This window comes from Oncorhynchus gorbuscha, linkage group LG22, assembly GCF_021184085.1.
Source record: "Oncorhynchus gorbuscha isolate QuinsamMale2020 ecotype Even-year linkage group LG22, OgorEven_v1.0, whole genome shotgun sequence".
Taxonomy (NCBI): Eukaryota; Metazoa; Chordata; class Actinopteri; order Salmoniformes; family Salmonidae; genus Oncorhynchus; species Oncorhynchus gorbuscha.
In genome coordinates this window covers 5,920,255-6,042,150 of record NC_060194.1, presented here as the reverse complement: position 1 = coordinate 6,042,150, position 121,896 = coordinate 5,920,255, and the positions used below count along the sequence as shown (strand labels likewise).

The 121,896-nt window shown below is 44.8% G+C and overlaps 3 protein-coding genes across 25 annotated transcripts; 1 reads left to right on the top strand and 2 right to left on the bottom strand.

Annotated features, from left to right (window-relative positions):
• Positions 1-7,538: 7,538 nt before the first annotated feature.
• On the bottom strand, positions 7,539-70,028 carry kif1ab (kinesin family member 1Ab). Of its 23 annotated transcripts, XM_046321571.1 has the most exons (49): positions 69,686-70,027; positions 61,868-62,056; positions 59,545-59,618; positions 59,226-59,408; positions 51,533-51,601; positions 50,720-50,898; positions 50,442-50,553; positions 49,767-49,844; positions 49,483-49,548; positions 49,352-49,369; positions 49,096-49,174; positions 48,461-48,539; positions 41,170-41,312; positions 41,025-41,063; positions 40,385-40,411; positions 39,779-39,909; positions 39,228-39,307; positions 39,067-39,142; positions 38,811-38,890; positions 38,444-38,550; positions 37,261-37,359; positions 35,890-36,070; positions 35,701-35,773; positions 33,473-33,569; positions 33,178-33,338; positions 32,662-32,840; positions 32,111-32,248; positions 28,623-28,741; positions 28,336-28,421; positions 28,081-28,216; positions 27,667-27,853; positions 24,601-24,691; positions 24,281-24,399; positions 24,131-24,204; positions 21,406-21,514; positions 19,812-19,963; positions 19,548-19,653; positions 19,221-19,244; positions 18,775-18,889; positions 18,547-18,680; positions 18,224-18,285; positions 17,703-17,848; positions 17,246-17,434; positions 17,007-17,078; positions 16,154-16,260; positions 15,831-15,953; positions 13,704-13,896; positions 8,723-8,841; positions 7,539-8,578 (listed from the first exon to the last, which is right to left on the bottom strand). In XM_046321571.1, the coding sequence occupies exons 2-49, from the start codon at positions 61,971-61,973 to the stop codon at positions 8,539-8,541; spliced, it is 5,157 nt and encodes a 1,718-aa protein (XP_046177527.1). In that variant the 5' UTR covers positions 61,974-62,056; positions 69,686-70,027; the 3' UTR covers positions 7,539-8,538. The 23 variants fall into 23 exon arrangements, with proteins under 23 accessions (XP_046177527.1, XP_046177517.1, XP_046177522.1 ...); XM_046321561.1 differs by lacking the exon at positions 40,385-40,411 and having other exon boundaries at positions 33,178-33,326; positions 39,779-39,978; positions 69,686-70,028; XM_046321566.1 differs by lacking the exon at positions 40,385-40,411 and having other exon boundaries at positions 33,178-33,326; positions 37,261-37,344; positions 39,779-39,978; positions 69,686-70,028.
• Positions 70,029-82,941: 12,913 nt separating this feature from the next.
• On the top strand, positions 82,942-94,515 carry agxtb (alanine--glyoxylate and serine--pyruvate aminotransferase b). Its single transcript, XM_046322569.1, has 11 exons — positions 82,942-83,286; positions 83,701-83,893; positions 84,043-84,107; positions 87,484-87,584; positions 87,711-87,781; positions 87,862-87,946; positions 88,072-88,170; positions 88,284-88,353; positions 91,101-91,196; positions 91,452-91,580; positions 94,122-94,515. Exons 1-11 carry the CDS (start codon positions 83,017-83,019, stop codon positions 94,227-94,229), a joined length of 1,287 nt encoding a protein of 428 aa, XP_046178525.1. The 5' UTR covers positions 82,942-83,016; the 3' UTR covers positions 94,230-94,515.
• A 5,470-nt stretch (positions 94,516-99,985) lies between these two features.
• On the bottom strand, positions 99,986-112,137 carry LOC124009921 (bcl-2-related ovarian killer protein homolog A-like). The gene is made up of 5 exons (XM_046322174.1): positions 111,806-112,137; positions 109,734-110,043; positions 108,809-108,937; positions 103,352-103,515; positions 99,986-102,695 (listed from the first exon to the last, which is right to left on the bottom strand). Exons 2-5 carry the CDS (start codon positions 109,939-109,941, stop codon positions 102,570-102,572), a joined length of 627 nt encoding a protein of 208 aa, XP_046178130.1. The 5' UTR covers positions 109,942-110,043; positions 111,806-112,137; the 3' UTR covers positions 99,986-102,569.
• Between the last annotated feature and the right edge of the window lie 9,759 nt (positions 112,138-121,896).

Below are 121,896 nucleotides of genomic sequence, written 5' to 3'. Positions count from 1 at the left end.
GGACAAAAGGAACACCTACGTGAGAATGCTATTCATTGACTACAGCTCAGCGTTCAACTCCATAGTACCCTCAAAGCTCATCACTAAGCTAAGGATCCTGGGACTAAACACCTCCCTCTGCAACTGGATCCTGGACTTCCTGACGGACCACCCCCAGGTGGTGAGGGTAGGTAGCAACACATCTGCCACGCTGATCCTCAACACTGGAGCCCCTCAGGGGTGCGTGCTCCGTCCCCTCCTGTACTCCCTGTTCACCCATGACTGCATGGCCAGGCACGACTCCAACACCATCATTAAGTTTGCAGACGACACAACAGTGGTAGCAGCGGCCTGATCACCGACAACGACGAGACAGCCTATAGGGAGGAGGTCAGAGACCTGGCCGGGTGGTGCCAGAATAACAACCTATCCTTGAACGTAACCAAGACTAGGGAGATGATTGTGGACTACAGGAAAAGGAGGACCAAGCGCGCCCCCATTCTCATCGACAGGGCTGTTGTGGAGCAGGTTGAGAGCTTCAATTTTTTTGGTGTCCACATCACCAACAAACTAGAATGGTCCAAACACATCAAGACAGTCGTGAAGAGGGCACGACAAATCCTATTCCACCTCAGGAAACTAAAAATATTTGGCATGGGTCCTACAGCTGCAACATCGAGAGCATCCTGGGTGATAATGCATATGTTAATCATATGTGCAAAGTCACTTTAATCATATCTACATGCACATATTACCTCAATCAGCCCGACTAACCTGTGTCTATATACATGTAGCCTCGCTGCTGTTATTTTTCACTGTCTTTTTACTGTTGTTTTTATTTCTTTACTTACCTATTGTTCACCCCATAACCTTTTTGAACTGTTGGTTAGAGCCTGTGAGTAAGCATTACACTGTAAGGTCTACACCTGTTGTATTCGGCGCACGTGACAAATACACTTTGATTCGATTTATTCAACGGTGACTGGTTTTCCCAGACTTCAGGGTCGGTCACCTTGCTGCTCTCCATTTCCGCCCGTGAATAGGTTCCTCCTTTTGTCCAGGTAGGTGCAGGATAGTTCAAGGTCAAGTCCAAGGAGTATCTTCAGACCCAGAGCCTCTAATACACTGTTGGTCTCCCACTCCTCTCTTTCTCTCTGGATGGGAACACTCTCTGAAAGACAGGGTCAGAGAGGCAGAACACCACATGACATAGCAGTTGCCATTACTGTCGGATGATAATCAGTAGTGAATTGGGTTAGCCATACTGTTCACATCACATTTCACCTACATTAAGCATTTTAACAACAACAACGATGACGACATCAGCAACTCACAGACCCGAGCTGGCCAAGAGTACCCCACCTAGAGAGAAACGTGACCTCAGAACATGACCCACGAGTCGATAAGAGGCCCCAAACCAATCTTCTAAGAGACCAAGACCCCCAGGAAGGAGGATACATACAGTATGCTAACACCCACACAAGCACACACACACACTACTGTACACAAAGTCCAGAGGTAAAAGCTAGGGGTGAAACGTGAGCCCAGACTGTTGAATGTAGCATACCCCCCCCCATGGGATGTAGGAGACAGACAGTGAGTGTGTAAGAGGTCAGACACCTGATAGTACGGTTCAGGTAACCTTAGTGATTCACAGGATGTTTAAGGACTTAATGCTATTCATTAGCCTAAATGCTACAGGGTCCACTTATGGTAGGCTGTGCCACCCAATAACACTACACTGGTACTTAATCCAAGTGCTGTGGTTCTTTAGCTACAGTGAAACACACTCTAATTAGTCAATATTAAGATATCAAGAGCCTAATTGAAAGAAGGATTCATTGAATGCATGAACACATAAGCAAACGCATTGCTTTCCATATCTAATTTTGAGAAAGCTTGTTTTATAAGCCCCCCCCCCCACACACAATCACAGCAATGATTCCTATTACTGAAAGATAGGGTCAATATGAAACTATATAAATCACTATCTGTTCACAGTAGTAGGAGTTTATCAGTCACCTCACCTGCAGACACACTGAACAACAATGTGAGACAAAAGTAATGGTGTAAGTGTCCCTACTATAGTTATTTCCCCATTTTATAAAATAAAAACATCCTTTGGTTCAAGGAATTCGACAACATGGCTCGGCATCCATTGTTTCAGAAAGTCATTTGTGTTAATACTAAAACTACTGACAATATGTCTAGACACAGATCTGTCTCTGCTGGTGAAACTCTACCCTGCAGTACTCCAATAACTATGGTTCCCACATCATTCTTTGTATTTTTATACTAGAGATTCCTCTAAGCAAAGATGTATACTTACAATAACTGCTGGATTCCCGGCATAGATGAAGTGCTGGTATGTTTGAGAAACGCTCTTCAACTTCTTTGACGCCCTCTTTAGCCCGGGCCAGCCAATGAACAAGGAAGAGTGGCCCATGTTCCAAACCCTCAGACAGGGGCCTTCTTAATGTTAATTATTCAAGGGTGGGATTGGATGTCCTGGGATATTAATAGAGTTAATTGGATTCAAGGGAACCAAAGGCTGGGGGAGGTGAAAGAAATGACATGTGGATGATGTATGGAACCAAAGGTTGGGGGCAGGTGAAAGAAATGACATGTGGATGTATGTATGCGAGGGAACCAAAGGCTGGGGGCAGGTGAAAGAAATGACATGTGGATGTATGTATGGGAGGGAACCAAAGGCTGGGGGCAGGTGAAAGAAATGACATGTGGATGTATGTATGGGAGGGAACCAAAGGCTGGGGGCAGGTGAAAGAAATGACATGTGGATGTATGTATGGGAGGGGACCAAAGGCTGGGGGCAGGTGAAAGAAATGACATGTGGATGTATGTATGGGAGGGAACCAAAGGTTGGGGGCAGGTGAAAGAAATGACATGTGGATGTATGTATGCGAGGGAACCAAAGGCTGGGGGCAGGTGAAAGAAATGACATGTGGATGTATGTATGGGAGGGAACCAAAGGCTGGGGGCAGGTGAAAGAAATGACATGTGGATGTATGTATGGGAGGGAACCAAAGGCTGGGGGCAGGTGAAAGAAATGACATGTGGATGTATGTGGGAGGGGACCAAAGGCTGGGGGCAGGTGAAAGAAATGACATGTGGATGTATGTATGGGAGGGGACCAAAGGCTGAAATGACATGTGGATGTATGATTGACATGTGGATGTATGTATGGGAGGGAACCAAAGGCTGGGGGCAGGTGAAAGAAATGACATGTGGATGTATGTATGGGAGGGAACCAAAGGCTGGGGGCAGGTGAAAGAAATGACATGTGACAAAGGAAGGCGAGCAATGCCTGTCAGTCAGATTGAAGGCAGCGAGGCATTGAATAGCGCTTGGCTGATTGGCTCGCCATTATGTTGTGGTGGCGGAGACACTCATTGGCATCAGACTATTGATTGATAAAGAGATCTGGCTTTGCAGTGATGGGGCCAGAACAACATTATTGAGGCTGTATGGGAGAACTTTTTGGGTACGAAAAGGCAAAGCACCAAAGCTAGAAACGCACACACGCACTGGCGCCACCCCCCCCCCCTCCCAAACACATGCTCGCGCTCACAATTCCACATACACACAACAGGCCATGCTCCCCAATATGTCCCAGATTACAAAGCCCTTTTAATCCCTGAATTGTGAATTGTCCTGTAATCCCTTCTGCACCATCCCCACCATGGCACACTATTGAGCCCCATTGTGTGGAGTAATAAGCAAAACATTTATGTCTCTGTTATTAAGGGATTAGGCTTAATGACCTGTTTGTCTGGCCTGAGAACATCCTGGGTGCATTATCAATTATGGAGGGAGGCCATCACGGGCGTCGAGGACCACACACACACACACACACACACACACACACACACACACACACACACACACACACACACACACACACACACACACACACACACACACACACACACACACACACACACACACACACACACACTGAACAGGTAGGGCCAAACACACACACACACACTGAACAGGTAGGGCCAAACACACACACACACTGAACAGGTAGGGCACACAACACACACACACACACACACACACACACACACACACACACACACACACACACACACACACACACACACACACACACACACACACACACACACACACACACACACACACACAGGTAGGGCCAAACACACACACACACACACACACAGGGCCAAACACACACACACACACACACACACACACACACACACACACACACACACACACACACACACACACACACACACACACACACACACACTGAACACACACACACACACACACACACACACACACACACACACACACACACACACACACACACACACACACACACACACACACACACACACACACACACACACACACACACACACACACACACACACACTGAACAGGTAGGGCCAAACACAGACACACACACACTGAACAGGTAGGGCCAAACGCACACACAAGACACACGGACACACACATTGGCTGTTCATCCCAAAAAATGAATGATCAAGTATTTGATTAATTGAATCCGCTGTGTTAGTGCTGGACCGGAGCAAAAACACGCACACCATGTAGGTTCCCCAGGAAGAGGAATGAATAGCACTGCATTAGAGATGCTCAGAGTTCTCGATGTCCAGTTGAGTTGTCCAGCACATCTATGATCTTCAGCTAATAAATGATGCCAAACAAAATCCAAACAAAGGACACAAGCAAGTGTTGCATAAATGTCACATTTATTTCACTTTATTTCGACAACTGGTTACGTGTCCCACAAACATTAGAAGACACTGGAACTCCAACACTCAAAGATAACGTGAGCACTGAGATGATGTCACAGGCCAGTTATTATGGTATAAAGGAACGGGGGGGGGGGGGGTTACATCTGTGCGATTGGCTGTGGTGGATCCTATCAGGTTAATTATTTACAAGAAAGGTGCCAATCAAATGTCAAGAAGAGTCAATACCCGAGTCGTGGAGGTGGGCGTTTCTCTACAGGGCTGCACTGAGGGGGATAGGACATCAATAGCAAGCAGTAAGGAAAAGAGAGAGAGGCCAGGGTGAGGAAGAGACACATCTACATGCTTGGATCCAGGGAATGTCATGTTAAAAAAGCAGTCAAATCAGTGAAAGAGCCAATCCATATTCGTCTATAGCCAGATCACTGAACTTCAAATGCATTGTTTTAACTTGCAGTGAATTCTTCTTTGAGGACAGGAAGTCAGCAAATCCTAGCATTAACAAGTAGAGTTACGAGTCCCCTTTACAGTAGATGCAGTAAGATGCATTTAAGGTGCTACACGCTAAAGCGACAATAGTACAGTTGAAAAAACAACAACATCTCCTTCTGTTGAAGGATATCCTACCCCCCCAACCAATCTTACTCACACATCATTCATTCAATTATGAGATGTGATAAATACAATAAATTAGACTTGGATGACAATTCAATAGCTCAAACATTCCCCGCTGTCATACTCCACCTCCAAATAGCAACAATAATTCATAAATAGAGCTTTATTTTCTTCCATTGTTCGAGCAGACAAAATAAAGTGGCATACCAGTGTACAACAAAGCTTAAAATGTATACACCAAGATTGACCCCAACCCGACCCACCATATGAATCCCAGATTCCGTAGTTAGTGGTATTTACCTAGCGATAGGTCGTGTTTTTGGTGTCAGCGTTCTAGAATCAGAAAATAGAAAGAACCGCTAGTATATAACAGCAATTATATTCCTTATTGGGAGGATATGTTTATAATTGGAGGCTATAAACGCGTAGTTATGGGACAGCGTGTGAGCATGCCATGTCTTGCACGTTTTACCTTGCCGTGGCTATCTCAGCATGCTCTGTAGGTTGGCTGGCCTAAAGCATGCACGATCTGCTGCACGGGAGAATTGTGTTTGACCCGAACCACGGCCCTCGCAGTAAGAACAAGGAACAACAGTAAGACATGATCCAATTGGCTGTCTGGCCACGGCCCCGGTCTGCTGCGCTAACACGCGACGTTACCGTAAACGCAAGACTAGCACTTGATTTTCAATAAAGCACGGTCACGCAAGAGCATAGCACAGCTAGACTAGGAGACAACCGGCAACTTTAGTTTGAAATTTCCCATCTTTTATGGGCTGCTAGACCAACGTAGCGCTGAAAGAGTCCCTTTGCGTTTACTTCAGTCGGCAGCGCCCCCTTGATTGACTTAGGACTCGTTTTGTTCCAGTGAGCAGTTTGCATGTCATCTGGATGTAGCAGTATGGTCACAGAAACAATAAACGGCTTCCTAAGTCCCTGGATGTGAGACAGGTTCACGCTGTATAGGTTTCGGATTCAAACGCCAGGCTGTAAAACGAGCTATACAAAAGCAGAGCAGAGGATGTTATAAGACGCTACTTTACAACAAGGAGCTGACGTAGGCTATATACTGTATTAGGGCTATTTAATCCAAACGGATAGATCCACATGGACACATAGAGTCGATAGAAGGCTCATAGCATCCCAGTAAATACATGTTTGCTCTGATACATGTAGTACTGAGCGAACGTGGTGGACGTCAACGATGTGAAAGTGTGGGATTGATGAAAAACTGGAAAGAAAGAGAGAAGGGGGGGGGCACTACCTGGTGCATAACGATGTACTTTCGGACTCACAACTAGACTGTCGAAAAAAAAAAGGTCAAAAATATCCCACTAACCCGTCAATACAAGTAGGATCAAATGTGTCCTTACAATTATTCAACATTACCGTAACCATAGAAGGGAATGAACGTCAACTTGAGTTCCCAGCCCAGCTCCTGCTTGCCTCCCTACCACTGAGGAAGTACAGTTCCCGCTCAGCCCAGTCAAAACTGTTTGCTGCTCTGGCCCCCCAATGGTGGAACAAACTCCCTCACGACGCCAGGACAGCGGAGTCAATCACCACCTTCCGGAGACACCTGAAACCCCACCTCTTTAAGGAATACCTAGGATAGGATAAAGTAATCCTTCTCACCCCCTCCCCCCCTTAAAATATTTAGATGCACTATTGTAAAGTGGCTGTTCCACTGGATGTCATAAGGTGAATGCACCAATTTGTAAGTCGCTCTGGATAAGAGCGTCTGCTAAATGACTTAAATGTAAATGTAAACTTGCTCGATTGGAACCATTCTCAGTGTATCCACATGGTGTAATTCACTTATAAACAGACATTCAGGGTCAACATAGAGGAGAGGAATAGTAGGTTTTGATGTTTTGAAGATTACATTAATATCTCTAAAACCTGGGAGCAATTTTGTCAAGTCTACACAACAGAGAATATCTTTACTATTTAAAACTGAGATTGGAATGCTTTGGTTTAAAGCAACTGAGTGAAATAAAGTGTACATAATGCAACAATAAAGTGAGTGAAATAAAGTGTACATAATGCAACAATAAAGTGCGACGTGACAAAACTGGTCAGTGATCCCATACAAATAAAAAAAGAACAAATAACGTACATACACAAATCATATGGAAAAACACACAAGGTGAAAATAAATCAAGGACACAACTACTCTCCACTGTCAGGCAGCCAGCGAAATTACATACTTTATACTCTACTGTAGCAAACGTGTTACTATGAAATGTCAGCACAGCGAACTCACCATTATCCAAACATGGAGGCCAAAGAGTCATCCTATTGTCCTATCATATTCTATCCATCATATTACCCAACTATTACAATTCTATCCCACTGTATTCTGTCCAAAACATTGGCAACAAAACATTGTCCGATTATGTCACTTTTCACCCTACACTGTCCAATGTACCTTCACAGCATCCCATCTATCGCACTGTATATCGTCCAAAACCTTGGATACAAAACAGATGCAATGACAACGAGTTACAGTATGGATCCGCTGTTTTAACATGAGAAAGAGCATTGATAGGTACTGCCATCTTCCCTGCACTAAACACACACACACAGACACAGAGATATCTTATGAGAGGACTAGAAAAGGGAATATACCATTTTCCCATGATTCTTTTTCTTATTAGACTACAGTGTTTATAAGAAATACACGAGAGGTTTGGATATGGGGCATCATATACAAATAGTGGGTGGTAGCAGTAAGTTGCATGATGTTGGAACTGATAACAACTCGGACTAAGACATAAACGTTATATTCTTCCTTTGTTTGGCTAAACCCTATAGGGGTCTGTAAGCCTGGAAGGTAAGGTCTACATACACATGACAATAAGGAGCATCACAGCCAGCGGAGCTAAGCCCCACTACTCAGGGTTGTGTTGTTAGTTAGTCTTACAGTATATGGGTTTTAATGGTCTTTAATGGGTAGTTTATACCATGCATGATCCAGGTAACCAGGAAGAGGCGTCAAATAGGAGATCGGCTGGGATGGTTTTAAGTGCTGTTTGAGGACGTTATCAGCGACAGGATGGAGCACTGTTAGGATGGAGAGCAGCGCAGGAGAGCTGTTTAGATAAGGTATATACAGCAGAGGGTCCGTGGAGATTTCAGATGCCCCCCCCCCCCCGACAGCAGGTGTTCCTGTTTCTCACATCCTCTGGCCTGACTTTCTTCTGGAGAGCTTAGACCTTGAAGAGGTAAGAGAGGGGAGGGTTAATCTGAAATAAGTGTTTACAAGGAGATTGAACTAATCTGGTATCACACTAAAAATCAAGAGTTGAGGAAAGGAACACGTAAGGTAACCAGGTTGAGGCAGTGAGGGGTTCCTATACCTGATGGTTCCGGCGAGCAGGGGGTTAAAAGCATACAGCCAGTCATGCATCTCCTTGTCATTACTGGCCTGGAGGAGTATTCCACGATGTTCGGTGCACACTGCAAATGTGTTTGGAGTCTAAAAACAGAGAGCATATTCTGTGGTTACAAGGAGGATGACACATGGTAAATTAGCTACATTTGGAAAGATCCAGGATAACATTACGTAAGGGTATATGTATTATATATTTACAAATATATTGACAGAACAAATGTATATTCCAGCAAATGTATTTGTAGAATATTGTATTTGTGGTATATTAATAGTATATTCCTGAAAACATGTATGATGTATTTGCAACACATTAATGACATACAGTACCAGTCAAAAGTTTGGACACCTACTCATTCAAGGGGTTCTCTCTATTTGTACTATTTTCTACATTGTAGAATAATAGTGAAGACTTCAAAACTATGACATAACACATATGGCATCATGTAGTAATCAAAAAAGTGTTAGCAAATCAAAATATATTTTATCTTTTGTATTTTTCAAAGTAGCCACCATTTGCCTTGATGACAGCTTTGCACACTCTTGGCACTCTCCATCCTGGTCATATAGCCCTTACACAGCCTGGAGGTGTGATTTGGTCATTGTCCTGTTGAAAAACAAATGATAGTGGGACTAACACACAACCCAACCCGGCTGTGCGCATGGGCCATCTAGCATGCATTAACTTTGTCCCCCCCCACATCAAACGCGATCACGACACGCAGGTTAAAATATCAAATCAAACTCTGAACCGATTACATTAATTTGTGGACAGGTCGAAAAGCATTAAACATTTATGGCAATTTAGCTAGCTGGCTTGCACTTGCTAGCTAAGTTGTCCTATTTAGCTAGCTTGCTGTTGCTAGCTAATTTGTCCTCGATATAAAACATTGAGTTGTTATTTTACCTGCTATTTTACCTAAAATGCTAAAAGGTAATCCACAAATAAAACAGTCAATCGAATCATTTCTAGTCATCTCTCCTCCTTCTAGGATTGTTATTATCTGAACTTTATATTGTGATTGGCAACATTCATAAATAAGGTGCATTACCGCCAACGACCTCGTTCGTCTTTCAGCCCCCCAAGAGGGTATAACCAATGAGGAGATAGTACGTGGGTACCTGCTTCTATAAACCAATGAGGAGATGGGAGAGGCAGGACTTGCTGCGAGATCTGCATCACAAATATAACTTTATTTTAGCGCCTGTCAACGCATACCCTCGTTGGCGTGTGGGTGCAATAATTGAATAATATAGATTTCTAAATGTATTTTGCAACGCTAGCGCACACGACGCTAAATGACCATTGCCCTGTAGCACTCACTTCCGTCAAGAGCTTTGAGAGACTAGTCAAGGACTATATCACCTCCACCCTACCTGACAGCCTAGACCCACTCCAATTTGCTTACCACCCCAATAGGTTCACAGACGACGCAATCGCAATCACACTGCACACTGCCCTAACCCATCTGGACAAGAGGAATACCTATGTAAGAATGCTGTTCATCGACTACAGCTCAGCATTTAACACCATAGTACCCTCCAAACTCGTCATTAAGTTCGAGACCCACCCCGCCCTGTGCAACTGGGTCTGTGACTTCCTGACGGGCCGCACCCAGGTGATGAGTGTAGGTAACAACATCTCCACCCCGCTGATCCTCAACACTGGGGCCCCACAAGGGTACGTTCTCATCCCTCTCCTGTACTCCCTGTTCACCTATGACTGCATGGCCATGCACTCCTCCAACTCAATCATCAAGTTTGCAGACAACACTACAGTCGTAGGCTTGATTACCAACAACGACAAGATGGCCTACAGAGAGGAGGTGAGGGTGTCAGGAAAATAACCTCACACTCAATGTCAACAAAATAAAGGAGATGATCGTGGACTTCAGGAAACACCAGAGGGAGCAGCCCCTTTATCCACATTGTTGGGACAGTAGTGGAGAAGGTGGAAAGTTCCTAGGCGTACACATCACGGACAGACTGAAATGGTCCACCCACACAGACAGCATGGTGAAGAAGGCGCAGCAGCGCCTCTTCAACCTCAGGAGGCTGAAGAAATTTGGCTTGTCACCAAAAACACTCAAACTTTTACAGATGCACAATCGAGAGCATCCTAGTAGTAGTAGTAGTGGTTAGTTTGCAGCAATTCGACCATGAAGGCCTGATTCACTCAGTCTCCTCTAAACAGTTGATGTTGAGATGTGTCTGTTACTTGATTACTTGAACTCGGTGAAGCATTTATTTGGGCTGCAATTTCTGAGGCAGGGAACTCTATTGAACTTATCCTCTGCAGCAGAGGTAACCCTGTGTCTTCATTTCCTGTGGCGGTCCTCACGAGAGCCAGTTTCATCACAGGGCTTGAAGGTTTTTGCGACTGCACTTGAAGAAATTGTCAATGTTTTTGACATTTTCTGGATTGACTGACCATGTCTTAAAGCAGTGATGAACTGTCGTTTCACTTTGCTTATTTGCCATAATATGGACTTGGTCTGTTACCAAATAGGGCTATCTTCTGAATTACCACCCATACCTTGTCTCAACACAAGTGATTGTCTCAAACACATTAAGAAAGGAAAAACATTTCACAAATTAACTTTTAACAAGACACACCTGTTCATTGAAACACATTCCAGGTGACTACCTCATGAAGCTGGTTGAGAGAATGCCAAGAGTGTGCAACGCTGTCATCAAGGCAAAGGGTGGCTACTTTGAAGAATCTCAAATATTGTTTAACACTTTTTTGGGGAGTACTACATGATTCTATTTGTGTTATTTCATAGTTTCGATGTCTTCACAATTAATCTGCAATGTAGAAAATAGTACAAATAAAATAAAACCCTTGACTGGTACTGTACAATACATGACCAAAAGTATGTGGACACCTGCTCATCACATTCCAAAATCATGAGCATTAATACGGATTTGGTCCCCGCTTTACTGCTATTATTCCATACCGATCTCGAACAAACCATTTCTGTCTTAGGCTTGTGTACGGCTACTCGGCCATGGAAACCCATTTCATGAAGCTCCCGATGAACAGTTCTTGTGCTGACGTTGCTTCCAGAGGCAGTTTGGAACTCGGTAGGGAGTGTCGCAAACGAGGACAGACGATGTTTACACGCTTCAGCACTCGACGGCCCCTTTCTGTGAGCTTGTGTGGCCTACCACTTCACAGCTAAGCCGTTGTTGCTCCCAGACGTTTTCACTTCACAATAACAGCACTTACAGTTGACCAGGGAAGCTCGAACAGGGCAGAAATTTGACAAACTGACTTGTTGGAAGGGTGGCATCCTATGACGGTGCCACGTTGAAAGTCACTAAGCTCTTCATTAAGGCTATTTTACTGTCAATGTTTGTCTATGGATATTGCATGGCTGTGGGCTACAATTTTATACCTGTCAGCATTGGGTGTGACTGAAATAGCCAAATCCACTCATTTGGAGGGGTGTCCACATACAAGTGTATGTGTTAAATATTTTTCCATTTGGACAATTGAAAATGAGATGGTGCATCTCAAGTTATTTCATCCTGTAAAATGGCTAATAAATAAACATATTTACAGTGCATTCGGAAAGTATTCAGACCCCTTGACTTTTTCCACATTTTGTTACGTTACAGCCTCATTCTAAAACGGATTAAATAGATTTTTGTTCCTACCCCGTGATGACAAAGTAAAAACAGTTTTCTTTACATAAAATAAAAAACTGAAATATGACATTTACATAAGTATTCAGACCTTTTAATCAGTACTTTGTTGAAGCACCTTTGGCAGCGATTACAGTCTCGAGTCTTCTTGGGTATGAAGCTACAAGCTTGGCACACCTGTGTTTGGGGAGTTTCTCCCATTCTTCTCTGCAGATCCTCTGTTAGGTTGGATGGGAGAGTGTCAGTGCACAACTATTTTCAGGTCTCTCCAGAAATGTTAGAGGTTCAAGTCCGGGCTCTGGCGGGAAGGTGAACCTTCTCCCCGGTCTGAGGTCCTGAGCGCTCTACAGCAGGCTTTCACCGAGGATCTCTGTACTTTGCTCCATTCATCTTTCCCTCGATTCTGACTAGTCTCCCAGTCCCTGCCGATGAAAAACATTCCCACAGCATGATTCTGCCACCACCATGCTTCACCGTAGGGTATTGGCCAGGTGATGAGCAGTGCCTGGCTTCCTCCAGGCGTGACGCTTGGCATTAAGGCCAAAGAGTTCAATCTTGGTTTCATCAGACCAGATAATCTAAATGCCTGATTGCTGCAGAGATGGATGTTCTTCTGTAAGGTTCTCCACAGAGGAACTCTGGAGCGCTGTCAGAGTGACCATCGGGTTCTTGGTCACCTCCCTGACCAAGGCCCTTCTCACACCAATTGCTCAGTTTGGCCGGGTGGCCAGCTCTAGGAAAAGTCTTGGTGGTTCCAAACTTCTTCCATTTATGAATGATGGATGCCACTGTGTTCTTGGGTACCTTCAATGCTGCAGAAAGGTTTTTTTACCCTTCCCCCAGATTTGTGCCTCAACACAATCCTGTTTCGGAGCTCTAGGGACAATTCCTTCGACCTCATGGCTTGGTTTTTGTTCTGACATGCACTGTCAACTGTGGGACCTTATATAGACAGACAGGCGTGTGCCTTTCCAAATCATGTCCAATCAATTGAATTTACCAGAAGTGGACTTCAATCAAGTTGTAGAAATCTCAAGGATGATCAATGGAAACAGGACCCACCTGAGCTCAAGTTCAAGGTACAAGGTACTTCTGTGATTTCTTCTTAATACATTTGCAAAAACGTTTTCAACTTGTCATTATGGGGTATTGTGTGTAGAGTGATGAGGTGGAAAAAAGGCTAGAATCCATTTTAGAATAAGGCTGTGATGTAACAAAATGTGTAAAAAGTTGAGCGGTCTGAATATTTTCCAAATGCGCTGTATGTTATATTTGAAAGTAGTTCTGGTTGGTCGTACCCGGAGCAGAGTCTGCTTGTCCTCGCTGTATTCCACCTGGGCGGAGGAGAGGTTGATGACGGAACGCTCCACGCTGTCCCTCTCGTTGCGGTACAGGTAGACGTAGGGCCGGCGCACCACTACATAGCGCTTCACCCAACCACTGGTGTGGGGCTCCAGGAAGTGTAGGTAGCCTTTCTTAGACACGATGGGGCTGAAATAAACATCATTTCTATTTGATTATTTGTTGTTGATAAAGTTTTAAGAATCAGCAACAAAAAAAACTGCCCATTCAATACATTGATTATTATCCAAATAACTCAGGTGTTGTTTATATATTTTCCAACATTAAAGGGATTCTAAATAATGAATCTAGCATGGATACTGCCCGTCATAATTCACAACAATATCATACTGCATGACTCATCTGGTCTCTATGGAACCCTGTACAGTAGTCCCAGTTTAATCATACTTTTGTTACAGTGGGGCAAAAAAGTATTTAGTCAGCCACCAATTGTGCAAGTTCTCCCACTTAAAAAGATGAGAGAGGCCTGTAATTTTCATCATAGGTACACTTCAACTATGACAGACAAAATGAGAAGGCCTCCAGAAAATCACATTGTAAGATTTTTAATTAATTAATTTGCAAATTATGGTGGAAAATAAGTATTTGGTCAATATATAGCCTTTGTTGGCAATGACAGGGGTCAAACGTTTTCTGTAAGTCTTCACAAGGTTTTCACACACTGTTGCTGGTATTTTGGCCCATGCAGATCTCCTCTAGAGCAGTGATATTTTGGGGCTGTTGCTGGGCAACACGGACTTTCAACTCCCTCCAAAGATTTTCTATGGGGTTGAGATCTGGAGACTGGCTAGGCCACTCCAGGACCTTGAAATGCTTCTTACGAAACCACTCCTTCGTTGCCCGGGCGGTGTGTTTGGGATCATTGTCATGCTGAAAGACCCAGCCACGTTTCATCTTCAATGCTCTTGCTGATGGAAGAAGGTTTTCACTCAAAATCTCACGATACATGGCCCCATTCATTCTTTCCTTTACACGGATCAGTCGCCCTGGTCCCTTTGCAGAAAAACAGCCCCAAAGCATGATGTTTCCACCCCCATGCTTCACAGTAGGTATGGTGTTCTTTGGATGCAACTCAGCATTCTTTGTCCTCCAAACACGGTGAGTTGAGTTTTTACCAAAAAGTTATATTTTGGTTTCATCTGACCATATGACATTCTCCCAATCTTCTTCTGGATCATCCAAATGCTCTCTAGCAAACTTCAGACGGGCCTGGACATGTACTGGCTTAAGCAGGGGGACACGTCTGGCACTGCAGGATTTGAGTCCCTGGCAGCGTAGTGTGTTACTGATGGTAGGCTTTGTAACTTTGGTCCCAGCTCTCTGCAGGTCATTCACTAGGTCCCCCCGTGTGGTTCTGGGATTTTTGCTCACCGTTCTTGTGATCATTTTGACCCCATGGGGTGAGATCTTGCGTGGAGCCCCAGATCGAGGTAGATTATCAGTGGTCTTGTATGTCTTCCATTTCCTAATAATTGCTCCCACAGTTGATTTCTTCAAACCAAGCTGCTTACCTATTGCAGATTCAGTCTTCCCAGCCTGGTGCAGGTCTACAATTTTGTTTCTGGTGTCTGGTGTCCTCTTTGGTCTTGGCCATAGTGGAGTTTGGAGTGTGACTGTTTGAGGTTGTGGACAGGTGTCTTTTATACTGATAACAAGTTCAAACAGGTGCCATTAATACAGGTAACGAGTGGAGGACAGAGGAGCCTCTTAAAGAAGAAGTTACAGGTCTGTGAGAGGCAGACATCTTGCTTGTTTGTAGGTGACCAAATACTTATTTTCCACCATAATTTGCAAATAAATTCATAAAAAATCCTACAATGTGATTTTCTGGATGATTTTTTCTCATTTTGTCTGTCATAGTTGAAGTGTACCTATGATGAAAATTACAGGCCTCTCTCATCTTTTTAAGTGGGAGAACTTGCACAATTGGTGGCTGACTAAAAACTTTTTTGCCCCACTGTATATTCCTTTCCTAATTTCGTCATAAGATGTAAATATTGTGATTTCTCATTCTTCCTGGAGGCTGTTGCCATAGTGATAACCAAAAAATGGTCTGGTCTCACCTGACGCGGATCTCCTGGATGTCAGGGACGAAGGTGCAGCCTCTACCCAGGGTCCTCTTCTTGTCCACAGGACTGAAGGGGTCCAGGTCTGGGCTGGAAGCGCCAGAGATGGGCTCAGTGTGTCTGCAGACCAGGGGGGGAAACTTTCTCAACACTCTCAAAATATTCTCTGTGCTCTCTCAATGTCCTATCAATGCCCTATCAACAAGGTCCTCTCAACAAAGAGAACAAACTCATTTGCATATACTATTTGTCCAGGAGCAAGCCATGGTGGAATAAAATGGGAGTAAGGGGTGACAGTTGAAAGGCGAAAGGTCACATACCTGATGTCATAATGTCCCTCCACCAATGAGGGGCAAGTAGAGGACGGAGTTAGCGTGCTCAGACTAGAAGAGGATGGAGACATCAGCGACGCTGACATCTCAGACAGCTGAAACGCACACACACATACAAGTGCATACAGATAATCACAGACACACACACACACAGAGAGACGTACACGAGAACAAACAAACACACAAAAAAAACACACATACAGTGAGTGACACCATTATGCATAAATCAACAGCTCCCATGTACTGTATTGCACTTTGAAGGGTCTGCAAGGTCTGATACTAATCAGGAAATGCGATGAGGTCACGAGAAGAGATAGGTTTCTGCCCCAGGCCTTTTGGTTAAACATGTGACAGACAACATGCTGTAGTAGGGGGGAGAAAAGAGGGGGCTAGGGGTATGATCGAAAAAGGAGGGTCTGGCTGAAGGATTCCATAGGTCAGAGGTAAATCTACAGAGAATATGGGACCTTGGCTTAGGGGATGGGGTTTATGATTGATGAGGACAAGAGCAAGTACACGTGAATGAATGAAGGAACTGAGTGCGGTGAATCGTTTAGTTACTCTGATTTTAGTTCAAGTACTTTCTTAGAATGCAGTTCCTGGTTAGAATTCAGTCATTTGTCGGAATACTCAATTCTCGGAGAGGCTGAGTGTGTGAACGAGACAGGGGATAAGGAGGGGAAAGTATCTTGGGTGGGATCAGTGACAATGGGCCTGGAGTCCAAGTTCTATGGGATACAAAGGGCTTCGGGCCAGGGTTCTGGCTGTTTAAAAGTAGCCTGCATGGGGTACTGTAAGTGGGTTATAGAGGGGGTTAAAGGGCCTGGGGGCTGGGGCTCACCTTGCTCTCACTGGCACTGCTGCTCACCTGGCTGTACTCCCTGTTGAACGTGTGCATGAGCAGCCGCAGACACTGAGACCCCAGGAGGAAAAGAGGACGAGGAGGAGGAAAAAGAAAGATTATTATTACTCATAACAACTACCAATACAAGTTATAATGCATTTTAATCCAACACAGAGAGATAACCAAGCAAGTGTTATAGGCCTGGTTCCTAACTGAAGCCAGGGACTGGTAGTCACCTTGGCAGCCAGCTCCCTCTGCCTCTGGCTGGGGCTCTCCAGGGCGGGGCTACCCCCGGGGCAGTGGCTGAGGATGGGGCTCTTGGCAAAGTCGCTAAGGTCACCACTCTTGCAGAGAGCGTCCTGCCCCACTGCCAGGGTGGCCTCCAGTTTCTCCCGCAGCAGCAGGTAGTGCCTGGTCTTCTCCACCTGTACAGACACAACCAGAGAAACCATTGACTTTCTTTTGGCACAAAATGGCCGTCATGCATCGTCCAGGTGAGTCACCTTCATTGGTGAGTATTAACTCTATTCAATAAAAGGTACTTTGAAAACAGCTACTGTATATGAATGCCAACCATGATGCATAATGTATTCCTATTTATTGACCAACCAATTCCATCACAAATTGACTCCATTACTCTGTGGAGTCTTCGCCCCCAAACACCCTACAGACCCCACCAATGCCAGGCCTCACCTCCTGCAGAAGGCTGAGTTTCTCCAGCTCCCATTGGTGGTCCAGGATGAGGCTGTCGCTACGGGGCCTCCAGCCAGCCAGGTTCTCTTCCCCACGGACGTATGCCACCGAGGTGTCCAAGACGCGCCTGCGCCGCCGCTGCATGCCTGAGGGTGAACAAGAGGGCAACAGAGTGTTTCATATATGCCTGTCGAATAACAGATACATACTGCCAAGAGATCATTTGGTGATATGCCCAGTGGTTAAATCAAGGTTCTGATGCACACAGGATGACAGACATCCATGCTTGTGACAAATTGTGTAAGGGTGACAACATGGTAGGATAAGTAATCCCTCTCACCCCCCCCCTTTAAGATTTAGATGCACTATTGTAAAGTGACTGTTCCACTCGATGTCATAAGGTGAATGCACCAATTTGTAAGTCGCTCTGGATAAGAGCGTCTGCTAAATGACTTAAATGTAAATGTAATGGTGGAGCGTTCATTTTTCTCAAGCTTCAACTGTGTCATTCTTTAACTTACCGGGACTTCCGGCATCAGCGACATGGCAGAGACTGACTTCATACACTCCAGTGACACGATTACTGGGAGGAGAGAGAGAGAGAGAGAGAGAGAGAGAGAGAGAGAGAGAGAGAGAGAGAGGGGGGGGTGGAGAGAGAGAGAGAGAGGGGGGTGGAGAGAGAGAGAGAGAGAGAGAGAGAGAGAGAGAGGGGGGGTGAGAGAGAGAGAGAGAGAGAGAGAGGGGGGGGGTGGAGAGAGAGAGAGAGGAGATCATGAGTTGTGTCTACTCTACAAACAACATAGAAATAAAGTTCAGATTCAGAGTTCCAGAAAGGAGGTCGAACCTCTCTGAGGGCCTGAGACAGCCGGTGCTGAAGAGGTTCCTGATGGAGCGTGAGGCGGGGAGCTTGGCGTCACGGGAGTAGAACACCATACAGAAGTCTTTGGTGATCACTGTTGGTTGGGTGCAGTTCTCCATCTGAAGGAGGTTGAAACAAAATGTATCCAAGTCAGAACTCACTTAATCCAAGCCGATAGTACTTACGGTTTAGAACGAATGCTGATACGTTTACCTCTAGGTATGCGGAGAGAGTGATGTAGATCTTTTCACCATAGGGAGTGACACGGTTCAGGAGGAGGGAGTTGTGCATGGAGCTATCCCACGCCGCCTCAAATCGGTAAAACGTCCTGTTCAGTCAACAATACAGGCAAACGTTACGGGGGTTTTGTGTGTAGAACTTGTTTTCATTTTGTCAATGGTGAATGAATGGAGACATGTAAATATGATTTTTTCTCCATCAGCATATCAGTGAAAAAAAAAGGATTAAGTTGCACAAGACCCTCTAAAACAACACTCAAAACAAACTATACATACACATGTTTACAAGGACAGAAACAAACACCGCTGAGTTCACCTTTTAGAGTGAAGTCAAACGAAAGCACGAGGCAACAGACAACAACAACAAGAACAGCAAGCTGACTCAGGGAACATACAAGAGAGAAGGGTTGTGTGTTATACCTATGGTCAACTCCCAGGGACATACTGCCATACAGTGAAGCGCGAAGAGAAAAGGGCGAGAAGTTATCAGCAAGCAGCTTGGCTGTGGATTTTACAGTAACAAAGTGGCAAAGAATGAAGAAGACGGTAACACAATAGAATATTGGATACAAATACATGTGGTCTTCAGTGCCAAAATACGGTAAAAGAAAAAGAGAAAAAGAGAACGAGAGAAAACAAATCCTACTCAAAACGTTCCACTATGGAAAAGGCCATTAATACACAACCATGTTATTAGGTGTTACAGTATGCACAGGAACTAGCTGTGACAGAGGAGAGGCGACGTACTTGTCATTATATGAGGGCCAGATGTAGCCCGCAGATAGAATGTTGAGAGACAGGATGTTGGGGTCGATGATGGTCTCATCAGCCTCTGGAGTATTCCGGATCCGCCCTGAGAGGTCAAAGGTCAGTGGTGGATCTTTATGGGCTGAAAATATGAACCTATGCCATCTTTACGCACCGTAAAGACGGATCTATGGGATCTTTATGTGCGGTAAAGATGAATTTACTGTGTACATGTCATTGTCGTCTACTTTCATCCGTACTCACCCACCACCAGCTCCTTGACCTCCTTCCACTCCACGTCATTTCCTGTCTCGTGCGCTATGGTGACCGTGATCCTCCGCTGGATGCCCTGATGAAGCAGGAAGGTTCCGTGGCAGGGCATGCCCCCTCTGTGGTCCACCACTGAAGGGATGTAGCTAAGGACAAACAAATGGCATATTCATCAATGACTCACATTAATGACCCTAAACTGTCAGTAACGCTTAACTTTGCAGTTCTAATTACCACTGGTATTTACCATGAAATTACTTGGTGAGAAAATGCTAATGGTGCAATATGTAGAAATCAATCCATAATGTCCTGGTTGCAAAAACTCTAATAGTTTGCCTAATTTCAGTTTATGTGACAAAACAAGCAGTCATTGTGTAGAGAATCATTGTACCATCTAAACTGCTGTGAAATATATTTTCAATAACCAAAAATATTGTATTTTCAGCTGTTTGAAGCTGGTGTACAAAACCGAAAGTAAAAGACAAAACTTAAGAATGGAAAGCATAGAAATAGTGCATGTATAACAGATCTACCGCTTCTTAGACTTGCTTTCAATGAGAATGACAGATCTATAACTCATATTTCTATGTTATGTTTCTATGTTTCTATGTTTGGTTGGGTTGCCCAAACAGTGACATATTGCCACTTTAATGACCACGAAGGGGAAATAGTTAAATGTTTAAACATGAAACTATTTGTAAAAAGATTCAATGTCATTTTTGCCCCCGAAATAAGAGCATTGTTTCACAGTAAAACGTAGGCCCAGTCAGTGGCCACACCCAAGTGAAGTGATACCTCCTAGACGTTGAGTTATCAGCTGCAGCTGTAAACATACGTGGCCTAGGAAAGGACAGACAGTCTCCTAAGAACAACAGGGTACTTTAACGTATCCGCTCTACAACACTACGACCAGAAAGATTCTTCAAAGGACAAGGCGATTTCTGTCTTCCATCTTCGACCCATCTATCGAAGCGCAGCTCAGCTCAGAGTAAATATATATCTTGCATTTTTCTTTTCCGAATGGGCGGATATTAGAATGCATATGATTCTGTATTTACGGTAGCAAAGCTTCTCAAGGTCCGATAGAGACCCAATCCCTTTGTCCTTCAGTCTTCCTGCTCTTTCATTCAAACCCAACCCCTTTCCTTTGTGTAACCAGCCATCATTTCGGGTTAGCCCACCAGGGACTTTTCATGACATGATTAGTAATCGATGTGTGATCTATCCTGTGTCTATATATATGTAATTCTGTGTGATTATTTGGGTATTTAGTAAATACATAGTTAAGCCAATTTGTGTATTGCTGATTCAACTTGTTAGCTAGGGTTCGTGCAGATAACCAAGTACTTACGACAAACAGATCAAGGTGACGATTAATAATTGACTGCTATTGATATAAAAGATCTTCAGATCTTTAAGAGAGTGGATTCGGGAGATAACCACTCTATATAAATGAATGCTTCCGTGGTGCCCCAGGTTATTAATGGTTTAATTGTTGCATGGTTTAATTCAATCACGTAATCAATTAAACATTAGGTAATAGCATGTCATTTAATTTAATCATAGTCAGAGACAAGACAATACTTACTCTCCATTGGCCTCCAGCTCACAGATCTCGAAGAAGGCCATGAGGTCATATTTGGAGTGGCATGGGCCGGCCGTGGAACGGGTCAGGGTATTCAGCTTGGTGGCTGGTACTGTGAAAGAGAAGGTCAGAAATGTGTCTGAATATTTGTGACACGCAAGCACAATGAGGTGGATGAAGGTAGCGATGTTTAAAAAATATATAAAATCATCAAAAAAAGAATCGCCCCTTTTTTCAGGACCCTGTCTTTCAAAGATAATTTGTGTTCAATGTAAAGGGTTTAAACACTGTTTTCCATGCTTGTTCAATGAACCATAAACAATAAATGAACATGCACCTGTGGAATGGTCATGAAGACATTAACAGATTACAGACGGTAGGCAATTAAGGTCACAGTTATGATAACGTAGGACACTAATGAGGCCTTTCTACTGACTCTGAAAAACACCAAAAGAAAGATGCCCAGGGTCCCTGCTCATCTGCGTGAACGTGCCTTAGGCATGCTGCAAGGAGGACTGCAGATGTGTCCAGGGCAATAAATTGCAATGTCCGTATTGTGAGACGCCTAAGACAGCGTTGCAGGGAGACAGGACGGACAGCTGATTGTCCTCACAGTGGCAGACCACGTGTAACAACACCTGCACAGGATCGGTACATCCAAACATCACACCTGCGGGACAGGTACAGGATGGCAACAACAACTGCCCGAGTAACACCAGGAACGCACAATCTTTCTTAGAAGGAATGAGCATTACACCAAGGCCTGTACTCTGGAGCGAGAATAATTTGGAGGTGGAGGGTCCTTCATGGTCTGGGGTGGTGTGTCACAGCATCATCGGACTGAGCTTGTTGTCATTGCAGGCCATATCAACACTGTGCATTACAGGACATCCTCCTCCCTCATGTGGTATCCTTCCTGCAGGCTCATACTGACATGACCCTCCAGCAATGCCACCAGCCACACTGCTCGTTCTGTGCGTGATTTCCTGCAAGACAGGAATGACAGTGTTCTGTCATGACCAGCGAAGAACCCGGATCTCAATCCCATTGAGCATGTCTGGGACCTGTTGGATCGGAGGGTGAGGGCTAGGGCCATTCCCCCCAGAAATGTACGGGAACTTGCAGGTGCCTTGGTGGAAGAGTGGGGTAACATCTCAGAGCAAGAACTGGCAAATCTGGTGCAGTCCATCAGGAAGAGATGCACTGCAGTACTTAATGCAGCTGGTGGCCACACCAGATACTGACTGTTACTTTTGATTTTGACCCCCCCCCCTTTGTTCAGGGACACACTATTCCACTTCTGTTGGTCACATGTCTGTGGAACTTGTTCAGTTTATCTCTCAGTTGTTGAATCTTGTTATGATCATACAAATATTGACACGGTTGACAGTGAGAGGACGTTTATTGTTTTGCTGAATTTATATATATCTCCTGACCCCTCCTGTCTCAGCCTCCAGTATTTATGCTGCAGTAGTTTATGTGTCGGGGGGCTAGGGTCAGTTTGTTTATCTGGAGTACTTCTCCTGTCCTATTCGGTGTCCTGTGTAAATCTAAGTGTGCGTTCTCTAATTCTCTCCTTCTCTCCTTCTTTCTCTCTCTCGGAGGACCTGAGCCCTAGAACCATGCCCCAGGACTACCTGACATGATGACTCCTTGCTGTCCCCAGTCCACCTGGCCATGCTGCTGCTCCAGTTTCAACTGGCCTGGGCCCTAGGACCATGTCCCAGGACTACCTGACATGAGGACTCCTTGCTGTCCCCAGTCCACCTGGCCATGCTCCTGCTCCAGTTTCAACTGTTCTGCCTTACTATTATTCAACCATGCTGGTCATTTATGAACATTTGAACATCTTGGCCACGTTCTGTTATAATCTCCACCCCGGCACAGCCAGAAGAGGACTGGCCACCCCACATATGCTCTCTCTAATTCTCTCTTTCTTTCTCTCTCTCGGAGGACCTGAGCCCTAGGACCGTGCCCCAGGACTACCTGACATGATGGCTCCTTGCTGTCCCCAGTCCACCTGACTGTGCTGCTGCTCCAGTTTCAACTGTTCTGCCTTATTATTATTTGACCATGCTGGTCATTTATGAACATTTGAACATCTTGGTCATTTTCTGTTATAATCTCTACCCGGCACAGCCAGAAGAGGACTGGCCACCCCACATAGCCCGGTTCCTCTCTAGGTTTCTTCCTAGGTTTTGGCCTTTCTAGGGAGTTTTTCCTAGCCACCGTGCTTTTACACCTGCATTGTTTGCTGTTTGGGGTTTTAGGCTGGGTTTCTGTACAGCACTTTGAGATATCAGCTGATGTACGAAGGGCTATATAAATAAATTTGATTTGATATATAAAACATATATAAATATTTTACTTTTTTTTTCCTCCAGTAATGCCTTCATGAACATGTGAACTTTCATGTGCCTCAATTGCAATCTTGCATGGGATCTGTAAATATTAAATTATGAGTTTAGCCCTGAGCTAAATAGAGAGAAAGACAGGATCCTTTCTGGCTAGCCATGATTGGCTGAGATAATGGAGGGTTTGACCATGCTGATGATTGGCCATAAGCATTTTTCGTCATAAGCCCCATTTGGGCCGTCACATTTGTACAACTAACCAATATCTGGTTAACATTCTCGTACAAAATGGCTGCAGTGCCAACTTGCTCAGCTTGGTGGCTGGCACATTCACAAAGATATAGAAAGAGACACATACCAAATGAACAACTCACCTGGTTTAGACAAGGGCATGACCCTTGGGAACTGCCTCCTAGAAGGTCGAAGGGGACTGAAATAGAAGTGTGAACTTTTAAAATGGTCTACTTTAGCAAGACAGTGAAACGGGATCGTTTGAAGAAGAAGAGGGCAAGTACAGTTCTCACCTGATGAGGTCTTTGCAGAGGGGTGGGAATGGATGTTTCTGGTAGTGGCCAAACACCTCAAAGACGATGGGCTGGGTCTTGATGTACTCCACAAACGACTTGGTAACCTCTACCGTGATCTAATAGACCATTCAAAAAAAAAAAAACGAGGTAGGCTATCACGCCAGTCCCTTAACGAGGCCAGCGACAACAGGACGATTACAAGGCAACACAACACAACAATCGGTAATTCATGATTCATTCATGGCAATATCATAGACATAACGCCTGTAGTAACCTGTGAATAATAATAAGGAATGTTATTTCCGGGCGGCGCTTACATTCTGTACATGGTAGAATCCCAGAGGAGGTCCTCTGCCTGTGTTCTTCAGTGGCTCAGTGGAGAAAGCCTCATCATGTCGGTGGATGAAGCTGGAAAGTAGGGAGACGACATTCAGTCAAAATGCGCACCTTTTCACTACACATATATATTAAAAACGACGACAATGTTGCATTACCACTATGTACTATTGACTCTATTGACATTGACTCTCAATGTGGCGCACTGATTACGATCACATTTGGTGGGACACTTTGTCTCGCACCATCCGACGAGTCTACTTCAGGAATAACACTAACCATGAGAATTTTGTTTGTTTAAACCAAGAGAGGATGGAGTCGTTTCTGGATGAAGAAAAGAGAGAAGTGAAAGGTCTTGAGGCTTTTTGCATTTACATTTGAGTCATTTAGCAGATGCTCTTATTTCAGAGACAATTACAGTAGAAATTACGGGAAGGTGCTTTGCTTATGGGGCTGTAAACCACCAGGCTACCTGCCCCCCTTTTCCATAGCATAGCTTTCAAATAGTTAACGTGTTAAATGTCATCTAAAATGTAGATTCCTGTCTCAATAAAAATCATTGTAAATTGCCGAGGAGACAAAACTCAAGTACATAGTCAAAATATGATGAAAATAGGAAATAAAGTTGAGGAACAGGCCTTGAAATGACTCGTTTTGCTTTCGACACATAACAGTCCAATTATACATGACTAACTATTAGATTTCGACTTCCTTACAACTGTCAAATGGATATGATCATGTTATGTGACAGTACAAAATTGGCACCATTTCATAGATTCTGCCTCCCTGCACCTAAAAAAACCACCCTACCCTGGATTGTGTGCCCCACATCCTCATTACTCTGGCAGTGACATGTGTTACTGTTGCTGTCATGTCTACAAGCGCTATCACCCCTCTTGCTTCGCTAGCCTTTTCGGGTTGGCATTAGCAGTGAGCGAGACTCGCGCTTTTACCGACCTCTTCCGTGGCGGTGTCCGTCTGCGGCTCGCGGTGGCTGCTTGGTCATGTGACTGCCGCAAGGATTTCTGCTCAAACAACTCTACGGATGTAACTGGCACATTCAACACTGGACGAGGCTCTAATCGGGTACTTCTCCATTGGACTGTATCAATTCCAACCGTGTCGCTATAAAGCAACCCCCTTTTCCCCTCTGGCCTCACCCTTATTAAAGGATTGTGCGTCTGGTTTATTCTCAGAGGGGCTCATCACAGAATATGCAATTGATGTTTGACTGAAACCCGGCAACAACCCATATGAACGTTTGGCCTTTTAACCTTGCGACCTCAAACGGGCTGTAACTCGGATACAGACTCGGACCTCATTTGAATGCCTAGCGCTCACCCTGTTTGGCCCAAACCCACTGCTCCTAATTTTGATATTACAGTCCTCCCATCGTCTCCCTTGTCTTCCACTCAAGAGTTGAAGGCACTGACATCTTCCTGCTCCATGTGCTGCTTGGGGACTCAAACGCTCATGTACACTCCAGCATGTGACTTTTACAACCTATGTCAAAGGCTACAACCTGGACCTGGTGTGCTACACTGGCCATAGATCCCTCCGACACGTGTGGCCTGAACCTCACCAATCCTGACTACGTGGCCATCCTATTTCATCTTTCCATCTCCCTCCCCGAGCCCCGTACCAAATGCACCATGACCCTCAGAAATGCAAAAACTGTCAACCCCCCTGATTGAACTGATTCAGTCCCATGAGAACCTTGACGCTAAACTAGACGCAATACATGCACAGCTCCAACAAACGTCCACTGAACCCCCCCACCACCACCACCACCACAGCTCGACTCAGAAGCCCTTCCGTCACTCTCCACCTTCTCCTCTGTTGATGCGGTGTTTATCTCTGGTCTAGACGTCAAAAGCCTCGACCTGCTCACTTGACCCTATGCCCACACTCCCACTCTTTCCCCTCATGGTTGACATTGTCAATGTGTCCCTCTGCTCTGGCTCTGGCTCTGTACCCCCTGAACTCAAACCGGCTGTTACCACTCCTTTTCATCGTCGATTTTGTACCATTCCGGCAAAATCCTCCGTCAACACCGTCTGGAATTCCACTGCTACGCTGATGACACACAAATCTATGTTCACTCCAAACCCGCCTCTGACAGACACCCCCCCCCCCCATCATCAGTTGTCAACTGTCTAAAATACATAAAAACATGGATGAGCTCGACGTCCTGAAGTTCAACGGCCGGCGATAAGACAGAAGCCATGTTGGTGGCACCCAGATCTCTCCCGAAGAAGGTTGACCTTAACGTCGACGGCTGCTCTATCTCAGGTGAATCATCTGGGGGTCATCCACACTCACCTTTGATGCCCACATTAAAACCATCACAAAATCTGCCAACTTCCATCTCAAGAACTTAGGCAGTCTCAGCCCCTCACTTACTGACTCAGTTGCTGAAAACCTAATTCATTGCCTTCATTACCTCACGCCTGGACTATTGCAATGGACTCCCTGCCAGCTCCCTCAACAAACTTCAGTATATCCAGAACTCAGCTAGAAGAATCCTCACCCGCACCAAACCCTGGGAGCACCTCACAACACACACACTTCCCCACCTCCACTGGCTTCCAATCAAACTCCTTACCTACACATCCATGCATGGCTTGGCTCCCTTTCATCTTTCCAACATGCAACACATCTACACCCCCACCCGCAGCCTTCGATCTTCCGATCGTGTAAGGGATGCAGAGGTCGTTGAAGAGGTCAGCTTCTCAATGTGAACGGCCTTGACGACTTTTTTGTCTCTGTTGTTGCTGTTATTATTACTTATTCGTTTTTTTTTCTAAATTCAGGGAGTTTACATTGTTAAAGTACCTTGAACCACTGGCACTTGCAGACGTTCCTAAGGAGAGATTTTTTAGAAACAAATGCCTCTTTATGCATCATCTTGTCATCGTCATCATTCAAAACACTTCCCCCTCACTGAAATCTTGTCAAGTCTCTCCCTAAAAAAAACTCCAAACCGGTCCTGGTCAAAGCTAAAATACCACAAAATGAAAGGGCTTGAATGAGTGGGAGGCACTTACTTGAACTGGCAGAAGATGTCAGCATACTCAGCGGAAATGCTGGAGGCCTGCAGCACTGTGACCCTGAAGGTGAAGGTGGAGCCTATGTGAAGGTGAGACAGGTCCTTCTCCAGACCCAGCTCCAGACCCAGACCACCCTTCAGTGGGCTCCTGGGGACCTCTGGTGTGGCTGTGACGGGGGACAAGTCTGTGGTCATGGTAAGTACACATGATAAAGACAGGAAATGCCTGCAGACCTGCACACGGTATGACGTGGGAGACACAGTGCTTTACTTCTGCACCATGACTTACACAAATTATAAGTTCATGACCTTTTCAGTTAAGTCTTCCCCATACTAAACAAATGTGTGCTGTTCATATCTACCGCCACAATGATGTAATCGAAAAACAACATGATTGGGAGGCTCTCCTTACCTGCACAGGTGTTGTTGTTGACCTCGTCAGGGTCAGCTCCTACATCAGAGTTCTGTCCCTCCCCTTCCACGAAGCGTAGCTCTTCGTGAGAGGTGTTAGAATGGGACATGCCGCCGGAACACGACTCTGTCTGGAACTGACCAGCCAAACACATGGCCTTTTAAATAATGACACAGCATTTTCCCAATCTCGATACTGTATGCAGACAGCGATTTGGTCATTCCAAGTTCATGAATAATTTCTTACGGATTCTACCTTCTCAAACTGTTGGTCCTCAAAGGATATCTTGGCGGTTCCTGACTGCCTAACGCCAGAACCATAGTCAGGGGCTTCTTCATCAGCTGGGGAGAGGCAATAAAAGTGTTGGAACCTCATCCTATTTTGAAGGCCATTTTTATCAAACAGCAATTCACTACTCTCTCACCACCCACGTGGGTGTCCTTCACAAAACACTAAACGTTTGTGTCTAATACTGCATGTTAACACAAAATATGGCACAGTAAAAGGATAGAGACATGACAATATGGCACAGTAGCTGGTACCTGAGATGGCCTGCACTGCCACCCTGAGGAAGCCCTTCACCTCTCCCTTCTCACTGACGATGGCCACGCGGTGCACGAGTGGCACGGGGTATAGCAGGTTACTCAGGTACACAAAAGCCCTGCGGACGGGGGAGGAATAGAAGGGGAGAGAGGGATAGAGAGGGAGAGAGGGGGAGAGAGGGAGAGAGTGGGAGAGAGAGGGAGAGAGGGGGAGAGAGGAATAGAGGGATAGAGAGGGAGAGAGAGGAATAGAGGGATAGAGAGGGAGAGAGAGGAATAGAGGGATAGAGAGGGATAAAGGGGGAGATAGGAAAAGAGGGGGAGAGAGAGGGAGAGAGAGGGAGAGAGGGAGAGAGAGGGAGAGAGAGGAATAGAGGGGGAGAGAGAGAGGGGAGAGAGGAAAAGAGGGGGAGAGAGAGGGAGAGAGGGAGAGAGAGGAAAAGAGGGGGAGAGAGGGAGAGAGAGGGAGAGAGAGATAGAGAGGAAAAGAGGGGGGAGAGAGGGAGAGAGGAATAGAGGGGGAGAGAGGGAGAGAGAGGGAGACATGGATAGAGAGGAAAAGAGGGGGGGAGAGAGGGAGAGAGAGGAATAGAGGGGGAGAGAGGGAGAGAGAGGGAGAGAGGGAGAGAGAGGGAGACAGGGATAGAGAGGAAAAGAGGGGGAGAGAGAGGAATAGAGGGGGAGAGAGGGAGAGAGAGGGAGAGAGAGGAAAAGAGGGGGAGAGAGGGAGAGAGGAAAAGAGGGGGATAGAGGGAGAGAGAGGGAGAGAGGGAGAGAGGAAAAGAGGGGGAGAGAGGGAGAGAGAGGGAGAGAGGGAGAGAGGAAAAGAGGGGGAGAGAGGGAGAGAGAGGGAGAGAGGGAGAGAGGAAAAGAGGGGGAGAGAGGAATAGAGGGATAGAGAGGGAGAGAGAGGAATAGAGGGATAGAGAGGGAGAGAGAGGAATAGAGGGATAGAGAGGGATAAAGGGGGAGAGAGGAAAGAGGGGGAGAGAGAGGGAGAGAGAGGGAGAGAGGGAGAGAGAGGGAGAGAGAGAAATAGAGGGGGAGAGAGAGAGGGAGAGAGGAAAAGAGGGGGAGAGAGAGGGAGAGAGGGAGAGAGAGGAAAAGAGGGGGAGAGAGGGAGAGAGAGGGAGAGAGAGATAGAGAGGAAAAGAGGGGGAGAGAGGGAGAGAGGAATAGAGGGGGAGAGAGGGAGAGAGAGGGAGACATGGATAGAGAGGAAAAGAGGGGGAGAGAGGGAGATAGAGGAATAGAGGGGGAGAGAGGGAGAGAGAGGGAGAGAGGGAGAGAGAGGGAGACAGGGATAGAGAGGAAAAGAGGGGGAGAGAGAGGAATAGAGGGGGAGAGAGGGAGAGAGAGGGAGAGAGAGAAAAGAGGGGGAGAGAGGGAGAGAGGAAAAGAGGGGGATAGAGGGAGAGAGAGGGAGAGAGGGAGAGAGGAAAAGAGGGGGAGAGAGGGAGAGAGAGGGAGAGAGGGAGAGAGAAAAAAGAGGGGGAGAGAGGGAGAGAGGGAGAGAGGGAGAGAGGAAAAGAGGGGGAGAGAGGGAGAGAGAGGTTAGAGAGGGAGAGAGGAAAGAGGGGGAGAGAGGGAGGGAGAGAGAGGGAGAGAGGAAAAGAGGGGGAGAGAGGGAGAGAGGAAAAGAGGGGGATAGAGGGAGAGAGAGGGAGAGAGGAAAGAGGGGGAGAGAGGGAGAGAGAGGGAGAGAGGGAGAGAGGAAAAGAGGGGGAGAGAGGGAGAGAGAGGGAGAGAGGGAGAGAGGAAAAGAGGGGGAGAGAGGGAGAGAGAGGGAGAGAGGAAAAGAGGGGGAGAGAGGGAGAGAGAGGGAGAGAGGGAGAGAGGAAAAGAGGGGAGAGAGAGGGAGAGAGGAAAAGAGGGGGAGAGAGGGAGAGAGAGGGATAGAGAGGAAAAGAGGGGAGAGAGGGATAGAGAGGAAAAGAGGGGGAGAGAGGGAGAGAGAGGGAGACAGGGAGAGAGGAATAGAGGGGGAGAGAGGGGAGAGAGAGGAAAATAGGGGGAGAGAGGGAGAGAGAGGGAGACAGGGATAGAGAGGAAAAGAGGGAGAGAGAGGGAGAGAGAGGAATAGAGGGGGAGAGAGGGAGAGAGAGGGAGACAGGGATAGAGAGGAAAGGAGGGGAGAGAGGGATAGAGGAAAGGAGGGGGAGAGAGGGAGAGAGAGGAGAGAGAGAGGGGAGAGAGGGAAGAGAGGGGAGAGAGGAGAGAGGGGAGAGAGGGAGAGAGAGAGAGAGGGAGACAGGGATAGAGAGGAAAAGAGGGGAGAGAGGGATAGGGAGGAAAGGAGGGGGGGAGAGGAAAAGGGGGAGAGAGGGAGAGAGGAAAAGAGGGGGAGAGAGGAATAGAGGGAGAGAGAGGAAAAGAGGGGGAGAGAGGAATAGAGGGGGAGAGAGGAATAGAGGGTGAGAGAGGGAGAGAGAGGGATAAAGGGGGAGAGAGAGGAATAGAGGGAGAGAGGGAGAGAGAGGAGAGAGGGAGAGAGAGGGAGAGAGGGAGAGAGGAAAAGAGGGGGAGAGAGGGAGAGAGAGGGAGAGAGGAAAAGAGGGGGAGAGAGGGAGAGAGAGGGAGAGATGGAGAGAGGAAAAGAGGGAGAGAGAGGGAGAGAGGGAGAGAGGAATAGAGGGGGAGAGAGGGAGAGAGAGGGAGAGAGGAAAAGAGGGGAGAGAGGGAGAGAGAGGGATAGAGAGGAAAAGAGGGGGAGAGAGGGAGAGAGGGATAGAGAGGAAAAGAGGGGGAGAGAGGGAGAGAGAGGGAGACAGGGAGAGAGGAAAAGAGGGGGAGAGAGGGAGAGAGAGGAAAAGAGGGGGAGAGAGGGAGAGAGAGGGAGACAGGGATAGAGAGGAAAGGAGGGGGAGAGAGGGATAGAGGAAAGGAGGGGGAGAGAGGGAGAGAGAGGGAGAGAGAGGGAGAGAGAGGGAGAGAGAGGAATAGAGGGGGAGAGAGGGAGAGAGGGAGAGAGAGGGAGACAGGGATAGAGAGGAAAAGAGGGGGAGAGAGGGACAGAGAGGGAGACAGGGATAGAGAGGAAAAGAGGGGGAGAGAGGGATAGAGAGGAAAGGAGGGGGAGAGGAAAAGAGGGGGAGAGAGGAAAAGAGGGGGAGAGAGGAATAGAGGGAGAGAGAGGAAAAGAGTGGGAGAGAGGAATAGAGGGGGAGAGAGGGGGAGAGAGGAATAGAGGGTGAGAGAGGGAGAGAGAGGGATAAAGGGGGAGAGAGAGGAATAGAGGGGGGTGTGTATCAGACACAGGGCAATCATTTCAGAGCAGAGGACCGTCGTAGAATGTAAGGTAATCTCTAGTGAGGCAAGTCTACTGGCCCCGTTCAAATATTACCATGTGCATCCTCCTATAAGTGAATTGTATTGTATCTGTTTCCACCCTTTTGCTCCTATTAGGAAACTCCTGGCTACTTAGTGATTACCTCAAGAAAGGAAGGGAATGACATTTGAAAAGACTAGGACCTGGGACGGCGACTGACCTGCCCACCAGACGGAACCATGGGAAGCGGTCATAGAAGGGGTCTCCTCCGGTCAGAGCCTGGTCACAGTCCTCCACAGTGCTGCTAGGCACCTCCGCCGCACGGTCGTACATCTCCCTCATCAGGTCCAGCCTCTGTCTATTGGGGGCAGCAAAGACAAGGCACACGACCAGGACAGAGCACATCAGAGCAACAGACACTGTAAAGTAGACGCAGACCGGGTAAGTAGGCCTACATACCAGGGCCTCGCGTGTACAGAGACACATATCATAATGTAAAGCCGCAGAGAAATAACCGGAACAAATGCTCAGAGACACAAAAACACAGTCACACAGTCTAATGGCAAGGTCCTCACAAGTATAGTGATACTGTACAAACTCACACACACACACACACACACACACACACACACACACACACACACACACACACACACACACACACACACACACACACACACACACACACACACACACACACACACACACACACACACACACACACACACACACACACACACACACACACACAATTCCCCCCCACACACATACCTGAGTTTCTCCAGGGTCCAGTAGTGTGTGGCCCCGTTCTTCTGGTCCTGGACCTCCACAGCTACGATGGTGCTGGGGAAGGGCCGTTTCTCCCGCTCCATGGCCACGCTGGGGGGCAGCAGGTCCGGGGGCAACGGGGAGTACAGTGTGTCTGTCAGCAGCACAAACTGGAACTGGACCTGTAAAGGAGAGGACCAGTTTAGCATTTTAGCATGTCAGCAGGTTAGCGACAAAATCATTGTTGTCAATTGAAATCTCATTTTGCGGACTCATCGAACCGATTCACAATAGAGCCGACCTGATTCAATGACTTTGCAGGGGCACTATTTCGCAATACCAGTCTTTGCCGACTCATCGAATCGATTCATCGTTTTCAAAGAATAGACTCATTCGATGTACACTCATTTGGTAGACTGACTGAACTGATTAATAACGCAGTTTCCTTTGACTGATACCTCACAGTTTCACCACTGAATCATTGTTCTACTTGATATATTGTATATAATGACAGTGTACCTTCTTCTTGAGCTCCACACTGATGGCGTTGGCTTCCTTGAGGAAGATGGCATTGCCCCACAGCAGGTCCCTGAGGGAGGTGAACTGGTAGAAACGCCACTTACGGAACGCCCAGGATGCAAGCTCCATCTCACGCTTTGTCCACGGAACTATGGGAAAGACTTGAAACATTCCATAATTCAGAAAATATTCCATTCTCTGACCTTACCTCAGAAATAGAGATTTTGATTTCAAAATCATTGTAAACATTTGATAAAGGTTGTTCTAGATGGGTAACTGTCAATCAATGTCTCACCTTCCTCCTCAGGCTCCTCTTCTTCGTCTGGGGACTCCAGGTAACGGGAGTTTCTGTCCACCTGTTTCTGCAGGGCTTCCAGTTTACTCTCATAGTCCTGGGAGAGACCCCGGTACAGACACATCAAATCACATGACAGAATAACGGCCATATACACTCGCTGGCCAGTTTAAAAATGGTCAAAGACTCCAGCCACCCTAGTCATAGACTGTTCTCTCTGCTACCACACGGCAAGAGGTACCGGAGCGCCAAACCTAGGTCCAAGAGGCTTCTAAACAACGTCTACCCCCAAGCCATAAGACTGCTGAACATCTCTTCAAATGGCTACCCATATATAGTATAAATGGCTACCCAGACTATTTGCATTGCCCCATGAATCTGTACCGGTAACCCCCTGTATATAGTCTCCACATTGACTCTGTACCAGTACCCCCTGTATATAGTCTCCACATTGACTCTGTTTATAGTCTCGCTATTGTTATTTTACTGCTGCTCTTTACTTGCTTATTACTTTTATTTCTAATTTGTATTTTTTTAAATATATATATATATATTATATGGGGTGGCAGGGTAGCCTAGTGGTTAGAGCGTTGGACTAGTAACCGCAAGGTTGCAAGTTCAAACCCCCGAGCTGACAAGGTACAAATCTGTCGTTCTGCCCCTGAACAGGCGGTTAACCCATTGTTCCCAGGCCGTCATTGAAAATAAGAATTTGTTCTTAACTGATTTGCCTGGTTAAATAAAGGTAAAAAGATATATATTTTTGTACTTATTTTGATTTGATTGTTTTATTTATTGATCTGCATTCTTGGTTAGGGGCTTGTAAGTCAGCATTTCACTGTAAGGTCCTGCTGTATTCGGCGCATGTGACTAATACAATTCGATTTGATTAGGTACACCACCCTGTTCACGGAAAAGGTTCTCTCCCACAGACAGTGAGTCACGTGGCCATTGTTCACTAGATAAAGCAGGCAGACCGGGCATCGAGGTATTCGGTTACTCTTCGAATGAACGTTGGAATGGGCAAAGCTAATGTCCTAAGCGACTTTGAGCGTGGTTTGATCGTCGGCCACCGGGCGCCACCCGGGGCGCCACCCGGCACAGAGACGGCCTCTTGGGCTTCTCACACACGACAGTGTCTAGAGTTTACTGAGAGTGGAGAGACAAAAAAAACACCCTAGCAACAGTGGTGTGCAGAACAGCATCTCGGAACGCACAACTCGTCTCGGTCCTCGTCACGGATGGACTATTGCAGCGACCACACCGGGTTCCACTCCTATCAGCTAAAAACCAGATGAAGCGGCCCCAGTGGGCAACGCCATCGCCAACACTGGACAACTGAGGAGTGGAACAACATCGCCCGGTCCGAGGAATCCCGGTTCCTGTTGCATCATGCTGATGGCAGAGTCAGGATTTGGAGTAAGCAGCATGAGACCATGGTCCCATCCTGCCTGGTGTCAATGGTACGGGCTGGTGGCGGTGGTGTAGGGAACGTTTTCCTGGCACATGTTAGGTCCCTTGATACCAATTGAGCAACGTTTGAACGTTGTATAATCCCTGCCCCCCCCGAAGAATTCAGGATGTTATGGAGGCAAAAGGAGGGGTCCGACCCGGTACTAGATGGGTGTACCTAATAAACTGGCCAACTGAGTGTCTCCATATACAAGTAACTGCCAAAATAAAGGAAACACCCAATAAAGTGTCTTAATAGGGCGCTGGGCCACCAGCGCAGCTAGAACAGCTTCAATGCGCCTTGGGCATAGATTCTACAAGTGTCTGGAACTCTATTGGAGGGATGTGATACCATTCTTCCATCATTTGGTGTTTTGTTGCTGGTGGTGGAAAACTCTGTGTCAGGCGCCAATCCAGAATCTCCCATTAGTGTTCAACTGGGTTGAGATCTGGTGACTGAGACGCAAACACCCTTTAAACCCCCTCCTTATGCTCATTTGAGACCCCTCTTTCAAAGTCACTGAGATGTCTTCTTCTAGCCATGGTAGAGGAGAATAACGGGCAACTGGGCATTTTTATACATGACCCTAAGCATGGGATGATAACTGCTTAATTAACTCTGGATCCACACCTGTGTGGAAGCACTTGCCTTCAATATACAATATACTTTGTGTCCCTCGTTTACTCAAGTGTTTCCTTTATTTACGCAGTTACCTGTATTTATAAAAAACTAAAGATTTGCTTTTTAAGGGGCCTCTCTTAGTGGCCTGTCTTACCAGTCTCTGTTGTTCCAGAAGGTTACTGGCCTCCTCTCGTTCTCGGCGGTATTGATCTTCTAACTCTTGAAGCCTGCAAAACAAAATAATTGCAAATCATTTTCAAGCGAAGGCATACAAAGTCATACAAAAGGATGATGTGTTACTACAGCTGGTGCTTTGCCAAAGGCAGTCCATCTGTTATTGTACCTTGACTCCATCTCCTGCTTCATGTCGATGCCCTGTTTCTCCAGCAGCTCTCTCTGGGCGAAGGCCCAGTCCACGGGCTCCACGGGGGTCTCGGCGCAGGGGGTCCTCTCCCGCTCCTGCCGCGCCTGCTCCGGGTCATTGAAGCGGAACACGTGGCTCTTCCCCATGATAATGCGGTTCCCTGAGGTCAGGAGTCAAAGGTCAGTCGCATCACACCTCAGTCATTTCATCAATGTCATAAACTTATTACAGTTTGTTTTACAATCGTTTACACACTAAAAGTAGTACTCGAGGCACACTGTGAAACGGTTAACTCTAGTACCTAATCTCCAGACCATGTCCGCTTTACACTCAGTTTGCAATTGCAAAACGCACTTTGTGCAAAACACTAAACACAGTTCTCTACATTAGACACAACATTCAAAACCAACAGGTCTCGTGTTTCGTTTGGAAAACACTTCCATTCAAAATGCCACACTCATTTACCGATTGACCTAAACCCAGTGAAAACACTTATAGCTCATTTCTTCACATAGAAATCAGAGCTTGAGCACTGTACATAGGCTTCGTGTTGGCTTTCTTGGTTTGGACAACAAAGGAGGCCAATTTTTGGAGAGAGAGTTAGAGGAAGAGGAGTGGGAGGAAGATGAGGACAAAGAGAAGGAGGATGAATACACAATGTTTTGAGAAAGAAATTCATTAGATTTTTTGTCTTTCCTTGCATTTCTGTTCATAGTGTGAATATATACTGAATATGCATACATACTGTATATATTTGTGCACATACATGTACTTTTGAGTGCTATGACAAACTGCCCTGGACACCACTGAACATGCAAAAGACGCAAGATAGTAGTGTTTTACATTTGTCACATCCGTGTGTAGTTGGCGTGTATAGGAGCTAATCATTTGATGGTTTGTGTGTAGAGTTGTGATGCAAAAACACCACTTTGAGAAGAGTTAAATATCGTTTTGAATAAAGTGTTTGGTTTTGCAAAGAGATCTGTGACGTTTTGCATGTTGTGCGTGTGTGTTTTGGGGTTTTGTGTGTAGAGTCGAGAGACGAGGAGCCATAGTTTCAGAAATCATGTGGAAGCAATTGTCAAAAACTGTAATGATTTTAACCTTGGACTGTTCAAGTTTGAATCACCAGTGTGAATCACCAGTGTGAATCACCAGTGTGAATCACCAGTGTGAATCCCCTATGGTGATTCTTTGTGTATTTATGATGTAGTATATGGAAGCAGATTCATGCCTAGACAAATACAAAATATTTCATTAAAATCAGTGTAGTGTTTTTCAGTATGTTTTGTGTCTGTTGTGTATCTTTTCCTGTACTTAGTGGAAGATGCTGAGGGGTTTAAGCCTTACCTGAACGAAGCAGAGTAGGCGTGGTCACCAGTTTCCCGTTGACGTAGATCTCCGCCCCCTCGCAGGGCTCCAGGATGACGTTCCCTGTGTCATCATCATCAACAGACAAGAACCACCGGGGATGGTGAGCCTTTGGCTATTCTACAATGGCTCCGTTTCTTACTCAATTTCCAGTCCCGGAGGACCAAAACACTTCTAGTTTTCATCCTCTCCTTCTAACCAGGGACTAATTCACACCTGTCACACCAGATGAGTGCAATTAACTACCGCGTAGAAACAAAAAACAGAAGTGTTTTGGCCCTCCGGGACCGGGAATTGGGCAGCCCTGATGTACATGTACTGAATGGATCATTTGTTTTCCCTCAATGAGCTGTGATCTACAAAGCCTGCATAGGTAAAGTCAAGAGGGTAAAAGGCAACTACCGTCTTTTTCTGCCGTGATTACAAAAGGGATAATCAACGAGGGGCTATGCGTTCTTTGGAAAATAACGAACGAGGTGGAAGGTGTGTTCCACGAAGCGCTAGCGGAGTGGAACTGACCTTCCACAGTGTTACACTATTTTCCAGGGAACGCATAGAGGCCCGAGTTGATTATCCCTTTTGTACCGTGGTTATAATTGAACACATTTTCGCTAGAAATGTGTTGATTTGCCGGGAAAGAAACGTGTTCAACATTCACTGAAGTAGCTAGCGAGTTTACAAGATAGCTACAGTAGTTGCTATGCTAACCATTTTACATTGGCATCCAGTTTATAAAAGCAATAAGGCACGAGGGGGTGTGTTATATGGTGTTGGCGTCGTGCCTAAGAACAGCCTTTAGCCGGGGTGTATTGGCCAATATACCACACCCCCCACAGGCCTTATTGCTTTTATAAACTGGTTACCAACGTAATTAGAGCAGTACAAAAATGTTTTTGTCATACCCATGGTATACGGTCTGATAAACCACGGCTGTCAGCCTATTAGCATTCAGGACTCGAACCACCCAGTTTATAATTTACTATAACTATAGCCTCGCTAGTCCAAGTCTCTTTAGTCCATAACCCAGTCTCAATAGTCCCAGCCTCTACAGACCCTATAACCTCTGGTGCACGCAAGCGAAATCTGCTAATGATTCTTCTCGTAGAACTAGAACTAATAGAAACTACCATGGTTCGTCCACAGTCGGTCAGTTCAGTCTCACCTTCTCCGCCGGAGCCTGCGGTGCTACTGAAGGTGCAGTGCTCGTCTTGGATGAAATGGCCACTGAGCACGATGTCCTGGCGACTTCTGGCGTCGTCACGTCCAACCCTGAGCGAAAGATGCATCGGATACGGAATCGATTGATTACTTTCTTGAAAGAGCACTGTTTCACTCTTCAAATCCCGAAGGATACATTGTTGCCCACTTCACAGGGCCATTCTGATCCTTGATATTCCAGGTAGTAAACTTAAAACAGCTGACTCCCTACTCCAAATCCCTCCTGTACTGTACCACAGGACTGGAGGCCACTTCAATACAAAAGAGGTACACTTCACTACATTTCCTGCAGATGAAAGAGTCGTTCTTACTTGGTGGTCCCGTCTTTGATGTAGTAGAGTAAGCACTCAGACATCAGTGGGTCCTCATTCAGGTTCACCAGGTGAGGGGTCTAAAAGCAAGACAAGAACATGGTGACTTTGCTTCCACGTGTTGACATTTTGTGTTGAAATACTGTCGACAGGGGGTTGTTGTAGCATGATGGAAATGGATATCATGCACAGAGGACTGTGGGTAGCGTAGCACATCTCACTACAGTTGCCATAAAGGGTGTACTGGGGTTCTGACCTTCTTGGGGGAGAACACGCCCACGGTGCCTCCATCTTCTCTCATGGCCACACCCATCTCAGCCAGTAGGGCCTCCCTACATATAGCAGAGAACCACAGTTATTTGAGACAGGTGGACTCAGATAAGGATAGAGGTTAAAGGTTAAAGCCGTCTGACACACCTCTGCATCCTGATATCTTCAGTACGGCGCAGCTTCTCCTCCCATGTCTCATTGAGCTCAGCAATGATTTTCTCTGTTTCCTAGAGTGAAAAGAACGACAAATGTCTAAGTTGGCATGGTACATACACGCCATAACATTATGGTTAGCCTCCATGACCCTTACCATCTCTCTCTATCTCTAACCTCCTGGTTCCCCTCCCTGATCTCTTTCTCCATCTGTCCGCAGCTGTCTAACTATCCCTCTATCTCTTCACTGCCCTTCCTCTCCCCCTCTCTTTCTCCTTCCATTTCACTCACCCACCCACTCACTCACTCACTCACTCACTCACTCACTCACTCACTCACTCACTCACTCACTCACTCACCCACCCACCCACTCACTCACTCACTCACTCACTCACTCACTCACTCACTCACTCACTCACTCACCCACCACCCACTCACCCACTCACTCACTCACTCACTCACTCACTCACTCACTCACTCACACACTCACACACTCACCCACTCACCACCTCTAAGTTCACCCTCCCTCCCTTACTCCTCCCTACCTTGAGTCTCTCTATGGCCTCCTCAGAGGCAGGGCTGAAGATGCGGTCATGCAGGTTTGCCACGGAGCCCGCACGGCTGGACAGGGCGGAGAGAGAGGGGGAAGGGCTCATCCCAGTCATGGCATTGGTCACTGTGGATAGATCACCCGTTTGATTGACAGCCTGGCGATTATTGACAAAGTTCTTGTAATCGCACAAGTCTGCCAGAAGAAGAGCGGGAGTGTGTGGGGGAGAGAAGGAAAGAGAGGGGAGCAAACAGCAGGAAGATGAGGAGAAGGAGACATTGGGGGCGGACAGAAAGAAACGCAGAGAAGTGGGTGTACGGAAGAAAGGGAAAACAAGGGAGGAGTAAAAACAGAAGCAGAGAGCTCAACTAAAAAAATGTATTGTAGAAGCAGAGACAGGCGCTCACCAAAGGCATTGCAGAGAGAGCGAGAAAAGAGCAACTTACACTGGTGGATATGCAAAGCATACGAGAAGTTAAGAGAGCAAACGCCTTTCTCTGCCATTCATATGCAAAATACATACAGTAACAAGCTGAAAAACAAGCAATGTCATATGATATATAGGGCAGCCAATCTAGAATACATGTATTTTAGTTCTTACTTGCACCATAATCTCCAGGCTGAAAGGCTGTGAAAGTATTATTCAATTAAAATCAGTGCAATTCCGAAAAACTGAATTTATCCCGCAAGCGACAATTATGCAGGGCAAGCAGTGTGAATTAGAAGTAAGGCAGCAGAGCTCTAGAGCCCTAGCCAGAGAGCCCACATTAAGAACCTGGCATATCAAAGACCCTCTTCAGAAGCAGAGCGTCCAATCAGATAGCTACACACCCAGAGAACCAGAGTGTAACACAGGCTGCATCCCAACAGTCTAAAATGGCTCCCCCCCCCATCTTCATCTGCACTGATCTGAAAGGACTGGAAAGGGGAAAGTCTATTCTCGTAGAGGAGTCCACCATCTTGCTTCCACCTATCCCATGTTTGCAGATCAGTGCAGAGGAAGAAAAAGGAGATGAGGAGAAGATGCCATGTTAAACTTTTGAGACGCATTCCAGTCCCAAAGAGGCGGACAGTAAAAATGTATTTTCTTCAGTGTGTACTGGATTTATGGATTTTAGATGGGTTTTTGGGTTGGAGTCCTTCCATATAGCTCTGAGGTGTTATAGGATTTTAGTATGGTAGAGGTTTAGCTTTATTTTCAGTTAGCTGCAAAGCGGGGGGGGTTGCTAGAATATACACACTTTTCAAACCAGCTATCACAGGATCGGGACATCGATACGCTGAGAGGAAAGAGGAGAGAGAAGAGTGTGTGAGACACTCACACACACATCTGTATGGCTCTCATCCAGTGTGTGTGTGTGTGTGTGTGTGTAGGTAGGTACTCACTGTCTATGATATCTCCCAGGCCCTGGGCGTAGAGGAGGTCCTTGAGCCGGCACACCTCCTCCTTCAGCTCACGCACCAGACGGTTGTTGGGGTCCTCGTTGATGACGGCGTTACAGCGGATCTGTTTGGCGCGGTCAGCATACCTGGGAAGGATCAAAACCATCGTCGATAGGGACAACATAGGTTCAAGGTATCATTATTTGCAGGTCCTGGATCACTTCCTGGTTTAGTCTCTCAATGCTGGTGATGGTTCTATGTGGACACATAATGACTCAAAGAACACTTTGAGCTCTTCAACTGTTGTTTACAGTTCACAAAAGGGTCCTTTGCTCTTTTAGTGATAGTTAAAATGGAGGGGAGGAAGCTCGGCCTGGTTTGCTCACAGCTCTTTTTGTGGAACCATGAGTGAGAGTGTCATTCCAGTTTATCTAATGTGTTGTGTTATGCTATTTTATGTAACTATGGCCAGTGACGGTGTCTTGTGAAAGACTCACATATGCTCTGGTGCCAGCTGGGGGTCCTCAGTGGTATTTGATACACTGCCGATTTTGCAGGTTTTCTTACTTACAAAGCATGTAGAGGTCTGTAATTTTTATCATAGGTACACTTCAACTGTGAGAGGCGGAATCTAAAACAACAATCCAGAAAATCACATTGTATGATTTTTAAGTAATTAATTTGCATTTTATTGCATGACATAAGTATTTGATCACCTACCAACCAGTAAGAATTCCGGCTCTCACAGACCTGTTAGTTTTTTAAGAAGCCCTCCTGTTCTCCACTCATTAACTGTATTAGCTGCACCTGTTTGAACTTGTTACCTGTATAAAAGACACCTGTCCACACACTCAATCAAACAGACTCCAACCTCTCCACAATGGCCAAGACCAGAGAGCTGTGTAAGGACATCAGAGATAAATTGTAGACCTGCACAAGGCTGGGATGGGCTACAGGACAATAGGCAAGCAGCTTGGTGAGAAGGCAACAACTGTTGGCGCAATTATGAGAAAATGGAAGAAGTTCAAGATGACAGTCAATCACCCTCGGTCTGGGGCTCAATGCAAGTTCTAACCTCGTGGGGCATCAATGATCATGAGGAAGGTGAGGGATCAGCCCAGAGCTATATGGCAGGACCTGGTCAATGACCTGAAGAGAGCTGGGACCACAGTCTCAAAGAAAACCATTAGTAACACACTATTCCGTCATGGATTAAAATCCTGCAGCGCACGCAGGGTCCCCCTGCTCAAGCCAGCGCATGTCCAGGCCCGTCTGTCAGTTTGCCAATGACCATCTGGATGATCCAGAGGAGGAATGGGAGAAGGTCATGTGGTCTGATGAGACAAAAATAGAGCTTTTTGGTCTGAACTCCACTCGCCGTGTTTGGAGGAAGACGGATGAGTACAACCCCAAGAACACCATCCCAACCGTGAAGCATGGAGGTGGAAACATCATTCTTTGGGGATGCTTTTCTGCAAAGGGGACAGGACGACTGCACCGTATTGAGGGGAGGATGGATGGGGCCATGTATCGCGAGATCTTGGCCAACAACCTCCTTCCCTCAGTAAGAGCATTGAAGATGGGTCGTGACTGGGTCTTCCAGCATGACAACGACCCGAAACACACAGCCAGGGCAACTAAGGAGTGGCTCTGTAAGAAGCATCTCAAGGTCCTGGAGTGGCCTAGCCAGTCTCCAGACCTGAACCCAATAGAAAATCTTTGGAGGGAGCTGAAAGTCCGTATTGCCCAGCGACAGCCCCAAAACCTGAAGGATCTGGAGAAGGTCTGTATGGAGGAGTGGGCCAAAATCCCTGCTGCAGTGTGTGCAAACCTGGTCAAGAACTACAGGAAACGTATGATCTCTGTAATTGCAAACAAAGGTTTCTGTACCAAATATTAAGTTCTGCTTTTCTGATGTATCAAATACTTATGTCATGCAATAAAATGCAAATGAATTACTTAAAAATCATACATGTGATTTTCTGGATTGTTGTTTTAGATTCCGTCTCTCACAGTTGAAGTGTACCTGTGATAAAAATTACAGACCTCTGAATGTTTTGTAAGTAGGAAAACCTGCAAAATCGGCAGTGTATCAAATGCTTGTTCTCCCCACTGTATAATATGGCTGATCACATTGAGAAAGGTACTTTACAACCATCCTCCATAAAGGTGTCTTCAGAAAGTACAGCATTCATACCCATAGACTTGTTGTTGATCCATCCTCAATTTCTCCTATCACAGCCATTAAACCCTAACTGCTTTAAAGTCATCATTGGCATGGTGAAATCACTGAGCGGTTTCCTTCCTCTCCTGCAACTGAGTTAGGAAGGACACCTGTATCTTTGTAGTGACAGTGTATTGATACACCATCCAAAGAGTAATTAACAACTTCACCATGCTCAAAGGAATATTCAATGTCTACGCTTCTTTGTGAAGCCTTGGAAAACCTCCCTGTTCTTTATGTGTCCTGCTAGACCTTAGTGCTGCTTTTGATACCATTGATCACCACATTCTTTTGGAGAGATTGGAAACCCAAATTGGTCTACATGGACAGGTTCTGGCTTGGTTTAGATCTTATCTGTCAGAAAGATATCAGTTTGTCTCTGTGGATGGTTTGTCCCTGACAAATCAACTGTAAATGTTGGTGTTCCTCAAGGCTCCGTTTTAGGACCACTATTGTTTTCACTATATATTTTACCTCTTGGTGATGTCATTCGGAAACATAATGTTAACTTTCACTTTATGCAGATGACACACATCTGTACATTTCAATGAAAATTGTCTTGCCTGGAAGCCTGTGTTTCTGACATAAGGAAGTGGATGGCTGAAAATGTTCTACTTTTAAACTCGGACAAAACAGAGATGCTTGTTCTAGGTCCCAAGAAATAAAGAGATCTTCTGTTGAATCTGACAATTAATCTAGATGGTTGTCCAGTCGTCTCAAATAATACTGTGAAGGACCTCGGCGTTACTCTGGACCCTGATCTCTCTTTGGACGAACAAATCAAGACTGTTTCAAGGACAGCTTTTTTCCATCTACATAACATTGCAAAAAAATCAGAAACTTTCTGTCCAAAAAATGATGCAGAAGACTGTATCCATGCTTTTGTCACTCCTAGGTTAGACTACTGCAATGCTCTCCTTTCCGGCAACCTGGATAAAGCACTAAATAAACTTCAGGTAGTGCTAAACACGGCTGCTAGAATCTTGACTAGAACCAAAAATATTGATCATATTACTCCAGTGCTAGCCTCTCTACACTAGCTCCCTGTTAAGACAAGGGCTGATTTCAAAGTTTTACTGCTAACCTACAAAGCATTACATGGGCTTGCTCCTACCTATCTTTCCGATTTGGTCCTGCTGTACATACCTACACGTACACTACTTTCACAAGACCCAGGACTCCTTATTGTCCCTACAATTTCTAAGCAAACAGCTGGAGGCAGAGCTTTCTCCTATAGACCTCAATTTTATGGAATTGTCTGCCTATCCATGTGAGAGACGCAGACTCGGTCTCAACTTTTAAGTCTTTATTGAAAACTCATCTCTTCAGTAGGTCCTATGATTGAGTGTAGTCTGGCCCAGAAGAGTGAAGGTGAACGGAAAGGCACTGGAGCAACGAACCGCCCTTGCTGTCTCTGCCTGGCCGGTTCCCCTCTCTCCACTGGGATTCTCTGCCTCTAACCCTATTACAGGGGCTGAGTCACTGGTTTACTGGTGCTCTTCCCTGCCGTCCCTAGGAGGGGTGCGTCACTTAAGTGGGTTGAGTCCCTGACGTGATATTCCTGTCCGGGTTGGCGCCCCACCCCTTTGGGTTGTGCCGTGGCGGAGATCTTTGTGGGCTATACTTGGCCTTGTCTCAGGATGGTAAGTTGGTGGTTGAAGATATCCTAGTGGTCTGGGGGCTGTGCTTTGGCAAAGTGGGTGGGGTTATATCCTGCCTGTTTGGCCCTGTCCGGGGGTATCGTCGGACGGGGCCACAGTGTCTCCCAACCCCTCCTGTCTCAGCCTCCAGTATTATACTGCAGTAGTTTATGTGTCGGGGGGCTAGGGTCAGTCTGTTATAGCTGGAGTATTTCTCCTGTTTTAAAGTAAGTATGCTCTCACTCTTTCTCTCTTTTTCTCTCTTTCATTCTCTCTCTTTCTCGCTCTCTTTCTCTCTCTCTCTCTTTCTTTCTTTCTTTCTTTCTTTCTTTCTTTCTTTCTTTCTTTCTTTCTTTCTTTCTTTCTTTCTTTCTTTCTCTCTCTTGGAGAACCTGAGCCCTAGGACCATGCCTCAGGACTACCTGGCCTGATGACTCCTTGCTGTCCCCAGTCCACCTGGCCGTGCTGCTGCTCCAGTTTCAACTGTTCTGCCTGTGGCTATGGAACCCTGACCTGTTCACCGGACGTGCTACCTGTCCCAGACCTGCTGTTTTCAACTCTCTAGAGACAGCAGGAGCGGTAGAGATACTCTCAATGATCGGCTATGAAAAACCAACTGACATTTATTCCTGAGTTGCTGACCCGTTGCAATCTCGACAACCACTGTGATTATTATTATTTGACCCTGCTGGTCATCTATGAACATTTGAACATCTTTGCCATGTTCTGTTATAATCTCCACCCGACTGGTTTCTTCCTAGGCTCTGGCCTTTCTAGGGAGTTTTTCCTAGCCACCGTGCTTCTACACCTGCATTGCTTGCTGTCTGGGGTTTAAGGCTGGGTTTCTGTACAGCACTTTGTGACATCAGCTGATGTAAGAAGGGCTTTATAAATACATTTGATTGATTTATGGTTGAATCTGTGTTTGAAATTCACTGCTCGACTGAGGGAACTTAGAGATAATTGTATGTGTGGGGTACAGAGATGAGGTAGTCATTCAAAAATCATGTTAAACACTATAATTGCACACAGAGTGAGTCCATCGAAATGATTATGTGACTTGTTAAGCCTGGATTTATTTAGGCTTTCCATAACAAAGGGGTTGAATACTTACTGATTCAATACATTTCAGCTTTTCATTTTTAATTTTAAAAATAATAATAAATGGTGGTATATAGAACCATTGTTAACCCTTTAACTGGCACACCAAGAAAAACATATATATATTTTTCTGTAAAAGATGTGTATTAGCCTCAGTATAGGCCATAATTGAAGGATTTTTCTCTGCATGACTTAAACTTTGATAGATAATGCATTGCAAACATCTCAACCAGCCGGTTGAGTTGCCCATTTAGAGTAAACTAGTTTTATATCTGAATTTGCGTAGACTTTTTAATGTGTTTACAGTTTATATGCTTAGAATACCAGTAAAATGACATGTATTGAATGATATGCTCTTAAACGCGAGTAAAACCAAATGCATGCTTTTCAACCGATCGCTGCCTGCACCCGCATGCCCGACTAGCATCACCACCCTGGATGGTTCCGACCTTGAATATGTGGACATTTATAAGTACCTAGGTGTCTGGCTAGACTGCAAACTCTCCTTCCTGACCCACATCAAACATCTCCAATCGAAAATCAAATCAAGAGTCGGCTTTCTATTCCGCAACAAAGCCTCCTTCACTCACGCTGCCAAGCTTACCCTAGTAAAACTGACTATCCTACCGATCCTCGACTTCGGCGATGTCATCTACAAAATGGCTTCCAACACTCTACTCAGCAAACTGGATGCAGTCTATCACAGTGCCATCCGTTTTGTCACTAAAGCACCTTATACCACCCACCACTGCGACTTGTATGCTCTAGTCGGCTGGCCCTCACTACATATTCGTCGCCAGACCCACTGGCTCCAGGTCATCTACAAGTCCATGCTAGGTAAAGCTCCGCCTTATCTCAGTTCACTGGTCACGATGGCAACACCCATCCGTAGCACGTGCTCCAGCAGGTGTATCTCACTGATCATCCCTAAAGCCAACACATCATTTGGCCGCCTTTCGTTCCAGTACTCTGCTGCCTGTGACTGGAACGAATTGCAAAAATCGCTGAAGTTGGAGACTTTTATCTCCCTCACCAACTTCAAACATCAGCTATCTGAGCAGCTAACCGATCGCTGCAGCTGTACATAGTCTATAGGAAAATAGCCCACCCATTTTCACCTACCTCATTCCCATACTGTTTTTTATACTGTTTTTATTTATTCATTTTTCTGCTCTTTTGCACACCAATATCTCTACCTGTACATGACCATCTGATCATTTACCACTCCAGTGTTAATCTGCAAAACTGTATTATTCGCCTACCTCCTCATGCCTTTTGCACACATTGTATATAGACTGCCCATTTTTTTCTACTGTGTTATTGACTTGTTAATTGTTTATTCCATGTGTAACTCTGTGTTGTCTGTTCACACTGCTATGCTTTATCTTGGCCAGGTCGCAGTTGCAAATGAGAACTTGTTCTCAACTAGCCTACCTGGTTAAATAAAGGTGAAATAAAAAAAAAATAAAAAAAATATTGTGAAACATATAGAAGATAATAGGCAGACATTGAATCATGATATGAATTTCAAAGGATTTTTGTATTTGCACAGACAAAGAAAGTCCCATAACAATATTTCTCCATTATCACTAGCTTTGACTTAATAGCATTCCTTTAATGGGCAACTCAACCGCCTGGTAGAGCATAGATTTCAAGAGTTCCCAAATTAGTAACAACAACACATTTGTAATTGAATCATTCTTAAATTATGTTTTAGAGGTCAACAACATTTTGCAATGTTGTATATGTCCATTTTATACCCAATGAGTTAATCATTAATAATAATAATTGGTAAATGACGTTCACTTGCTGGTTTTCAACCATTTTTGAATGCATGTTTTAAAAAATATGGGAGTCCAATAACAATGACCGCATGATCAATTTACTAAATTACATTGGATGAGATGATAAAATATGCCAAACAAAATACATATGCTTCATGTAATTTAAAATTGGTTGTCAAAATGAGCTCAACTGCCCAGTTGAGCTGCCTGTTAAAGGGTTAATGGTTCTTTATAGAACCTTAGGAAATTGTTATTTTTAGCACCATACAGGTTCCATTTAGAACCCGATGAGCATGGTTCTTTATTGAACCTTCAAACAAGGGTATCTATAAAGCACCAACAATAACCCCTGTCTTGTACTATTTAGAACCCCTTTGTAGTCATTACGCTTGTGTGCATTACTTTATAAGGAGGCAGGTGGCTGGAACTAAAACTGATCCTCACAGAGAATGACAGTGATACTGAAGTACTGTAGGGTTACAGAATAACTATGGATTTGAAGTTTTTTTTAACCTGAGCATTTGACCTTAGAGCTGGTTTGTTACCTGAGGGTGCTCAGGGTCTCGTCATAGTTGATGTCAGCAGGGCTGAGGGCTGCCACCATGGCGGTGCGAGAGTTACCTCCCTAATGGACAGAAAGGGGCAAAGAGGTTCATTTGGGGATGAGGGCAAGAGGAGGAAAGATTATTTAAAGGGCACCTGCAGAGGAATTCAACAAAAGAGTAAACAGTGCTGCATATCACGTAGTCGGCAGGATCTGGGCTAGTAGGTGGAAAGGGGGGCCGCGGCTGGTCAGGTAGGTGAGGGAGGACTAGAAGGTAGGTTGGCAGGTTTTCTGTGCTTTGGATGTTTTATGTTTATTGGTGTTTTGTTTGCTGCAGCCCCCTGCAAAATAATGGGGGGGGGGGGGGGGGGTTGGTTGCCCATCTTTTTCCCTGGAAACTACCAAACAGGTATTTGAAAACCAGTGGGATTGGAGTTGTAAAAGCTGCTTAGATGGATATGGGCATCTAATGTGTTTATAGACGTGTGAATTGTTCACCGTGGAAATGCTGGAAAAGTTGAATAAAAGCTTTGAATCATCATCTGCAGGGGAATTAAACAAAATAGCAAACAGTGCTAAGAATGTTACAATTGGCGTAGTCGGCAGGTTCTGGGCTAGTAAGTGGAAAGTACGTACCCAGGTTCTCTCTAAGAAGCCAGGTCAGCACTGAGTCTCTATAGGGGATGTGGTTCTCCACCTTCTTCTTCTTCTTGTTCTGTTAACAGTTCATTTTAACAATTAGGATAAGGATACTGTCTCAATAAAAGTGCATTTACCTGTTGGGAAATACAAGAAGAAACGCTTGTGAATCATCTACTTCCCAATCTCTTAATACCATTTCCCCAAATATTTTCTGAGAAATAAAATGGAAGAAGTCATTGAAATTGTGTACCTTATTTGGTGCTGAGTCCTAGAAAGAAAAAGAAATTGACCGAAATTAATTTATAATTAATTTTTTGTTTTTCTTACCAAAATTCCTTCAATGACCATACAGACAAAGAGTTGTGTATTGAAAACTCTCACCACTTCAGCTAATGCAGAGATGACTTTCCCCAGTGTGGTCAAAGATTTATTGATATTTGCTCCTTCCTGAAAAGGAACAGATGGGGCACACTTAATCAAACGAAAAGCCTTGCGTGCAACACAAAAAACGACACACTCCACAATATTGAGAAACAGAGCCTAGGCTTTGTACAGTTCATAGACATGTCAACTTGAAATGTTAACTTGAAACGGAGGAATTCATACATTGATATCACTGGGGGGTCGGATTCAGCCCATAAAGTTGACCCAAAATAGCCTCTCACCTTCAGCCTGGTTCCTTTGGCTCCTGTAGAGTCTGCTCTCTCACTCCCAGCCAGATCCACCAGGCTGATCTTGCTCACCTGCAACAAGAAACTCTCTGTTATCATTTGTTTTGGCATGAATCTGCTTTGATACTCTGTATCACAGTGGGAAATGCCCAGATTCCAAATGCACAGTGGTAGCCCCAAGAAACTCTCTTTGAGGACTTATCTGTAATGATTAGTGTTATAATGAACGATAACACAGTGGATAGAATGGCAATATAGACCTCAATCATAGTTATAAACCATGCATAGGTCAAAGTTTTACAAAACCCTGGTGTGAGGCATCATGAAGGATCTTAGTTTGAGACAGTTTGCTACAGCAGGAAAATAATCCCAGCAGCAAGAGGAAATGTGAGTTATTATTTGGATTATAATTAATGGACATTATTTGTCGAGCTTAATACATTATTCTTTATGTCTGATTTCTTTTGTGTGGAAATTACAAACTTTAAAAGCCATTTGAAACCTGGAATGCACTACAAATTTGCATTGCCTGCAATGCAGGAAATTTCACAGCAACAAGAGTGATCAAATTAAGATCCTACATCTGTAGGGGTTTATAACTCTATGGCCTCAACTTATTGCAGTAGCTTGAATATGAGGTTGAACCTGGTTATTAAGTCTGCGCAGTACCTTCTCAGATGTGTTTTCTGAATCCATGTCGTGTTTCTTCTGCGTGAAGATGATGTTGAAGACAGCGTGAGAGCGGCTGCTGGTCTCGTTCATGTTGGTGGCTGCCACCGTCCTGAAGGAAGAGAGAATTGAACCTTATGACATCCATCCATCTCTCATCCATCCATTCATTCATCCATCCACCTATTTATCCATCTATCCAGTCCATCCACCCCCCCCACATCCACCGACCCATCCATCCATCCATCATCCATCCATCCATTCTAAGTCCCATTTACCTGGCCTTGTTGCCAGACTCCATGAGGTCCTGGATGTCATTGTAGGAGGTAACGGCCAGCTTGGACAGGTCCTCCACGTAGGGCCCCATCAAGGGGTGCTCTCTCACACGCAGGTTCCCCTTGTTCTTCGGGTTCAGCAGGTCCCGCACACGCTCACAGTAGATCTCCATGTAGCTCACCTGTGGAGGTTGTCAATACTCTATAGAAGTGCCAATCAAGATAACTAAGTGCCAATCAAATGTCTATTAAGCAACACCACCTTGGGGCAGAGAAGACACTCTTGTCTGAACTCTTATCATATGCACAGCAAAATTAATGGTGTGCATTTAACTCGGAAATGTACACTAAAACGACGTTGGAGGAGGCTTATGGTAGAGAAATTGACATAAAATCATCTGGCAACAGCTCTGTTGGACATTCCTGCAGTCAGCATGTCAATTGAGACATCTGTGGCATTGTGTTGTGTGACAAAACTGCACATTTTAGAGAGTGGCCTTCTATTGTCCCCAGCACAAGGTGTACCTGTGTAATGATCATGCTGTTGAATCAGCTTCTTGATATGCCACACCTGTCAGGTGGATGGATTATCTTGTCAAAGGAGAAATGCTCACTAACAGGGATGTAAACAAATTTGTTCACACAGTACGGGATCTTTTGTGGGATCTTTGATTTGAGCTCATTAAAAATGGGACAAACACTTTAGATTTTTGTTCAGTATGTTTCACCCAGGAGGTAAAAGCTCTACCCCACTGATAAGCAGTAGGCCTGTCCTGTATAGAAGCTCATTCTCAAACCACTAGAGGGAGCACTCACCTCCACGGAGTAGGACAAGCTGTTTTCCTTATTGCTGTCACTTATCTTGGTGAAGAGGTCCTCACACAGCTGGCAGACAGAGAACATGGAGGAGCATTGTTAGACTCGCCTATGAACCAGGGTTGGGGTCAATTCCATTTCAATTCCATCCAATTAAAGAAGTACACTGAAATACAAATTATCTTCAATGCTTTTCAATTAGGAAAATGTGGAATTGTAATTGGTTTTACTTTCTGAATTGACTGGAATTTAAATGGAATTTACCCCAATCCTGATATGAACACAGCATATGTATTATCAATACAAGGCGTTGATGTTTTTGACATAAAACTAAATGGGTTTCCAAATATCCAGTATCTGACATGATGAAGTAACTTTACATTATATGATGTTTAACTACATTTTGTCATTTGTTCATCCATCCATCCACCCATCCATCCATCCATCCACCCTTCCATCCTTCATCCTTCCATCCACCCTTCCAACTATCCATCCATCCACTCTTCCGCCATTAACCCATCCACACTTCCACCCATCACACTTCCACCCACCCACCCATTCATCCATCCATCAACCCACCCACCCATCCATCCTTCCATCCACCCACCCACCCATCCATCCTTCCATCCACCCACCCACCCACCCACCCACCCACCCATCCATCCTTCCAGCCACCCATCCACCCACCCACCCACCCATCCATCCTTCCAGCCACCCATCCATCATTCCATCCACCCACCCATCCACCCACCCACCCATCCATCCTTCCATCCATCCACCCACCCACCCACCCACCCACCCACCCACCCACCCACCCACCCACCCACCCACCCACCCATCCATCCTTCCAGCCACCCATCCATCATTCCATCCACCCACCCACCCACCCATCCATCCTTCCACCCACCCACCCATCCATCCACCCACCCACCCATCCACCCACCCACCCACCCATCCACCCATCCATCCTTCCATCCACCCATCCATCCTTCCATCCACCCATCCATCCTTCCATCCACCCATCCATCCTTCCATCCATCCACCCACCCACCCACCCACCCATCCATCCATCCTTCCAGCCACCCATCCATCATTCCATCCACCCACCCATCCACCCACCCACCCACCCATCCTTCCATCCACCCATCCACCCAGCCATCATTCCATCCACCCACCCACCCACCCACCCATCCATCCTTCCATCCACCCACCCACCCACCCACCCACCCATCCATCCTTCCATCCACCCACCCACCCACCCACCCACCCACCCACCCACCCACCCACCCACCCATCCTTCCAGCCACCCATCCATCATTCCATCCACCCACCCATCCACCCACCCACCCATCCATCCTTCCAGCCACCCATCCATCATTCCATCCACCCACCCATCCACCCACCCACCCATCCATCCATCCACCCACCCACCCACCCATCCATCCACCCACCCACCCACCCACCCACCCACCCACCCATCCACCCTTCCATCCACCCATCCATCCTTCCATCCACCCATCCACCCATCCACCCACCCACCCATCCATCCTTCCAGCCACCCATCCATGATTCCATCCACCCACCCACCCACCCATCCATCCTTCCAGCCACCCATCCATCATTCCATCCACCCACCCATCCACCCACCCACCCACCCATCCATCCTTCCAGCCACCCATCCATCATTCCATCCACCCACCCACCCACCCATCCTTCCATCCACCCACCCATCCACCCACCCACCCACCCATCCATCCACCCACCCACCCACCCACCCACCCACCCACCCATCCACCCACCCATCCATCCTTCCAGCCACCCATCCATGATTCCATCCACCCACCCACCCACCCATCCATCCTTCCAGCCACCCATCCATCATTCCATCCACCCACCCATCCACCCACCCACCCATCCATCCTTCCAGCCACCCATCCATCATTCCATCCACCCACCCACCCACCCATCCATCCTTCCATCCACCCACCCACCCATCCATCCACCCACCCACCCATCCACCCACCCACCCACCCACCCACCCATCCACCCTTCCATCCACCCATCCATCCTTCCATCCACCCATCCACCCATCCACCCATCCACCCACCCACCCATCCATCCTTCCAGCCACCCATCCATGATTCCATCCACCCACCCACCCATCCATCCTTCCAGCCACCCATCCATCATTCCATCCACCCACCCATCCACCCACCCACCCACCCATCCATCCTTCCAGCCACCCATCCATCCATCATTCCATCCACCCACCCACCCACCCATCCATCCTTCCATCCACCCACCAACCCACCCATCCACCCACCCACCCACCCATCCACCCACCCACCCACCCACCCACCCACCCACCCACCCACCCATCCACCCTTCCATCCACCCATCCATCCTTCCATCCACCCTTCCATCCACCCATCCACCCATCCATCCTTCCATCCATCCACCCACCCACCCACCCACCCACCCACCCATCCATCCTTCCAGCCACCCATCCATCATTCCATCCACCCACCCACCCATCCACCCACCCACCCATCCATCCTTCCATCCACCCACCCACCCACCCACCCACCCACCCACCCCACCCACCCACCCATCCATCCATCCTTCCAGCCACCCATCCATCATTCCATCCACCCACCCACCCACCCATCCATCCTTCCATCCACCCACCCACCCATCCATCCTTCCATCCACCCACCCACCCACCCACCCACCCACCCACCCATCCATCCTTCCAGCCACCCATCCATCATTCCATCCACCCACCCACCCACCCATCGATCCTTCCATCCACCCACCCACCCACCCACCCACCCACCCACCCACCCATCCACCCACCCACCCACCCACCCACCCATCCATCCACCCACCCATCCACCCTTCCATCCACCCATCCATCCTTCCATCCACCCATCCACCCATCCACCCATCCACCCACCCACCCATCCATCCTTCCAGCCACCCATCCATGATTCCATCCACCCACCCACCCATCCATCCTTCCAGCCACCCATCCATCATTCCATCCACCCACCCATCCACCCACCCACCCACCCATCCATCCTTCCAGCCACCCATCCATCCATCATTCCATCCACCCACCCACCCACCCATCCATCCTTCCATCCACCCACCAACCCACCCATCCACCCACCCACCCACCCACCCACCCATCCACCCACCCACCCACCCACCCACCCACCCACCCACCCACCCACCCACCCATCCACCCTTCCATCCACCCATCCATCCTTCCATCCACCCTTCCATCCACCCATCCACCCATCCATCCTTCCATCCACCCACCCACCCACCCACCCATCCATCCTTCCAGCCACCCATCCATCATTCCATCCACCCACCCACCCATCCACCCACCCACCCATCCATCCTTCCATCCACCCACCCACCCACCCACCCACCCCCACCCACCCACCCACCCACCCACCCATCCATCCATCCTTCCAGCCACCCATCCATCATTCCATCCACCCACCCACCCACCCATCCATCCTTCCATCCACCCACCCACCCATCCATCCATCCTTCCATCCACCCACCCACCCACCCACCCACCCACCCACCCACCCACCCACCCATCCATCCTTCCAGCCACCCATCCATCATTCCATCCACCCACCCACCCACCCATCGATCCTTCCATCCACCCACCCACCCACCCACCCACCCACCCATCCACCCACCCACCCACCCACCCATCCATCCACCCACCCACCCACCCACCCACCCACCCACCCACCCATCCACCCATCCATCCTTCCATCCACCCATCCATCCTTCCATCCACCCATCCATCCTTCCATCCACCCATCCATCCTTCCACCCACCCACCCACCCACCCACCCACCCACCCACCCACCCACCCATCCATCCATCCTTCCACCCATCCATCCATCCATCCTTCCATCCACCCACCCATCCACCCATCCATCCATCCACCCACCCACCCATCCACCCATCCATCCACCCATCCATCCATCCACCCATCCATCCACCCATCCATCCTTCCATCCACCCACCCACCCATCCACCCATCCATCCACCCACCCACCCACCACCCACCCACCCATCCATCCACCCATTCCTTCCATCCACCCATCCATCCACCCATCCATCATTCCATCCACCCATCCATCCATCCACCCATCCATCCACCCATCCATCATTCCATCCATCCACCCATCCACCCACCCATCCATCCACCCACCCACCCACCCACCCACCCACCCACCCATCCATCATTCCTTCCATCCACCCATCCATCCACCCATCCACCCATCCATCCATCCACCCATCCATCCCACCCATCCATCACCCATCCATCATTCCATCCATCCACCCATCCACCCATCCATACTTCCATCCACCCACCCATCCACCCACCCATCCACCCACCCATCCACCCAGCCATCCACCCATCCTTCCACCCATCCATCCACCCACCCACCCACCCACCCACCCACCCACCCACCCACCCACCCATCCATCATTCCTTCCATCCACCCATCCATCCACCCATCCACCCATCCATCATTGCATCCACCCATCCATCCATCCATCCACCCAGCCATCCACCCATCCTTCCACCCATCCATCCACCCACCCACCCACCCATCCATCATTCCTTCCATCCACCCATCCATCCATCCACCCATCCATCATTCCATCCACCCATCCATCCATCCATCCACCCATCCATCCACCCATCCATCATTCCATCCATCCACCCATCCACCCACCCATCCATCCTTCCATCCACCCACCCACCCACCCACCCACCCACCCACCCATCATTCCTTCCATCCACCCATCCATCCACCCATCCACCCATCCATCATTCCATCCACCCATCCACCCATCCATCATTCCATCCATCCACCCATCCACCCACCCATCCATCCATCCTTCCATCCACCCACCCACCCACCCACCCATCCACCCATCCACCCACCCACCCATCCATCCTTCCATCCACCCACCCATCCACCCACCCACCCACCCACCCACCCACCCATCCATCATTCCTTCCATCCACCCATCCATCCACCCATCCACCCATCCATCATTCCATCCACCCATCCATCCATCCACCCATCCATCCACCCATCCATCCATCATTCTATCCATCCACCCACCCATCCACCCATCCATCCATCCACCCATCGACCCATCCATCCACCCATCCATCCTTCCATCCACCCATCCACCCATCCACCCACCCATCCATCCTTCCAGCCACCCATCCATGATTCCATCCACCCACCCACCCACCCATCCATCCTTCCAGCCACCCATCCATCATTCCATCCACCCACCCATCCACCCACCCACCCATCCATCCACCCACCCACCCACCCATCCACCCATCCACCCACCCACCCACCCACCCACCCACCCACCCACCCATCCACCCTTTCATCCACCCATCCATCCTTCCATCCACCCATCCACCCATCCACCCACCCACCCATCCATCCTTCCAGCCACCCATCCATGATTCCATCCACCCACCCACCCACCCATCCATCCTTCCAGCCACCCATCCATCATTCCATCCACCAACCCATCCACCCCCACCCACCCATCCATCCTTCCAGCCACCCATCCATCATTCCATCCACCCACCCACCCACCCATCCATCCTTCCATCCACCCACCCACCCATCCACCCACCCACCCACCCACCCACCCACCCATCCACCCACCCACCCACCCACCCACCCACCCACCCACCCATCCACCCACCCATCCATCCTTCCAGCCACCCATCCATGATTCCATCCACCCACCCATCCATCCTTCCAGCCACCCATCCATCATTCCATCCACCCACCCATCCATCCACCCACCCACCCACCCATCCATCCTTCCAGCCACCCATCCATCATTCCATCCACCCACCCACCCATCCATCCTTCCATCCACCCACCCACCCACCCATCCACCCACCCACCCACCCACCCACCCATCCACCCACCCACCCACCCACCCTTCCATCCACCCATCCATCCTTCCATCCACCCATCCACCCATCCACCCATCCACCCACCCACCCATCCATCCTTCCAGCCACCCATCCATGATTCCATCCACCCACCCACCCATCCATCCTTCCAGCCACCCATCCATCATTCCATCCACCCACCCATCCACCCACCCACCCACCCATCCATCCTTCCAGCCACCCATCCATCATTCCATCCACCCACCCACCCACCCATCCATCCTTCCATCCACCCACCCACCCACCCACCCACCCACCCATCCACCCACCCACCCACCCACCCACCCATCCACCCACCCACCCACCCACCCACCCACCCATCCACCCTTCCATCCACCCATCCATCCTTCCATCCACCCTTCCATCCACCCATCCATCCTTCCATCCACCCACCCACCCACCCCCACCCACCCACCCACCCACCCATCCATCCATCCTTCCACCCATCCATCCATCCATCCTTCCATCCACCCATCCACCCACCCATCCATCCACCCACCCCCACCCACCCACCCACCCACCCATCCACCCACCCACCCACCCACCCATCCATCCACCCATCCATCCTTCCATCCACCCATCCACCCACTCATCCACCCACCCATCCACCCAGCCATCCACCCATCCTTCCACCCATCCATCCACCCTTCCACCCATCCATCCACCCACCCACCCACCCATCCATCATTCCTTCCATCCACCCATCCATCCACCCATCCATCATTCCATCCACCCATCCATCCATCCACCCATCCATCATTCCATCCATCCACCCACCCATCCATCCATCCTTCCATCCACCCACCCACCCACCCACCCACCCATCCATCATTCCTTCCATCCACCCATCCATCCATCCACCCATCCATCATTCCATCCACCCATCCATCCATCCACCCATCCATCATTCCATCCATCCACCCATCCACCCACCCATCCACCCATCCATCCATCCTTCCATCCATCCACCCACCCACCCACCCACCCACCCATCCACCCACCCACCCACCCATCCATCCACCCATCCACCCACCCATCCACCCATCCATCCTTCCATCCACCCACCCATCCATCCACCCACCCACCCACCCACCCACCCACCCACCCATCCATCCACCCATCCATCATTCCATCCACCCATCCATCCATCCATCCACCCATCCATCATTCCATCCATCCACCCACCCATCCACCCATCCTTCCATCCATCCACCCATCCACCCACCCATCCACCCATCCACCCATCCACCCATCCTTCCATCCACCCATCCATCATTCCATCCATCCACCCATCCACCCACCCATCCACCCATCCACCCATCCTTCCATCCACCCATCCTTCCATCCACCCATCCACCCATCCTTCCATCCACCCATCCACCCATCCATCATTCCATCCATCCACCCATCCATCCACCCATCCTTCCACCCATCCACCCATCCACCCATCCACCCACCCACCCATCCACCCATCCATCCTTCCACCCATCCACCCACCCACCCATCCACCCATCCATCCACCCATCCATCCATCCACCCACCCACCCACCCACCCATCCACCCACCCACCCATCCACCCATCCATCCATCCACCCAGCCATCCATCCATCCACCCAGCCATCCATCCATCCACCCAGCCATCCATCCTACCAGAGGGATGATGCCTTGCTGATCCTTCTGGTCCTGCTTGCCCATCATGGTGTAGCTCTTCCCAGATCCAGTCTGGCCATATGCAAAGATACAAACATTGTATCCCTCAAAGGCATGCAGCAACATCTCCTCCCCAATGTCCTTGTACACCTGCTTCTGAGAATGATAGTTGATGTCCTCCGGCTGCAGAGAGAAAGACAGTGTTTGAGTATGAATACACCGTTAGTTAGCTATTACGGAGTGAATGCAGAGCTCATGGTTTGCATGGTCTTGAAACGCATGATATTCAAGTCTTTCAGGAGTATGTGGTGAAACTCACTGTTGTGTGTGACCAGTAAGAGTAGTCGAAGTTATAGCTCTTGTTCTCCTTCGGCTGTTTGGGGTTTATGATTGCTAAAAGCACAGACAACAAGTAAACAAAGGTTAGAGAAGTGCCCAGACCAAGCCCATAAACTAGCAGAAAGTAAGCTATGGTGAAACACTGTGTAGTTCTTGGCTATGGCAGACCAAATGTAAATAGAACCAAGAAAGAATCTTTGGCTGGCTACATAGATATCATTAGTGCAAAATGCATTGTCATCATTTTAGGGATAATTGTAGACCTGGTGGAATCTGAAATTAGGCGAGGCGTTTGGGGAAAGCTGAGCAAGTGCCTCTCTGTGAAGGCTTGAATGGCCAAAACACAAAAGTTGATCATGCTCCTGGTAGCAGCTACTGTCTGTGGTCCATATACACTGAGTGAAGAAAACATTAGGAACACCTTCCTAATATTGAGTTGCAACCCCTTTTGCCCTCAATTAGTCGGGGCATGGACTCCACAAGGTGTAGCAAGCGTTCCACAGGGATGCATGTTGACTCCAATGCTTCCCAAAGTTGTGTTAAGTTGGCTGGATGTCCTTTGCATGGTGGACCATTCTTGATACACACGGGAAACAGTTGATCGTGAAAAAAACAGCAGCGTTGCAGTTCTTGACACACTCAAACCGGTGCGCCTGACACCTACTACCATACCCTGTTCAAAGGCACTTAAATATTTTGTCTTGCCCATTCACCTTCTGAAAGGCACACATACACAATCCATGTCTCAATTGTCGCAAGGCTTAAAAAATCCATCTTTAACCAGTCTCCTCCACTTCATCTACACTGATTGAAGAGGATGTAACAGGTGAAAATCAATAAGGGATCATAGCTTTCACTTGGATTCACCTGGTCAGTCTATGTCTATGTACCTACACGGAGTGGTTTTGTGTACTCAGTGTAGGTACTGCAGTGATGCAATAGTGATGATGTTCCTCTGGTTAATACAGCAGCATCCTCAGTGGTGACTGACCTATGATGATGTCACTTATGCACTTCAATAGACTGGGTTTGTGGGTTATATATTGTGTATCAGGTATTCATAGGGATATGTGATCAGCCAAATTGGAAGTCTTTGTTGTGTGGAACACAATAATGTGGTTCAGTCCACCTGAGACAGTTGCATCCAAGAGAGAGGGTAGGACAACTATTTCGTATTTTCTAGTTCCTCATCCTTGTGCGCCTGTATTGACTGGAAAGGTGAAATTGAAGAGGATGGTTGATATTGCTATTTACCGTCCTCCATATTACTTTCAACGGTCCAGTACTTTCACATCAGTCAGGAAGAGGAAAGGAAGCCCTTTTTGAGTATTCCGAATCTGTGCCATGCTAAAGACTGTGGGAATGAGGTCATCATCAGACCGTTGACAGGCACAAAGAAGCAGAATATGACACACGCACACACACATATCATCTGACCTAGCGTCTCAGCTGAGACAGAAACAACGAGGCCTTTTGGACCCTCTGGGCCACGTGATGAGGGATGAGAAGCTCTAGAGGTCACCCCCACAAACACATACACACAGAGACAGGCTCTCCGTTCTCATTGGAGCCTTTGTCTCATGTGTTGCAAGCCTCACTACCCACCATCCTGTCGCTTTCAAGCATGTGTTCCCGAGCACCAAGCAGAAAATGGCAGAAGCGCAATGTTTCAGTGATTCTCTACAGTAGAGATGATCGGAATCCACCATGAAGGGTCTATGTTGTGAAGTGATGAATTTATTCAAATAAGCTTGCGATCGAATGTATAGCACCTCCAAAACCATTTAAAATGCCATATCTCCCACATAGTCTCCTAAAAGCCCAATCTAAAGCAGACCATATTATTAAATATTTTATCAAACTACATTCATTATTGATGAGAACATCTCTGCCTGGAGTTATCAGACTGGAAATGCTGTATATCCCAATGGAAGGCCTTTCAAGGATTCATCAATACATTTTCCAGAGATATTACTAGTAGAGAACATTACCTACATAGACTCTAGTATTTCCCCTACCAGTACGTAGGCATGGCGGACCCCAAATCACTTCCTCATCAGTTGACTTGGCCCAACTAAAATGTTTTAGATTTGAAATACTTCAATAGAAATGTTTTGTTTTGGTTGCGGTAGCCCAACCCTGGATAGGCCTTCTGATTTGGGGGCCAATTAAAATCCATCCCAGGTTAATCAAGAAGTAACCTACAACGAAAGAGCAAAGCTGAAGACCTCAGGTCCAGGTGTTTTCTTACACCAATGACAATACAATAGACATTTCTTATCGTGCAAATATGCAATACTCACTTGTGGTGTTCCCTGACATCTGGATGATGCACTTGCTGTCCTTCCCGATCTCTCGAGAGTTGAAGGGACGGACCCGGACGGCCACCTTCACTGAAGCCCCCGCCATGATGCCTGTCAGTGGGGATATGCGGCCGCGACTATAGAGGGGCTCAGTCAGGAGGGGCTTGTCACCAGGTAAATGCCTAACACCTGTGGAGAGGGAAGCCATAGTGAGATGGTGATTTGATTGAAGATCTCATTTGAACGAATTTGTAATGGCATCGTCTAAGATTATTATTTTTTCAAATCAATTTCTGAAAAGACTGCGCACGCACAAAAATATTGAGATGTATAAGCTTGGCGCACGCCATACGTATGCGCATGTTTCCCGTTATGAATCAGACACGTCGTGAAACTGTGAACGAGCATTATACACTCTTAGAGAAAAAGGTGCCAAGTAGAAGCATACAGGGTTCTTCGGTTTGTCCCCATAGGGGAACACTTTTTTGGTGCTGGGTAGAACCCTTTGCAGAGGGTTCTATCCAGAACCCTCTATGTAGGGTTTTTCAAGGAACCCCATGCATAAAATATGGTTCTGCCTAGAGTCGTCTATGAATGGTTCTACCATGAACCATTTTATCATCTGAAGGTTCTTCCTAAGCCATCTACGAAGGGTTCTAACGAGAACACTTTTTATGAATGTATAGAGCCCATCAGCCTTATTATGACAATACATAATATTTACTGTTTCAGAAGGACCTTTCTTTAAGGGCCAAGTTCTATCCTAACACAGTGATGTTAAGAATCTCCTTGTTTACAATGTTGGCTTATAAAGTGATGTGTAATTCTTACTGCAATCCAGCCAGAGTTAGGATATCCAACAAGTGGAATTGTTAATCACCCGCAACCTGCATTCTGGACTGCCAAGGTAGGGAAGATGGAATATTGAGATGACCTCATCCATCTAAACTGTCTCAACCATCTCAGTAACGGGTGCCATAAATCCAATTACTAACAGAGTGGATTTGTTTAGAAAACTGTATGTTATTTATATTTCTGTAACATAAAATGTATCAACCAATCAATGTACATGCAAAAACACAGATATTACAGTAAAACAAACAATTCTGAAACGCTACCTGCAATCGAGCATGCTGGGAAAAATTATGTATGGGTCTTTGTAGAACACTTCTTGCCTTCCAAGGAATCAACAAAGACTTCCAAAAACTGTTCATATGATGCTAAAGGTTCTAGGTAGTTTTCCAAAAAGGGTTCTTCTGATCAAAACGGTACTTGGTAGAATCCTATCCCTCCACAAATAACCCCTTTTATAGCGCCAATAACACCCTTATTTTCTGTATACTGGGGAGGAATTGGAATTAGGCCAAGACTGTATCTAAGGAAATAGCATTGCATGGCGAACTTGATCAAATGTCTTTAGAGGTGTTGGCAGAATGTTTTCTTTTGCAATGACATTTGCTGTATCTGACTGTTTCTGAAAGACAAAAACAACATTGTTGTGAACCTGTAAACAGATTTTTTAAATTCAATATTGTTTTGTATTTACTTTTTCGTGAACCTAAAAATATGCTGCACTGCCTGCGAATTCTGAAACATTTTCTACTTTCTTATCTAAACTAGCCTACTGTAGGCCCACATACAGTGGTAGCCTACACACATCAATGCAAAAGATCAACTGTCTGTTCACCTGTGAAATTCTACTGTCGGTAAACCGCACTCTCTTTCGGACATAAAAATGTGAAATTATAATATCGATTAGGCACAATGAGAGATGCGCACAATAATTTGTTGTATGGCTACTTGGGGACTATGAACTCATCTTGGCCATAAAAGGTGAGGAATTTATTTTGCAATGGTTATGATAAATGTATTATGTTTATAAGTGAAATATTGTCTGCTCTGGAAATGTGACAATACAGTAGCCTACAAAACGTCAATGGAAAATGTGAACAGTCTTGGATCAAATAGAGCAAAATACTTTAAATAGCTTATCTATTTACTACTGTAATCGGAGTGCAATTAAATGAGAGATGGGACAAATGGGAACCTATCTTAACTTGTTGAAGGCCTATAGGCTATTTCACGAATATGAAAACATCACAGTCAGAAAAGGTGAGGAATTTATTCTGCAATGATCATAGAAATTAAATAAATCATAGGAAATAAATGCCTATTTCCCACTCTCCCACTCCGGGGAACGACGTAGCCGGTTTACTAAGCGCCAGTCCTGGCAACCCAGAAATACACACACCTGGCAACCATCATTACGCACACCTGGCAACCATCATTATACACACCTGGCAACCATCATTATACACACCTGGCAACCATCATTATACACACCTGGCAACCATCATTATGTACACCTGGCAACCATCATTATGCACACCTGGCAACCATCATTATACACGCCTGGCAACCATCATTACGCACACCTGGCAACCATCATTAAACACACCTGGCAACCATCATTATACACACCTGGCAACCATCATTATACACACCTGGCAACCATCATTATGCACACCTGGCAACCATCATTATGCACACCTGGCAACCATCATTATACACACCTGGCAACCATCATTATACACACCTGGACTTCATCACTGCCTTGATTACTTCCCCTTTATCTAGCACTCTGTAGCCTCATTCAACAGACAGTATTGGTTCTGTTTTCTTGTCCAGACGCTGCTCTTGTTTTGTATATTTTGTATCTCGCCACATTAGTTATTATTAAACTCACCAACTGCACCCGCTTCATGACTCACTATGTCTCTGTTACAATAGATTTTCACTTTTCTCACAGCAAATTATTGCACCGTGCTATTATATTTATCTTCCTGTGTTTTTGTTATGGAAACGAGTGTCATCATACTGTATACCGTTATTAATAAACACCTAATGTGTGATAACTAGCAAATTAATTAGCAAACTAACGTCAGCCTGCCTAGCTGGAGCTTCTGGAGAAGGAAAATGTTTTATTTGTACAATTTCCAAAAGATAAACAAACAAAACCATTTACGAGACGTGTTTGTGCCGTCATTAGTAGCACAATTTCTAGCTTATTTGCATTATTTTTTTACCTACACTTGTATGTTGACTTCTCCATTGATGTTGTTTTTAAGTTTTCGCAGATTTTCGCAGAATGTACAACCGTCACTAATTGAATTATGGGGAGTTTCAGGCCCCGGAGTGAACATAATTGTACACTCGCAAACACGACTATAAACGAGGGCTGTGGGGCTTACGTTGCAAACTTCCCTTGCTTGGCTAACAATTTGGACCGCCCGCCATAAGGCGAGGGTAAGTGGACGAGGGTGTGTCTTTTATGAGTTTGAACTGCAGCCAGGGTGGGAACAAAGATGGGGAAAGCGACATCACGTTGCTATTGTCCGAAGCTCACTATAGTTTCCAGACCCTACTGGATTGGCTGTTAATGCCTACACTGCGGGGGGGGGGGGATACTGTAATATTTACAGTAAATTACTGGCAGCACAAAAACCAGTAAATCACTGTAGATTTACAGGCCCTTTACCGTAACACAAATGTACTGCATATTACTGGAACACATGACTACAGTACCATTATGGATTTCTAGAATTTACATTGCATTACTGGAAGCACCGTGGTTAGTAAACTGTTGAAGATGTTCAGCGCCAGTAGCTAGTGCCAACAACAGGCAGTATTTAGCACAGTCATAGCAAGTAAACCGTGTTGTAGTTAAGGATGCATTGGTCTTCAAATGAACCTGGATTTGTTACACGATACCGTTCTGATATATCTTTGCACATCTCTGGCTAGTACAAAGTACATTGCTATGTTCACAGTAACTTGCCACTAGCTTCCTGTAAGTTACTGTAAAATTCTGAGCAACACTGGTAAAAAGTTTTTTTTGAAGTAAATGCAACTGTAAGCATGTTAGCATTTGTGTAGCACTTGCACTTCTAGTCTTCCAAACTGGCTGCGATTACAGTGCAAAACAGATCAAAATGACACAGATAAATATTCAACCATTTGAAGTTTAAGACCTGCTGTCACGGACGTGTTCTTTATACACCTTAAACAGCTAGAAAACTACTCCAACATATCAGTTCAATTGGTACACAGCATTCTCAATAACGGGTGCATGAAATAACTTACAAGGCACGCCTCAAAATAAGTTCATGAGTCAGTGATGCTTTCCCCTCCCACAACATTTTCCTACAATACACTACATTTTCGAGAATGCTGCAGTAAATATACAGCAGACAGTACTTTATTGTTAAATGTTACTGTAATAAAAGTACAGCAATTGCTAACATCAAATATGTAATTATATATATCAGCATACCAATTTGGCGTTTTATTTCACTTGAACTTGTAGAACCAAGGTCTAAACTGGCAGTGACTCCCAGGACAAAAAAGATCGAAAGGACATGGCTAAACACTCAATCATTAAAGGTTTGAAACTTGATGCCACTTTGATCTGTTCCACATATACATTTAATTGTTAGGAAAGTACTACCGCACATCAATTCAATGGGGTTTATTGGCATGGGTATCATAGGTTTACATTGCCAAAGCAAGTGAACTAGACAATCAGAAATGAACAACAAACATTGAACTCACAAACATGGCAAAGGGATAGAAACATTTGTCATATAGTCATTATATACAGTCTTGTAAAAATGAGCAAACACATCTCATTTACATTGGTACAGCACTCTCACTAACGGGTGAAACAAGTACAGCCTCTTACAAGGTATACCTCCAAATTTTTGAAAAGGATGCAAATTGTGGACTGCAATTTTGGGGAGTTCCGGCATGTGGGCATTCCTGCATCTTCAGGAACCTCCCTTTATACTTACAGTGCATTCGGAAAGTATTCAGACCCCTTCCCTTTCTCCACATTTTGTTACTTTACAGTCTTTCTCTAAAATGGATTCAATATTTTTTTCCCTCATCAATCTACACACACAACCCCACAATAACTAAGCAAAAACTGTTTTTTAGATTCTTTTTGCTAATTTATTAAAAATAAAAACAGAAATACCTTATTTATAGAAGTATTCAGACCCTTTGCTAGGAGACTCAAAATTGAGCTCTGGTGCATCCTGCTTCCATTGATTGTTCTTGAGCTGTTTCTACAACTTGATTGGAGTCCGCATGTGGTAAATTAAATTGATTGGACATGATTTGCCTATATAAGGTTCCACAGTTGACAGTGCATGTCAGAGCAAAAACCAAGCCATGCGGTTGAAAGAATTGTCCGTAGAGACAGGATTGTGTCGAGGCACAGATCTGGGGAAGGGCAGGAAAAAAATGTCTGCAGAATTGAAAGTCCCCAACAACATAGTGGCCTCCACCAATCTTAAATGGAAGAAGTTTGGAACTACCAAGACTCTCCAGGGGCTGGCCGCCCGGCCAAACTGAGCAATTGGTGGAGAATGGCCTTGGTCAGGGAGGGTTACCAAGAACCTGATGGTCACTCTGACAGAGTTCCTATGTGGAGATGGGAGAACCTTCCAGAAGGACAACCATCTCTGCAGCACTCCACCAATCTGACCTTTATTGTAGAGTGGCGACACGGAAAACACTCCCAAGTAAACGGCACATGACAGCCTGCTTGACAGCCACATCGATGGAACAGTAGTGGAGAGGGTAGCAAATTTTAAGTTCCTCGGCATACACATCACAGACAAACTGAATTGGTCCACTCACACTGACAGCGTCGTGAAGAAGGCGCAGCAGCGCCTCTTCAACCTCAGGAGGCTGAAGAAATTTGGCTTGTCACCAAAAGCACTCACAAACTTCTACAGATGCACAATCGAGAGCATCCTGGTGGGCTGCCAACACACCTGGTACGGCAACTGCTCCGCCCTCAACCGTAAGGCTCTCCAGAGGGTAGTGAGGTCTGCACAACGCATCACCGGGGGCAAACTACCTGCCCTCCAGGACACCTACACCACCCGATGTTACAGGAAGGCCATAAAGATCAGAAAGGACATCAACCACCCGAACCACTGCCTGTTCACCCCGCTATCATCCAGAAGGCGAGGTCAGTACAGGTGCATCAAAGCTGGGACCGAGAGACTGAAAAACAGCTTCTATCTCAAGGCCATCAAACAGCCACCACTAACATTGAGTGGCTGCTGCCAACACACTGTCATTGACACTGACCCAACTCCAGGCACTTTAATAATGGGATTGATGGGAAATGATGTAAATATATCACTAGCCACTTTAAACAATGCTACCTTATATAATGTTACTTACCCTACATTATTCATCTCATATGCATACGTATATACTGTACTCTACATCATCGACTGCATCCTTATGTAATACATGTATCACTAGCCACTTTAACTATGCCACTTTGTTTACTTTATCTACACACTCATCTCATATGTATATACTGTACTCGATACCATCTACTGTATGCTGCTCTGTACCATCACTCATTCATATATCCTTATGTACATATTCTTTATCCCCTTACACTGTGTATAAGACAGTAGTTTTGGAATTGTTAGTTAGATTACTTGTTGGTTATCACTGCACTGTCGGAACTAGAAGCACAAGCATTTCGCTACACTCGCATTAACATCTGCTAACCATGTGTATGTGACAAATCAAATTTGATTTGATTTTTGATTTGATTTCAATACATATCTAACAGTACAGTAGCCAGTGTGTTACTGTAGATATACAGAACAAATATGTACATATTTGTATATATTGGTATGTAGACTACTGTATTTTGTAGGGTACAGCATTCTAACTAATGGGTGCAAGAAAACATAGCCTTTTACAAGGCGCACCTCAAAATATGTTAATGAGACAGAGATTATTTTGCAAACCACATTTTCCCACAATGCATCATAATTCACAGTATGCTGCTGTAGATATACAGCAAAATAGGTAATACAGTATTTTAATACAGTATTTTAATTTGTCAATATAAAGCAATGTGTAGCACTACATAGCCTGCTTGCTAGCACCAACATGAGGGCAAACTAGCGTGGCTATCTGTACAATCGATCACTGCTCTTTTCTTTTCATTCTAGATGGGTATTTAAATATTTTCGTCTATAACGCAGCAGCTGACAATGCCAATATGTAGCCTAATTAGGGCCTGCGTCGGTAGGCCTATTGACCAAATAATGTCCCATCAATTACAAAATAGTTTGGCTTGTTACGTTTCATGATTTCCTTGATTCTACAGAAAGCAATAGGCTATCAACACAATGTGGTTGCGAAAAATCTCCCCAGTCATATCTTTCATGTGTACACCGTCAGAACACATATATTTTTTGCCAGCATCACAAAACATACAGCCCCGGAACAACAACAAAAAATGTAATAAGTACATAAATTACATAATTGATAAATATTATGCACCGACCTAGTTCGTGGTTTTCTGTTTAGACTCGAAAAGACCGAAAATTCATAACGTAAATATTGTCTTCTCCAACATCTTGCGCTGCCGCACCTCAATGCAAACGCACTGTCAAAGCAATAGGCCATCACTCCATTTGGTGCTATGCTATTCGCCCACTGTAAATATCGATGTCATTGAATTCATCCGCCCATAAATTCATCCCTGCGACACGTTAGCAAATTCAGGATTATCAGATTTAGTTGTTTGTTTTGACTGTGAATCAGATTGAATTAAATAGGCTATTGACAAGGTTATTCTGTAAACCTGTAAAAACAATTGTTTCAACCCTGAGAAAGAGCGGAGCACCACCCTTGGTTCCCCACTGCGTCAACCCAAGGCCATGATCAAAAAACAACATCTCATCAGAAAATAACACATCTCAATCGTTTTACCTAACCACCTCGAATTCGACGACAGCAGTGGGTTCCTCCTTGATATGTTTTCCTCCCGTCGATATCAGCTAACAGCCTCCCTCGGTGTATCCATTCAGGGAGTATCCGCCCCGAGCAATAGAAAGAGACACAGAGCTAGACCACCCCAGTCAGGGCTATGGGTGAATGGTTTCTAACAGGGCCTGGTACACAGTAGCGCGTCAGTCTGTCTGCCAGCAAGCCAGACATGGGTAGGGTAGGGTAGGGGAGTAGACAGGGAGGAGAGGAATTAGGCTAGAGCTAGATGGATGCAGGAGGCGAGCTCAGAAGAGAACGACCTTTGGTTGGTCCACAGTAAAAATGGCTCAGGTGCCTCAGCCAAGGCTGCTGGGAGTCAGTGATGACATCGGCATCATCGTAGTGGGAGCAGGCAGTAGAGCAGTTATTTAAGATGATTTATTTTTTATTGCAACAATAATAACAATATTACACATCAATACAGTGTAATATATAATGGGGGGAGGGGGGTGTGAAATAATAGAACCCAGTGATGCAACACAGAGGAGGGAGGGGGAAACTGTGGGAGAGAGCAAACAGGGGATGAAAAGGCTGGGGATCCATGTGTTGCCGCCATGATACAACGAACAGATACAGTACTTTGAGGTGGGGTAGATCTCATTGGTGTCTCACTAAGCTAAACAGCAGAGAGTAACGCTGTAATTCTATCCCGGGGTCAATGCATGTACACATACAGTACTACACCAAACATGCATCCACTGGCTGTTCAGTGAATGAAGTCTTTGTTGTTCGAGTTCAAGGATTCAGCTGTGTGGACACGAGTCAACAATTTGGGTCATTGTTTCTGGCAAATATGGTTTCTTTGTCTAGTGACACAAAAGGATTTGTGTTATTACACTGGACTGCAGCGCTATTACAGAGTAGAGATATGTTCTGAATGTTCTAGAAAGTCACCATGTAATTCCTTGTATTTGTATTTCCGTCTCTGTGAAGTCAATATATTGAAGCTCTTTCTCAAATCAACTTAATAAGTCATCATTTTGAATAGACAGTATCCTTGATCATATTCTCTATCAGAGCCGGGTCATAGAGGCTGTATCACAACCGGCCGTGGTTGAGAGTCCCGTAGGGGCGGCGCACAATGGGCCCAGCGTCGTCCGCGTCTGGCCCGTGTAGGCTGTCATTGTAAATAAGAATTTGTTCTTAACTGACTTGCCTAGTTAAATGAAGGTTAACATTTAAAAATAATAAAAATAGAGGACGCTGAGGAGGGTAGTAAGAAGCTCAATGTTTCAACGCCATCTGCTGGACAGCTGTCACTATTACATAAAGCCGGCGTAGATAATCAAATCAAATCAAAATAGCACAATAAAATAACAATACCGAGGCTATATACCACGTTAATCTGAGGGGGTACAGGTTAGTCGAGGTAAATTGTACATGTAGGTAGAGGTAAAGTGACTTTGCATAGATGATAAACAGCAAGTAGCAGCAGAGTAAAAACAAAGGGGGGTGTCAATGTAATAGTCCAGGCGGCCATTTGATTCATTGTTCAGCAGTCATATGGCTTGGGGGTAGTAGCTGTTAAGGAGCCTTTTGGGCGTAGACTTGGCACTCCGATAACGCTAGCCATGTGGAAGCAGAGAGAACAGTCTATGACTTGGGTGACTGGAGTCTGACAATTTTTTGGGCCTTCCTCTGACACCGCAAGCTTGGCCCCAGTGATGTATTGGGCCAGACGCACTACCCTCTGTAGCGCCTTACGTTCGGGTGCCGAGCAGTTGCCATACCAGGCGTTGATGCAACTGGTCAGGATGCTCTCGATGGTGCAGCTGTACAACTTTTTGAGGATCTGGGGACACATGCCAAATCGTTTCAGTCTCCTGAGGGGAAAATGTGTGTTGTTGTGCCCTCTTCACAACTGTGTTGGTGTGTTTGGATCAGGATAGTTTGTTGATGATGTGGACACCAAGGAACTTGAAACTCTCGACCTGCTCCACTACAGCCCCGTCGACGTGAATGGGGGCGAGTTCGGCACGCCTTTTCCTGTAGTCCACGATCATCTACTTTGTCTTGCTCACGTTGAGGGAGAGGTTGTTGTCCTGGCACCACACTGCCAGGTCTCTGACCTTCTCCCTATTGGCTGTCTCATCGTTGTCGGTGATCAGGCCTACCACTGTTGTGTTGTCAGCAAACTTAATGATGGTGGTGGAGTTGTGGGTGAACAGGATGTACAGGAGGGGACTAAGCACGCACCCCTGAGAGGCCCCCATGTTAAGGATCAGCTTGGCAGATGTGTTGCTTCCTATCCATACGACCATGGGGGTGGCCCATTAGGAAGTCCAGGATCCAGTTGCAAAGGGAGGTTTTTAGTCCCAGGGTCCTTAGCTTAGTGATGAGGTTTGTGGTCGCTATGGTGTTGAACGCTGAGCTGTAGTCAATGAACAGCATTCTCACATATGTGTTCCTTTTGTCCATGTGTGCAAGGGCATTGTGGTGTGCGATCAAATCAAATCAAATGTATTTATATAGCCCTTCATACATCAGCTGATATCTCAAAGTGCTGTACAGAAACCCAGCCTAAAACCCCAAACAGCAAGCAATGCAGGTGTAGAAGTACGGTGGCTAGGAAAAACTCCCTAGAAATGCCAAAACCTAGGAAGAAACCTAGAGAGGAACCAGGCTATGTGGGGTGGCCAGTCCTCTTCTGGCTGTGCCGGGTGGAGATTATAACAGAACATGGCCAAGATGTTACAATGTTCATAAATGACCAGGATGGTCCAATAATAATAAAGCAGAACAGTTGAAACTGGAGCAGCAGCACGGCCAGGTGAACTGGGGACAGCAAGGAGTCATCATGCCAGGTAGTCCTGGGCATGGTCCTAGAGCTCAGGTCCTCCGAGAGAGAGAAAGAAAGAGAGAAAGAGAGAATTAGAGAGAGCACACTTAAATTCACACAGGACACCGAATAGGACGGGAGAAGTACTCCAGATATAACAAACTGACCCTAGCCCCCCGACACATAAACTACTGCAGCATAAATACTGGAGGCTGAGACAGGAGGGGATTGAGAATGTTGGGGCGGTATGCCAATTGGAGTGGGTCTATGGTTTCTGGGATGATGGTGTTGATGTGAGCCAGCCTTTCAAAGCACTTCATGGCTACCAATGTGAGTGCTACGGGGCAGTAGTCATTTAGACATGTTACCTTTGGTTTCTTGGGCACAGGGACTATGGTGGTATGCTTGAAACATGTAGGTATTACTTCAAGGTCTCAGAGCAAGTGACGTCACCGATTGAAACGCTATTTAGTGCGCACCGCTAACTAAGCTAGCCATTTCACATCCGTTACAGCAGCTCTAGCCTCTAGTTCAGTGTGGATGTTGCCTGTAATCCATGGCTTCTGGTTGGGATATGTACGTACGGTCACTGTGGGGACGATGTCATTGATGCACTTATTGATGAAGCTGGTGGCTGAGTTGGTATACTCCTCAATGCCATTGGATGAATCAGAGAACATATTCCAGTCTGTGCTAGCAAAACAGTCCTGTAGCGTAGCATCCACGTCATCTGATGACGCCCATTTCGAGCGAGTCACTGGTACTTCCTGCTTTAGTTTTTGCTTGTACGCAGGAATCAGGAGGATATAATTATGGTCAGATTTTCCAAATGGAGGGCCAGCTTTTAAAATGTTTTATTTTTATTTTTATATACTTAGTTTTTATTGTAGGAACACAAAGAAAGTACAAATAAAGTCAAATAAAAGAACAACAAAAAAAGATCTGTCAGTTACAGCGCACTTCATCATTCACCTTCATCATCATATCATCATCTTAGTTACATTGACATCTTTGAATTAGACCTTTTCCAAGTACGAAACCCATTTTCCCCAGTATTCTTGACCTCTCTCCTGTTGTGTTCTTAAAGCAAAGGTCATAGGCTCCATGTGGTGTATTTCTTCTACAATGTCTATCCACTGTGTCACTGTGGGAGGGTCTTTTTGAAGCCATTTCCTAGTTATAGCCTTTTTCCTGGCTGCAAGTAGAACCTTCAAGAGGTACTTTTCTCTATTGTGTAAGTTATCAGGTATTTCACCCATGTACAAAGAAATGAATGTTTGTTCTACGTCAAATCCCATTATTTTTCCAATGTTAGATCTTATTTCTCCCCAGTAAGTTTCGATTGCGGGGCAAGTCCAAAAGATATGAGAGTGGTCCGGTAGGGCGAGCTTTGTATGCGTCTCTGTGTGTGGTGTAAATGTGGTCTAGAGTGATTTTTTTCTCCAGTTGCACGTGATATGCTGGTAGAATTTAGCTAAAACTAATTAAAGTTTGCCTTCATTAAAGTCCCCGGCCACGAGGAGCGCCGCTTTTGGATGAGCGTTTTCTTGTTTGCTTATGGCCTTATACAGCTCGTTGAGTGCGGTCTTAGTGCCAGCATCAGTTTGTGGTGCTAAATAGATGGCCACGAAAAATATAGATGAAAACTCTCTTGGGCAGATAGTGTGGTCTACAGCTTATCATGAGGTACTCTACCTCAGGTGAGCAATACCGAGACCTCCTGTTATTTATAAATAGACACACACCACCACCCGTCCTACCAGACGTATCTGTTCTTTCCTGCCAATGCATGGAAAACCCACGGAAAACTCAGCCAACTGTATATTATCCTTTTTGTCGTTCAGTCACAACTCAGTGAAACATAAGATATTACCGTTTTTAATGTCCAGCTGGTAGGATAGTCTCGAGCGGAGATCATCCATTTTATTCTCCAGTGATTTCACGTTGGCCAATAGAACAGATAGTAGAGGCGGGTTACCCACACGCCGATGAATTCTCACAAGGCACCCCGCTCTCCACCCCCTGTATTTCCATCTTCTATTCACGCAAATGTTGGGGATTCGGGCCTGGTCTCTGAGAAGCAGTATATCCTTTGCGTCGGACTCATTAAAGAAAATATCTTCATCCAGTTTGAGGTGAGTAGTCACTGTTCTGATATCCAGAAGCTCTTTTTGGTCATAAGAGACAGTGGCAGCAACATTATGTACAAAATAGGTTACAAACAATGAGAAAAAACACACAAAATAGCATAGTTGGCTAGGAGACCGTCAAATGCTTTATGATGTGGTTATAATGCATTATAAGATCTGCCATTAAGAACCTACGACCACCTTATCATGTCTCATTTTCCTCTCATAATATAGTAATGATTCTGACTACCTAACATCTGTAGTCATTTGAAAATGTAGAGACAAAAGATATTAAATATATTAAAAAATATATATTAAAGACTAATACATGCTTATAAAAATTATAAAATGTTTGAAGGTCACTATTTCGTGAACCTGTTTTGCAGTATTGACTTGTGCAAGGATCACAAAAAATTGTATGCTCGGTTTGTGATGGACAACAGTGACAAACTGATAGCCTGACAGACGTCATGTCTGCTCTTCTGTTCATCAGATAAGGAAAGACATGATGTAGACAGGACAAACAGTGTTAAGCTGACACGTTATTTGGACATGTGGGGCCAGTACATATATATTCAGTACAGGGGTCCTGACAGTGCTCATGATCATGCCAGATTTGATTTCCCCTTTTTCGCTTTACCCAAACCAAATCAATATACCCTTTCTCTCCCTCTACGTCTCTTTATCGCTTCCTCTTACCCCCTTCTCACCCCCCCCTCTCTCTCTCTCTCTCTCTCTCTCTCTCTCTCTCTCTCTCTCTCTCTCTCTCTCTCTCTCTCTCTCTCTCTCTCTCTTCCTCTCACCCCATTCTCTCTCTCTCTCTCTCTCTTCCTCTCACCCCATTCTCTCGCTCTCTCTCTCTCGTGCTCTCTCTCCTTCTCTAGAGCAGAGGCCACAGAGATAAACAGTCTGTCAAATTATTGACCACGTGTGACGTCAGAGGGAGGCACACGGATCGTTCAAGATCCTGTTGTGACATAATAGCTAAACCAGACTGGACAAACTTGAGGCCAATTGAGCTGCCCCCTACTTCGAGAAACTCACAACTTTGTTTCATCAAGCAAGGAAAAATCGAAATGATTCATCCTGTCCACTAGACATTCATTCACAACGGATGGTATGTTGTTGTACCTATTACATGTGTTTCTGCATGGATTTCTGAAAATAGAGTTCTGGCTATTGTATTCTCATTCAATCGATCAATTTATGATGTGAATCAAATGTATATTATAGTACTCCTTCAAGTAACTCCTTTAATTTAACTTACCCCTTCCTTCCTTGAACTCTTTTAAGTCGACAAGTTGGTCAAAACTCCCACCCTGAATGACTTCACTGTACTCAAAGTCAATGAAAAGTCATTATTACTTTAAAATATTTATGTGATACTGACTCATATCTATACTAAAAATGAATATAAACGCAATATGTAAAGTGTTGGTCCTAATGTTCATGAGCTGAAATCAAAGATCCCAGAAATGTTCCATACGCACATTCTTTCTAATTTTGTGCACAAAATTGTTTACATCCCTGTTAGTGAGTATTTCTCCTTTGCCAAGATAATCCATCCACCTGACAGGTGTGGGTTATCAAGAAGCTGATTAAACAGCATGATCATTACACAGGGGCACCTTGTGCTGGGGACAATAACAGGCCTCTCTAAAATGTGCAGTTTTGTCACACAACACAATGCTGGAGTGCACGCTCCGGCCGCTTGAGGTTCCTTTCCCCTACCTGTTTGGACCAGGACCGTCCAATGTGCTGCCCCATGTTTTAGCCGCAGGTGGTAGGGCAATTATCGGCCATTTGCACCCAGAAATGTACGAGGTAAATGTGTAACCCCATGGCTGCACCCTTGCCTAGTCATGTGAAATCCATAGATTAGGGCTTAATTTATTTCATTTGACTGATTTCCTTCTTTGAACTGTAACTCAGTTTAACTCTTTAAAATCTTAAAAAGTGTTACATTCTGTGTTTAACAAATTACTCACTTTCCTTGTAAACATCAAATCTGTAAAAGCCATTTAAAATGTGTACTAATGATCTAACAAAGGTAAAACATTTTTAAGACATGAAAAACATGTTAAAAAGTCACTTTGTTAAAAGGCTGTCTTCGGTCCCTTGTAAAGGAGCGGGGTGAGTCCTTATCAAACTCGTCTCATCCTGCTCCTCTGAATAAATTACCGTCCCTCCTTCAGGGCCCAGAGGAGATCCCTCCCCTAGGCACATCGCCCTAGGCGCCGCAGCGCTGTCAGGCAGCCGGGACCTAGGGTGTTGTGGGGGACCCTTCGCCTGGGGTCAAGGCCCCCTTCTTTCCGTACCACCCCAGGGCTTCCGTGGCTACCATGGCCACTGCCTGGGGGTGGTCTCTACGCTTTTCCCTACCAGAAGGTTGCGGGAGGACCACAGTGCTTCCTTCAAGCACGTGAGGGTGGGCCAGAACTTGGTGAAGGCCTTCGATGGAATAGGCCTTCGGCCCACCCTATACAGCACGAGCTGAGGTGTTAGGTTCTCCCCTGCTGGCAGACATGGGGTGATCAGGGGGCCTGCTCTGTACTCTCAGAGCATGTGCCTCACCGACTCTTCTTGGCCGCAGCCTGGTCGGGGGCACGCGGATGTCATCGCCATGCCCCATGAGTGCATAACGGCCATCACCGGGAGGATCTCGTGGGCGACCATCCAGGACAGGTCCCGACGCCTATAGCGAGCCCGCGCATCTGGACACACTGGTTCCCGATCCTGCACAAGTGAGAGGAGAGAGCGGTGTTTAGTTAAGACCGTGACTGTTTCTTTTTCCAGTTTAAAATGTCTTAAAAACTTCTGGAGCTGGACGTAGTGCGTGGGTAGCAGGAAAGAGACTGGGGCTCGCAGGTCGACTGGGATCAGCCTCAGAGTCCTGAGGTAAGATCCCAGCCAGAACCGTGCGAGGGCCTGAGTCTTGTTGTTGACCGGGGAGGTGGCAAGAGTCAGAGGTAATGCTGTGTAGCGGCTGCCCAGGAACAAGTAGAGGTCAGGCAAGCCTTTCCCCCTCTTAGACCTGGGCCTCTTTACCACCTCCCTCCTCAGCCTCTCCCACTTGCCTCCCCACAGGAAGTAAAAAAGCATCCGCTCCAGGGCTAAAATACTCCTTTGAGGGAGAATAAAAACAGAACTGATTAATAAAAACACAGGTAAAATCACAGCTTTAATGATTAAAACCTTGCCCTCAAAAGTCAGCTGTCGCAGTCCCCAAAAACCCAGTCTCTGTCTTACTGTCCCCAGGTTCCCACTCCAGTTACCGCTCCCTCCTCCCCCCGGTCAAACGTTACCCCCAGTACCCTTATGTCCGTCATTTTGACTGTCAGAGGTAGTATGGTCAAGTCTGGGTCTGCCCACGGTCCGAAAAATTGGGCCTCTGTCTTGTCTCTGTTCAGTCTCGCCTCAGAGGCTCGTCCGTACCAGTCAGTCTGTAATGGTTTTCTTCCTGGGAAGGAGAGGAGGACAAAATGCAGCATGGTTATTTATAAACATCTTTAATGAAAGATGAAAACGTGAACACTACACAAAATAAGAAAACGTGGAAAAACCGAAACAGTCCTAACTGGTGCAAAACACAGAGACAGGACCAACCACCCATAAGATACCTAAAGAATATGGCTGCCTAAATATGGTTCCCAATCAGAGACAACGATAAATTGAGAACCACTCCAGGCAACCATAGACCTACCTAGAACACTCAACTGAACACAACCCCATTGACTACAAAACCCCTAGACAAAACAAGACACATATAATCACCCATGTCACACCCTGGCCTAACCAAAATAATAAAGAAAACACAGATAACTAAGGCCAGGGCGTGACACAGTCCTCTCCAGAGTCCTGTCGGCAGATAAAAGGTCGGTACATAAAATGTTGACGTCATCCATGTAAAAGACGCACTTGGTGGTCATGCCCCCCCCCACTCCCCGGGATACCCACCTCACTGATGCGTTGGTCCCTTCTCAAGACCTGTGCCAGTGGTTCAATACAGTCCACGAACAGAAGAGGAGATAACGGACAGCTCTGACGGACGCCGCAGTGTACTCCCACTGCTTTTGACAGATGCCCATTTACAAGGATTTTGCTGGTGATGTCCCCGTACAGCAGTCCCACCCAAGCTAAGAACCTGTCTGGGAAACCCATTTTTTGCAGTACCTTAAAGAAAATCTGGTGCGAGACCCAATCAAAGGTTTTTTCAAAATCTAAATTTAGGACTACAAGCCACATATTTCTGTCTCTCGCATAACAGATGGCATCTCGGATCAGTATCAGGCTGGCCGTGATCTTCCTTCCTTCCGGGAATGGCACAAGTTTGATCTGGGTGGATCACCTCCCCTAAAACAGAAGACATTCTGAGTGTTAAAAACCTTGGTAAAAAGTTTACAATCAAAGTTTAAAAGGGTTATCGGTCTCCAGTTTTTCAGGTCCATCCTGTCGTTTTTCTTATGTAAAAGAGTCATGATCCCCACTCTAAAACTGTCAGGTAGTCTGTCAGGATGTTCAAAGTCAGTAAAAACAGTCAGAAGTTTGTCGGCTAAAACATCCTAAAAGGTCAAATAAAAACTCCAAAGGGAGGCCGTCCTCCCCCGGTGATTTTACCCCTCTTAAAATGTTTCAGTCCTTGGTCGATTTCTGTCCTCGTCAGGTCTTTTATCAGGTTGTCCGTGTTGGTTAGGGTCTTGTCAATGTATGTTGAAAGGTCCCCCATTGTTTCCTTGCACACATCTTTTACCCCAAACAGTTCCCCATAAAAATCCTTGACTACTTATTTTATTCCCTCTGTATCTGTTTTTAACCTGTTAGTCCTACCCACACCGTATTCGGTAGCGTAATCATAGCCTCAAGCTCATTACCATAACGCAACGTTAGCGATTTCTAAAAATCGCAAATGAAATTAAATAAATATGCCTATCCTCAAGCTTATCCTTTTCTTAACAATCCTGTCATCTCAGATTTTCAAAATATGCTTTAGAACCAGAGAAAATCAATAATTTGTGTAAGAGTGGTGATAGCTAGCTTAGCATTTAGCGTTAGCATTTAGCACGCAACATATTCACAAAAACCAGCAAAGGGATCAAATAAAATAATTTACCTTTGAAGAACTTCAGATGTTTCAATGAGGAGACTCTCAGTTACATAGCAGATGTCCAGTTTTTCCTGAAAGATGCTTGTGTAGGACACAACGTTCCGTTTTGTTACTATGCATTTGGCTACCGAAACTAACCGAAAATTCAGTCACCTACACGTCAAACTTTTTCCGAATTAACTCCATAATATCGACTGAAACATGGAAAACGTTGTTTGAATCCATCCTCAAGGTGTTTTGTCATATATCTCTTCATTGAAATGCCATTCCTGGAAGCCTGCATTGTTCTCAGATTCGGATGGAAAAATACTGGTAGGTGACTTTTGCGCACCAATTTCCACGCAGACACCGTGCGGGACCCCTGGTAAATGTAGTCTCTTATGGTCAATCTTCCAATGATATGCCTACAAATACGTCACAATGCTGCAGACACCTTGGGGAAACGATAGGAAGTGTCCGTTCATTCCTGTCGCATTCACAGCCATATAAGGCGATCATGGAAAACGTGCCATCAGAAATCCTGTTGATTTCCTGGTCGCTCAAACATCTTGGTTTTGCCTGTAGGTTTTGTTCTAAGGCACTCACAGTAAAAATCTTTGCAGTTCTGGACACGTCAGAGTGTCTTCTTTCCAAAACTATCAATTCCAAGCATAGTCGAGCATCTTTTCGTGACAAAATATTGCGCTTAAAACGGGCATGTCTTTTTATCCAAAAATGAAATACTGCCCCTAGAGTCTTAACAGGTTAAAACACCATCTTTATTTTTTAAACCAGTCATTAACCTACCCTTACTAACTATTTTCTTAATAAAGTACCTAGTGCACTTCTCCCCCTCTTCTAATTCCCTTTCTTTACTTCTTAAAATAATCCACCTTTACTTCTTAAAATAATTATCATAATGGTTCAAGTATGTTAATAGTATTCAGCTAGGAACTCACTTAATGAATGTGACAATACAGAGGCGGATGCAAGATGCAAGCAACGATGGTTTAATGAATACAATTTATATCAGCAACAGGACAGACAGACTGTACTCAGACGGAATCCAACCCAGGGACTAGGGCTCATCCTCTGGTGATAGCGTGCTGAGAAATCCAGGGGAGTGTGTCCGGATGGGAAGGAAGGAGCACAGCAGATAATCCACACAAGGGCGGCGAGAGATGAGCACTGACACACGACACAACCTCAGGGAAGTAACAACACAACCTCAGGGAAGTAACAACGATCTGACAACAAGAAACACTGGTTACAGAACATATAAAGGGAAGATAAGTGGTTCCAGCTGGCGCAGACAATCAGGCCGAGATTGGGAACCACGCCCACACAAACACGGGGGAGAGAGAGAGAGAGAGAGAGAGAGAGAGAGAGAGAGAGAGAAAGAAAGAGAAAGAGAAAGAGAGAGGCAGTGGATTCATGAACCGTGACAATGAAGGCCACACAAGAATGACAACAATGGAATTCAACAACCGTGTCTCTGTCACTAACAAATACAGTCATGGGTGGTAACTCTACAACTGAATCGAAAAGACAAGTGTCACGGTCGTCCTCCTCATCTGAAGAGGAGAGGCGAGAAGGATCGGAGGACCAAAATGCGGCGTGGTATGAGTTCATCATGAATTTTAATAAAGAAAACACTGAACACTGAAACCCTATACAAAAACAGTAAAGAAAATAACAACCGTGAAGCTAATGCGAACTGTGCTGAAACAAGCCATCAACATAGACAATCACCCACAAACAAACAGTGCAACCCAGGCTACCTAAGTATGATTCTCAATCAGAGACAACGAATGACACCTGCCTCTGATTGAGAACCATACTAGGCCGAAACATAGAAATACCCAAATCATAGAAAAACAAACATAGACTGCCCACCCCAACTCACGCCCTGACCATACTAAATAATGAATACAAAACAAAGGAAATAAAGGTTAGAACGTGACAACAAGGTACACTGGGAAATGATTTGAGGCGTGGCTTCTTGGGGACATTACATTTAAGTACAGTGTACTTCAAAAACTGCATTTGTATTACTCATATGAAGGTAGCATTGCTGTAGTCAGCTATTTAAGTTTCTTAACTTTTTTTTTTTATTAATCGGTTTCCTCAAACTGTTTGAGTAGACATAACTTCTTTGGTTTTACAGTATAGAATGTGTCCTTCTTGGGACCGAAGAAAGTTCTCTCTGTAACGTTGAGATTTGCTTCACTGAAAGAGCTGGTCACGGCTAGCAAGCCCCTGCCTTTATGCAGTGAATGAATGAATTAACACATTTGATTTTGAGTATGAGCTGTATGAAGTTGTTCTATTGCTTTTTCTCGACACAGGAATCCGTGGGAAATGTTACTGTAGGTTGTTTGTCCAATTATGGCCAACTCAAATTCCATTTTAAACAATGATCCATTAACCACAAAAGCCAGTGTTAACTCACTTTTCGAGGAAAGGGCTCTAGACAGATGAGTGAAATATTAATTTCATTTGGTACACATGAAAAGTGAATGTGCGAATGTGTGTGTAGGCACATGCCTCTTTGTTTGTCCTCTGTTCAGCCAATCCTCTCACTTAAAAAGGGTAGACTCCTCTAAAATCGTGAGCGAGTGCAGCACAAGGGGTGGGAAAGATCAACAGGGCCTCCTGCTACAAGTCCAAACCAAACTCAACTGGATCCAAGCATGCCTATTTCCAAACTGTGCCAAGTGCAAGTCTTCCCTTTTCTTCATGATAGACATGCTAGTTATTTATACTATGCGTATTTCAAATACATGTAATTATGCTTCTTGATGGTTCAATTGATACATGGATATTTAGTGAACATTGTATGGCAAAAAGGAGTTCCCAAAAGAACAGGTGTTTGAGAACGTTCAGTTAGGCCTCCTAACTCCTAACTCCTAATGTCATTCCCAAGGAGAGCAAATATTGGTAATAGTATAAACCCCCTCTAAAACTTCACTCATTCAAACTGGGAAACACATACCTTCAGATGAATATGGTCATGATAATCACATGCTCTCATTAATAATTGGTCGATAATGTTAAAAAGTATGTTAAAGTGAACAATCTTTTAACAGTTGATAATATAGAACACTTGAGCCAATTCCACCTCTGTACAGTTTTGTCCATGGCGTGACGCACAACGCTCGGTGGCCAAGAGGTCAAAGACCTGTTTGTATTAAATCTTCACTAAAACCCGAAGTCAACTCCAGTCCCTCTGTCTGTCAGTGCAAGTCACAGTCGTTGTAAACACCGGAGCGAGGAGCTAACGATGATGCAGCGGAATTTTTTTCGCAGGGGAGCACTGCTGGTGCAAAAGGCGGCTGTGGAGGTATCACTGCTCCCGATGAGCGCGCCTCTACAGCCACGCCTTGACCGTGCCATGTCCTCCGTGACCATCCCGCCCCCGGAGTGCATGCTCCGGCCGCTTGAGGTTCCTTTCCGCTACCTGTTCGGACCAGGACCGTCCAACGTGCCGCCCCGCGTTTTAGCCGCAGGTGGTAGGGGAATTATCGGCCATTTGCACCCAGAAATGTACGAGGTAAATGTGTAACCCCTATTGCTGATAAATGCATTGTTTGATAACTATTTTTTACTTTTTGGCACCGCCAGAGGGTTTCATTATCCAGAAGTTCTGTTATTTATAGACTACTCAGTGCGCCTATGGTCAATGGTCAATATGAAGGAACATGGTCAATATGAAGGAACACATTTAGGATATTATTTATTATTTCTAAATTGAGATGTGAATTAAAATAGTTTTTTTAATTTTTTTTTTACAATTTATGAAATTATCAAAACAAGTCTCCTGCGTAATTGTGAATGCGTCAAATATGTATTTTGACACATTTTACCCTTCACAACTGACAAAGGATTTAATGAACCACTCATAATTAATCTATGTAGGCCTAGAACTACAACTGTTTTATTCAACAATTTGACGGGTTGCTTGTAGATCATGAACGACATCAAGAAGGGGATCCAGTACGCTTTTCAGACACAGAACAACATGACGATAGCGATGAGCGGCTCCGGACACGCAGCCATGGAGTGCGCCGTCTTCAACACGGTAGAACCTGGGGAGAGCGTGCTCGTGGCTGTCAATGGAATATGGGGAGAGCGAGTGGCTGAAATCGCCGAGAGAATGGGTATGTTTTACGCACGGTTTTACTCACGAGTTCAGTGGTCTCGAAACAAGACCAGTGTTTGCGAGTTAATGTAATTTGAGAAAATTGTTTATGGTCTTGTATACATCTGTTTTGTCCTGATATTAGACTTTCATCTGGATTTATTCCAGGTGCCAATGTTCACATCATGGTAAAAGCACCGGGTGGAGTTTTCAGCAATGGAGAAATTGAAAAGGTAATTGTTTGTTTATGCATTAGGCCTACCAAAGTAGCATTCACATAGAGATTGTTCAATACAGGTTTCAATACAGGCTCCTCGACGACTTCAAGGTCACCAACCCTCACCTGTGACCAATTCTAGTTAAACAGTGAGTCCCCCAAAATATTTGGACAGTGGCAAAAATATTTGGAGTGGGGGGGGTGGGGGGGGGTGGGGAGTTGTACTCCAGCACTGATTTTGAAATGTTACAATGACTGGCAGCTTTAATTTGAGGGTATTTTCTTCTTCAATATTGGATGAACCATTTAGAAATTCAGTGGTATAAAGTACTTCAGAAAAAAACACTTTAAAGTACTACTAAAGTGGTTGCGGGGGGGGTATCTGTACTGTAATATATATATATTTTTAAACTTTTACTTTTACTCCAAAATAAAATAATGTACTTTTTACTCCATACATTTCCCCTGATACCCAAAAGTACTCATTACATTTTGAATGCTTAGCAGGACAGGAAAATGGTCCAATTTGTGCAGTTATCAAGAGAAGTGGTCTCTGATCTGGCAGACTCACTAAACACACATGCTTTTTTGTATGTCTGAGTGTTGGAGCGTGGCCCTGGCTATCCACAAAAAAAAATGAGTGCCATCTTGTTAGCTTAATATAAGGAATTTGATACAATTTATGATTTGACTTTTGATACTTGATATTTGAGCAAATACATTTACATTTGATACTTACACTACTGTTCAAAAGTTTGGAGTCACTTAGAAATGTCCTTGTTTTCTGTGAAAACATACATGAAATGAGTTGCAACATGAATAGGAGATATAGTCAAGACATTGACAAAGTTATAAATAATGATTTTTAAGTTAAATAATAATTGTGTCCTTTTTCTATACCCCCCGAGCTGACAAGGTACAAATCTGTCGTTCTGCCCCTGAACAGGCAGTTAACCCGCTGTTCCTAGGCCGTCATTGAAAATAAGAATTTGTTCTTAACTGACTTGCCTGGTTAAATAAAGGTAAAATAATATATAAAATAAAAAACTTTGCTTTTGTCAAAGAATCCTCAATTTGCAGCAATTACAGCCTTGCAGACCTTTGGGATTCTAGCTGTCAATTTGTTGAGGTAATCTAAATAGATTTCACCGCATGCTTCCTGAAGCACCTCCCACAAGTTCGATTGGCTTGATGGGCACTTCTTACGGTCAAGCTGCTCTCACAACAGATCAATAGGGTTGAGACCTGGTGACTGTGCAGGCCACTCAATTATAGACAGAATACCAGCTGACTGCTTCTTCCCTAAATAGTTCTTACATAGTTTGGAGCTGTGCTGTGGGTCATTGTCCTGTTGTAGGAGGCAATTGGCTCCAATTAAGCGCCTCCACATGGTATAGCATGGCGTTGCAAAATGTGAGTGATAGCCTTCCTTCTTCAAGACCCCTTTTACACTGTACAAATCTCCCACTTACCACCACCAAAGCATCCCCAGACCATCACATTGTCTCCACCATGCTTGACAGATGGAGTCAATCACTCCTCCAGCATCTTTTCATTTGGTCTGCGTCTCACAAATGTTCTTCTTTGTGATCCGAACACCTCAAACTTGGATTCGTCTGTCCATAACACTTCCATAACACTTTTTTTACAATCCTCCTCTGTCCAGTGTCTGTCTTCTTTTGCCCATTTTAATATTTTATTTTTTATTGGCCAATCTGAGAAATGGCTTTTTCTTTGCAACTCTGCCTAGAAAGCCAGCATCCCGGAGATGCCTCTTCACTGTTGACGTTGAGACTGGTGTTTTGCGGGTACTATTAAATGAAACTGCCAGTTGAGTACTTGTGAGGCGTCTGTTTCTCAAACTAGACACTCTAAATGGACTTGTCCTCTTGCTCAGTTGTGCAACGGGGCCTCCCACTCATCTTTCTATTCTGGTTAGAGCCAGTTTGCACTGTTCTGTGAAGGGAGTAGTAGACAGCGTTGTACGAGATCTTCAGTTTCTTGGCAATTTCTCGCATGGAATAGCCTTCATTTCTCAGAACAAGAATAGACTGATGAGTTTCAGAAGAAAGGTCTTTGTTTCTGGCCATTTTGAGCCTGTAATCTGACCCACAAATGCTGATGGTCCAGATACTCAAGTACTCTAAAGAAGGCCAGTTTTTTTGCTTCATTAATCAAGAACAATAGTTTTCAGCTGTGCTAACATAATTGCAAAAGTGTTTTCTAATGATCAATTAGCCTTTTAAAATGATCAACTTGGATTAGCTAACACAACATGTCATTGGAACACAGGAGTGACGGTTGCTGACAATTGGCCTCTGTACGCCTATGTAGATATTCCATAAAACAATCTGCCGTTTCCAGTTACAATAGTCATTTGCAACATTAACAATGTCTACACTGTATTTATGATCATTTTTATGTTATTTTAATGGACAAAAAATGTGCTTTTCTTTCAAAAACAAGGACATTTCTAAGTGACCCCAAACGTTTTAATGGTAGTGTAAGTATATTTAAAACCAAATACTTTTAGACTTTTACTCAAGTAGAATTTTACTTGGTGACTTTCACTTTTACTGAAGTCATTTTCTGTTTAGGTATTTGTACTTTTACTCAAGTAATGACAATTGTGTACTTTTTCCACCACTGTAGAAATTAAACTTGTGTGTATTAAAGTAGTCAAAAGTTTAGTATTTGGTCCCATATTCCTAACACGCAATGATTACATCAAGCTTATAAGCTCTACAAACATGTTGGATGCAATTGCTGTTTGTTTTGGCTGTTTTAGATCATTTTGTACCCAATAGAAATGAATGATAAATAATGTATTGTGTCACTTTGGAGTCACTGCTATTGTAAATAAGAATATAATATGATTCTAAACACTTCTACATTAATGTGGTTGCTACCAACATTAGGGATAATCCTGAATGAATCTTGAATCTTGAAAAATGATGACTGAGAAAGTTACGGAGGCATAAATATCATTCCCCACCAAAAAAATAACGTTATTGTAATGGTGAGAGGTGTCTTTGGGGTATGATATTTGTGCATCTGTAACTTTCTCACTCATCATTACTCATGATAAATTCAGGACAATCCGTAATCATAGTAGCATCCACATGAATGTAGAAGTATTCAGAAACATATTCTTATATTTTCTCTCCGCCTTCAAGAGAGGGGGCCACAGAAAAATGTGTCCACTTGGTGGGTTGGCCCCCCAACCAAATCTCACATATGGCCCCCAAAAGGCCAGAGCCTGCCCTGATTTCAGTCATATAGCCTATATATTAAATTCATATCGTCAACATGGCAAGGACTTGGGTAACTATGGAGGGCATTTAGTGCCAAAATTATTTTGTTTATCTGACTGATCTCCTGTCTATCGATAGGCCCTGGCCAAACACAAGCCCGTTCTGTTCTTCCTCGCACATGGAGAGTCCTCTGCTGGCCTCGCCCACCCTGTCGACGGCATTGGAGACCTCTGCCGCAAGTGAGACTCCGTTCCATCTCAAAACATACTGCAGTATATCTCCACTGCATTTCTCTCAGTTCACACAATGATGACAGCGGCTTCAAATTCAAGGCCTTTACATTCCTCTCTCTTCTCTCTCCTCAGACACAATACCCTGTTTCTTGTAGATACTGTCGCGTCTCTTGGGGCGTCGCCTATTTTCATGGACCAACAGAGTAAGAGAGCTTCAGACACCTATTTCATTTTCAGTCTGTCTGTCTTTGTGTATGATGTCATCGTTTTCTTCTCTTTGTAGACATTGACATCCTGTACACTGGCTCTCAAAAAGCATTGAATGCACCCCCCGGCACAGCACCCATCTCCTTCAATGAAAGAGCATGGTGAGGGTTTGTGTGTGTGTGTGTGAGAGGGAAGAAAGAGGGGGAATGATTGAATGGAGACCAAATGAATGTTTGCATTTTGAGAAATGTGGACTTTACACACTCCCTCCCTCCCCCCCATACAGCCAAAAGATGTTCAACAGGAAAACAAAACCAGTGTCCTACCTCTTTGACATGGCCCACTTGTCTAACTATTGGGGAAATGATGGTCAACCAGCCAGACTGTAAGTCAGTATTGTCAACGAACAGTACTTTGTTATGAGAAAATCTCCCATCCTAACCAGGTGAAATATTAATAAATAAATAAATAACAATCTTTCATTTTCCCCCATTTCAGATACCACCACACAGGACCAGTGTCTGGGTTCTTTTCCCTGAGGGAAAGTCTTGCTATTCTTGCTGAGAAGGTGTAGTGGCTATTTGTAACCATTTTAAAACCCTATTTTATTTTTCTTATAGCCACAGTGGAGAATGAGCTGACTATTTGTTCCTGCCGTGTGTAGTCCATGAATCCAGAAATTGAATGTCCACAGGTTGTTTGCCGTAAAAAAAAATAAAGTTACATTTATTTCATATCTCGGCTACAAAATGTTGCAAAAAGTAAATCAAAAGACGATATTTAAGCTATAACTTAAGAATTCTTGGATCAAACAATCAAACAATTATCACAAAGACAAAGGAAGCACGGTCAAAAGACAGTATGGGCTCCAGCCATCTATTCCCAGCAGGCCTCTGCGCCCATGACTATTTCAGCCATCTCCAGCCTGCAGAGGGAGGCATAGACACTTACACGTGATTAAGATCAGTCAAACAATATGACAAACAATCAGAATGGCATATAAACAAATAATATAATTATAATTTATACAAATAACAAAACCTGCTATTTGGCCCTTACATACCGGCCCCTTATTGTATGTAACGTGAGGCAACAACAATTATCTAAACATGTTTAGAAAAGGGCCAAAATGTGCGGGTGTATGACATGGGGTATGACATCATCCGTCGCTTTATCTGATGCACTCTGCTTCACCACCTCAGATGGCAAACGTGCTGTGCTCTGACCTTTCAGACTTCTCCACCTTCTCACTGAAATCAGTGCCACAGTGGCTCGTCGGGGTCCAGCAGGTTGATCAAGGAGATCCTATTGGCAGCGACCGGCACCTGTGTGTCACGTCGGTCACTGCATTCCCTAAGTGGACAGTCACCACCCAATCCTAGTAGTGTCTCGACAGCATACGGGCCTGCTACTTGACTATGGATCACCTGCATTACTTGTGATGCATTGTTCCTATTTACCAATCCAATGTCAGCATGTGTGACAGCTTAACCTCTCCCAGATTATGGCCACTTGGACAGCTCATCTTGTCTGGGAATGTTTTCCTTTGTCACTGGTATGTTTTTGTGAGTGTGAACTTCCGATAGTTTAATGAACGTGTTGGTGTCAAGCCCACTCACCTTTGACCTTTCCTGGCCCATGGTACGCAGCAGGACGTTCCTTCTTGTTCCTGTTACATTCAGCTGCTGAGCCAGCTTGTCGGTGCAGAATGTTGCTGAGCTGTCTAAGAATGTATATGTTAGTAGCAATACCTTGTTTCCTTTGCTGGATTTCACATGAACCGGTATGACGGATAGAACAAACCTCTCCTCGCCGACTCAATATTCCCGGTCCTCTTTTCTGTAGCTCCATATGAAGCACACGAGGGTGGACTTAGTTGCACACATATGAGATGCCTACTACAGTCTCTGCTCATGTGCCCCTTGGTGAGACGACAAAAGCAGATGCCTTTCTCCTTTAGAAAAGGTATCTTCTCCCTGCTCAACTTCTCCTTTAGTAATGGACCCAGTCGCAGTGTGACCACCACTGCAGTACAGACAGACAGATTAACATGGGGTTTATGGTCTTCAATTCACCTGGGTCTGTTGTGGTTGTTCAGCCGCAGTCCGATGATGCCGTGACACGCCGCCCCAGACCATGACGGACCCTCCACCTCCAAATCGATCCCGCTCCAGAGTACAGGCCGCGGTGTAACGCTCATTCCTTCGAAGATAAACACAAATCCAACCATCACACCTGGTGTGACAAAACCGTGACTTGTCAGTGAAGAGCACTTTTTGCCAGTCCTGTCTGGTCCAGCGATGGTGGGTTTGTGCCCATAGGCGACATTGGTGCCCGTAATGTCTGGTGAGGACCTGCCTTTCAACAGGCCTACAAGCTCTCAGTCCAGCCTCTCTCAGCCTATTGTGGAAAGTCTGAGCACTGATGGAGGGATTGTCCGTTCCTGGTGTAACTCAGGCAGTTGTTGTTGCCATTCTGTACCTGTCCTGCAGGTGTGATGTTCGGATGTTCCCGGACCTGTGCAGGTGTTGTTACACGTGGTCTGTCACTGCGAGGACGATCAGCTGTCCGTCCTGTCTCCCTGTAGCACTGTCTTAGGCGTCTCGCAGTACGGACATTGCAATTTATTGCCCTGGCCACATCTGCAGTCCTTATGCCTCCTTGCAGCATGCCTAAGGCACGTTCACGCAGATGAGCAGGGACCCTGGGCGTCTTTCTTTAGTGTTTTTCCAGAGTCAGTAGAAAGGCCTCTTTAGTGTCCTACAATGAAGATCTGTGAAGTTATATGGATTTTTACGAATGATTTGAAAGACCGTGTCGTGAAAAAAGGGACGTTTCTTTTCTTGCCGAGTTAAAATGTGAAAGTGTGTGAATGATAACGCAGTGCAGGAAATTAAGAAATGTATTAAAATGTTGGAAGTGAATGCTGGGATTAAAAAATGAACTATGCAAATGAGCAAAAGCTGTGTGCATTAAGGAAATAGATACCTGGCTCAAATAGAAGCCTGTCTCTAGTAAGTGCCTGTTGTGTTCAGTGATTTAAGCAAATAAACGGCAGGCTATTAATAGCATTTTTACGGTAAGCACATATGATTCACTGAGCCCTCCGTTAGGTGCACTGAGCTCTCCATAATGGAATAATAACCTTAATGAATAAACCATGTTTATGTTCATTATGATGCAGTCCTATTAGCTGATTACTTTGAACATTGCTTCTAATTCTCTAAATAAATCTGAAAAAAGTATTTACTAGCCGTTTTGGACCCGTTTCCGGCTTACTGTGCCTGTCCCATCAGTACCTTTGTCTTCCCGTAGGGGCTGGAGGAGTCCTGGAGGCACCACAGGGAGGTGGCAGGGTACCTCTGGAAGGGCCTGGAAGACATGGGCCTCAAGCTATTCATCCAGAACAAGGTAAAAGACTTGCCATGCAAATGAAATCACACCCTATTCGGCGCACTACTTTTCTCCAGATGCTATTTTCATATGAAGTAGTGCAGTGTGGAATAGAGGTCCATTTCAGACAGATTGTAAAACAAACCATTTATGTTCTACAGTAATATTGTCCCTTTTTTAACATCCTCCAATTTCAAGGCTGGTGCAATTCCTTGGTCTTGAATTTCACAGAAGTGTATCTAAATGTGGGACCGTGATATTTCATCCATGCAGGACCTTAGGCTGCCCTCCGTCACCACCATTGCCATTCCTGAGGGCTACAACTGGAGAGAGATGCTGCAGTACATCATGAAGCACCACAATATGGAGATGACTGGGGGCCTGGGGCCCTCCACTGGCATGGTGAGTGTGAGGGGAATGTTAAAGTTCTAGCTAATTGCCTATGCATAACTACTATCATGAATATGTTTATTAACCATTGCATTTGATATGGGAGTTGAAACCCTGTAGAACAAATGGGATGGTTAGACAATCAATGTAGGGAAGAAAGTACCTTGTTGTTGTCAAGGCAACTAAGCATATGACATCAGGCGATGTCTTTCGGACCTCCTGTTTTGGTCCTCCATCTTTTTTTTGGTCCGGACCGGCCTTGATTTCAACGTCCACAGACAGGCCTTGATTTGAACGAATCATAGACATTTATGTATCAAAAGTTTGGATAGCACAGTACAGAACAGCAGAGTACAGTCAATTACAGTGCAGTAAAGAAAAGTATAGTACAGTAGAGTGCAGTACAATACAGTAAAGTATAGTGTAATGTATTGTACCCTACTTTACTCTAATTAACTCTACTGAACTAAACTGTACTCTACTGAATAAAACTTTACTGTCCTGTACCGTACCATACCATGTTCTACTGTGCTAAACTATGATGTTCAAACTTGTGAAACATAGCCTAGACGTCTATGATTTGTCATGATTTGGATCAGGTCCGCACTGACGAAATGTGTACTTGTTTGGGGGCGGAGCTCATTAGAATAATAAGAGACAACAGGTAGCCTAGTGGTTAGAGTGTTGGGCCACTAACCGAAAGATTGCTGGTTTGAATACCCGAGCAGTCAATGTGAAACATCTGTCAATGGGTCCTTAAGCAAGGCACTTAACTCCTGACGCTGTACTACTATGGCTGACCCTGTAAAAAACAACACATTTCACTGCACCGACAATAAACCAACTTTTACATTTTTTTATACCCAGCATGCTTTGCAAGTGTTTTGTTTAACCTTTAGGCCATTCAACAGACGCTCTTATCCAGAGTAACTTACAGTTAGTGCATTCAACTAAGACATATAAACAACAACATATCGCAGTCATAACAACCGTTACTCAGAATGTTATTGTGGTTGAAGTGGTCTGTTGGTTTATTCTGAACATTATCATTGCCCGTGTTACTACTTTTGAAAAAGCTAACATAAGTGCATAGGTGATAGGTGTATAAAATCGAGTACGCATCCATGAAATCTCCATAGACAAACATTAGTAGTAGAATGGCCTTACTGATGAGCTTAGTGACTTTCAACATGGCACTGACATAGGACGCCACCTTTCCAACAAGTCAGTTTACCAAAATTCTGCCCTGCTTGAGCTGCCCCGGTCAACTGTAAAGAGCTGTTATTGTGAAGTGGAAATGTCTAGGAGCAACAACGGCTCAGCCGCGAAGTGGTAGGCCACACAAGCTCACAGAACGGGACCGCAGAGTGCTGAAGCGTGTAAAAATCGTCTGTCCTCGTTTGCGACACTCCCGACCGAGTTCCAAACTGCCTCTGGAAGCAACGTCAGCACAAGAACTGTCCGTCGGGAGCTTCATGAAATGGGTTTCCATGGCCGAGCAGCCGCACACAAGCCTAAGATCGCCATGCGCAATGCCGAGCATCGGCTGGAGTGGTGTAAAGCTCGCTGCCATTGGACTCTGGACCAGTGGAAATGCGTTCTCTGGAGTGATGAATCACACTTCACCATCTTGCAATTCCAATGGATGCCAGGAAAACACTACCTGCCCCAATGCATAGTGCCAACTGTAAAGTTTGGTGAAGGAGGAATAATGGTCAGGAGATGTTTTTCATGGTTCAGGCTAGGCCCCTTAGTTCCAGTAAAGGGAGATCTTAACGCTACAGCATACAATGACATTCTAAACAATTCTATGCTTCCAACTTTGTGGAAACAGTTTGGGGAAGGCCCTTTCCTGTTTCAGCATGACAATTCCCCAATGCACAAAGCAAGGTCCTTACAGAAATGGTTTATCGAGATCGGTGTGGAAGAATTTGACTGGCCGGCCTGCACGGAGCACTGATCTCAACTCCATCCAGCATCTTTTGGATGAATTGGACTGCGAGCCAGGCCTAATCGGCCAACATCAGCACCCGGCCTCACTAATATCCGCGGCTGAATGGAAGCAAGTCCCTGCAGCAATGTTCCAACATCTAGTGAAAAGCCTTCCCAAAATAGTGGAGGCTGTTATAGCAGCAAAAGGGGGAACCAACTCCATATTAATGCCCATGATTTTGTAATGAGATGTTTGTATCTTCAGTTGGCTCCAATTTGTAATTGTTTTCTATTAAGAGGCATAATCAATTATTATTGTGATACAACGCTTACTTGAGAGTGTATAGCAGTTGAAATTTGGCCATAGATGTCATTGTCTATAAATTGGCCATTGTCTGTAAATGACATATTTTCAATGTCCGGAAAATATGTATTTTTCCCTTTCATTCAACACCTAAAATGCACCTGATTTCAACGTCCTGCAAAATACGTATTTTTGACATTTGTACAAGACATCTTTTCAATGTCATTTCGACTCGGGTGTCTTGAGCAATTGTTTGATGGTTGAATTTCTCATGTGAGCTCTGTCAGTGATGTGTCCACCATTTTGTTTCACCCCAGGTGATGCGTGTGGGTCTGATGGGATACAACTGCCAGAAGACCAATGCAGACATGGCACTGGCTGCCCTGGCCGACGCTTTGAAGAACTGCAAAAAGAGCAAAGCATAAAGAAAGTTTATAATGCCTTTTAATACCCTAAACAAACATGCATTCGGCCATGCTGGAGGACACCTGGAATGCATGGGCAAAGGCGTCAATCTGTGAAAGTATTATCATGGGTGTTTGTGAGCCCAGAGATTTGAAGCACAGATGTAAAAAAAGACAGATTCCGACATACATTCACGTGCAACTGCTTTCCTAATAGAGACTTTGTAATTACTGTAGAAGGTAAATGCTCTACAGGGAAATAATATAAAATATGTTTCAAGGAGTCAATAAAATATATACAATTCTGCATTGTGTCCATGTGTCCTTGCATATTCAGGGCAATAAATGGCCTTCAAAAGACACATTGGTGTAAGTGCCAACACATTTGACCACACCCCAAATCATTTTTCCAGACAGCATGATAAGAAAATGGTTGCTCATAGAAATAAACTTGAACAGATTCAACACTGCATAGCCTGTATTGTACACGCACACACAGGGACATGTATAACAGGAGTGTAATCAGTCGCAAAACGGGAAAAAACTAGAATTTATATTGGACAATTCAGGTAGGTCCCTCCCCGTTTGCTTCCATTTAAGAAACGTTTTGCAACAGAGTAGGCGTAATGAATACGCCCCAGCTCACCTGACGAGAGCTCATGGGTGCATCATTTTAATTTTTTTTTAAAGAGTTTAGGAAAAGTTTTTGTTATTGCATTTCATTTAAAAACAGCTCATATATGTTTTTGTACATCATGTTATACACATAAAAACGGCATAAAACCACTGACAAAAGGACCAACAGCACGGACAACGGGTAAAGTATGTTTAAATATAATTTTATTCAACATTCTGGCTTGTAGAGACTTTGCGTCTTTTTTACATTAACTTCTTTCAGACTGATATCCATGGAGTAACCATGGTAACATTCAGATATTTTTTCAATCTAAATTCCAGCGGTGAAACATTGTATCACTACAATGTTGCAAATGAATGAACTGCGTCTGGATGTATCTTCAATGTCAACAGCTAACCAACTCGATACAACTTAACTTGTGGATATACCTTTCAATTTTTTCAACATACATTACTTCTGACATTGCTCTTCATGTAGGGTGGCTATAAGGTTAGATTCAAGATATCAATAACAAACGGCCCAAGCGACAGTTGTCTTACACTACGAGTGTATTTATTCACTATGATTGTATTCATAGGCTACGTCATATACGTGCCATGGTTGACTGGTAGGATACGCAAATGACGCATACAGTGCATTCGGGAAGTATTCAGAATCCTTGAGTTTTTCCATAATTTGTTGCGTTACAGCCTTATTCTAAAATTGATTAAATGGTTTTCCCCCTCATCAATCTACACAATACCCCACAATGACAAAGTGAAAAAGGTTTTTAGAAATGACAGAAATACCTTATTTAGTATTCATAAGTATTCAGACACTTTGCTTATGAGGCTCGAAATTGAGCTCAGGTGCATCCTGTTTCCAATGTTTCGACAACTTGATTGGAGTCCACCTGTGGTAAATTCAATTGATTGGACATGATTTGGAAAGGAACACACCTGTCTATATAACGCCCAGCAGTTGACAGTGCATGTCAGAGTAAAAATAAGCCATGAGGTCGAAGGAATTGTCCCTAGAGCACTGAGACAGTATTGCGTCAAAGCACAAACCTTTGTCAGAGTACCAATGTCTATAGCATTGACGGTCCCCAAGAACAAAGTTGGCTTCATCATTCTTAAATGGAAGAAGTTTGGAACCACCAAGACTCTTCCTAGAGCTGGCCACCCTGGTCAAACTGAGCAATCAGGGGAGAAGGGCATTGGTCAGGGGGGTGACCAGAAACCAAATGGTCACTCTGACAGAGCTCCAGAGTTCCTCTGTGGAGATGGGAGAACCTTCCAGAGGACGACCATCTCTGCAGCACTCCACCAATCAAGCCATTATGGTAGAGTGGCCAGACAGAAGCCACTCCTCAGTAAAAGGCACATGACAGCCCGCTTGGAGTTTGCCAAAAGGCACCTAAAGGACTCAGACCATGAGAAACAAGATTCCCTGGTTTGATGAAACCAAGATTGAATTTGTCCTGAATGCCAAGCATCACTTCTGGAGAAAACCTGGCACCATCCCTACGGTGAAGCATGTTGATGGCAGCATCATGCTGTGTGGATGTCTTTCAGAAGCAGGGAGGAAGCTAAGACAACGCAGGAGTGGCTTCGGGACAAGTCTCTGAATGTCCTTGAGTGGCCCAGCCAGAGCCCGGACTTGAACCCAATCGCACATCTCTGGAAAGACCTGAAAATAGCTTTACAGCCACGCTCCCAATCCAAACTGACAGAGCTTGAGAGGCTCTGCAGAGAAGAATGGGAGAAACTCCCCAAATACAGGTGTGCCAAGCTTGTAGAGTCATGCCCAAGAAGACTGTGTCTGAATACTTATGTAAATGTGATTTTTTTCTTTAAATGTAAAAATAAATGAGCAAACATTTCTTAAAAACAGTTTTTGTTTTGTCATTATGGGGTATTGTGTGTTGATTGATGAGGGCAAAAAATAATGAAGTACATTTTAGAATAAGACTAACGTAATTTTGGGTGGAAAAAGTCATACTGAATCCTTTCCGAATGCACTGTATAGTGTCCTCATATGAAGCCCTTGTATTCCCACATAACTGAACTGAACTCAACCAACATCAAGGCGGTGGCCCGTTCCTGTAGGTTCATGCTCTACAACATCCGCAGAGTACGACCCTGCCTCACACAGGAAGCGGCGCAGGTCCTAATCCAGGCACTTGTCATCTCCCGTCTGGATTACTGCAACTCGCTGTTGGCTGGGCTCCCTGCCTGTGCCATTAAACCCCTTCAACTCATCCAGAATGCCGCAGCCCGTCTGGTGTTCAACCTTCCCAAGTTCTCTCACGTCACCCCGCTCCTCCGTTCTCTCCACTGGCTTCCAGTTGAAGCTCGCATCCGCTACAAGACCATGGTGCTTGCCTACGGAGCTGTGAGGGGAACGGCACCTCAGTACCTCCAGGCTCTGATCAGGCCCTACACCCAAACAAGGGCACTGCGTTCATCCACCTCTGGCCTGCTCGCCTCCCTACCACTGAGGAAGTACAGCTCCCGCTCAGCCCAGTCAAAACTCTTCGCTGCTCTGGCCCCCCCAATGGTGGAACAAACTCCCTCACGACGCCAGGACAGCGGAGTCAATCACCACCTTCCGGAGACACCTGAAACCCCACCTCTTTAAGGAATACCTAGGATAGGATAAGTATTCCCTCTCACCCCCCCCCCCTTTAAGATTTAGATGCACTATTGTAAAGTGACTGTTCCACTGGATGTCATAAGGTGAATGCACCAATTTGTAAGTCGCTCTGGATAAGAGCGTCTGCTAAATGACTTAAATGTAAATGTAAATGTAAATTAACCCCAAGCTGCTGGCGTTGGACTGGCTTCTCAGAGTCTGCGAGTCCGACAAGCCAGGAGAGGGCTCCTTCTCCTCAATTCCACTTTTCCGCTACACCGAGACTCTGCACTTATCACATGTGGGTCAACCAGTCATCAACTTTGTGAGTTTGACTGCCACTGACAGCTGAGTACTGTACAGCAGGCCTAACAAAATAATTATACACAAGGATAGGCTGCCTACTCACCTGTCAAGGTGGCTTAGCCTACTCTGATTTTTTTCCCTATTGAAAAGTGTTTGTTGTATTCTGTCACAGCGCAATACTGCATGGACCTATAACTGTAATCACGTGTACATACATTTTCCCTGTTCTGCAGGTTCAATGCTGAGAATAAGAAATCAATACACAGGGAATGTGGCTTCCTCAGAATGCAACAGAGTAGCCTTCATTATGGCACAAATCTCAGGTATTGGACTGTTCAAACTCCAAGCCTAGACCTAGCCTATACATGCACATCCTGCAGCGAATTCAGGGGGTAGACCAAGTGGGACTTGAACCTGCAACCTTTTCATGTCAGTTCAACACCTGAAGGAGCTGAAGGAGAAAGAGTAAGGAGACCTGACTGGACAGCAGTCAACTCGACATGCCCATGCCCTGGCCAGGACCCCATGTACAGCAGGTAAGACAGGCACTTTCCAGTCTGATGTCCATAAACCACTTTCCATTCAACGAGGTTGGCCTATGCCCCGAATAGATAGTCAATGCCTGGACCTAAAAATAACTGTTACCCCTTTTGGTATTTCCTGATCTGTGGGGACCACATAGCTTCAGGGGAAGCTCAGGTCTTGAGGCTTCCGCATGCTTCGGTTTTTGGCTTTCGCTTGAAAAAACGAGACAATAGCGTCAATAGTACTGTTTGTCCATCTTGAGACACCAGAGCCATTATATACACTTCCTCAAAGGAATCAGAATGAATTAAAGATCACGCAAGGCAGGAGGGTGGGGCGTATAACACGCGCGAACATCTAGCGATGCATCTCATCATGGTCAACGTTGCAACTACTCGCTACATAGCATGTAGCTAAACCCCTTTACCCTAACTCCTAGGAGTAGCTGCGGGGGGGGGGGGGGGTGGAGCTGTTGGCCGTGGTTGGAGTAGCCAGGAGGAAGGCATGGCCAGCCGTTGAGAAGTGCTTGTTGAAGTTTTCGGTTATCATGGATTTATCAGTGGTGACCGTGTTACCTAGCCTCAGTGCAGTGGGCAGCTGGGAGGAGGTGCTATTGTGCTCCATGGACTTTACAGTGTCCCAGAACTTTTGGGAGTTAGAGCTACGGGATGCAAATTTCTGCTTGAAAAAGCTGGCCTTTGCTTTCCTGACTGACTGCGTGTATTGGTTCCTGACTTCCCTGAACAGTTGCATATAGCGGGGACTATTCGATGCTATTGCAGTCCGCAAGACAGGAGGGTGGTAGAGGGGGTGATTTTCACCAGTTCTGACAACAACAAAAAAGGCTAATTGCTCCCCCTGGATTAAACAGCCCACTTGGAGTGATGAAAACCTGCTCCATGACAGCCCTTTTGGCAAACTCCAAGCGGGCTGTCACCTGCCTTTTACTGAGGAGTGGCTTTTGTCTGGCCACTATCATAAAGGCCTGATTGGCTGCAGAGACGGCTGCCTTTCTGGAAGGTTTTTCCATCTCCACAGAGGAACTCTGGAGCTCTGTCAGAGTGACCATCGGGTTCTTGGTCACCTCCCTGACCAAGGCTCTTCTCCCCCGATTTCTCAGTTTGGCTGGGGTGGCCAGCTCTAGGAAGAGTCTTGGGGGTTCCAAACATCTTCCATTTAAGAATGATGGAGGCCACTGTGTTCTTTGGGACCTTTAATGCTGCAGAATTGTTTTGTACCCTTCCCCAGATCTGTGCCTCAACACAATCCTGTGTCGACAATTCCTTCGACCTCATGGCTTGTTTTTGCTCTGACATGCACTGTCAACTGTGGGACCTTATATAGACAAGTGTGTGCCTTTCCAAATCATGTCCAATCAATTGAATATTTAATGTATTATATTTCACCTTTATTTAACCAGGTAGGCTTGTTGAGAACAAGTTCTCATTTACAACTGCGACCTGGCCAAGATAAAGCAAAGCAGTTTGACACATACAACGACACAAAGTTACACATGGAATAAACAAACATACAGTCAATAATACAGTATATACCACAGGTGGACTCCAATCAAGTTGTAGAAACCTCTCAAGGATGATCAATGGAAACAGGATGCAACTGAGCTCAATTTCAAGTCTCATCACAATATGTATTTTTTTTATTACTTTAAAAAATACTTTTGCCAATTATTCTAAAAACCTGTTTTCGTTTTGTCATTATGGGGTATTGTGTGTAGATGAGGGACAAAAATGTGGAAAAAGTCAAGGGGTCTGAAAACTTTCTGAATGCACTGTGTAGCCTTTTGTGTAATTCCTTGCTCTGATGAGTTTCTGATTTCCGCCATGGCATGCTTCCTGTGTTTTTATGCCATGAATTTTACGCACAAGTGCATCATCTGCCTTTTACAAAGGGCAACCCTGATTATTCCTGTGCACAATTTTCCATGTTGCATTTATACGCCGATGTGATACTGTTGCAGGTGTTTTTCATATAGTTTACTTGTCATGTGACATTTACCCGTCCCCACCTCTATTTCTAGAGACACGTCAGCTTCCGTCCACAACGCTGCCTGACGAAGATTCTAGATACTCAAAACGCGTTGCAGTTGTGCGTGCTGATGCACTCGGCTGACTGTTCCCATATTTATTATTTTGTAAATATATTATGTTAATAGTTTACGGCTGCCTACTCATCTTCTTTCTACAAAATAATATGAAATGCTCTGAGACCAGGTTGGCTCGTGATGTTAAATTGCAGGTTCAGATGCTCCGATCTCAATACAATTTGGAGTACATTCGAGAAAACGCACTGCCTAAAACAATGGACTAATTCGAATTATGAAAGCAGTACTATTCAATGTGTGAGATAAGAGGATCAAATGCATGTGTCTCATGGGGAGTGCGTGAGAGTAACATTTGAAGAAAAACAAACAATGTATCACTGAAACAGGTGATGTTTTTTCTACAAATCATTTGTAATGTTTTGTATGAGTTCAGTATGAAGCACTTCATTTAATGCAACCATAAATCAGGTTGTGTCCTTCCCACAAAGGCTGTATTGAACCCAAATGGATCTGTTGAATAAAAACAAATGAAACTCCTTGTTGGCGCCGACAGAGATGTTCGACTCGCTTCAGGTCCTTAGAAAACTAGGCAGTTATTTGTTTTTATATGTATTATTTCGTTCATTGTTTACAAGCATTTCGCTACACTCGCATTAACATCTAACCATCTGTACGTGACCAATACACTTTGATTGATTAGAACAATTAAAATTACCTAATTGTGATGATTTTGCTCCGCTGTTTATCTCGATAGTGTTACGTTTATTTTGCATATAAAAGCTCAATATTAAAGGCCCAGTGTAGTCACGAATTAGAGTTCCCTGTGCGTTATATATATTTTTTTTGACACAGAGGTTGGAATTTCACAGAGGTGAAATTGTGAAAATTGTGATAATGCACTTTTTTTTAGTGTAAGAGCTGTTTGAAAAGACTGCCTGAAATGTCAGCCTGTTTTGGAGGTATGGAGTTTTGGCCTGCCTGGTAACGTCACCATAAACAAATAAAAGTTACAAACCTCTCTGCCAATAACAGCTAGTTTTCCCCTCCCCACTCAGACCACTACCAGACAGCAACATTTTTGCTTGAGGAATTGCTCTTTGCTAAGAAGCTGTTTAATTTGGGCAATTTTAATTGAAAATTACAATAAAGGGACTAAATTGTTATCCAGAAATGATTTGATATTGAGATTTAAAAAAAATGCTGCATTGGACCTTTAAGTAAATATTGCAAGTGACCACAGGAAAGATGCTGTGAAAAGATACAGATTCAATCATCATCACTACAGTTTCCCAATAAAATACATTAGTTAAAGATAGTATTTAAAAAGTCTAAAAGAAATAGAATAGGCATCATTCTGTCTTTTGTACTCAATGGTACATATTGAGGGGTACAACTGGGGTGTACTCATTAGTGCACACTGTAGCAAAACATTTTGCAACAAAAGTGTTTCTTATGGGACAAATGCAAGGTAGATCCCTCCCCGTTTGCTTCCTAGTGAATGCACCCCTGAGATCAACAGCACTGTACAGTTTGGACAAAGCCTGGATAGACTGGTGCATCCCATCACAACAAAGTAGTAACTCATCATACATTTCACATGTCCTCCACAGGGGTGCAGCAAAAAGCATCACATTCTTGTCCATAGAACAGTTGCTATCACTTTGTCCATTTTTCAGTGTAAAGTCCCAGATGGTATTTTTCAGTTATCATCAGACTGGATCTTACTTCAGAGATTTGAGCACCTACCAGAGTACATGGTACATGGTACATGGTACATACTCACTGCAACACGGTAGCGGAAACTATATTACAACACTGAAAGATACATGGTTTTGTACAAGTACTTTGAACAAAAGTTGATCATCGGAACTGAAGATATGTGTATATGGAATTGACTGACTACACTTTGTATAATCTCTCATGGCCGGGAAGTGAAAACGTACGCGAGAATTTTACTCCTGGGTAACTGGGATTACTCTTCGGAAGAAGAGCAGTCATTGTTGATTAAATTGATGATGATTATACAAAATGTGATACTGTGACTTTGCACTCTGCATGAAGGAGAGTCACTGTTTAGATCACCAATCTTAACTAAATGTGTTCCGTCAAAAAGATAGGAGGATGTCTGCTGTCTAGTTCATCTGAAGCACAGAGCCTTCAAATTCAAGGACTTGAAGCTCTTGGCCTTTCAACCACAGTTCCTCTCCCAATTCCTTCATGGCTCCTTCATAATGTAGACGTACAGTGTTGACAGAAAGTGCTTGCAGGATTCGGCAACGGGAGACAGCCAATGGGTCTGAGGAACGGCATCCAACTTTACCACACATTTCTTAATGTCGGTCTGGAAAAAGGCAAAGAGGTCACATTGGAAAGGTCACAGTTAGAAACTTTCAGGACACACTTGTCCCACATATCATGATTTCCTAAATTCCTTGTGTCCTCTAGCCTTTCTTCCTTCTCAAAAACACATTGGAGGAGAAGGTCAGAGGGAAGGACAACATTTTTTTGGGAGAAGGAGGATGTAAGGAATCAATGTTCCTTCAATTGAGAAGAAAACAAAAATCGTTGGTTCCCCTGGGAACCAGTAGAGGGCAGCATAGGGAAACTACTTACATCAGTGTCCTTCAAAAAACGACATGGAGGCAGAGAGGAAGAGGCGAAGCGAAAGGTTTCACTCTCTCCAAACTGTCCAAAATTAGCCCTATGGGCTTATGGGCTAATTTTGGACCTAAGCTTGTCCCCTGCCTTCCCGCATTTGGGACAACGACATCCCATTTTTAGGCGGAGACATGAGCATCTCGTCATTATATACAGATCTCTGATAGAGGGGAGGACACTAGCTGTTGCCATTGGTGTCGGCTAATGGGGATCCTAATAAGTCGAATCAAAATCCAGAATGCGGATTTAATAATCTTCCTTAAGCCACAACTATGTGGTAGTTACAAAACAAACAAAAAAAACTGTCCCTTGCTCAGCAACAACAGTCCAGTCACTCACCCATCCTCCACGTTTCTTCAGCCAAGGGGCCAGGTTCTTACGGACAAACTGACCCAGACTGTCCACTATGGTTTGGACCGTAGCAGGCTGGTTCTGACGTACACAGTCCACCGCCAGAGCGCCGGCCACGGCATACATAGATACTACCTTACCCCATGTGATGCCTATGGACAGGAGAGAGAGAATCGCAGATTAGTTGGCTGATTGTGGATCTTGATGCTTCATACTTTTTTATTGCAATACTAAAGCATTAATGAAAAGTACTTAGCTAATATCAAAACAGTAGACTCCTAATGAGTGTGCATTGTAGTTAACCAGTCCCAATTCAAAAAATTAGTTGTGAATCATTTCAGGAAACTAGGCATATGCGTCACTACTTCACAGGAGAGGCATGTGAACGTAAACATGCGTTTTTTCGGCAGAAATGCCTTCTGGAACGAGTGAACTTTCATGTGCCTTAATAACAAACTTGTATCCCAACTGTAAATACAAATCAAATTGTTAAATTGCGAGTCTAGTTAGTTTAGCTACGGAAAAAGACAGGAATCTTCCCGCTAGCCATGATTGGCATAGATAAGGGATTGGCTGGACATGCCGAGAGATGATTTCGGATTGGTCTGCCGTGTACATGGCATTCGGGAAAGTATTCAGACCCCTTGACTTTTTCCACAATTTGTTATGTTACAGCCATATTGAAAAATGTATTAAATAGTTTTAGAAATAGAGGTGGGGACAGGTAAATGTCACATGACAAGTAAATAAATGTGTAAACACATGTACGACATTATCACATCAGAGTATAGAGGCAACATGTGAAATAATCTGAAAAATAAATGCAACATGAAAAAATAGTGCACAGGAATGTATACAAAGAATGTGTGTAAAGGGACACTCTGTCAGAGTTGTATGCGTAAAAGACAGATTCTGTGCTGGTGCGTCAAATATCACACCATGGCGGTAAGCAGAAACTCAGCAGAGCAAGGAATTACACAAAAGGCTACACAGGGCATTCAGAAAGTATTCAGACCCATTGACTTTTTCCCACATTTTGATTCTGGCTCGGCACCTGGGACAGGGTTTGACACCACCATCAACAAAATCACCAAATTATAGAATTTCTTGTGGAAGAATGGTGTTGCATTCCCCGAATAGAATTCCAGACACTAGTAGAATCTATGCCAAGGGGCATTGAAGCTGCTTTGGCAGCCAGACACCCAATTAAAGTAACTGCCCAGTGTTTCCAGATTTCTATGAAATACAAGTGAAATCGTTTTCCATCCAGAAAATGGTAACGAAGTATGTTAAAAAGCTGCTTTTCTGTGTTGGAAGGGTGTGTACGTACTCCCAACAACAGAATGGTATGGGCGTATACCGGTCATTAAAAATAATCACGCAAGTAGACCATTGATTGGACAGCCCATCCTCCTCATGAAGTTGAAATCATGTTCTATGAGGAAAGAGCAAGCATTTTTGAGAAACAAGTTTGAGGTGTTTTTTTATGCCCCCCCCCGCAATTTATGCTTCGGCCACAAACACAAGTATAAAACATCATTATTTGGTACGAGTTAACAGAATACGACGTTTAAAAAGTGAGGCGTGCACTTTAGTTTGGCAGTTACCTATATCTACATGCTCCAGTTTAGTGCACATATGCAGTCCCGAGACATTGCATACGTCAGAAGTCTACTGTACAGTATAGCCAATAGAGAGAAAGAGCAAGTGACGGTTGCGACCGCATCAGAGCTTCACATCAAAGAGGTCACTTGTTTCCTATTAAAGCCGTTCGGGTGCCACCCTTGTTATGGCTGTGATGCAATAGCGAGGCTAATGGCATTAGCCCCCTTTAAGCCGTTTTGTTTGCCTGAACTGACTGACCTGTGGCTTTGGCTCTGTAGACTTCGGGGAAGGTTTAAATTAGGTAACTCCCTCTGGGACAGGACTGTACTCGCAATGTCTAACTCCCTACAGAGATCTGACCGTGATGTGAGACAACACAGCCCAGGATAGAGAGAAGATTGTCTGGGTATAAGAAGAAGATGGAGGGAAGGGAGAGGAGTGGAAGAGCGAGAAATGGGGCACATTTGGGGGAAGCAAGCTTGGTTGGTGCACTTGGCAGGAAGTTTACAAGAGAAAGCTGCTCTTTCAATGCATCAAATCAAATGTATTTGTCACATACACATGGTTAGCAAATGTTAATCCGAGTGTAGCGAAATGCTTGTGCTTCTGTAACGGATGTGAAACGGCTAGCTTAGTTAGCGGTGGTGCGCACTAAATAGTGTTTCAATCGGTGACGTCACTTGCTCTGAGACCTTGAAGTAGTAGTTCCCCTTGCTCTGCAAGGGCCGCGGCTTTTGTGGAGCGATGGGTAACGATGCTTCGTGGGTGACTGTTGTTGATGTGTGCAGAGGGTCCCTGGTTCGCGCGAGGGGATGGTCTAAAGTTATACTGTTACACTTCTAGTTCCGACAATGCAGTAATCCAACCAAACAATTCCAAAACTACTACCGTACAAGTGGATAAAGAATATGTACATAAAGATATGAATGAGTGATGGTACAGAACGGCAAGATGCAGTAGATGGTATAGAGTACAGTATATACATATGAGATGAGTAATGTAGGGTATGTAAACAAGATGCAGTAGATGGTATTGAGTACAGTATATACATATGAGATTAATAATGTAGGGTATGTAAACAAAGTGGCTAGTGATACATGTATTACATAATGATGCAGTAGTTGATATAGAGTACAGTATATGTATATACATATGAGATGAATAATGTAGGGTATGTAAACATTATATTAAGTAGCATTGTTTAAAGTGGCTAGTGATATATTTTACATTAATTTCCATCAATTCCCATTATTAAAGTGGCTGGAGTTGAGTCAGTGTGTTGGCAGCAGCCACTCAATGTTAGTGGTGGCTGTTTGATGGCCTTGAGATAGAAGGTGTTTTTCAGTCTCTCGGTCCCTGCTTTGATGCACCTGTACTGACCCCGCCTTCTGGATGATAGCGGGGTGAACAGGCAGTGGCTCGGGTGGTTGTTGTCCTTCATGATCTTTATGGCCTTCCTGTGACATCGGGTGGTGTAGGTGTCCTGGAGGGCAGGTAGTTTGCCCCCTGTGATGCATTGTGCAGACCTCACTACCCTCTGAAGAGCCTTGCGGTTGTGGGTGGAGCAGTTGCCGTACCAGGCGGTGATACAGCCCGACAGGATGCTCTTGATTGTGCATGTGTAGAAGTTTGTGAGTGCTTTAGGTGACAAGCTGAATTTCTTCAGCCTCCTGAGGTATGTCCATTAATATGTTATTAACATATTATATGGGTAATAAAAATCGAGAATTGTTTCACTACACACATGTTTCTGCGTCTCACCGGTAGAAAAACAGGCCATCTACATTTCCTGGTTGTGAGCAAACCACAATATCCAGAATTGATAGCGATTTCAGGATGCCTTCAAGGGTGGGAACACAATTGGACAAGGAAGCATGGCTCCCGACAGGCTGTAGTCTTTACAAAGCCAGGGAAAACGAGTCACCCTAGATATCCTTCAATGTCCTGGCAGATAGGAGCGTCGTTAAGTTCAATGGCTCTGTTGAACAAGGACAACCATATCTACTCATCCTAGTGAGACCGTGCAATTGGCGAAACACAACGGCCACGATAATTGCGACAAAACATGACTCCGTTCAATTTTTTAGATTAGACAGCAGGCTCAATCAAACAATTGTGCAGGGAGTTTTGAGCCAATTGTTTATAAATACCACTCTAGGGCATAATTATGTCTGAAACACCTCTCATCAATCAGAATTATGTAGGGAGACTGAAAAAAACACCCCAAATAGTGTCTAGCAGCGAAAAGTGCAGCCAAAGCACTTCCTCATCAAATCTAGAAACCAATTATGTCACATAATGGTGTATTACTGGATGTCAGAACCCTTTATTTCAAGAGTTTTTGAACCACGAATCGTCATCAAACCTGTGATTATGATTCATTACAGTCCGTTTGCCTTAGTGCGGCATTTGATTGACATAACATCATTATTCTCTATTGCAGTCATCACATGTAAAGAATGTCGCTTATCTTTTCAGTCCGATAAATATACAGCTGTTGAACCCCACATCCCTTTAAGGCCAACGTTGCCTGGGTCAGTGGTTTGTTTTCCTCTCTGGAGGAATCCCACGGTGTTCCAAAAATGCCCCTGGTGACGTCAAAACAGTCACAGTTCAGCCAAAATGTTAGCTAGGAAAATGCTTGAAATTGAGGCTATTTTTATCTTTCCAGACATAGAGCCAAGTTTGAGAGACTTATTATTCATGCGGTCCAGGGGACTCATACTGTGCTGTAGCAGTAATTCATGTGTGACATTTAATAACTCTTTATCTTTAATCATGCCAGAGTGGCAAGTCCTGTAGCAGAAACTGTGTATACTAGTGATGTTGCTGTTAAAGTTTGAACTTGTCAAGTAAACAGACAAAGATGTACAGTAAGATGCATTCACACAGCAGAGATGTACAGTGAGATGCATTCACACAGCAGAGATGTACAGTGAGATGCATTCACACAGCAGAGATGTACAGTGAGATGCATTCACACAGCAGAGATGTACAGTGAGATGCATTCACACAGCAGAGATGTACAGTAAGATGCATTCACACAGAAGAGATGTACAGTGAGATGCATTCACACAGCAGAGATGTACAGTAAGATGCATTCACAGAGCAGAGATGTACAGTGAGATGCATTCACACAGCAGAGATGTACAGTAAGATGCATTCACACAGCAGAGATGTACAGCAAGATGCATTCACACAGAAGAGATGTACAGTGAGATGCATTCACACAGCAGAGATGTACAGTGAGATGCATTCACACAGCAGAGATGTACAGTGAGATGCATTGACACAGCAGAGATGTACAGTGAGATGCATTCACACAGCAGAGACTGTATGTACCAGTGTCGGAATAGAACAGTTGTTCCAGACACCCAATGTTCTCCTGTGTTTCAAAGTTACATCAAAGTAGACGGACAAAGAGAAGACATGGGTACGTGTTTTTTGGTACATGTGCAGAATTCTGTCTTTACGGAGTACCATCATCTCATATTTATGGTAAATGATGCTACTGTGTGAAAAATGTGTCACAAAAACAATGTGTAACAAAGTGTTGCAAAGAAGCAATAGTTTCAAATGACCGATCTTGTAGCCCTGTCTCAAAACACACATTCCTCAAAGCTCATGTAGGATTGCTTTGTCCCCCTCTAAGCACAAACACATAGGGTTTAACATCAACTTAAGATTTGTTCCCAAACCTTGCGACGAAAGAGTTAATCATGCATGTCAATGGGAAAACGTGGGAAAATTGTGCTACGTGTGCAGATTCTTAACGGGCTTACGCGACATCAACCTCCTGAAACCCCACAATTTGCTACCCCTTCCCTTGCTGCTGTTCACCTGCAGAAAAGATCTCTGTTGCCACGGCAACAAAGGCATCGGATACCGTGGTCTCCATGGCCACTGAGATGTTGAGCTGTCTCGCCACGTGCCGGTAGACACTCGGCCGCATGCACTCCAGCTCGTCACCTAGGGGAAACCAGGAAGGACCACAAGGGCTGAACAATTAGAGACAGGGTAGCACTGAGAAAGAACAACAGGTCTATCTACCCAATTAACAACTTCACGACAAAGTGACTTCATTGAAACAATCATTGAAGCACAGGGGCATTAGGAAAACCAGAGAAGCATGAGAATGACACATTTCAGTGATATCTGCTAACCAGACCTCTCATTAAGCGATGGTCAGACGAGAAACTGTCATAGGTCAGTTGTTCCCAAACTTTAGGGCTCTGTGTCCAAGCTTTTAGAGATTTGTTGTAATAATTTTAGTAAACAAATTCATCGTCTCGGCCATAACCCAACCCAAGCTGAACAAATCAGCCAAAGCCCATAACCCACCAGTGTCCAGACAGGTCCTGCACCACCTTTTGATAAATGTAGATGACCACATTACCTCACTATCTTACATTGCTCTTCAAATCTTGCATTTAGGCCTGCCTCACCTGCCTTGGTTAGCCTACTAAACTGAACAATGCCGTAGCTGGAATGCCTTGGATTGTCAGACATGTTTCGATACCTATCTCGGTCATGCATGTCAGTCCGCTGCCTGTCCTTAATCTCAAGAAAGACGCAATATACACGTACAAAACCAGTACAGTGTGTCCAATCTATTCAGGGACCATAGGGAATGTCAAGGGAAACACAGCTCCAAAGCACTGACCTATTCTGTAAAATGCTAGATTTGAAGACAAGTGGTGCACATGCATTCAAGCAGGATTTTTTTGGTACATTAAGTTTGTAACAGTTTGCAGCTGGTTCTTACCGAGACAGAGAAGCACGGCAGACACCTCACAAAGCGTTGAGTCCACCTGAGTTTTGGACGAGCCCAGCCCATAGATGTTGAGCCTCGAGTGTATGTAGTCTCTACACAGTGCCTTGGACTGGGACACCAGTTCTTTGTCGGACGGGGAATGGTCAAAGGCTTCCAGCACCCCGGCTGCAAACACAGAGGAGCGGCGAATCACCTCCATCTCCAAAGCAGGATTCTGATCAGGGAAAACCTGATCACTTCGGTGTTATCAGTGCCTGAGTGGTTCTTAGCAGGAGCCACTACAATGAACTAAATCTCCAATCTGTTGAGAAAGTCAAATGTTTTGTATTTATCAAAATAAAGATTTTTGTGAATATATGAAACAATAAAAATGGGTAAAAAAATGCATGATTTAATATCATACACCACTTTCTTCTGTATCTTCAAGTAGGTTGTATGATTCATAAACTTGCCATAGCCCAAATTTAGACACCTTCATTAATTATTTTATGAATAAGACGTGTTCTAAGGGCATTCCATAGCAACAACTTGCCAGATAAGTCATGGTCCAAAGACTGCACCAGCTAGCCTGTATTGTGAGGCTGATTAGCTAGACAAACAGGTGTGCAACAGACAGGTGTGCAGGTGTGAAACAGACAGGTGTGCAAACAGACAGGTGTGAAACAGACAGGTGTGAAACAGACAGGTGTGAAACAGACAGGTGTGAAACAGACAGGTGTGAAACAGACAGGTGTGAAACAGACAGGTGTGAAACAGACAGGTGTGAAACAGACAGGTGTGCACGCAAAGTGAGAACACAACATGGAATCCATGTTTAGTTTTCATTTGGGGATGGGGTTAGCATCTAAAACCTGGAATTAAAGTTACTGTCCAGTGAAAATCTCACTTAAAAGTTCATATTCTGTTAACTTATACCCAAATAATGTTGTTGACTCATCCTGTAGGCTACTCATATGTGGCCAAAGCATATTTTTTTTTTTTTTTTTTACTTCAAAAACCTCACCTCTAACATGTATCTCAAACATACATTCATACAGTTTCTTGACTGTGTCCAGCTCGCAAATAATCACCTAAATTAAATGTAGACATTCAGGTAGCATCGAGAATTCCAAAAACAAAGGAGAGTGGACTACATTTTTTTGCAAATTTAGACCAAATTGCAGCCCCCTTGGCAAAATTAGTTTGGCACCCCTGGCCTAGCCCATTATTGGAATAAAGGCCTTTACTTGTTTTGTTTAAAGGGCGAATTACCTCTGGAAGCCAAAACAGCCACATTCTCCAACTAAACTAGAATCCATTCCAAATTGCAGTATGGTTCTAGAAACATAATCCCTCTACTTTCATATCACATCAAAATAATTTCACAAAAGCAAAGTACACACTTACTGTGTACACTGTTTAAACCGGCTTTAACACAGTTGCAGCTTACATTGTTTTTCAGTGACAAAACGTTTGTGGCATCAGTTTGGAGACGGATATCTAATTATCACAGGTAGTCCATTATGTCTTCCATAAACATGCCCTGTAACGTGGGAATATGGCCATGTGGGAATCCTATAAAATGAATGTATGTGTCAATTTAACCTTGTATTTTGAAAATTATTTACTGCTGATATGGAATAAGGTCCTTATTCTTCCAAAACCGTACCACAAGCGATGTATGTTCATGTTCAGACCAAGCGTCGCAGCTCTTTTAACAAAACTCCCCCCTACAGAAGACGCTTTCATCCAAATAATCTTATTTAAAGGAACTGAGAGTCATGATCAAGGTCTACCCCAGGGCATGAGACAATATTATTAGTATAGGCCTACGATTATTTAATATCCCTACGTGTATAAGAAACGTATACATGTGTCACAAGCTATATTAACCGCACAATTAGCTTAGAGCATTTCCCATAATTTATTTTACTAGGAAAATATACCAATGTATGTAGGCCGTTAAACATATATGCATTGCTTAGAATTACGGTGAAATAGCATTTTCTTCTTCATTACTCATTCATTCTCAATCACACCTTTTAACCTGGTTATTATAAGTAACGAGGATAGAGTGAACTCACCTGACACCTGCTGAAAGATACGCATCACAGGGAATTCAACGACGACTTTTTTGATTGGATTCAAATCATTCCTCAGGTGCCAAGCTAAGACAAGTCCTCTCGGATACGATGTTCAAATTTTAATTCCTGTCTGCATTACCGTCGTCACAATCTAATCAAACAACCCCATCTCAACGGGGATATAATTTATGGAATTCCTTGTCTTGCACGCGCAACCTTCTACAATTAAAGCTGCAGATAAACCCCGTGATTAATGTAGCTACTAGCCTGTATAACCAAATTCATTGAATAAGTTTAAGGTAAACCAGCTCTTCAGTGTCCTTCCTTCTGTGGCAAACGATTTGATTTGTGCTGAGGAGACGGGAAGCGCAGACTACGTATTTTGACGCACTCTCTGCGCAGCGGTCCTTGGCCACAGTCATAAACTTTATAAACGGAGCATGTATTTTTGTCTGCTTTAACATAATAACCATGACAATTCATTCATATTCATATAATTAGTTGTATCATATGTCTTGGTTATCTGAATGAATCTCATTCTAAATTGTATTTAAATAAAGGTGGCTAGCCTAACAAATAGGCTAGCCTGCAACTCAATAAAACAACGATCTCATAGGCCTACTAGATATAATCCATTTATAAGGGTATTGATTGAACACCAATGGCACTGTTACCATTGTTTAGTCTACATATACCGGAAAAACACCATGTATTATCTCTATATTTAACTCATCCCAAAGACAAAGGGGCCAGGAGTGGCGCACCTTTAGGATTAGACATAGAAACCACCTCCTTCGTCCTTAACACGCAAACATGCTCTCCAAATGTAGGCCATAACAACAAACAGTGTTGGGGAAGCTACTAAGAAAATGTACTTTACGAAGATTATACCAATTTATTACTTATTACTTATTACTGGAAGAAGTGAAGAGACACTAAATCTACACTTAAGAAAAATATGGTTTACATAAAACTCATGTTACTTTGTAAAAGTAGTTCATTGCATCAACACTACTTAGTGGGGAAAGTAGCATATCTCAATATATAATGTCAGACTACAAATTGCAAGAACAGATCATTGTGGAGTCAGATGTTAACAGAATGTGTCATTTCGCCTATTAAACACAAAAACTATGTTTCAAGTGAGAATTAGGCAGGTCTGATGCTAAAAAAGGAAATAAATTATTGCCTACTTCACCCATATTTAATTTTCTTTATGCAAAAAAAATAGTGTGTAGTTCCAGTAGTTTGCTACACCTCTACATGTCAAAAATGACATTGAGTTAAATTGAGTTCAACAACCACCAAGTTACTGCAAAATGTAGGTAGATTACTAGTTGAACTACATGTAGTTCACTACTCCCCAACAATGACAATAAAACATGACTTTATTACTTAAGATGAATCAATTGATTTACATAAGGGTAATGATTTCATTTGGAAAGGTATGGGTGGTGGGGTTCAGTAATGTAATATGTAGTATTTCAAAGGTACTACATAAATACTAATCAAACATGAATCCAAACCACTTCCTTCAATGGAAATAGATGAAAAGTGTGTGTGTGTCTGACTGCAGAGTCACTTCCACTTTTCACCACCCATCTCTGCTTTTCAGTCTCATAAAAAGCAGATTGTTGGAAATCCCTCCAGGTCATCTGTCATCATGCCCTGTGCCTGGTACAGGGGGAAACACGTTGGCCAGGCAGTAGATACATTTTCCTGACACTCCAGGAAAGCTGATATTTATGTCTGGGCTGTTGGGGCCTTGTTTCAGTGGCTGGTGGCAAAACCTGCTCAGACAGCCTGAGGGATGCTGCTCTGAGGATGTTCTCTTTCCTCTGTTTGCGCCTTCCTCACTGCCCCCATGTAACTGCTGATCTCTTTCACCATCCTCTCGACTGCAACCTGTGGCAGAGGGGCATCCTGGGGAGGACACACCCCGGGTGAGTTTACTGGAGCAGGTGCCTGGGGTGTGACTGGGACAGTGACCGTTTCACTCTCTGCAGTAAGACGCTGCCACCGCTCCTGTCTGTCCAGGAGCTTCTCTGGGCTGGTGTTAAGAGCAGAGCTGATGTTCTTATGCTTGGCCAGATGTTTCATATGCCTGGAGATATGCTGCCTTGCGGTAGGGTGCAGGAGGCTGTTTGGGTCATTGCATGTACTCTGCACTAGGGCAGCATCATCCCCATCCACCTGCTTCAGGATTCAGTCTTTCTCACCATGGTGCTTGGCCAGGACCCCATCAATGACTGTTCTCATGGGCTCTTTCCATCGACCGTGGTCCAAGACAAAAGCGTGACCTCCTGTCTTGATGGGCCTTGTGCGGGCAACACAGTAAGAAGCTGACTGGGGCAGTGGTGGTGTTGCTAGCAGAGGTGTGCATGGCAGATCTGAATGAGAGGCACAACACTCTTTTAATAACAAAGCGTTGACTATACACAAACCTAAACCGTGTGTGTTTGTGTGTGGAAAGGAACCCTGATGACATTCCTGAATAGTGTACCATCTAAATAGCTGTGATATATATTTTCAACAACAAAAAATATAGTTTTTACAGCTGTGGACCAAAACTGGTTTTGGTCTACCAGCTTCAAACAGTGGTTTTGGTCCACCAGGTTCAAACAGTGGTTTTGGTCCACCAGCTTCAAACAGTGGTTTTGGTCCTGTCACGCCTTGGTCATTGTATTTTGTGTTTTTGGTATATGTTTGGGTAGGCCAGGGTGTGACATGGGTTTATATGTTGTGTTTCGTATTGGGGTTTGTATTAATTGGGATTGTGTATGATTAGGGGTGTGTCTAGTTATGTTATGCAGGTGAGTGAGGACCCAAAAGCGACTTAACAGAAAGTTAAGTTTATTCAAGTCCAAAACAGAAAACGACAAATCCTGAATCCTTAACAGAAAATGTCCAAACGGGGAATAACAGAAATCCTCTAGTCTGTAGAGGGGAAGGACAGGAGAAGCGGCCACAGACTGCAGGTCGCTTCGGGTAGGCGCAGGCCGTAGCTGACAGAGACACCTGCTCACACGCAGCATCTGATGAAGGCAAAAAACACGACAGGACGGAACAAGAACACAGTACAGCAAACAAGGATCCGACAAGGACAGAAGCGGAAACAGAGAGAGAAATAGGGGCTCTAATCAGAGGGCAAAATAGGGGACAGGTGTGAAAGAGTAAACGAGGTAGTTAGGAGAATGAGGAACAGCTGGGAGCAGGAACGGAACGATAGAGAGAGAGAGAGAGAGAGAGAGAGAGAGAGAGAGAGAGAGAGAGAGAGAGAGAGAGAGAGAGAGAGAGAGAGAGAGAGAGAGAGAGAGAGAGAGAGGGGGAAAGAACCTAATAAGACCAGCAGGGGGAAACGAATAGAAGAGAAAGCACAGGGACAAGACATGACAATCTATGACAAAACATGACAAGTTAGGCTTGGCTGCCTGAGGCGATTCTCAATTAGAGTCAGGTGCTTGTCGTTGTCTCTGATTGGGAACCGTATTTAGGTAGCCTGAGTTCGCGTTGTATTTTGTGGGTGTTTGTTCCTGTGTCTGTGTTGTAGTCACCAGATAGGCTGTAATTAGTTTCACGTTCCGTTCTGTTGTTTTTGTATTTAGTTCAGTTATTTCATGTACCGTGATACTTTCATTAAAGTCATGAGTAACGCTGCATTTCGGTTTGACTCTCTTCATTCAACAGACGAACGCCGTTACAGGTCCACCAGCTTCAAACAGTGGTTTTGGTCCACCAGGTTCAAACAGTGGTTTTGGTCTACCAGCTTCAAACAGTGGTTTTGGTCTACCAGGTTCAAACAGTGGTTTTGGTCTACCAGGTTCAAACAGTGGTTTTGGTCCACCAGCTTCAAACAGTGGTTTTGGTCCACCAGGGTCAAACAGTGGTTTTGGTCCACCAGCTTCAAACAGTGGTTTTGGTCCACCAGGGTCAAACAGTGGTTTTGGTCTACCAGCTTCAAACAGTGGTTTTGGTCCACCAGCTTCAAACAGTGGTTTTGGTCCACCAGCTTCAAATAGTGGTTTTGGTCCACCAGGGTCAAACAGTGGTTTTGGTCCACCAGGGTCAAACAGTGGTTTTGGTCCACCAGGGTCAAACAGTGGTTTTGGTCCACCAGGGTCAAACAGTGGTTTTGGTCCACCAGGGTCAAACAGTGGTAAAAACAATATTTTTGGTTAATGAAAATCTATTTCACAGCAATTTAGATGGTACAATGATTCCACACACTATTCAGTGCTTGTCTTCTCACATAAACTGAAATTGAGCAAATAGTGTAGAATTTTTGCAACCATGAAATGACAGAGCGATTTCCACTAGATAACTCAGATACTTTTATTATTACATGTGTTACATTGATATTATTTCTCAACAGTAGATTCCTTCACTGGTTTTCTTTTGCATTTGTTTTTTTCTCCCTTAACTTTGGTCTACTTCTATTATTATTCTATATTTTATTATTACTTTTCTATTCTTTATCTATTTTCTTTCTCTCTGCATTGTTGGGAAGGGCCTGTATGTAAGCGTTTCACTGTTAGTCTACACCTGTTGTTTTACAAAGCATGTGATGGATACAATTGGATTTGATTCCGAGACGGAACAAAGGAACGAGTAGTGTTGGTGGGGAGAAAAACAAATGGTTTCAATTGTGGGTGTGCCCATGTGGCTGGGGATCAGAAGTAACTGGTGCGAGAGAGACAGGTTGAGGTTGCCAAGGTCCGAGTAGAACAGAAGGTGAGTAGAGGATGATGGTTCAAGCGTGGTTACTAGGCCTAGGCCAATACGGAGTGGTAGGAATTTGTGCTTCAATAAGGTTGCCTTCTTAGCATTCATTGTCAATCGTAGAAAATATATGTTGTGATAGCAGCTGGGGATAAGTACTTGGGTGTTTGAGAGTTACAAGGTGTATTGAATAAAAGAGTCCAGTCCTCCCAGGCGGTTGGCCTGGTGTAGGGTCAGTTAGGGTTAAAGTAGTGTAATGGGGTGTTTAATTTTTTAAATTATGAAATAGTGGTATATAAGTGTAGGGTTAGTTGGTGGTATGTAATAGTGGTATATAAGTGTAGGGTTAATTGATGGTATGTAATATGTAAAAAGTAGTATGTAGTATGTAATAAGTCTAGGGTTAGTTGGTGGTATGTGATAGTGGTATATAAGTGTAGGGTTAATTGGTGGTATGTAATATGTAATAAGTAGTATGTAGTATGTAATAAGTCTAGGGTTAGTTGGTGGTATGTAATAGCGGTGTAGTGTAGGGTTAATTGGTGGTATGTAATATGTAATAAGTCTAGGGTTAGTTGGTGGTATGTAATAGCGGTGTAGTGTAGGGTTAGTTGGTGGTATGTAGTATGTAATAAGTCTAGGGTTAGTTGGTGGTATGTAATAGCGGTGTAGTGTAGGGTTAATTGGTGGTATGTAGTATGTAATAAGTCTAGGGTTAGTTGGTGGTATGTAATAGCGGTGTAGTATAGGGTTAATTGGTGGCATGTAGTATGTAATAAGTCTAGGGTTAGTTGGTGGTATGTAATAGCGATGTAGTGTAGGGTTAATTGGTGGTATGTAATATGTAATAAGTCTAGGGTTAGTTGGTGGTATGTAATAGCGGTGTAGTGTAGGGTTAGTTGGTGGTATGTAGTATGTAATAAGTCTAGGGTTAGTTGGTGGTATGTAATAGCGGTGTAGTGTAGGGTTAATTGGTGGTATGTAGTATGTAATAAGTCTAGGGTTAGTTGGTGGTATGTAATAGCGGTGTAGTGTAGGGTTAATTGGTGGTATGTAGTATGTAATAAGTCTAGGGTTAGTTGGTGGTATGTAATAGCGGTGTAGTGTAGGGTTAATTGGTGGTATGTAGTATGTAATAAGTCTAGGGTTAGTTGGTGGTATGTAATAGCGGTGTAGTGTAGGGTTAATTGGTGGTATGTAGTATGTAATAAGTCTAGGGTTAGTTGGTGGTATGTAATAGCGGTGTAGTGTAGGGTTAATTGGTTGTATGTAATATGTAATAAGTCTAGGGTTAGTTGGTGGTATGTAATAGCGGTGTAGTGTAGGGTTAATTGGTGGTATGTAGTATGTAATAAGTCTAGGGTTAGTTGGTGGTATGTAATAGCGGTGTAGTGTAGGGTTAATTGGTGGTATGTAGTATGTAATAAGTCTAGGGTTAGTTGGTGGTATGTAATAGCGGTGTAGTGTAGGGTTAGTTGGTGGTATGTAGTATGTAATAAGTCTAGGGTTAGTTGGTTGTATGTAATAGCGGTGTAGTGTAGGGTTAGTTGGTGGTATGTAGTATGTAATAAGTCTAGGGTTAGTTGGTGGTATGTAATAGCGGTGTAGTGTAGGGTTAGTTGGTGGTATGTAGTATGTAATAAGTCTAGGGTTAGTTGGTGGTATGTAATAGCAGTGTAGTGTAGGGTTAATTGGTGGTATGTAGTATGTAGTAAGTCTAGGGTTAGTTGGTGGTATGTAATAGCGGTGTAGTGTAGGGTTAATTGGTGGTATGTAGTATGTAATAAGTCTAGGGTTAGTTGGTGGTATGTAATAGCGGTGTAGTGTAGGGTTAATTGGTGGTATGTAGTATGTAATAAGTCTAGGGTTAGTTGGTGGTATGTAATAGCGGTGTAGTGTAGGGTTAATTGGTGGTATGTAGTATGTAATAAGTCTAGGGTTAGTTGGTGGTATGTAATAGCGGTGTAGTGTAGGGTTAATTGGTGGTATGTAGTATGTAATAAGTCTAGGGTTAGTTGGTGGTATGTAATAGCGGTGTAGTGTAGGGTTAGTTGGTGGTATGTAGTATGTAATAAGTCTAGGGTTAGTTGGTGGTATGTAATAGCGGTGTAGTGTAGGGTTAGTTGGTGGTATGTAGTATGTAATAAGTCTAGGGTTAGTTGGTGGTATGTAATAGCGGTGTAGTGTAGGGTTAATTGGTGGTATGTAGTATGTAATAAGTCTAGGGTTAGTTGGTGGTATGTAATAGCGGTGTAGTGTAGGGTTAATTGGTGGTATGTAGTATGTAATAAGTCTAGGGTTAGTTGGTGGTATGTAATAGCGGTGTAGTGTAGGGTTAATTGGTGGTATGTAGTATGTAATAAGTCTAGGGTTAGTTGGTGGTATGTAATAGTGGTGTAGTGTAGGGTTAGTTGGTGGTATGTACCATATGTAATAAGTCTAGGGTTAGTTGGTGGTATGTAATAGCGGTGTAGTGTAGGGTTAATTGGTGGTATGTAGTATGTAATAAGTCTAGGGTTAGTTGGTGGTATGTAACAGCGGTGTAGTGTAGGGTTAATTGGTGGTATGTAGTATGTAATAAGTCTAGGGTTAGTTGGTGGTATGTAATAGCGGTGTAGTGTAGGGTTAATTGGTGGTATGTAATATGTAATAAGTCTAGGGTTAGTTGGTGGTATGTAATAGGTGTAGTGTAGGGTTAATTGGTTGTATGTAATATGTAATAAGTCTAGGGTTAGTTGGTGGTATGTAATAGCGGTGTACTGTAGGGTTAATTGGTGGTATGTAGTATGTAATAAGTCTAGGGTTAGTTGGTGGTATGTAATAGCGGTGTAGTGTAGGGTTAATTGGTGGTATGTAGTATGTAATAAGTCTAGGGTTAGTTGGTGGTATGTAAAGCGGTGTAGTGTAGGGTTAATTGGTGGTATGTAGTATGTAATAAGTCTAGGGTTAGTTGGTGGTATGTAATAGCGGTGTAGTGTAGGGTTAATTGGTTGTATGTAATATGTAATAAGTCTAGGGTTAGTTGGTGGTATGTAATAGCGGTGTAGTGTAGGGTTAATTGGTGGTATGTAGTATGTAATAAGTCTAGGGTTAGTTGGTGGTATGTAATAGCGGTGTAGTGTAGGGTTAATTGGTGGTATGTAGTATGTAATAAGTCTAGGGTTAGTTGGTGGTATGTAATAGCGGTGTAGTGTAGGGTTAGTTGGTGGTATGTAGTATGTAATAAGTCTAGGGTTAGTTGGTTGTATGTAATAGCGGTGTAGTGTAGGGTTAATTGGTGGTATGTAGTATGTAATAAGTCTAGGGTTAGTTGGTGGTATGTAATAGCGGTGTAGTGTAGGGTTATTGGTGGTATGTAGTATGTAATAAGTCTAGGGTTAGTTGGTGGTATGTAATAGCAGTGTAGTGTAGGGTTAATTGGTGGTATGTAGTATGTAATAAGTCTAGGGTTAGTTGGTGGTATGTAATAGCGGTGTAGTGTAGGGTTAATTGGTGGTATGTAGTATGTAATAAGTCTAGGGTTAGTTGGTGGTATGTAATAGCGGTGTAGTGTAGGGTTAATTGGTGGTATGTAGTATGTAATAAGTCTAGGGTTAGTTGGTGGTATGTAATAGCGGTGTAGTGTAGGGTTAATTGGTGGTATGTAGTATGTAATAAGTCTAGGGTTAGTTGGTGGTATGTAATAGCGGTGTAGTGTAGGGTAAGTTGGTGGTATGTAATATGTAATAAGTCTAGGGTTAGTTGGTGGTATGTGATAGCGGTGTAGTGTAGGGTTAATTGGTGGTATGTAGTATGTAATAAGTCTAGGGTTAGTTGGTGGTATGTAATAGCGGTGTAGTGTAGGGTTAATTGGTGGTATGTAGTATGTAATAAGTCTAGGGTTAGTTGGTGGTATGTAATAGCAGTGTAGTGTAGGGTTAATTGGTGGTATGTAATATGTAATAATTCTAGGGTTAGTTGGTGGTATGTAATAGCGGTGTACTGTAGGGTTAATTGGTGGTATGTAGTATGTAATAAGTCTAGGGTTAGTTGGTGGTATGTAATAGCGGTGTAGTGTAGGGTTAATTGGTGGTATGTAGTATGTAATAAGTCTAGGGTTAGTTGGTGGTATGTAATAGCGGTGTAGTGTAGGGTTAATTGGTGGTATGTAATATGTAATAAGTCTAGGGTTAGTTGGTGGTATGTAATAGCGGTGTAGTGTAGGGTTAATTGGTGGTATGTAGTATGTAATAAGTCTAGGGTTAGTTGGTGGTATGTAATAGCGGTGTAGTGTAGGGTTAATTGGTGGTATGTAGTATGTAATAAGTCTAGGGTTAGTTGGTGGTATGTAATAGCGGTGTAGTGTAGGGTTAGTTGGTGGTATGTAGTATGTAATAAGTCTAGGGTTAGTTGGTGGTATGTAATAGCGGTGTAGTGTAGGGTTAGTTGGTGGTATGTAGTATGTAATAAGTCTAGGGTTAGTTGGTGGTATGTAATAGCGGTGTAGTGTAGGGTTAATTGGTGGTATGTAGTATGTAATAAGTCTAGGGTTAGTTGGTGGTATGTAATAGCGGTGTAGTGTAGGGTTAATTGGTGGTATGTAATAGCGGTGTAGTGTAGGGTTAATTGGTGGTATGTAGTATGTAATAAGTCTAGGGTTAGTTGGTGGTATGTAATAGCGGTGTAGTGTAGGGTAAGTTGGTGGTATGTAATATGTAATAAGTCTAGGGTTAGTTGGTGGTATGTGATAGCGGTGTAGTGTAGGGTTAATTGGTGGTATGTAGTATGTAATAAGTCTAGGGTTAGTTGGTGGTATGTAATAGCGGTGTAGTGTAGGGTTAATTGGTGGTATGTATTATGTAATAAGTCTAGGGTTAGTTGGTGGTATGTAATAGCGGTGTAGTGTAGGGTTAATTGGTGGTATGTAGTATGTAATAAGTCTAGGGTTAGTTGGTTAGCTGCTCTTCCTTCCTCCCGGGGAAGGACTGCCCGTTCCATGATCTCGCCATCACGGTTGACAACTCCATTGTGTCCTCCTCCTAGAGCGCTAAGAACCTTGGCGTGATCCTGGACAACAAACTGTCGTTCTCAACTAACATCAAGGCGGTGGCCCGTTCCTGTAGGTTCATGTCTACAACATCCGCAGAGTACCCTGCCTCACACAGGAAGCGGCGCAGGTCCTAATCCAGGCACTTGTCATCTCCCGTCTGGATTACTGCAACTCGCTGTTTGGCTGGGCTCCCTGCCTGTGCCATTAAACCCTACAACTCATCCAGAACGCCGCAGCCCGTCTAGTGTTCAACCTTCCCAAGTTCTCTCACGTCACCGCGTCCTCCGGTCTCTCCACTGGCTTCCAATATCGCATCCGCTACAAGACCATGGTGCTTGCCTAC

Bases quoted from the DNA above. Each gene is read 5' to 3' on its own strand.
- kif1ab (XM_046321558.1), bottom strand. From the start codon at position 61,973: ATGGCGGGGGCTTCAGTGAAGGTGGCCGTCCGGGTCCGTCCCTTCAAC. The intron at 51,602-59,225 runs GTAGGATGGATG...TCTGTCTGCCAG, and splicing joins AGCAAGGCATCATCCCTCTG to CTGTGTGAGGACCTCTTCAC. The intron at 37,360-38,443 runs GTGAGACTGAAC...TCTTGTCTGTTG, and splicing joins CGCAGGCTCCGGCGGAGAAG to ATGATGATGACACAGGGAAC.
- agxtb (XM_046322569.1), top strand. From the start codon at position 83,017: ATGATGCAGCGGAATTTTTTTCGCAGGGGAGCACTGCTGGTGCAAAAG. The intron at 83,287-83,700 runs GTAAATGTGTAA...GGTTGCTTGTAG, and splicing joins TGCACCCAGAAATGTACGAG to ATCATGAACGACATCAAGAA. The intron at 91,581-94,121 runs GTGAGTGTGAGG...GTTTCACCCCAG, and splicing joins TGGGGCCCTCCACTGGCATG to GTGATGCGTGTGGGTCTGAT.
- LOC124009921 (XM_046322174.1), bottom strand. From the start codon at position 109,941: ATGGAGGTGATTCGCCGCTCCTCTGTGTTTGCAGCCGGGGTGCTGGAA. The intron at 103,516-108,808 runs GTGAACAGCAGC...TCCTGTCCATAG, and splicing joins AACAGAGATCTTTTCTGCAG to GCATCACATGGGGTAAGGTA. The intron at 102,696-103,351 runs GTGAGTGACTGG...GCCTTTTTCCAG, and splicing joins TGAAGAAACGTGGAGGATGG to ACCGACATTAAGAAATGTGT.